This window comes from Littorina saxatilis, linkage group LG2 (assembly GCF_037325665.1).
Source record: "Littorina saxatilis isolate snail1 linkage group LG2, US_GU_Lsax_2.0, whole genome shotgun sequence".
Classification (NCBI taxonomy): domain Eukaryota; kingdom Metazoa; phylum Mollusca; class Gastropoda; order Littorinimorpha; family Littorinidae; genus Littorina; species Littorina saxatilis.
In genome coordinates this window covers 11,520,492-11,622,991 of record NC_090246.1, presented here as the reverse complement: position 1 = coordinate 11,622,991, position 102,500 = coordinate 11,520,492, and the positions used below count along the sequence as shown (strand labels likewise).

General features: G+C 42.4%; 3 protein-coding genes across 5 annotated transcripts; 2 read left to right on the top strand and 1 right to left on the bottom strand.

Moving 5' to 3' along the window:
* Positions 1-23,201: 23,201 nt before the first annotated feature.
* On the bottom strand, positions 23,202-31,345 carry LOC138958196 (uncharacterized). Of its 2 annotated transcripts, none has more exons than XM_070329283.1 (2): positions 31,221-31,345; positions 23,202-24,975 (listed from the first exon to the last, which is right to left on the bottom strand). In XM_070329283.1, exon 2 carries the CDS (start codon positions 24,809-24,811, stop codon positions 24,179-24,181), a length of 633 nt encoding a protein of 210 aa, XP_070185384.1. In that variant the 5' UTR covers positions 24,812-24,975; positions 31,221-31,345; the 3' UTR covers positions 23,202-24,178. The 2 variants fall into 2 exon arrangements, with proteins under 2 accessions (XP_070185384.1, XP_070185383.1); XM_070329282.1 differs by lacking the exon at positions 31,221-31,345 and adding an exon at positions 27,880-28,156.
* A 1,789-nt stretch (positions 31,346-33,134) lies between these two features.
* On the top strand, positions 33,135-48,176 carry LOC138958193 (chitotriosidase-1-like). 2 transcript variants are annotated; one of them, XM_070329279.1, is made up of 11 exons: positions 33,135-33,208; positions 33,526-33,583; positions 35,791-35,857; positions 37,672-38,039; positions 38,753-38,939; positions 40,725-40,977; positions 42,774-42,895; positions 43,911-44,025; positions 44,904-45,086; positions 46,805-46,924; positions 47,896-48,176. In XM_070329279.1, exons 1-11 carry the CDS (start codon positions 33,191-33,193, stop codon positions 48,034-48,036), a joined length of 1,632 nt encoding a protein of 543 aa, XP_070185380.1. In that variant the 5' UTR covers positions 33,135-33,190; the 3' UTR covers positions 48,037-48,176. The 2 variants fall into 2 exon arrangements, with proteins under 2 accessions (XP_070185380.1, XP_070185381.1); XM_070329280.1 differs by lacking the exons at positions 35,791-35,857; positions 37,672-38,039 and having other exon boundaries at positions 33,138-33,208.
* Positions 48,177-56,950: 8,774 nt separating this feature from the next.
* Positions 56,951-80,048, top strand: LOC138958195 (chitotriosidase-1-like). Its single transcript, XM_070329281.1, has 9 exons — positions 56,951-57,045; positions 57,364-57,421; positions 69,897-70,083; positions 72,183-72,435; positions 74,278-74,399; positions 75,487-75,601; positions 76,839-77,021; positions 78,407-78,526; positions 79,768-80,048. Exons 1-9 carry the CDS (start codon positions 57,028-57,030, stop codon positions 79,906-79,908), a joined length of 1,197 nt encoding a protein of 398 aa, XP_070185382.1. The 5' UTR covers positions 56,951-57,027; the 3' UTR covers positions 79,909-80,048.
* Positions 80,049-102,500: the final 22,452 nt, after the last annotated feature.

The following is a 102,500-nucleotide window of genomic DNA, read 5'->3' as shown; positions in this document are numbered from 1 at the left end:
TCGTAAGGCCTAACAAAAAAATAGGTGTGGTTACGGTAACCCGACCTACCCTATTTTTAGGGGCCGACCCTATAACTTTTTATTACATTTGTCAAAAAAACCACAAAAAAAACAAGAAAACGAGTGCAGAAAACGCAATGAAAGCAAAATCGCCCGAGTCGCACACTTATTTCCCTGTCAAGTAGGTTTAATTTGTACACATAAGAAAAAAAAGTTTAAAAAAAAAAGTTATTGCCTACCTTCCTACCCTATTTTTTTGGCTATGTTACCGTAACCACACCTATTTTTTTGTTTTGCCTAATCATCGCAATGTATTCGTCAGGCTCGCAAGGCATTCGCAAACATTCGTTATGCCTGTCTTACACTGTGCCGAATATCCTTGCGAATATAGATTCGTATGCATTCGCAATGATCAGTAGACATTCGCAAGCACTCGCAACCATTCGTAAGACATTCGCAAGGATTCGTAAGGCTTCGAATGGTCAATATTTTTCCTGTCCATTAGTCTGGTTTTTTTTGTGCCAAATACAACATGTTCATATACACATTTCTTGCGAATGTCTTACGAATAGTTGCGAGTGCTTGCGAATGTGTACTGATCATTGCGAATGCCTTGCGAGCGCTACGAATACCTTTACGATGATTACGAATGGCTTGCGAATACTGAAGAATATGCATTCCTTGCGAATAGTAGGAGCATGTTGCTAATATTCGCAACAAGAGACGAATGGTGGCGAATGGTTAAGAACATTTACGAATGTCTTGCGACCATGTCCCGATCATTACGAATTATTGGTGAATTCTATTCGCAAGGGAAATTCGGCACAGTGTAAGAGCAGTATTACGAACAATGCGAATTGCATAATCGCTTTATTCGTAAAATGTTTGCAAGCACTCGCAACACTCGCAAGGCCACTCGCAACGTTCGTAATAGACATTCGTATATGGATTTGTATGCATTCGCAATGATCGGTAAGGCTTCAAATTTTCAATATTTTTTCCTGTCCATTCGTCTCTTTTTTTGCCGAATACAACATGTTCATATTGGCAAGGATATTCGGCCTTTATTTGTTCTTCCAAACTTACAAAATGACAGCCGTTTTTGTGTCGATGCGTTGACCTCAGATTTTGATAGCAGACGCCGTTTCTTATGCGCATTAGTTTTGCGCAGGCGCCACACTGACTTTGGAAAAAAACTCGATTTGACAACACAGCTTTTTATTAGTTCATTCGTATACAACAAAAAGAAGTTTGAATTTTTTTTAATTTTGAACAAGACTTCTTATGAAGATGACCAAAACACAACATCAACGGAAAACTAGAAACAACTGAAGAACTAGGATGCAACAAGGGGAAGAAAAGAGAACAGCTAATCCGTACAAAGCGAGCAGACGGCAGCGACGTTTTCAGTTTGGGTGAATGGCATTTATACTTGTCTCGTCATGAAGCGAATTTTTCAACCTCAGTTATAAACGACTATATGAATGTTAGTGCCATGGGTTGTACATCAATACTTCAGAGGGGAAGTGGGGTAATTAGTGTGGAGTTACGAGATAAGAAAAGCCGAATGCAAAAGTTTGTGTCTCTGGTGTCAGTCGGCAACTGTGAACTAAGCTCACAGCACACAAAAACGGCTGTTCCGTTTTACTCCGATGTTTGTACTACATCTTTCGACTTTGGGCATTTTGTGGTGTTTAGGGACAGAAAATAATAGGTTTAGTCCTGTTTCATCGGGAAGTTAGCAGAAAAGGGTATGCTATCGACATTTGTAAAGCTAAAAAACATTCCCGAGAAGAATTTCAAGTTGTCAGTGTAGGCTGTTGTCTATCAGTAAAACATCGTGTGGTACAGATGGGTAAACCGGAACCATGCGTCTTTGTTACTGACAATATGCTTTTGGATATTGGCAAAAATGGCCGACTTCCGTAGCATTATGCTTTGATGATCGGAAGAGACCATCCAACCACAGCCCCCGAATTCCCCTTCGTGTCCATCAGGATAGCTATATTATACTGTTATTTGTGATCTAGTTGTTTCGTGTGATGTTACATTTTATGTCTTCCTTTTATACGTATAAACTTGTTTCGTAAAACTTTGTATTCGAGTCCTTATCGACCTAATTGTCTTCGTCGGTTGTGCTTGTGTGTGAGCCTGTATGCTTGGCTAGAACTATTCACTTGCATCACCCCTTGCACCACCGGCGATCCTGACAGTGTGTGAGTGTGCATATGTTTCAATGTGTGTGTGTGTGAGTGAGTGTGTGTGTGTGTGTTTGTGTGTTTGTGTGTGTGTGTGTGTGGGGGTAAGTGGGTGGGTGTGGGTATGTGTGTGTATGCGTACGTGCGTGTATGCGTGCGTGCGTGCGTGCATGTGTGCGTGCGTGCATGTTTGTGTTTGTGTGTTCATGCATGCAACTGCACGTAACAAAGATGTCACCTTCGAAATCCATTCAACAAACAAGCACACTCAGCACACTGAAGCGGTAAGCAGGTTGTTGATTTTTGAAATATAAACAATCGGTCAGATAAGGTAAGGGGAAGGTATCAGATAATCCTGTGAGGTAATCCTCATGGACATTCTGATTGCTTTCTCTCCGGGGATAGCGAGCTGCCTTTCAGCAAATGTGCGTGTTCAAGTTTCGAAGCCTTGAGAGGTGTTCGAATACCGTGGGGTGTGCACGTTAAAGATCCCACGATTGACAAAAGGGTCTTTCCTGGCAAAATTGTATAGGCATAGATAAAAATTGTCCACCAAATACCCGTGTGACTTGGAATAACAGGCCGTAAAAAGTAAATATTCGCCGTAATGGCTTGAGATTTACTGGCCGATGTGAATGCGTGATGTATTGTGTAAAAAATTCCATCTCACACGGCAGAAATTAATATGTAAATCGCCGTGAGCTCTTGTGAGAAGGGGCGATTAATAAATGTCCATTATTATTATTATTATTATTAAAATTCCTCGCCGAAACCAGGATTCGAACCTAAACCGATAGCGGCAAACTGGTTTCAACGCCAGCGCCGCAACCCACTGAGCCCCAAGGATGACGCGTTCACGTGCAAAAAGCCTGGACACATGGTGGTGGTTTTCGCTTATGAGAAGGATGGTAACTTTACAACAACGACTTCAAATAACAACGTCAAGGTGAATCATACCACATGCACATGACCCTTGTTTTACTTTTTGTCTTGTGAATAGTTTTATACTGAATTAAAATGGCTTAAATAGCACAACGAAACCATTCACAGATTGGTACTGGAGAGTAAACTGCGCGAAAGAAATTCGAAGAAGCCGACCATTGACGTTCCGGAATTTAAGAAACGAACAGTTTTTGTTGTGTTCGGTATTTTTTTGAAATTAAAAAAAAAGAGAAAAAAGAGAACGTTCTTAACAATGCAGAAGAACAAAGGAGCAATTTATTTGTTGTCCCGCTTACAAAAGTCTTTTTTTAATTGCTTCAAGACACCATTTTTTTTAATTTAAATGATGGTTCCTTGATCAATTGTTTTGTGTGGCTCGCAGCTATGTATTGGCTATACATACTTGTCTGAATAAGTATTGCAGTGTGCCTATACCAGCCACACCTTTCTGGGGCCACCAACCACGCCTGGCTGACCTTGCATAAACAGCAATACATGAATTAATCACAGCTCTTATCATCGAACAATGCACCGATTGGGATCAAGAGATTGAAGACCAATCTACGCCACAGTTTTCGTTATAGCTGCAAATCAGACCTGTTGCGAATACGCTCAAGGGATGTGCACGGCAACAAGTTAACTCGAGTGGTTCCCCCAAAACAGGGTGTTGACTTCCTCGACTATTCTATGGTGTTGGAAAATGTCATGCTTTTACCGAGACTTCACATGCAGTTGTGAATTTTCTGTCGTGGGCAGGATTGGATTGGATTGGATTGGATAAGATTTACAGTCCAGTGAGGTTACCCTCATGGAAATTCGGGCTGCTTTCTCCCCGGGAAAAGCGAGCTGCCATACATACGGCGCTACCCATATATTTTTTTTCCTGCATGCGTGTATTCATGTTTCCTGAGACTTAATGCCGTGTGAGATGGAATTTTTTTTTTACTTTATTCCAAGTCCCACGGGTATTTGATGGAAATTTTTTATCTATGCCTATACAAGTTTGCTAGGAAAGACCCTTTTGTCAATCGTGGGATCTTTAACGTGCACACCCCAATGTAGTGTACACGAAGGGACCTCGGTTTTTCGTCTCATCCGAAAGACTAGCACTTGAACCCACCACCTAGGTTAGGAAAGGGGGGAGAAAATTGCGGCCTGACCCAGGCCTGAACACGCAACCTCTCGCTTCCGAGCGCAAGTGCGTTTCCACTCGGCCACCCAGTCCCAGTGCTAGTGGTACAGGAGACTCAGTTTCATTCATCCTTGACCAGCGATCTACTGTGAGATTATACTTAAGAGATACAACATGAGAGTACTTCGATACTTCAAGGGGAAGTGCTTCATATTTTCTTTTGATCGAGACATCAAGTACAGGAGAATGTGCTTTTAATGGAGACCGTGATGATTGGATAGTGAAGAGAATTCCTCACCGAAACGTCAGTGGTATAAGACAAGAACCTATATTTTGTTTACCGGAACTTCAAGGCGGCTAGAAAACTCCGAGCTTTCATCGTTTTTATCGAGATTTGAGAGACGTTGAAGAATTTTTTACTTCCATCACACTGTGAGGAAAACTTCAGTGGTAAGAGGGAAATCAGTTTCATCGTAACTTCCAATGACCAAAGGAGTTTCTTACTTAATTTATCTTTGACGGGAAATAGCCTGACATTGGTAACACGAAAGAATTATTTGCTCCTCTTTGTTTAATTTGAAAACGAAAATGCATTTTCACTGGATGACCCGCCTTTAAAGCTGTGGACATTGTCACTGGATGACCCGCCTTTAAAGCTGTGGACATTGTCACTGGATGACCCGCCTTTAAAGCTGTGGACATTGTCACTGGATGACCCGCCTTTAAAGCTGTGGACATTGTCGCTGTGTTGTTTTACGTCTGTACATACATCAAACAATGACAAACGCTAATAAGAGAAAATCACCACTAACAGCAAACGGTTTAAAGTAAAATCATAATAGAAGATGCATGTTTGTTTGTTTGTTTGTTTGCTTAACGCCCAGCCGACCACGAAGGGCCATATCAGGGCGGTGCTGCTTTGACATTTAACGTGCGCCACACACAAGACAGAAGTCGCAGCACAGGCTTCATGTCTCACCCAGTCACATTATTCTGACACCGGACCAACCAGTCCTAGCACTAACCCCATGCCGGACGCCAGGCGGAGCAGCCACTAGATTGCCAATTTTAAAGTCTTAGTTATGACCCGGCCGGGGTTCGAACCCACGACCTCCCGATCACGGGGCGGACGCCTTACCACTAGGCCAACCGTGCCGGTAAGATGCATGTGAAGCGTATGCATGTGTATTGACATACGGAAGAATCGAGGTGATAAGCCCTTGCTCTAAACAACCTATGTTGTGCAAGTTTTGCACGATGAAAATCGTGTGTCTGAATTAAGTTAAGCTGCTTACGTCCCAATGCAGCGGAAAACACAGGGCGGAGGCGTGACCTTAATTAACCCGAAAGCTACTTTTTGTCCAAAAGGTGAAATGAAGCGCGAGTCTTCCACACTGCACGGAAGAGAGCTATTGAATAATTCATGCAATTAAGTCGACATTTGCGTGCAGCCTTATCCTCCATGCAAGTAGTGATCAGACTACTGTGTTTCCTCCGTCGCAATGATGATGAGTAGACAATGACAACTGTAATTTACCTGTAGTTTACCTGTAATTTTTGTTTTCGTTAATGTTTACCTGATGAGTCATGTGCGTAAGACACCTGTAGGCTGCAACAAAAGAGGCAAAACCTGCGTCCATACCTATACACATTTACACAAATACGCGGACACCCCCCTGCGACAAAAAATCTTAGCAACATTTAACGACAACACAACACACACACACACACACACACGCACGCACGCACGCACGCACGCACACACACACACACACACACACACACACACACACAGACACACACACACACACACACACACACACACACACAGACACACACACCAAAATCCTTCGAGATTGCCAATTATTCTACTTCTCTGCTCATTATACAGGTGAACAACTTCGTGGAAAAAAAATAGCCCAGGCCGCAACAAAAACAGATTCCCTTACAAACTGAAGAGAATCTTTGCCAACTGCAAATCCCAGCCCTAAGCCTCCTTCCCTCTGACAACTTTAGTTAGACATCAAATCATCACCGAGATTAGCAGGACGCCAACAAACGACAAGATGATTATCTGATCAGAAGTAAAGACCAAGAAATCAAAACTGACCATCATTATACCCCTGGAAAGCTGCTGGCCATTGCACAGCTAATACCTTTGAATACCCCCCGGTGTCTCTGAGTTACTTCAGTGGTGCCCGTGAAGAAAGGACACCCTTTGGATCAGCCAAATGTGACCCTACGCTGCGGTTGGCCTGTCATGAGAGGTATAATTTGGAAGAGACGATAGAAAAGGGGCTGACTGACTTTAGGGGTTTAACGTCCTCTGAGGTAACTTGGACCTATTTGGGACATGACTGTTTGGAAAAGGGGCAACAAAAGATGTCCTTTTAAGGGAAGTGTTCGGTCATCGCTGTGCCACTGTACCACTGTGAGGGGCGCAACTCTGTTGCTGACCCGTGGTTCGTTTTCTGTCTGTAAACATTGAGCTTTTTTGTCATCTGTGTACAGTACACGAGCCAAAAGAAACATTTCTGTTTGTTGCATTCAGATAATACAGTTTTATTGTATTGGATGGAATTGAATTGATCTCACGTCTAAGAAACCATGGGCACCTTAAAGGACCTCGGCCAGTACCTGACTCGCCCTATCATCCCGTTCTGCTTCGGACTGCCTCTCCTGCTGCCCGCGACACTGCTTGTGGTGGTGGCCTTTCTGCAGGACGATATTTCTACCACGCTGCACGTGCTGGGGATTTTCTTGCTGACGCTGTCCGTTATTGCCATCTGCTGCGGGATTGTTTTGGGTTGCCACGACCGCTGGCGCTCCTACAAAGATACCAAGCGGCCCACCACTAAAGGATTTCGGAGGTACGTATACACACACATTACATTAAAAAGGAATTCAGTAGGGCTGGTCTTAGTGTGTGAGAGAGGGGGGATTTCCAAAATGAGATAGCGGTACAGGGGCTGGCCAGATGGTGTGCCTGTGGACATTTGGTATTTGAAAGGGATATTTTGGGTCACTCCTTGAGAAAAGCCGTACATTTGCCGGTTTAAGGGGGGGAGGGGGGGGGGTCCGAAACCCAAGACCCCCCCATCCCCACCCCAAATTCCAGCTCTGTTCAGTGTCCAGTGACCTACTTTAACTTCAAACGGTAGTTATAAATGCAACAAAAACTAAGGACGGGCAAGTCAACTCTTGGATTCGCGCTAGGCATGTAGCCAGCAACAGTCTTACTGTTGGAGAGACAAGGGGTTTTCTCATTCGTAAGTAGCTATGATAGCAACTACAGGCAGAGACAGACACACACAAACAGACAGGTTGGCGAACTGACGGACGAACAAACAGATGGACAAGCGGACAGACAGACAGACAGACAGACAGACTGATGAGATCAGGACTTGTCGATACATTTTAAGATTCACCAACATGTGAGTGCTTTTTAGCGTGATCGTTTGAAGTCTTCCGCTTCACCCTTTAAAATTATCCACATCATTTGCAAATCAGCTATACAACCTTGATTCCTTAATATCCTTAACCAGCTAGGTTTGGTCATTTTGAATTATTGAAATCTTTTTTTTAAACCAACTACAACCTTGATTCTTTCACATCCCTCACCAGGTTCGGCCATTTTGAATTGTCCAAATCTGTTGCAAACCAGAGACAACCTTGATTCATTCATATTCCTTCAGCCATTTTGAGTCATCCAAATCTTTTGCAAACCAGCTACAACCTTGATTCCTTCACATTCCTTACCAGGTTCGGCCATTAATAATCAAAATCTGTATTCACAATCTTTTTCAAACGAACTACAACTTTGATTCCTTCGTATTCCTCTTCAGGTTCGGCCTTCCAAGAAAGCCAGGCCCAAAACGGCTGCTGAAGAACTGCGTGAGCCCCACGTTAACCATCTCAGTGGCCAGCTCCGCGGGCAGCTCCAGACGTTCTTCGCGCAGCGACAGCACTCCACGTCAGCAGGTCATCGTCGTTAACGAGATGGTCCGCCTCGTCTCCAACACGCCCGCCAGGAAAACCAGGCGTCTGTTGAACCGTCAGGGCGTTAAGACGCCCAAAATGCCCCTGCAGACGTTGGAAGAAGAGGATCATGCACACGCCTCGCTGTCGGACTCGGGAATCGCTGACAGCATCAACAGCTGCAACACCAGCATTGAGAACAACCCGAGGGAAGGTCTGAGTTCTGGGAAATCTGCGAGGGGTATGAGCGAGCTGGAGAAGCATCTCCGTGAGATCGGGTTGGGCGCTGACGTCCCGGGATCCGTGTCGCAGAGTCCCAGTAACTTTCAGAGGATTTCAACTCCTTCCTGGGTCAGCCGTCCAGCCCCCGGGGTTGCTGGTAGTGCCAGAGAGGAGGAGCTGCTTCGAAACTAAGTGTAGATTGTTGTATAACTTCAGACATGGACACTGAAGGACGTAGATTGTTGTGTACACGTTGACATAGACACTAAAGCCCATCTTTAATATACCCCGATGTCGCCTTCGTGAATATTTTGGCCGAAAAGTCAGTGCTAAAGCTTCGCGTAGTCGACTTCGCCCAGTTAAGGTTAGGCTTAAAGAACGAACAGCCAGGTATACGGAGAAACTGACTGACAGTCTGACGGACATGTTTAGACTCACAATCTCTCTCTCTATCCCGTTTACCCTTTCCACACTCTCCCTCTTTGTTCTTTTCTCTCCAGAAACTCTCATTGGCAATCGCTCAGTGTGGCCCATAAACGACAAAGACAAAGACGATTTGTGAGAAGAAACGTCCAATTACCCAATCTCACGCAAGAAAATATCGATCACTGCTGTAAACCTGTTAAAAATGGGTTCTGAAAAGTTGACAAACTAACGTCGAAGCTGATCAAAGTTGACACAGTAATCTTCGTAATGTATGGTCACTGAGTCACTTTTTGAAGAGATTCGATATTAGTTTGTTAAATCAGTCATTTAATTTTTTTTTATGAACGAATGCTCATAATGGCGTTGCCCTGAGGCAGTAACAATTATTTCTCTCTTCGTATGAACAAATGAACCAACTATAATATAAAACAGTTTTCAATCCTGTTCCAGGTCAGCGCGTGCTAGGCGTGGGTCACACGACAAGAGTCCACAACCTGTGGTGACCAACGAGTCCTGTGAACGTGCAGGGGTCAGGATGGACTTTGGGGTCAGCTTTTCATAAAGACCAACATCGGCGCGCGGCAGATGTAGCTCTAGTTTCTTGTGCTGGTAAGGCTAAATTTAGCTATGTGGCCTTCTACTATAACAAGGCTTGGTCTCCTGGGATGAGGGGTTAGAACAAAACGGGTTAGAACAAAACGCTCGGTCTGATTGGTTGAAATCACAACCTATCTCCATTTCAACCAATCCAACACCACGACTGGCTCCCACCCTGTTGGTAACTTTGTCGTGCACCTCGGCCCTGGAGACGGATGTTCGGTTTTAATGTCCACACACGAAAAATGTCTACGTTTCCAGCAAGGGAACTTTCTTGCGCTACAGATCGTCGTTCGTTTCCTTAAGTCCAAGGATGTCGTATGGTGTCGGCGGTCGGCGAAACATGAAAACTTCTTTCGAATTGCCGATATCATTGCCGTCACTTCGGCAGAATTGTGTGTGTGTGTGTGTGTGTGTGTGTGTGTGTGTGTGTGTGTGTGTGTGTGTGTGTGTGTGAGTATGTGTGTGTGTGTGTGTGTGTGTGTGTGTGTGTGTTGTGTGTGTGTGCGTACGTGCGTGCGTGTGTGTGTGTGTGTGTGTGTGTGTGTGTGCCGTTGTGTGTGTGAGTGTGAGTGTGTGTGTGTGTGTGTGTGTGTGTCAGTTGCTGTTTTATCAGAGCTACATCGCGTTTAAATGAATATCAAACAAATTCTACCCAGCAAAAATTCACATTTCAGTAACTAATACTCTTTTCGTTGTTACTATAATAAGATCTTCTCCATAACAGCTTCGTAATTTTTTGTCACAGTGTTCGACCACCAGGTCACTACCCCTGATTTCACGGCACGCTCTTCTGACAGTAAAATCAATGATCCCTGACGGCATTTTTTTGGTCTCCGATGCTCCAAGCAACAGGATCTGTCCCTCCCAAAGGAGCACTTAAAATAACCAGCCTGGGCGAGAGAGCGAGCGAGAGAGATTACTTGCCATCGAATCAATTCGTGGTCATAATCACTCGGAGTCAGAATATCTGCTAATGGGAGGTAAATGATGCAAGAGCACGCGAAAACTCAGCGGTAGTCTCCCTTGAGTTTTGAAAGGCTACGGTGACGCTTGCATGTGAGCTGATGTGTTGTTGATGGTTTGGTGCGAGATCAGCGTGAATCTCGTTAAATGGGCTTGGGCGGACAGAGTATTATGTGGTTAGGGTTGTTGTGATAAAGGTGTGTGTGTGTGGTGTGTGACAGTGTGTGTGTGTGTGTGTGTGTGTGTGTGTGTGTTTTACGTCAATCATTAGAGAGAGAGAGAGAGAGAGAGAGAGAGAGAGAGAGAGAGAGAGAGAGAGAGAGAAAGAGAAAGAGAGAGAAAGAGAAAGAGAGAGAATTGAATTGAATTGAACTTTATTTAACAAGGATTAAGAGAGAGAGAGAGAGAGAGAGAGAGAGAGAGAGAGAGAGAGAGAGAGAGAGAGAGAGAGAGAGAGAGAGAGAGAGAGATAGAAAAAAGATGTGCTTTGTTTTGCTAGTCACTTGTGTGTGACAGTGTGTGTGTGTGTGTGTGTGTGTGTGTGTGTGTGTGTGTGTGTGTGTGTGTGTGTTTGCACGTGTGTCAGTGCGTGACGCACGCATGGGACATCAAAGCAGTACAAAAAAGAACATAATCATCCATTATTCAGAAGCCCAATAGGCTATTGTCAGGGACGGTAACCTACACCACTCCGCACTCGAGCAAACGACTTCGACGACGTATCAGGAAAATGGGTCCGTTAAGAAACAAGGAACGGAACTCGTGATGCTTAAGCCACTGATCTAAAAGTTCTCGAGGCACGACAACGTTGGCAAACAAAGCAGAGCAAGGAATACAAGACTTTCCAACTAAGCTAAAGAAATTACTTCATATTTGGTGTACATTAATTTCAGCTAAAGCATGATCAATTAAAGGTATAATATCGAAGGCGTCAATTTGAAAAGTTTTCTGACGATTTTCTGGACCTTAAACAGTTCAAGGGACATTCGCTGTACTGTAATTAAGAAACACCTGCAATGATTTGCTCCAAAAAAAAACCAACTCCGAAACTATTCATAATAATTTAATGAATTTTAATCAGCGGGCGGTTTGCATCGCCCAGCTCTCCTGTCAGGAGCCCGTCATTACCCAATATTGACGGACTGTGTGATGATATCTTCTGCTATAGTCTGTTGAGACAGTGATATCAAAATCGAGACCGGAGGTCGAGATTTTGATATCACTGTCGAAACAGACCAATAGCAGAAGATATCATCACACAGTCAGTCAATGTTAGATATATTGCTAATTCTCTGGACATTTTGTATTTACTGTAAAGAAATTACAAAAGTATTTGTCTCAGTTTTGGCTGTTCCATATCCCTCCCTCTGCTTATCATTTCTTTTTGTTCACTCTTTTCTTGTACTTTTCAGTATTTTAAAATGTCTTTCCTTTCAAAAAGTCTTTAGTCCCTTGCTCAACTAAATTCTGGGATAATTACATTTTCATATATATTTGTTTGTTTAAATTTAGGTGTTTTTGTTTTTGAAGTGGGGAAGCAATAAAGAGGTCGTCGATATCAAAACTGATATCGACGGAAATGTCGTCGATATCACTTTTGCACTGAGCCCAATTGACCAATGGAAATCCCCGTAACATATGAAATAGCAATATTATTGTTTATTTAGTTTTCATAGATAACCATTCGTCAAAGCAGATCAAGACCGTTGGATTGAGGAGGTCAAGTCTATACAAGTATACAGTCTAGCTTACGCACGCAAATTCCGTGCCGTCCATCGCTAACACGCTTCTCACAACAGAAACATACGTAATGTCGGTTGGAGAATATCCAGGTCTACAATGACTACCAAACACAGCATTCAGATTTGAAAAAAAGAAAGCTTAAACCCTTATTCTGAGACATTCCTCGTGTATATTGTCATCTATTCAACTCCCAAAACAAACTACATAACTCTCGGAAAGTTGCCAAAGTTGCGTCCCTCGTTTGACTGCTAGATGCATATCAACTCCCGTTTAAAATAGACATTTTCCAAATGGATTGACTTTCTTGCGTGTGTGGACAAGAAACTTGAATTTGGCTACACATGAATCATCGCAGACTCTGGTTACTCCACCCGGTTACAGCAGACTGTGGAAGCGTTTGATAAAAAATCGAAGAGATGTCAACACCCACCATGTTAAAGTTTGTTTGTGTCCAATTTTGTTTATGAACTCCCATCCCCAACTGTAGCCAAAGTATGGCAAAAAAAGATCCTTCCTTATTTTGTATAGGGACAAGATAATCCTTTCAGTCAAAGTTACTGTAGTGTTCGTGTGATACCTTCCAGCTTTGCTGAAAATATTAAAGCCAACAGAAATACGTTTCGGATACCTATAGTAGCATTACAATGAACAGAAACAAGAGACTGCATTTAAAAAAAAAATTAATTTAATTTTTAATTGTTCATTTTTTCTGGTACTGGTGAGTACTTTTTCATTGTTATCTTGTTGTTGTTGTTGTTGTTGTTGTTGTTGTTGTTATGATAGTATTGTCTGCAAATGGAAACAAAAAAGGTTGTGCGCTGAAAGACATAAGATTTAACAAGTCGCGTAAGGCGAAAATACAACATTTAGTCAAGTTGTCGAACTTACAGAATGAAACTAAACGCAATGCAATTTTTCAGCAAGACCGTATACTCGTAGCATCGTCAGTCCACCGCTCATGACAAAGGCAGTGAAATTGACAAGAAGAGCGGGGTAGTAGTTGCGCTGAGAAGGATAGCACGCTTTTCTGTACCTCTCTTCGTTTTAACTTTCTGAGCGTGTTTTTAATCCAAACATATCATATCAGAAACCGACAAGGAATAAGATAAAAGTGTTTTTAAATTGATTTCGAAAATTTAATTTTGAGCATAATTTTTATATTTTTAATTTTCAGAGCTTGTTTTTAATCCAAATATAACATATTTATATGTTTTTGGAATCAGAAAATGATGAAGAATAAGATGAACGTAAATTTGGATCGTTTTACAATTTTTTGTTGTTGTTGCAATTTTCAGATTTGTAATGACCAAAGTCATTAATTAATTTTTAAGCCACCAAGCTGAAATGCAATACCGAAGTCCGGCCTTCGTCGAAGATTGCTTGGCCAAAATTTCAATCAATTTGATTGAAAAATGAGGGTGTGACAGCGCCGCCTCAACTTTTACAAAAAGCCGGATATGACGTCATCAAAAGTATCTATCGAAAAAAAGAAAAAATGTCCGGGGATATCATTCCCAGGAACTCTCATGTCAAATTTCATAAAGATCGGTCCAGTAGTTTGGTTTGAATCGCTCTACACACACACACAGACAGACAGACACACACACGCACATACACCATGACCCTCGTCTCGATTCCCCCTCTATGTTAAAACATTTAGTCAAAACTTGACTAAATGTAAAAACGACAGACACTTCTTTTCAATCTGCTATGCATTTTGATTACGGGGGACAGCTGGGGATCAACACATAATGCTCTCCTTTACCACTACATAATCAAAATGAAATCACAGAATGCATATGAACAGGCAAGCTGTCGGCGATAATGATCGGCAACTCTCAGAATGGTGTCGTATCCTCATTATATTTCTACATCAGTGTTTTCTTTATGCTAGCCGATAAGGAAAATTAAGCTGTGCGCGCACACATTGTCTGTTTTATTCATTTTGATATGTACAATACCCCTGGAGAAACCGGCACGGTTGGCCTAGTGGTAAGGCGTCCGCCCCGTGATCGGGAGGTCGTCATACCTAAGACTTTAAAATTGGCAATCTAGTGGCTGCTCCGCCTGGCGTCTAGCATTATGGGGTTAGTGCTAGGACTGGTTGGTCCGGTGTCAGAATAATGTGACTGGATGAGACATGAAGCCTGTGCTGCGACTTCTGTCTTGTGTGTGGCGCACGTTATATGTCAAAGCAGCACCGCCCTGATATGGCCCTTCGTGGTCGGCTGGGCGTTAAACAAACAAACAAACAAACAAACAAACCCCTGGAGAAGGCGGCATCATTCGTCTCGCTGTCCGGGCTGACAATATAGCTAGTGTGATCGACAAGAAGAAGAGAAGAAGGTATGTAGCCTACAATCGTTTGACAAAAAGATACAAGATACAAGAAATTTTATTGTCCTCATCAATACAAGGAAATTTGGCATGTGTGTGGCAAGACATAATACACTGATACATAGACATTTACAAAACACAACTGAAGTTCAATATTAGCACACCCTTACGCAAACATACCCTCTACTTCAGACTCACAGGCTACATGTGCCCCTCGGACGTACGCAACCCACAATTCACCCAGCCATACAACTCCACATGCACTTACTCATTCATGCAGCACTCTAGCACCCGGCCATGTACAACTCACACACTGGAACCCTCGTACGGCTACATATTGCATTATAACACCCGCACAAACATTACAACCTCAAACATCGTACTAAATCTACAACTAACAAGCATACATCCACTATCAAGCACCGAATAAAACAACGTATAGAACGATAATGAGCAGACTGCTTACGGAACACGTTCTAAAAATGATAAGCAATACAATCATATTCACGATTACAACACGGTGAACAAGGGATAACATCAACACTTGACTTATATCATAATTATTTCATGACATTGCAAATATTGCCGAAGCTCGTTCCCCAAAACGTGTATGTGTGTGGATTTGACTGTCTTTGTGCAGATTTTTGCAGCAAGATTCTCAACTAGCACGCTCAGACATTGAGAACCTACAGAAAGACAGTGGGCGTACACTGTACCGCCTCGATGTTTTGGAGCAAGAATTTGAGAAACTCGACAATAACGCCAGGAAAAATAACTTGAAGTTTCTTGGAGTCCCGGAGTCCGAACGCGAAGACGACAGGTCTAGTGTCAAGGCGATTGTTGAGACACTCAATGAACACACCCACAATGGAAACTGGCAATTTTCGGACATCAAAAGCGCCCACCGGGTTGGTCGACGCGGACAACACCCACGTCCTCTCATCGTTTCCTTCGAGCAGCTGGAAGACAAACTGTATGTGCTACAAGACAAGGACCTGCGTCAAAGCCTCAGGACAGCTTCCATCAAAGCAGCTGCTGACCTTACACAACGTCAACGCTCTCAACTACAGTTCTTCAAGGACCAAGGAAGGACAGCTTACTACAAAAACGGGAACCTCTACGTGGACAACAGACGATACACAGCCGGTACACAGGGGAACACAGAACGAGGACACAACTCTGCAGATCACTCCTGGGACGCCGACTACGCAGAACGTACCAGATACGACGCCTGCAGTCCAACCAGCAACCATCACAGCAACCACATCAGGAAAGACACAGACTGGCAGAGATCGGAATATGGGCACAGTGGGGCGGACGCACGCCGCGATCGTATTCGACCTGACTGGCATCACCAAGGCGATCTCCCTGACAACCATGACTGGCACCAGCACAACGATATCCGCAACAGACATGGAGACGACGACCACAGACATCGTGACGACCATCGATGGAGGCAACAAGATCGGCAGCAAGTTGACCACAAAGAACACTGCGATGGACGTTCAAGACGAGGAGAGGAACATCAGGTTCAACGCAACTCTCATGAACGACGAGCAGCCAGCACGCAAGAACGAAATCCTGCATTCAGTTGGCAAGATAGTCCAGGCATCTTAGCCACTTTAGTGAAGGGAACGTTGAAGTGACAATGACTAGGTTTAAAATGTCCCTTATCAGAAAGTTCAACCTCATTCGTTTGATGTTTATTAAGCACATTTTCATATAAAGTTGGCGCTTCATACGGAAAAATGGCTTTGAAATTGACCCAAATCCTTCTTTGGGCTCTGTAAATGTCGTTTGGGGGTATGGTTGTAAAATGGTATCTACTGGTCACCCCAATGTATAAACTGAAAACTATTTCTGCACCAGAACACGCAGAAAGGATTGTATCTGCCTGATGTCTGATGCTTTTCAAAATCCCCAACCACTAACACCTTCAAAACGGACTTTAACTGACACTGTTGTTTTTCCCTATATAATCCTTACTATTTTTCCGAGACGTCGTCGTGTTGTGTATTTAGCTTGCCACAACCTCATACATGGTCCTAAAAGTTAAAGTTGAAGAAAATACTAAAGATAAATGAAAAAGCTGACGCAGTGTCATTCGCACCGTGAATCCCCCCATGGGAACATACTAAAGTCTGGTTCCAAATAGGCTCAATTTCCTTCTATTTCTTTGTATTTCTGCCTCGTAGGGGTAGGGGTGTTCAAACCAAAGGCACCTTTAAACCAAAATTCAAATCACACATCTTACAATACTAAGACACTCAGCAGTAAAAGGGTGTCTGCTGGTAAAAAATTCCAAACAATCCTAAAAGTACTTCACTACTAAAAGTGCTTTTAAAAAGAGCCGTTATTTTTCCCTCTATATTCAGTATTGTGTTTTCTGCGAACATGTAGTCTATTTAGATGGTTGTCGTGTGCACTTGAGTTGCTAAAGCGTTTTCAGTTGGGCATATGTCGAAAAGCAAAGAATTAGCCCTTTGAAAACCATCAGAACTGTCACACAAAAATAACATTTACCTATCTCACCAACTGACCAAACATAGGGCTTTTCCTTATGTATTATGTATTGTCGTGTTTTTTGTAGCATACTTGTGAAAACAGCCACCACTGTTGTAAATGATACTTTAAAGAGCATTATTTCATTTTTACAGTTGAAGGACAACCTGGACTGCCGTATATTACAGCTGTTTTACAATCAGCCAAAATTTTCTTAACAAACGTATGTTAAGAACAACTCCCACAGTGAAATTGAAGGAAAACAAAGTGAAAATCCGCCTGCCATAGAGGAGCTAAAGAATCAACAATAAACGACTGCATGGATAGCTTGATGCACGAATGCATTGCGGACATGTTTGTCTCCAACCAAGAGAAAGTTCCAAAAAATCCCTTTTGTGCTTCTTATTATACAGTGACGTCAAAGACAGCCTTTTCTGCTGTTCATACATTCAGGGGTTATGGTTACACTAAACGACGTAGTTGTAGCCATACTGCCATCCAGATTTATTTTTTCCTTGCGAGCAGTCACAGGGTGTTTGTGCTGTCTGCCAACCGTTAGATGACCCCGCCCAAGTCTGTTAAGGGACCGTTTGACCGTTATAGAACGCGTCTTTTTGATTTTTTGGCACAGTTGGAAACGGTTGATTTTTATCCCTACCATTGTTTCCAAACATTATATAGGAATGTTTTGTGAACAACGGATAATAGCCGCTACTCGCATGTGTAGCAAAAGTGAGCGTACATACTCACCCTGGTCGTCCAGCCGTTGTCCGTTGCCCGTCTTTATCTGTCTGTACTGAACATTACCTTTGGATATTTCTCCAACGCTATGAAGTGAAGAAACACCAAATGTTGCAAAATGTTGTATGACCCCAAGAGCTCAAAAAAGATACTTGAGAACCTTGACCTTACCATAAGGTCAAGGTCACAGGGAGAATTAATGTGGTCTAAAAACTGCAAAATTTCACATTGTGCCAGTTTTCTGGAAAACAAATTAAAAACAGCGGGCTTAGTTTTGTATGGTATACAAGAAAAAGAAAGCCTTATCTTCTGATACCATTTTGGTTGACCTCGGTTCAATGTCAAGGTCAGAGGAGCCCTTCAAAGTTGAATTGTAGACATATTTTGATGTGAGCTTGCCCCTTTAACTTTACTATGGACGATATCTCTTACAAACTTAAACACTGAGTGGGGCGTTTGTTAGAATTTCATACTGAGCCACATCTGGTCACATATCGTTAGGGTCAAGGTCACATTGACCCCTATGAAAAATGTGACCAAGCCGGGTAAAGAAATCCATGTGTCTTGGTAAAAAATCTTAACAAAGCAAAGCCCATGCGACTCTCATGCTTGACCTTTGTCTTAAAGTGACCTTGACCTTCAGGTGACCTTGAAGGTGAAGGTCTAACAACTGAAGCTGGCAAGGATATTGTACACTATTAGAACTGTTTTACAGATTTTTCCTACCAAATTACACATGACCTTTGGCCAAGGTCAAGATCATCAAAGGTCACACATCACAAGGCTATCAATTCAAGACATAGGAAGCATAAACATACTTATTGGCACTTTCTACAAAGAGACATTGTCACTTTTAGTGATTCAATTGCCCGTTTCAGTCACATTTCATAAGGGGCAAAGTGACCTTGACCTTGATGATATGTGACTAAATGTGGCTCAATATCAGTATATAACATGTGCCCCACACAATTATGAAGTTTGAAAGATTTTTTTCATAGTTCAGGGTCAAGGTCACTTCAAAACATGTATACAATTCAACTTTGAAGGACTCCTGTGACCTTGACATTGAAGCGAGGTCAACCAAAATGGTATCAGAAGATAAGGCTTTCTTTTTCTTGTATACCATACAAAACTAAGCCCGCTGTTTTTAATTTGTTTTCCAGAAAACTGGCACAATGTGAAATTTTGCAGTTTTTAGACCACATTCATTCTCCCTGTGACCTTGACCTTATGGTAAGGTCAAGGTTCTCAAGTATCTTTTTTGAGCTCTTGGGGTCATACAACATTTTGCAACATTTGGTGTTTCTTCACTTCATAGCGTTGGAGAAATATCCAAAGGTAATGTTCAGTACAGACAGATAAAGACGGGCAACGGACAACGGCTGGACGACCAGGGTGAGTATGTACGCTCACTTTTGCTACACATGCGAGTAGCGGCTATTATCCGTTGTTCACAAAACATTCCTATATAATGTTTGGAAACAATGGTAGGGATAAAAATCAACCGTTTCCAACTGTGCCAAAAAATCAAAAAGACGCGTTCTATAACGGTCAAACGGTCCCTTAACAGACTTGGGCGGGGTCATCTAACGGTTGGCAGACAGCACAAACACCCTGTGACTGCTCGCAAGGAAAAAATAAATCTGGATGGCAGTATGGCTACAACTACGTCGTTTAGTGTAACCATAACCCCTGAATGTATGAACAGCAGAAAAGGCTGTCTTTGACGTCACTGTATAATAAGAAGCACAAAAGGGATTTTTTGGAACTTTCTCTTGGTTGGAGACAAACATGTCCGCAATGCATTCGTGCATCAAGCTATCCATGCAGTCGTTTATTGTTGATTCTTTAGCTCCTCTATGGCAGGGGGATTTTCAATTTGTTTTCCTTCAATTTCACTATGGGAGTTGTTCTTAACATACGTTTGTTAAGAAAATTTTGGCTGATTGTAAAACAGCTGTAATATACGGCAGTCCAGGTTGTCCTTCAACTGTAAAAATGAAATAATGCTCTTTAAAGTATCATTTACAACAGTGGTGGCTGTTTTCACAAGTATGCTACAAAAAACACGACAATACATAATACATAAGGAAAAGCCCTATGTTTGGTCAGTTGGTGAGATAGGTAAATGTTATTTTTGTGTGACAGTTCTGATGGTTTTCAAAGGGCTAATTCTTTGCTTTTCGACATATGCCCAACTGAAAACGCTTTAGCAACTCAAGTGCACACGACAACCATCTAAATAGACTACATGTTCGCAGAAAACACAATACTGAATATAGAGGGAAAAATAACGGCTCTTTTTAAAAGCACTTTTAGTAGTGAAGTACTTTTAGGATTGTTTGGAATTTTTTACCAGCAGACACCCTTTTACTGCTGAGTGTCTTAGTATTGTAAGATGTGTGATTTGAATTTTGGTTTAAAGGTGCCTTTGGTTTGAACACCCCTACCCCTACGAGGCAGAAATACAAAGAAATAGAAGGAAATTGAGCCTATTTGGAACCAGACTTTAGTATGTTCCCATGGGGGGATTCACGGTGCGAATGACACTGCGTCAGCTTTTTCATTTATCTTTAGTATTTTCTTCAACTTTAACTTTTAGGACCATGTATGAGGTTGTGGCAAGCTAAATACACAACACGACGACGTCTCGGAAAAATAGTAAGGATTATATAGGGAAAAACAACAGTGTCAGTTAAAGTCCGTTTTGAAGGTGTTAGTGGTTGGGGATTTTGAAAAGCATCAGACATCAGGCAGATACAATCCTTTCTGCGTGTTCTGGTGCAGAAATAGTTTTCAGTTTATACATTGGGGTGACCAGTAGATACCATTTTACAACCATACCCCCAAACGACATTTACAGAGCCCAAAGAAGGATTTGGGTCAATTTCAAAGCCATTTTTCCGTATGAAGCGCCAACTTTATATGAAAATGTGCTTAATAAACATCAAACGAATGAGGTTGAACTTTCTGATAAGGGACATTTTAAACCTAGTCATTGTCACTTCAACGTTGTTCTCTAATATGCCTGGACTAAGAAGAATACCACGAACAACAGAACGCACCCAACAGATGTGTTGATTATGAATTTGAGCCATACTACTGTCTGGAAAGTCAAGAACAGCATGACATTGACAACGTTCTTCAAAACAGGAACTCAGGATGGACTGAAAGAGAACACGATTGGAGACATTCACACACAACCCAAGGCAAAGATCACCTGGAACGACGACACAGGCAAGGCAAACGAGTGCAAGACGAGAGAGACAAGCGTGGAAGAAACCAAGAAAGGCAAACTGAAGATTACTGGAGACAGGAAAACAAGCCACAAGTGTCATCTTTCGCCGAAGCAGCGTTTTTTTCTGCAGCAAAACATTTTACTGCAGTAAAATTGAAATCAAGAATGCTGCAGTAAAACGGTGCTGTTGTTTTAGTGCAGAAAACCTGTTTACATTTTTCTGCAGCATTTTGTACTGGCTCTTGGCGGATTATGACATTATTCAGTTATTCTGGAGAAAAACCGAAATGCTGGAGAAAAACTGTCTTTTCTGCAGCATTTCTGCATAATGTCATCTTTCGCCGAAGCAACAGGTTTTTCTGGAGCAAAACATTTTACTGCAGTAAAATTGAAATCAAGAATGCTGCAGTAAAACGGTGCTGTTGTTTTACTGCAGAAAACCGGTTTACACTTTTTCTGCGGCATTTTGTACTGGCTCATTATAATGTTGGAGCACGCGAGCCCACCTCTGTCGAGAGATGGACTCATCCAGAATTACCAATAGTTACAAACTATTATACTATCCCAGGGGGCGACGAATACAAACGCTACTTTACAAGGTCGTTCGTTTTTCTCCAGAAAAACTGTCACAGACTATTCTGAAGAAAAAGTTAATCGCAATAATGCTGCAGAAAACCAAGTAAACATTATGCTTCAGAAAAACTGTTTTACTGCAGTAAAAAACGTTGCTTCGGCGAAAGATGACATTATGCAGAAATGCTGCAGAAAAGACAGTTTTTCTCCAGCATTTCGGTTTTTCTCCAGAATAACTGAATAATGTCATAATCCGCCAAGAGCCAGTACAAAATGCTGCAGAAAAAATGTAAACAGGTTTTCTGCAGTAAAACAACAGCACCGTTTTACTGCAGCATTCTTGATTTCAATTTTACTGCAGTAAAATGTTTTGCTGCAGAAAAAAACGCTGCTTCGGCGAAAGATGACACTATGCAGAAATGCTGCAGAAAAGAACGGTTTTTCTCCAGCATTTGTCTTTTCTGCAGAATAACTGAATAAAGTCATAATCCGCTAAGGATATAAAACTCCGTCTCAAGTTGGAAATGTCCTCCCTGTCCAAAACCCCGCTCCTACCATCCACAACAGGGAGGACATTTCCAACTGGAGACGGAGTTTCATGAAGATCTGTCCAGTAGGTGTCTCTGAATCGCACTACACTCACACAAACACACAGACAGGCACACAGACACACGCACATACACACACACACCTGGGTGAATCAGTTACTTTGTAACAGGGGTGTACTTTGAATTCAAAAGTCTAAATCGAGGACGCGAAGCGACTTAGGCTAATACCTCATAGATCAATTGGATATTGTTAAAAAGGTGTTTGGGGAAAGCTCCTTTGAACGGAATCGAGGTAATAATTTATTTCAAAACCAGGTGTTTTTTGTGGCTAAGTGTCTGTTCTACACGAACATTCTATAACTTGTTAATCTGTGTCCGAAAAATGAACTGTTAACAAAGTTACTCGTATGAAGGAACTATGAAGCCAAACGCATAGGTCCTCCCCCTCCCCTTTAATAGGTACACTTTCACACTCATACAACCAAATGAACACATTAACTGTGACACACACACACACACGAACACATAAACAAACAGACAAACAAAGCGGGTAGATTCGCAGGTCCGCTTCGCAATGCCGTAATGGACGCCCACTCTCACTTAGTAGATTCCTTTCTTAAACTATTTATCTGTCACTATTTCTCAAAACTTCGCTTTCTCGAACTCAAGACGACATGCACAGACACAAAGGCACACACACGCCCGCCCGCCCGCCTGCACGCACTCTTTTTTTTTTTTTTGCCAAGCACATCATTGTGGGGCTTTTAATGAATAACATGCATCCGTCCACTCACAATATATTTTCTTTCATCCTTCAACATTTACCACTCAAAAAGTATATAGTATCAAAATTAATGAAAAACTTTTTTCTTACTTGTACCCTTAGACAATTTTCCTTGGTTGCCCCAAGATTGTGTTACTGTTTGCTTAAACCATAGCTTTTTTTTTCTGTTGAAATATGTTTTTAAAATGCATGATTATAATTATACACACACAAAAAACACAGTGTAACTTTGGGTCCTGCACGCACTCACACAACAAACAACACACACATGAGGAAGGGATAATACCATATATCAATATTTTACATTGAAGGATTTATTTGTTAATGGTGGTAATATAACAGCAAAGTTTATTAGAACATGTTTAGTTGATCTTGATGTCCAGATTCGAGTGCCTGTGATTTTTGGAAACAAAAACATAATGTTGATTTGGATAAAAGAAGAAGAAAGATTACGTCTGCTGCACTGGAAATTATTACATAGAATATATCCAACCAATATTTTATTAAACAAAATGGGATTACGAACATCAAATAAGTGTGAAGTTTGTAATGAATTAGACACACTTGAACATATTTTTTTTAGTTGCCAAGAGGTGATGAAGGGTTAGAAAATATGTAAAGATTTTGTTTATAAGAAAATACATGTTGCAATCATTTTGAATGAAGAAAATGTATTTGTGGGTTATTTTAGGGAAAGTTTGAAAAATGATTATATTTATTTTGTGAATTATTGTATTTTAATTACCAAAATGACCATTGGAAAATTTAAATATGGGAAAAAGTTAGATTTGGGTGTATTATTGGAAACTGAGTTGAACATTAGGAATAAATTTATGTTATGATTATTTTTATTTATTTATTTATTTAAACATATTAGTTTACTGATAAAGTTTGTTGATTTAAAAATGTACACATTTGACTGAGAAAAGAAAAGACCTATGAAGAAGGTTTGCTCCAAGCCACACACACACACACACACACACACACACACACACACACACACACACATACACACACACATATACACACACACACACACACACACACACACACACACACACACACACACTCCTACACACACTAAAATAAGGCAAAAATAAATTGTAGTAGCAAACCTGCATGCAACTGAGGTTTAAAAAAAAGAGCATTTAAATGGGTGGTATTTCATTGGGGTCACCCTGTATTTCAGTGAAGACCCAGCGGATGAATAGGCCTATCATGGAACACACGAGCCTCTATATGCCTGCATTCTCATTTCAAGGCCTCCACCACCTTGTCCTTAGCTTGACCCATCTTGTCCTTAGCTTGACCCATCTTGTCCTTAGCGATATCATATGTTGGCGACATTTGATCCTTAGCGGTGACCGCTGCATCTTTCACTGCCTGCTTTCCCTCAACCGCCGTTTCCTGAACCAAAGTGCCGGCTAACGACACGAAATCCTTAGCGTTGTCATATGCTGGCGAGGCGTTGACCTTAGCGCTGTCATATGTTGACGACATGTGATCCTTAGTGATGATAGCTGCATCTTTCACTGCCTGCTTTCCCTCAACCGCCGTTTCCTGAACCAAAGTGCCGGCTAACGACACGAAATCCTTAGCGTTGTCATATGCTGGCGAGGCGTTGACCTTAGCGCTGTCATATGTTGACGACATGTGATCCTTAGTGATGATAGCTGCATCTTTCACTGCCTGCATTCCCTCAACCACTTTGTCCATAGCTTCACCCATCTTGTCCTTAGCTTGACCCATCTTGTCCTTAGCTTGACCCATCTTGTCCTTATCTTCATCCATCTTGTCCTTAGCGATGACAGCTGCATCTTTCACTGCCTGCATTCCCTCAACCGCCATGAGGTTCAGGAGAACCTTTGTGGCGGTTGACGACATGTTATCCCGCGCTGATTGCCGCGTCGGTGGCTGCCTGCTTTCCCTCTGCAAGCTTGGTCTGGACCTGTGCGGCAGTGGATGGCACCTGGGATCTCTGGAGTCAAGAGCTGCTGCTGTGTCCGCCTGTTTGTGTTGCTGTCTCAGTTCTTGTGCCTTGTGTTATTCTGAAAGCAAAATAAAGACCAATTACAGCAAGATATTCAGGGCTGGTACATTTGCACGAATTGTTTGGTGAAGGGTTTTGTAGGTTAAGGGGATTTTAAAAGTAAAAGCACCTACGAGCAGTGTTAAAACTTCACACACTGTTAGTGTTACAAACAACAATCATGTCTTACTAATGGAAGGGCGCTGGTTCTGAGCGACGCTTAGTTCTCGAGATAGGTGTGACCACATGACGTCATTTATACTTTCATCATCGAAGATCTTTCATATTTCAATCAGTGTCATTTCCCAGTTCTGTGTTCTGCGGTCGTTTTGACTGACTTGACTTGACAAGTTGAGAAAAACCAATGACATTTCATTTTTGCGAAGCAACTGAATATGAAAACAAAAGAAAGAGTGCAAAAGTATGTTTGGGTCCTGCAAGACTTTATGACCAACGATTTCTCCCTTGGAAGAAAATGAAGATGTCTGCTTTTCGTCTGCTTTGAAGGTAGGGAGATTTTACAGCGCACACGGTAAATTGCAAGTCTTATTTCCCCCCTCTGCTTCTTTACCTCTGTAAACTTGTAGAGCTAGTTATTTTTCGATAATGACCCAGCAACCAAACAAATAACGAGCCAGCAACCACCTGAATCCTCGATAGTGCAATGGGTTGAGAAGCTGTTCTGTTTCGGTACTACTTTTGCGACTGAAAAGTTCCGAACGCTCTAATGTACGAAGTATACATTTCTGGAGCAAACAATACAAACATACCGCATTTAAATTAACAACTACAGGCCTGAACACATGAATCTCCATATAAAATCCATGAGTTCGGTTGTTTTCTGAATCTAGATCTGCCGTGCACAAACGTTCAACACAAGCAAATTCCCAAGGTAAGTAACTCATACTTTGTCTAGCGACAAGAGTAGTTCCCCTTCTTGTCACTCAGTTTCTTCGACAACACTGACTGCAATCCGACGGTCAGTTTTCAACAATATTTCATTTTATAAACAGATCACACGCAACCAAATGCACACATCTCATCAATTTAAACAACATAAAGCGGTTTCATACACTATTTTTCCCAGAAAACTGAACTTCAAACAGTAATTAACGTTGGAACACGGGTGCAAATGTTCGTCTGCTAGTCCCATTTGACGAAAGAACATTATCCTAAGCGATACTAAAACATAACAAGTCGCGTAAGGCGAAAATACAATATTTAGTCAAGTAGCTGTCGAACTCACAGAATGAAACTGAACGCAACGCAACGCAGCAAGACCGTATACTCGTAGCATCGTCACTCCACCGCCCGTGGCAAAGGCAGTGCCCGTGGAATTGACAAGAAGAGCGGGGTATTCGTTGCGCTAAGAAGGATAGCACGCTTTTCTGTACCTCTCTTCGTTTTAACTTTCTGAGCGTGTTTTTAATCCAAACATATCATATCTATATATTTTTGGAATCAGGAACCGACAAGGAATAAGATGAAAGTGTTTTTGAATTGATTTCGAAAAAAAAATTTTGATAATAATTTTTATATATTTAATTTTCAGAGCTTGTTTTTAATCCGAATATAACATATTTATATGTTTTTGGAATCAGCAAATGATGGAGAATAAGATAAACGTAAATGTGGATCGTTTTATAAATTTTTTTTTTTTTTTACAATTTTCAGATTTTTAATGACCAAAGTCATTAATTAATTTTTAAGCCACCAAGCTGAAATGCAATACCGAACCCCGGGCTTCGTCGAAGATTACTTGACCAAAATTTCAACCAATTTGGTTGAAAAATGAGGGCGTGACAGTGCCGCCTCAACTTTCACGAAAAGCCGGATATGACGTCATCAAAGATATTTATCAAAAAAATAAAAAAAACGTTCGGGGATTTCATACCCAGGAACTTTCATGTCAAATTTCATAAAGATCGGTCCAGTAGTTTAGTCTGAATCGCTCTACACACACACACACACACACACACACACACACGCACAGACACACATACACCATACCCTCGTTTCGATTCCCCCTCGATGTTAAAATATTTAGTCAAAACTTGACTAAATATAAAAAGAACACACAATATCTGCCTTTACCGCCACAGCAGAATAACAGCATATCTGTGTACTTGATTTTAGTCCAAAACAGGGAAACTGACAAGAAGTGTTAACAGAATGGAATGATTTGCACGGAACTATACAACCGCGCATTAATCGATCGCCTGCGCAGGCTGACTGGTTGAGTGATTCGGATTCGATCAAACTTTCGCACAAAAACTCTTTCTTTGAATAACTGAAGAAAGGAGGAATAAAGAGGTTACACACCTCGTCTCAGTCGAGTCAGTGATTATTAAAAATAATGGTCTCAGTTCGCGGTCATGAAAAAGCTCGCTCAAGCTCGCATTTTTCATGATCCGCTAACTTCGACCATTATTTTTAATAATCACTGAGACTCGGCATGTAACCTCTACGTATTGGACAAGAATGTTGTTATTCTTCTTTCTTCAAAGTACCATAGATTTGTTCTTGGCCATATTTTCGAGCTGCGCATTGTTATATTATGGGAAAAACACGTTTGAACGCAAAATCGCAAAGAAAGTTTGATCATTTGCTCCGGAACTGCAATGTCGATTTGCCAAAACAAAATATTCTGGCTCAATATGCGGAAACATGCTGGTAGTGTCATATTTTTTAAATGGGTGTGGAAGAACTGCTCATAATTAACACAGCACTCCGGCCCTGGTTTTTTTCGTGACACCCAAAACCGTTATTTGTTTTGGGCGACGCAGCATTATGCATCACATTCACAAGAAAGCAGACCCAACTCAACATAAAAGTGAAAAGTATGCAAACAGTACGAAACAAAGACAAGTACAGTAGCAAACACAAAGAACACCCCACGACACAGGAAAGAAAATACACACACCCTTTAGTTCCAGAGAATGTGCCAGTCGACTTGATAGCTCTGTTTCTCTCTCCCTCTCTCTCTCTCTCTCTCTCACTCTCTTATGTATCCGTTCTCAGTTCAGCTCAACAATTACGAGATTCAGGATGCACTGCGACAAAACTTGCAGACGATCGGGAGACCTTAGCGTCCAAAAACCGGAGCGAGCGTCCAAAGACCGTCGACTACACGGTTGTTGGCGCCTTATCTGAAATATCTCCTTTGCCGCTGTCCTTATCTAATTTCTGTCGTCTATTTACTTACGTCACTGTCTGTCACTGCGTCATATGCTGTTTGTGGCGTCATTGCTGAGGGCTAAGCTCAGCTGAATAAGTCTTGGTCACTCGAAGCTAGCCAAGAGTGTAAACGTCAATGTCTGTCTCTGTCTGTCTATCGTGTGCCAGACAGCGAGCGCGCGTGCCACGGTATGTGTGTGTGTGTGTGTGTGTGTGTGTGTGTGTGTGTGTGTGTGTGTGTGTGTGTGTGTGTAACTGGCTGTCTGGCTATCTCCGTCCGTCCCCATGTTCAATGTCGTTGTTTCCCAAATCCTTCTTGAACGTTGCTGACACCTGTGCATTGTAGAGTTCTGTTTGTGATAGAGTCTGGCTGCTGCTGTCTCCGTGAATGTAACTTGTTCTTGGGAACCTTAGTGTACCCACAACAGTTGTTATAAAGCCAAGACATAAGCTCTAAAATCTCATCCCTGTTTGAAGGCCTTTGCCTCCAAAGGTGATTGGTGTGCTCTTGCACTCGGTTACATTAGCTTAGAAAGTGTTGCTGTCTCGTGTCTGGTGAAAACGACCAAAAGACAGATCAGAGAAAGCAAAGAAACCAACAAACAATGAATTTGTTTGTTTGTTTGCTTAACGCCCAGCCGACCACTAAGAGCCATATCAGGGCGGTGCTGCTTTGACATATAACGTGCGCCACACACAAGACAGAAGTCGCAGCACAGGCTTCATGTCTCACCCAGTCACATTATTCTGACACCGGACCAATCAGTCCTAACACTAACCCCATAATGCCAGACGCCAGGCGGAGCAGCCACTAGATTGCCAATTTTAAAGTCTTAGGTATGACCCGGCCGGGGTTCGAACCCACGACCTTCCGATCACGGGGCGGACGCCTTACCACTAGGCCAACCGTGCCGGTAACAAACAATGAATGAGCGAGATGAAGAGTGAGTGTATGGAAGTTACCTCATACGGTTGTGGATTGGATAATAATTACATGAGATGAGACGCATCCCGTAAACACTCTTCAATTTGCATTGATCTCTGTGCAGTCAAATGTGACTCAAACTTATATAGCCATTACACATGTAACCGAGTGCCGAAACACTACGGACACCTCGGGAGGCGAAGTGCCATCAAACAGGATTGAAAATGTTAGGGCTAATTTCTTAGCCCTATAAAAACTGTTATGCAAACCCGAAGGTTTCCATGAACATACAGACAATCGGAAACCACCAGACCCCATCACAAACAGAATTCCACAATCCACCGGTGTTGACTTAAAGGCCAACAACTCGGGTGCAGAGTCTGCTGTGAAAGGAGCGGTAGCCTCCCCTGTCACACACAAGTGTTCAGAACGCAATTGATATGAAACGATGATGATATTTTGGAAAATGGGAAATGCAGCCATAGTTAATATTTTGCCGATATCTACTTCCTCTAGCAGATAATCAACTGACCCAACGGTACCAAGCCCAAGAGTACTGGTCAGAAAACAAAGACTCACGAAGCAATTGCACAGTCACTGTGACTTTTGTACGTAGCTTATTAGTTTACTTTACCTTCCCCTTAGGGTGAGATTACGTGAGCTGTCTTTGGCACATAACGGTACCAACATCAAGAGTACTGGTCACGAAACAAAGACTCACGAAGCAATTGAAAACTGCGACTGTCGTACGAGCCATTACCGAAACACAGGTAAGCGGACAGTCTCCCTGGGGTCAGTTTAGGTGATCATTTTGTCACCATCTGAATCAGGGACAAGGCTGAATCTGAGAGAGGAATACAATGCGTGTACAGTTACTGATGTGCGTGTGTGATGGTAGTGTTGAATTAAATTCACTTGAATACCAATGTCAGTAATAACCCCCGATTAACAAAACAATTCCAATCGCCCACTACCAATGCATGTTGATCGTTGTGACGCTTTAATCTTCTTTTACTGTCCCAGTATCACATTAACATCACATAATCCCTGATTCATCCCTATCAAATTAAAAGATAAATCAAAATTATTATTTCATTCGTCGCCTTTTGAAATTGCAATCTGTTAATAACAATCTAAGCAGCCTGGTCTGTCTGTGTGTCTGTCTGTGTGTCTGTCTGTGTGTCTGTCTGTGTGTCTGTCTGTCTGTCTGTCTGTCTGTCTGTCTGTCTGTCTGTCTGTCTGTCTCGTCTCCGCGAAGCATGCGAACGTGGTGCCTAATTAACCTATTTTTGTTAATTGTGAATACATTTTCAGAGTAAATATGGCATATCTGTATATCTTTAGATTGCGGAAAACGTATAGAATAAGATGAAATCATTTTTGAATCAATGACAACACTTTTGACTGTAATTAGAATTTGTAGATTTGTAATGAAATCAACTTTTTAAGCTTCCAAGCTGAAATCCCAACCGGCAGTGCGGTCTTTGTCGAAGATTGTTTGACCAAACTTTCAATCAATTTAGTCGAAAAATGAGGGCGTGTTCTTTGTGTCAACATATTATAAACGTTTGTGCGAACCAACAAACAAAACAACTCGCTTGAACGTTATATTATCCAAAATCAAAGAGTCAACACAAACCATGTTAAAGTTTGTTTGTGTCAATGTGTGTGTGAACTTCTATCCCCAACTGTCGCCAAAGTTTGGCAACAAAAAATCCTTCCTTATTCTGTATCGCGACAAGCTAATTCCTTCGGTCGAAGTCGAAGTCCGTATAGTGTAAATGGGATACCTCTGTTACGAGGGGTTTTTGCTGAAATTTGTTGAAGTTATAATTATTGAGAAGTGTCTGTGTGTAAATAAATATTCTATCAAAAGTGCATGTTCTATCTCTGTTTACTAATTCACTCACACTACTCACACACAGCCTTCAAGCTAGGTACAAAGACGTAAACAAATTAACTCCCTTTGCCCTTGCACCTATATTCAAATCCTACACACAGAATACATATGTGGCGATTCACACACAACAAACAGTCCGTTGATTTCCCTGGGGAATAATAATAATGTTGAGTGGTTGAGCGGAGGAAATTCTGTTCCTCAATGAAATAGTCTCAATGTTTATTTCCGTGGATTCTCATCCGTCATCGATCATGCTACTTACAGTTCAGCGGGTACATAAACTTGGCCCAGTGGAGATACACGGTGATGGTGAGACATGGAGTGGGTTACCACCTGGCCCAAGAACTCCTGCACTGAGTTTCAACCTTGCCGTTGCATCTGTCCTTCCAGTGCAGTGATGACAAGGAGGGGATGTTCTCTTCTTCTTCTCTTCCCGCAGCGGAGTGACATCCTGGCTCAAACCGTGGTGCTGTGTAATCACAGCAATAAATCAACCATGATTTGTCAAGGCATGAGGCAAATACAGTTGGCCTCAGTGCTGGTCGAGAACATCAGTCATGATTGAGAAGCATTCTACAAATGTGTAGACTTGGACAGACACAACTTCCTTCAGTGACAATTGAGAATGTTCTGACTCACACAACAATCATGGATACCCAAAATTCCCTCTAATTTAGTAACCTCCTCTTCCATTGGTCAATTCCAAACGAGGTAACCAATGAAAGCAGAGTTTACAATAATCAGACCACAGCAACCTCCTCTTCCATTGGTCAATTCCAAACGAGGTAACCAATGAAAGCAGAGCTTACAATAATCAGGCCACACTATGCAGATTGAAAATATGACAAGCAAAGCTGCACACCGTGGTCACACTATGCAGATTGACAAATATATTTAGTTGAAAATGCTGAAAATTTATTTGAAAATTAATTAGAATAAAATATGTACAAATCCATTTGTCACAACCTCCAAGCTTCGCTGGAAATATTAAAGGCTACAAAAATACTTTTCAGATACATGTAATAGTAGTGTCTGCGAAAACAAATAAGGTTGTACACTTAAATACATAATGCTAATGCATATGATTACGCAAGCTGGTGGCGATAATTATCAGTAACTATAGAATGGTGTCGTATCCTCATTAAATTGCCATGTTAGTTGTTGCTTTTTATTAGCTGATTCGCAAAATGTAGCTGGATGTGCACACATTATATCAAGCTCGATCCTAAGTATTAAGTGCATGTCGTCAAACTTCTTTTTTTTTTTTACAAACGAACATGACGTCATCCTGCATGGGCACTTATCAGGTGTGTGTGTGTGTGTGTGTGTGTGTGTGTGTGTGTGTGTGTGTGTGTGTGTGTGTGTGTGTGTGTGTGTGTGTGAAAAACAACAACTATGTGAGGATTTTATCTGGTTGATTTCACATGTAAAGTATCATAACAAAAATATGGCCAGTAGTTGTCGGACTAACGCTCCACACACACAGAATTCGTTCGTGTCTTAATTCAAACAGGGAAAAAAGTTCGTTTTCTGGAATGATTTTGAAGGAAAAGATTGAAAACTTGGCTAGTGTATTTAGAGACACACACGGTACAATTTTGATCGACTTGAGTTTTTTTTTTTATATCAAGGTCACTTTAATGGCAGCCATTTAGCAACTGGTTATTAAAAAACAAAATGAACCTTTTAAATGAAAGCTAGATCCTTCATAATGTGTTTCTTGTGAAATTTTCGTTGGTTTTTATAAGTATCAAATGTCAAAGTCACTTCTATAACAAAACATCAGATTTTCTCCAAAGAAAATATCAAATAAACCCCCTTGCATTCCATGTCTGCGTCACATACTTTTGTTGTTGAAATTCTTCAATAACACTTTACGTCTTATTCTTTTTCAATGATCAATACTTGGCACCCAAAGTGTCTTGGTTGATTTGTTACGATATTGTGAAGATACTCAAGTACGTCACCATTACAGGCGCTGACATAATTTGAAATCAGTTAAATTGACGTCACAATCGACATGATTTCCTTACCTTTCAAATGATAATCAGTTGAAGAATTATTGTAATGCGGTTCCATTTCTGTGTCCGCTCAATGAACTCTCACCTATGTTAAATTGAATGAGTTCTGACTGAAATCAATTTCGATTCTAATACAAAAGTGATTTGATGTGCAGTTATATAAATACCCGAATTTCCAAAGTCTTCCTCACTTCAATACTGAGGAGCTCTCATGCTGAACATGGCAAGGGTAAGCGGTATTCTGTTACGTTAGTTTCTTTGTTTTATTTTGTGTTGTTTTGATCTAATTTGGGTTTGTTTGTTTGTTTTTATTACTTTAAATTGTATTGTGTTGTTTTTTAATTCATTTTGTTTCTTTATTTTATTTATTTGCTTAAAAAAACTATATGTTTTTTTTCTTTTTACATTTAGTCAAGTTTTATTCAGCCTAGACTCTGATGATTGCGCTAAATCCTACAGTAAAAGTCTAGCTTCTTCTGCCTTTATTCTCGGTTCTAATCAGAAGTTGTATACAGATGGGTTGACGTAAATCCTGTTTTCTTGCAGATGTTCTCGCAAGTCAAGGTTATCACACTGGCTGTTGCAGCCTTGCTGGCGGTGTCTGGTGAGTTGTTATGGGGTCAAACATTTTTTTTGGGGGGGGGGGGGGGGGTCTTCCACCAACAGGGTACATTAAACATTAATCCACTGAACTGGTTCTTTATCGAAAATGCAAACTTTACTATAACCATGCACACGGAAATATAATCTGAGAGAGTCTAATAATAATAATAATAATAAATGAGCATTTATATAGTGCAACATCATAACTTTACAATTATGCTCTTTGCGCTTGACACATTTAAAATTAAAACACAGTTATTCAAGCATTTACATCTACACTCATAGTCAACAACGCTTAACCAAAAGCATACACCATCAAAGATACATTTCAAAAGACTCTTCCACTAACTAAATAATAAAAACATGAATAAAATAGGTTGTGAAAAATCACTAAAACAACAAATAACACTAAAATTAAAACACAGTTATACAAGCATTTACATCTACATTCATAGTCAACAACGCTTAATTAAAAGCATACACCTTCAAACATACATTACAAAAGATTCTTCCACTAACTAAGTAATAAAAACATGAATAAAATAGGTGGTGAAAAATCACTAAAACAACAAATAACACTACATGTAGCCTACTGATGGACTGAGAAAAACAAATCAGGGGTTGTATTTCCTGAAGAGGTGCGCATTAAGTGCTCGTTTGAATGCTTGGGGTGACTGAGAGTGGCGGATGTGAAAGGGGAGAGAATTCCATTGTGTGGGTGCGCAGAAAGTAAAAGTGCGTTGTCCGTATGTTTTGGTTTTGGTGTGTGGAATGGTAAGGATGCGACAGTCAGAAGAGGCACGGAGTTGTCTTGCTGGAGAATAGACGGTGAGGAGTTCAGAGAAGTAAGCAGGAGACGAACCAGAAAAGAAGTTAAAGCAGAGGGTAGACAGTTTGTAGTCAATGCGGGCTTGAATAGGTAACCAGTGCAGTGTGTGAAGAAGTGGTGTTGCGTGATCTCGTTTTCGTGCTTTGAGAATGAGGCGTGCTGCCGAGTTTTGGACTTTTTGTAGTTTATGCAGGAGGTACAGAGGACAGCCAGAGAGAAGAGAGTTGCAGTAGTCAAGTTTAGAAAGAACAAAGGCACAGACAAGAGTGTTAGTTGTTTGAGAGGAGAGTGTGTGGCGAATGGTGCTGATCTTACGAAGCTCAAAATAAGCTGCTCTACAGACTAAAGATATATGTTTGTTAAGGGTCATGTCAGATGAAAGGGTGAATCCAAGGTTTCTAGCTGATGGTGAGAAAAGAATGTCGGTGTTGCCTATTTGAACAGAAACAGGTTGGGGAGAGGGAAATGTAGTGTTCTTCTTTTTGCACAGTAAGACTTCAGTCTTCTCATCATTCAGCTTAAGTTTGTTATCAACCATCCAAGATTTAACATCAGTGATGCATGTCTGAATGGTCTGGATGACGGAATGTGTCTCTGCTGGGGGACTGGGTTTATACAGCTGGGTGTCATCAGCAAAAGACTGATTTAAAACAGAATGGTTTTGAATCAGTGTGGAGAGGGGCTTAGTGTACATGATGAAAAGGATGGGACCAAGTACTGAACCTTGAGGAACGCCGAAAGAAAGTGGGGCTGGAGCAGACATCTGGCCATCGACAAGCACAGCCTGAGTCCTGCCAATGAGATAGGACTCAAGCCATGCTAGCGGTGGACCGGAGATGCCGTACAGAGTCTGAAGTCTATGGAGAAGCGTGACATGGTCAATCGTGTCGAACGCTGCAGAAAGGTCAAGTAGGGTAAGCACTGACACATCACCACCATCCAGAGCAGACAGAATGTCACTGATTACTTTAAGTCTATTGGGGTACGCCTTTGTGCACGGATCATTGTCGTACATGTTTATGAGTCTCTCTCTCTCTCTCTCTCTCTCTCTCTCTCTCTCTCTCTCTCTCTCTCTCTCTCTCTCTCTCTCTCTCTTGTCCTCTGTCTCTGTCTTTCTTTCTCTCTGCCTATATATTACTCTTACTCTGTCTGTCTGTGTGTCTTTTGTCTCTGTCTCTCTGCTTATTTCTCTGTCTTTGTCTGCCTGCCTGTCTGTCTGTCTCTCTCTGTCTAACACACACACACACACACACACATGGTTTTTCATAGTTCAGTATGACACATCCGTTGCATTACGTTTAGTACTGATACATACACAAGCATTCAACCCTATCTGACGAAATGGTTTCTTCATACATGTATTTCCTTTCATCCACCAGTGGCGTTTGACTGCAATGGTAAGGCTGGACACTATAGACACGCCATCAACTGCTCTATATTCTACAGGTAAATTATTCGTCCTCTTCCACCTCGTTGTCTTCCTCTTCTTTACCCCCACTGTCTCTCCCTTTCTAAAACCCCAGCGTGCTTTGTTTTGTAGCTGTCTAGACAACGGGTACTCTTCTTCTTGTTGATCGCCTTTACACTTGGAGTCCAGCTCTGGATAATTTTATGAAGCTGGTGCCATGGTCTTTTGTAGAGGTCCATGCAGCTTCTCTTGGAGGGTCGTCGGCCTGGGCCAATTTAAGTCTCTCTCCTCAGGGGCCGGAGATTCCTGCAGTCCTGTAGAATGTGGGCTGCACCTTGTTCTGCCTCTCCTCAGGGGCTGGAGATTCCTGCAGTCCTGTAGAATATGGGCTGCACCTTGTTCTGCCTCTCCACAGGGGCTGGAGATTCCTGCAGTCCTGTAGAATGTGGGCTGCACCTTGTTCTGCCTCTCCTCAGGGGCTGGAGATTCCTGCAGTCCTGTAGAATGTGGGCTGCACCTTGTTCTGCCTCTCCTCAGGGGCTGGAGATTCCTGCAGTCCTGTAGAATGTGGGCTGCACCTTGTTCTGCCTCTCCACAGGGGCAGGAGATTCCTGCAGTCCTGTAGAATATGGGCTGTACCTTGTTCTGCCTCTCCACATGGGCACCTGGGGGAGGGCACGTACATGTACAGCTGGCAGTTTCTTGTGCAATTGTTGTTGCAACGGGTACTGACAACGACTGCATTAAATTCCACAGAAACAGTCTTTTTCTCCTACTCCTTCACTTCCTCCTTGTCGTCCCTCTTCTTCCTTCTCCCTTTCTTTTTCTTCCTCCTTCTTCTTCACTTCCGTCTCCTCCTCCTCTTCCTTATCTTCCTCCTCCTCTTGTTTCTCCTCTTCCTCCTCGTATTCCTTCTTCTCCTCTTCCTTTTTTGCATCCTCTTCCTCTTCTTCCTTATCTTCCTCCTCCATCTGTCCATCTCCACCTATTCTTCCTCCTCCTCCTCTCGGTCATTCTTCCTCCTCCACTTCCCCTTCCTTTTCCTCCCCCTCTTCCTTATTCTCCTGGTCGTCTATTGTCTTCCTTAAAACAAGCAGCCTTTGACTGTCTCGACCAGGTCGACAGGTACTATCAAGATTCCGATGCTATATCCCAAAGTCTTCTTTTTTAAACAAAAGAAAGTCCGTCGCGGGGCCCTGGAAAAGAAAGATAACTCTTCTTAAGACCTTTTACAAAGGGAAGAGAACTCTTCCCGGGGTCTGGACCGACATCTATCATTTACTTCACGTTCCCGTCCATTAATCTTTCTCTTTGTTCAGATTATTATCATAACATCCTGTTTGTGTCTGAACATCGAAATTGATGTCGCATATATGTGACCCTCCACCACGAAATGAGTCGCGTGTCACCTCGCGCGGTTCTGCGCTAGGCTTAATATAAGTCCGGGGAGTGTCTGGTAACAGTGTGAGGGTCACCTTAGTCACAGGCTTATAACTCAAACAGTTTTCGCTCTTTTCTAAAAACGGTTTTCACCACTGGATAGAGCATAAAAAACTCTTTAGGAAAATGTAAAAATATGAAAATCATGCAAAGGTGACATGCGACTCATTTTGTGGTGGAGGGTCACACATACACAATGTATTCGAAAAGAATATACTTTCATAGATTAAGACATTGTCATTACAAATCTGCTCCTCATAACACGATTCATTGTGAGATCACTAGGCCATTTTCACCATCGATAGTTCTTATGCATATATAACTATGCTGGCTTTCAAAAGAACATGCGTGTCTTCATTGTTTGTTGCGTTTGGAATCCAAACAACCACCACTAAAGAGCCAATAATTGCAGGTGCTCCAGCAATATGGCGTACGAGTTTACCTGTGCTTCTGGTCTGTACTTTGACCCCAAAATCCAAGCTTGCAATTGGCCTTCGATGGTCAACTGCAGTTCTGGGTCCACTGAGAGTCCGGAGATAACGACCCAAAGTACGACAACCACGACCCAAAGTTCCGCAACGGCAACAACGCACAGCACCCCTGCAACGACCGAAAGTCCCTCAGTGACTGCGGAAAGTCCCTCAGTGACTACCGAAAGTCCCTCAGTGACTACCGAAAGTCCCTCAGTGACTCCCGACAGTCCCTCAGTGATTACCGAAAGTCCCTCAGTGACTACCAAACGTCACTCAGTCACTACCCAAAGTCCGCTGGTAACAAGGGGTAAGTGGAGACGAAAAAGAGAGTATTTTATACGTTATTTGTATTTTTGACCACAATATGACATTTATGGAGATCGAGACAATCATTATTCCTCCAAAACCGCGCTAGTCGGGCTCTGACGTTGCATGGCCTAAGGAAGACAAATCCAATGTTCAATCGATAATGAAGAACCTATTTGACATGAGTTGGTTTGTCGGATGCGGCACACTTTTACTTCACAAAGCAGAACGGAAATAAGACGTGAACCAAAAGAGGTAAACAGCTTCGAGTCGATGACAAGTGTTGTGCGTCTGAGAAACAAAAAAACATTTTATTTATCTTTCATTTAAGCCTACATGCGTACCAACACAGTACCCTCCATGTTTTGAACGTGAGCAAAGAACATTCTTTAATTTGGGCACATATTACTGGCACATATTTGCTGTTTGCTTTTATTTAAGCATATATATACAGCCCTTATACGCCCCAGGGCGCCCAATATCACTCGCTCGAACTCCCATAATATGTAGATGGCTATAATTAATACCCCCCTGTACACAATGCTACCTATGACGCATATCTGTTTCCATTTCTACTGGGTTCCTGCGATGTTTGAGGTTTTCTCATTTTGGAAAACTCGCAGGAGTTGTTTGCTACGATTTTTTTTAAGTTTAAAATTGACGGAGTTAATTTCAATGCCATTGGGGAAAATAAGATATTGTTGACTGTTGCAGGATGCCAGCGTCGTGTGTGTTACTACACTAACTGGTCTCAGTATCGGAACGGGGACGCTTCCTTCTTTCCTGAAGACATCGACACATCACTGTGTAGTCACGCCATCTTTGCCTTCGCCAAGCTTGATGGCAACCATCTGACGAACTTCGAGTGGAATGATCTCAGCACTACGTGGTCCAAGGGACTGTGAGTTAGTCCACGAGTTTGCACACGTTAACATGTGCACATGCACGCAAGCAAAACATTGAACATTCGCATGCACACACACCCTCTCTCTCCCCCCCCCCCCCCCCTGATTTAACAAACTCTCTCTTGAACTGAATGCAGCTGCGGCAATTACGCGGTTTAGCCGCGTGTCAGGCTCACGATCCCACTGAGTGAATCTCAAACAGTCGCTCTTCTTTCATTGTGTTGTGTCACTATTAATTCGGGACTATCAATCAATCAATCAATGAGTCTTATATCGCGCATATTCCGTGGGTACAGTTCTAGGCGCTCTGCAGTGATGCCGTGTAAGATGAAATTTTATACGGCCAGTAGATTGCAGCCATTTCGGCGCATATTTACCTTTCACGGCCTATTATTCCAAGTCACACGGGTATAGGTAGACAATTATTAACTGTGCCTAAGCAATTTTGCCAGGAAAGACCCTTTTGTCAATCGTGGGATCTTTAACGTGCACACCCAATGTAGTGTACACGGGGGGAGGTTCGGACACCGAAGAGAGTCTGCACACAAAGTTGACTCTGTGAAATAAATTTCCGCCGAACCTGGGATCGAACTCACGCTGACAGCGGCCAACTGAATACAAATCCAGCGCGCTACCAACTGAGCTATACCTCAGCTGCTTGTATTGTAACGCCTGCAGCCCCACAACAAGCTCAGAGTTACGAGATATTGCTGTGTGCTAACAAGTACGTGTGTGTGTGTGTGTGTGTGTGTGTGTGTATGTGTGTGTGTGTGTGTGTGTTGTTAGTCTTATATACTGTCTTGATGTTGTTGCTATTATTTGTGTATTTCGTTTGTTATTTTTTCTCCTTCCTTTCCCCTTCTACAGATTCCCGTATCGTCCGCCTAATCAAATATTATATTGCTTTTAGGAGCACGTGTATAAGCTTTGGTTGTTGTGCTCCATTTAGGCACAACAACAAAACAAGAGGCGAAGCCTTCAAGGCTCACGTAAGAAATCGACAAACAGTAACACAAACTCAATCACTCCGTCACACATACACACACACACACACACACACACACACACACACACACACACACACACACACACACACACACACACACACACACACACACACACACACACATGTACAGTGTTTGGTGAAACTATGCAAGAAAGCGAGACCCTGGATCTGCCAAGAAGTCTCGGCCCGCTCACAATAACAATGACCGAGACTTTCAGTAATTCCTTTGCGTGACGTCTAACCCTCTTACGTCATAATGTGACGTCTTCAAATAGTTTCTATCACACACGTCGAACACTTTTGACCGAGACTGACGTAATCCATAGACTCGGAAATGTTAAAGTTTCTACCACAGACATACATACATACATACATACATACATACGCACGCACGCACGCACGCACGCACAGACAGACAAAGTTTATCATCGCATAGGCTACACTTACGTGGAGCCAACAATTTAGTTTAGGGTAACGTGACCCCCCAAAATAGGGTCGGTAAGTCGTCGGTTTTTGTTGTTGTTGCAACTGTCACGTGTGATGTCGAGTTCAAAGGATGTTACTTCCCTTAGTCTCGGTGTGGATGGCACAATGTGCCAACAGTTGTTTGTGTGTGTGTGTGTTTTTTTATATAAATAAAAAACAAGTTTTAGGGTCGGCGGGAACAAAAAAGGGTTGGTCGTGTTACCCTAAACCAACTTTTTCTTTTTGGCCTCATTAATTTGATTGTATTCGGCATTGTTATCTGTAGTTTTTGAATAAAATTGTACAACAGGTACGAGAGATTTAACGACCGCAAGAACAATCAAACTCACCTGAAAACACTGCTGGCTGTGGGAGGCTGGAAAATGGGGTCAGGTCCCTTCACGGCCATGGTGGCCACTGAGGCCAGTCGCCAGGACTTTGTAAACCACTCCATCGCCTTCCTTACAAAACACGGTTTTGACGGCCTTGACCTTGATTGGGAGTATCCGGCCAACCGAGGAAGTCCTGCTGGGGACAAGCAGAAGTTTACAGCTCTCGTCAAGGTAGGCCAAGAAAGGGAACACAATAATAACAATAATAATAAATCATTTTTCTATAGCGCAAGTCCCGATTCACAAATCCAAGCGCTTTACAATTCCAATAAACACCTTACACACACACACACACACACACACACACACACACACACACACACACACACACACACACACACACACGCGCGCGCGCGATATATACAAATCATGACAGAAGAAACAGCTTTCGATTTGACCTGTACCATTACTTATGCATCTATCGATAGCTTCAACCACTACTTTAGTTTAGGTGAAGGTGTTCGTCTTCTGAAGAGCAGAATAAACAGCCTTCTATTTGATCTGTACCGTTACCTATAATGCATCTGTCGATAGCTTCTACCACTACTTTAGTTTAGGTGAAGGTGTTCGTCTTCTGGAGAGCAGAATAAACAGCCTTCGAGTTGATCTGTACCGTTACTTATAGTGCATCTATTGATAGCCTGAACAACTGCTTTAGTTTAGGTGAAGGTGTTCTTCTTCTTCTTCGTTCATGGGCTTAGACTCCCACGTTCACTCATGTTTTTAGCACGAGTGGATTTTTACGTGTATGACCGTTTTTACCCCGCCATTCAGGCACCATTCGCCGATTTCGGGGGAGGCATGCTGGGTATTTTCGTGTTTCTATAACCCACCAAACTCTGACATGGATTACATGATCATTTCCGTGCGCACTTGGTCTTGTGCTTGCGTGTACACACGAAGGGGGTTAAGTCACTAGCAGGTCTGCACATAATTAAGTTGACCTGGGAGATCGGAAAAATCTCCACTCTTAACCCACCAGGCGGCAGCGACCGGGATTCGAACTCACGACCTCCCGATTAGGAGGCCGACATCTTACCACCACGCCACTGCGCCCGTCGGTGAAGGTGTTCGTCTTCTGAAGAGCAGATCAGAGTCCTGCAAACACTTCTCAGCATCAGGAGTTTGATCCCGGAAAGATTTCTTTCATCTTTGCAAAAAGTCATCCTTCGGGTGAGGGCATTTTGAAGACCACAAGGTACCCAAAGGGTGGTTCGTGGAAGAAAACAAAAGTAAGTCGGTGTGCTTTGCACATGTAAGTTGTTTGGGGCAATTCTGTTTCCATCGCTTTTGAAAATGATTTCCGAAACAAAACTCATCGAAAATCTTGTTGCAAGACGTGTATAAATAGAGAATACTACATGGCCTGCTGTGTTGTACCAGATTTACACGAGTTTAATTTTTTTTTATTGAACTGCGAGCGAAAGCGAGCTTTTCACTATTTGAAAATAATGGTACGAAACAGCAAGCCATGTAGTATTCTGTTTATCCTACATACTGTACTTACGTGCATTTTACTCAAAACGTCCCGCAGTCGAGGAGACGCTTCTTTTGGAACCTCGATCTCTTCCTAATAGCCTCGTGCAATCTCATACATCAAAGCAAAGAAACGTCACTCTGGAAAGTGTAGCGTGACGTGTTTGTTCTAAAACTTCATCGAGAGGAATTAGCGAGCGAGCGCAATTTGTTTTCTTCTCCATAATGATGTTTGTCTCGGTGACTTTGGCGTCATAAGCAGTGGGGAAACAGGGCCCTGCCAGACTTGCTTGACATGACTTCATTTACATGATATACACACGTGTGGTTTGAACGATATTGTTATGTAATGAGTGGTCTCTCTCACGTATGTAGGATACAAAGTTATTCAATGATTGAATGCTTCTATTTTGTAAGGAGCTTAGCTGCAATAAGATATGACAGAGCGCAAGACTCTAATTGAAGTCGTTCTGATTATTTTCTGGGGTCAGCAACTGAGAACAACTTACGACGCCTACGCTGCTAGCAGTGGGAAGACTCTTCTTCTGACAGCCGCAGTGGCTGCTGGTAAGGGGAAGATTGACACAGCCTACGAAGTTGCTAAAATTGCCGCGTGAGTTAAATCTCCGTCTCTGTCTCTCTTTCTCTCTCTCTCTCTCTTTCTCTCTCCCCCCTCTCTCTCTCTCTCTTTCTCTTTCTCTCTTTCTCTGTATTTTAAGGTGAAAAAAACCCCAAGTCGCGTGAAGCGATATATAAAAACATTTAGTGAAGATCAACACCACAAACCAATCATCGCCGAGACTACATTCAGATAGTCTCGGCTAACCAAACCGAAGACGGAGACGGGTCACGCTCGCCGCCGCGAAGCACGCGTTATAGTAGTACTTACTGAATTTATTTTCGTTGATTCTGAGCTCATTGTTAGAGTAAACATGACATATCTATTATAGTTTTGAATTCAGGAGATGATGAGAAATACAATGCGATCATTTTTCTTTTATCTGTTTCTGAAAATTTGATTTTAATGACAACTTTAATGAGCAAACTAATTAACTAATATTTAAGCTCCGAAGCTGAAATGCAATCCCATAGTCCGGACTTTGTCGAAGATTGCTTAACCAAAATTTCAATCAAATCGGTTGAAAAATGAGAGTGTGACAGTGCTGCCTCAACTTTCACAAAAAGCCGGATATGACGTCATCAAAAACATCTATCGAAAAAAGGAAAAAAATCGTCTGATGTGAAGTTTCATGAAGATCGGTTTAGTAATTTTCTCGGAATCGCTTTACACACACACACACACACACACACACACACACACACACACACACACACACACACACACACACACACACACACACACACACACACACACCCCGACCCTCGTCTCGATTACTCGTCGATGTTAAAACATTTAGTCAAAACTTGACTAATTGTAAAAGTTTGAAGAGATAAACACATTTAGCAGTGTCTTACTGGGAACTTACTCGTGATAACATTTTATTTAACAAAGAAGTAATCTAGATAGAATTGACAAATCTTGAAAATGTTAACTACATGCCTCCAGAAACTCATGCCGAGCACAGGTCTGTTGATTCTTACATCAAATCTGTTCTTGAAAAACTCAGAGACCTGGATTTCATCAACCTGATGACCTATGACCTTCACGGGGGCTGGGAGACCAAGACAGCACCCCACAGTCCGCTGTATTCTCACTCCAGTGATGACGTGGACCTCAATATGGTAAGTGTGCAGTACATTTCCATCGTAACACATCGTAAACAACAGTCTTCTGTACTCTCACCACAGTGAGACTGGCGATGACCTGTACCTCAATGTGATAAGTGTACAGTACATGCACATCGTAAAACATCGTACACAACAGAATGACGTTGGCTGATGACACTGATCACGATAGTGGTGACAATGACGTTGGCTTATGACACTGATCACGATAGTGGTGAGAATGACGTTGGTTGATGACACTGATCACGATAGTGGTGAGAATGACGTTGGCTGATGACAATGATCACGATAGTGGTGACAATGACGTTGGCTGATGACACTAATCACGATAGTGGTGAGAATAACGTTGGCTGATGACACTGATCACGATAGTGGTGAGAATAACGTTGGCTGATGACAATGATCACGATAGTGGTGAGAATAACGTTGGCTGATGACACTGATCACGATAGTGGTGAGAATACCGTTGGCTGATGACAATGATCACAATAGTGGTGACAATGACGTTGGCTGATGACACTAATCACGATAGTGGTGAGAATAACGTTGGCTGATGACACTGATCACGATAGTGGTGAGAATAACGTTGGCTGATGACACTAATCACGATAGTGGTGACAATGACGTTGGCTGATGACACTGATCACGATAGTGGTGACAATGACGTTGGCTGATGACACTGATCACGATAGTGGTGAGAATAACGTTGGCTGATGACAATGATCAAGATAGTGGTGACAATGACGTTGGTGGATGGCACTGATCACGATAGTGGTGACAATGACGTTGGTGGATGACACTGATCACGATCGTGGCGACAATGAAAAAGACTAGGAGGATTGAGAAATGCTCACAGTAGCAATGTCTGTCCGCAGGACTGGGCCGCCGGATACTGGATGGAGCTAGGTACCCCTAAAGACAAGCTTGTAATCGGGGTACCCCTGTATGGCCGCACCTTTACCCTGACGTCATCAGACACCTCCCTGGGTGCCCCTGCCAGTGGTGCTGGTACCGCAGGCCCATACACCAACGAGGGTGGCATTCTGGCTTACTACGAGGTACAGTTTGTGTTTTGTCATTTTAAAGGCACAGTCAGCCTCCCGTAAACCATCACAGGCACTGCCAGGCTTTTACACACAGTACAAACACCCTTTCGTTTAAACACTCACCACTTGAGTGCCCTACGTAAAGAGCGATCAATTTTCAACGAATTTATTTTGCGTGGCCAGCCGGATTGTCTAATCAGACAATCGGACGGCGCGTTTTGGCGCTTGACCTAACTTTTAAAATCTAAATAATAAATTGACAGCTTGTTACACATACATTTTTAAATCATAAAAGAATTCTTTTTTCATCAAGACGAGATCAGTACAACTCGAAGTTTTGAAAGTTTAAAAAAAAGTTAGCCCGGAAGTGTGTCCCACAATACGTGGTTCTTGAAGCAGACGAATGTTCTGCATGTCGCCAGTTTCTTTAAACGGTCAACCGCCACCGCTCTGTTTGTGTGACTCGCAGCTGTTTGTAGGATCACCTTAGTCACAGGCTTATAACTCAAACTCAAAAGTTTTTGCTCTTTTCTAAAACGGTTTTCACTACTGGATTGAGCATAAAAAACTCTTTAGGAAAATCATGCAAAGGTGACATGCGACTCATTTCGTGGTGGAGGGTCACATACATTTAAGGCGTATGATAATAAAGTTGTAGAAGTTTCCTCAAAACTACACACATATGTAGTACATTTAAGGCGTATAATAATAAAGTTTCCTCAAAACTTAGATTCATTACGGTCGGTAATTGAATATTCTTACAAAATCCTGATCTTTTTCAAAAAGTTAGAAACGGACAAATGCATATACTAATTAAAGGCACAGTGCAGCTCACAGCCTTCGTTTTGCGTTTTTGTTGCAGCTGAGTGCATTTACAGTTCAAAAATCCTCCCATGGTAGTAAAACAAACCCAAAACTACCCAACGACGACATCTGTGAAGCTCGACCGTTTTTTGTTGACGCGAGTGCATAAATTAACCTAGTTATTACGTGGTGTTTGGTCGGACTTCGATTCAACTGAGTGATTCCGGCCTCCATTTTGTTTTACACAAACTCATGATGACGTCTGACATAGTTTGCTAGTGACGTGTCTTTTTGTGCATGATGTGGTGATCTACCTGATCTAAATTTAGATCCAAAAATAGGCCAAGACCAGCCGGGTCCGAATACGAAATTAATTCGTAAAAAAATCGCAGTTCTTGACTCTTTGGAAACTTAATAATAATAACTTAAAGTCAATGAAACTTGGTAGTTCTTCTAACGGATAGCTGCCTGAGGTATGACTAAAAGCCCCAGGGGCTCCGTGCACCTGGATTTGACAAGTTCAGTACCTTTAAATTGTGGGACGGCGGGGGGAGGGGAGGGGGGGGAGGGATGTATGTTACCAGTGCGGGAACAGGGGTTGGAGAGGGGGGGGGGAGTGGTGGGGAGGTCCTAGGAGTTCCGATAGCTCTTAGAGTTTCATAGTTCTCACCATGTCTGTATAGTGTATGTACTAGTTACTGTGATACCAAATTGTCTTACCCATGTATGTATGATGCTATGCGCCAGTGATGTATGAATGCTATTTATTTTTGTTTTTATCACACAGCAAGCTGCTTTCCTCGTGTATTTTTTATGTTCATTCATGTATTGTACACTTGGCAATAAATTATCTATCTAAATTATCTATCTATCTATCTATCTAAATTCGATGATACCTACAGTATCTAAAACCCTAACTCTTTCAGGTGTGCACTCAGCTGAGCAGTGCTGACGTCAGCGAGGTCATCCCGGAGATGAAAGTTCCCTACATGGTGAAAGGCGACCAGTGGATTGGTTATGAAGATGCTACCAGCCTTCGTGAAAAGGTGACAGATCTCAATGAAGAATTGCTGTCACATGTCGTTAAACTGCTATTTGAGACTGCGTATGTATTATTATTTGGGGGCCCGGTAGCTCAGTTGGTAGAGCCATGGACTTGTGATCCTAAGGTCGCAGGTTCGAATCCCGGGCCGGGTCAACTTTATGTGCAGACTCACAGACGGTATCCATCTTCCACCCCCGTGTCAGCACTGTGGAACGTAAAAGACCTCGGTCATTGTGAATTGAGTGCAGGTGGCTGATTACACCTAAACACGCATTCTCCTGTTGCTGCTAGCTTTCCACTCGGAGGACACAACCCGAATTGGGACAATAAAGTACTGAAAATGAAAATATTTGGAGACTGTCGTCTGATAAGAACCGTTGATCCGTCTCTCCAGCAGCTCCACCTCCCGGAAATAACTCTGTCGGGTTTGTAAGAGTTGCTTTCACTTATGCTTTTCCAGAGAAACACTGAGGCAAGCTACACGTGACATTGTAGAGTTGCTTCAGTGTTTCTATGGAAACAATGGAAAACAACTCTTCCACAACCCATGAAGACTTGACAGAGTTATTTCCGAACCTCGTCTATTCCCTTTTTCATTACCATGCAGTAGATGAACGCAGCACATTCTCAAAAGCACTTGCCAGGCATGGGACCAAAGAATTCGCATTGAGCTTTTGACTGGATGCAGTGCGCAGGTATTGACTCAGATCTTGTTACTTTTCCAAAGATCCCTGAACTAACGATTCCGATTGTTCACTTGCATTGGTCTTTGAAGTGATTTGTGAATATAGGCACGTTCTGAATGCACGGGACCATGGAGTTTATGTATTATCACTCCAGGTGAAATACATCAAAAGCAACATGTTTCTCTTTTGTTTCTCCAGGTGAAATATATCAAAAGCAACATGTTTATCTTTTGTTTCTCCAGGTGAAATACATCAAAAGCAACATGTTTCTCTTTTGTTTCTCCAGGTCAAATACATCAAACGCAACGGCTATGGCGGAGTGATGGCTTGGGCTTTACCTCTTGACGATTTCGATGGCAAGCTCTGCGGCCAGGGCAGGTACCCGCTATGGTCGGCCGTCAATGACGAGTGCAAGAAACACGCATAAAAAGTTACGGTTAGCAGTTTGTGCCAAATCAGTTCTAAAATGAATGGAACTCTGAATTTGAGTACACTTGTTTGATTTTCTGATTTTGTTTGTGTTTGCTCATTCGTAGTTTCTGCACCCATTAAAAGCATTTCACTATGCCTTTGTGGTGTTCGCTTTTGAATGAGAACATGCTTGCTGTGCTGACCCTTTGTGTGTGTGTGTGTGTGTGTGTGTGTGTGTGTGTGTGTGTGTGTGTGTGTGTGTGTGTGTGTGTGCGCGTGTGTGTTTGCGCGCATGTGCGTTAGTGAAACAGAAGCACACAAAGGGTATGGAAGACAAGTTTGCTTTTTCCTTTTCTTTGCTCAGATAAATTCGAATGAAAAGGCAAACAACTTTTATTTGAAACTTTGCTGATACGAAGATCCAGATTAATAAACTACTTTTATTTGCAAATTGAATGGCACCAAGATTGAAAATAATAATAATAAAATAAAGTTACGGTCACACATCTGTAGTGTGTAGAAAGTTTGACACGTCTGGCCAATATTCAGATGGATGCACAGTTTGCAGTCTTCTGCATTTTGAGTTCAAATGTCCATGAACCGGAAGTGAGCCCGGTGCCTAAGATGTCGGCACAGTTGTCACGCCGTTTCATTGGCCGTGCGCTATCCATTATTGTTAGATCAGTGTGCTCAAGTATCAACAAGGGGCAGAACTCGTGAGGCTGAGTCAATAAGGGGCTCCGCTCACCTACTGTAACTTCAGCAGGACTGACGACGCACTGCAGATTATCCCAGCCCGCTACACGTTGCGTGAAAGGAAAACAGGCCAAGTTCTTGTCATAATCCACAACGCAGCATCTATATATATATACGACTTGTGTCTGTGTGTCTGTGTGTCTGTTCGCGATGCGCGGCCAAGGTTCTCGATGGATCTGTTTCAAATTTGGTGGGCATATTCAGGTACACCCGGGACAGGACACAACCTGGTCGATATTTCAACACGTGCTCTCAGCGCGCAGCGCTGAACCGATTTTGTTTTTTTTTGTCTGGATCCACTACCAGTAACTCTTCCTTATCTTCTCCAGTGTTTGCAGCGTTTATATCCCTTCCTTCGTGTCGCTTAAATTCATATTCCCGTTTCTATTTTTAGAAGGTCACTGTCGACAACGCTCAATCCATATTCCCGTATACTATTTTTAGACTCTTCTCCAGTGTTTTGCGCGTTTATCTCACTTCCCCGGCGCAGCCGGGTATTCGGCTGCACTTCTTCCCGGCGAAGCCGTACCCGGCGAAGCGGGTATTCATCTAGTACATAATATGCAGTGCGTCGTCTGTTCCGCTGACTCTGCGCAGGTATATTCTGCCCATAAGGAACACTATTTTAAGCGGCTTTTGAAATAATGAAACACAATACGACAGGGATCCGTTATTGTAACGGCTGTTCCTACCACATCATCCTTCTCCTAAAAATGTGGGCATACGTTTGCCTGGAACGGCTAAGAATGTTGCAAAAATAAGGAAATAGCCATTTTGGAGACGTTTTTTGAGACGGTGAGCTGAAAAGTACTGTGTGAAGAAACTAGAAGTCAAGGGCATCAGCAGCAGAAGCAGCAACAACAACAACAACAACAACGACAATAACGTAGAACAACAACAACAAAAACAAGAAGAAGAAGAAGAAGAAGAAGAAGAAGAAGAAGAAGAAGAAGAACAACAACAACAACAACAACAACAACAACAACAACAACAACAACAACAACAACGACGAGGAAGTAGACGATGTCAGTTCGATTGTTTTATGGGCTGTGCAGTTGCATGCCATCCGCTAAAATGAAAAAAAGGTTAAACAGCGGCGGCTGCAACAACAACAACAACAACAACAACAACAACAACAGCGGCGGCGGCGTCGGCACAACCACCGCCACCACCAGTGTACAAATACAGTCCCCCTGACCCACACCCGACCTCTTACTCCATACATCATGATATGAAATCCACACCGCCCCTTATACATAATTGATAGCCCTCTCGCCCGCTACGGGATCTGAGTTGTATGAGGTAAAGCAACAATCTACTCAAAGTTGAGCACTCCCCAATGAAAAAGAAAGCAGTAATAGAAACAGAGGGGTGGGTCTGAATGGGCATGTTTGCAAGCACCGTTCTTTTTGTGAACCAGTTCGGCTCACCGTACCAGACCTGGCCATGCTTTAACATGGGATAGGTCCCACCCTCCACTTGGTCACATACCAAAAATGAACAGCGTGGGTGCCGGTCTCTGTGCACAGTGGGAATTGTTGTTGTTGTTGTTGTTGTTGTTGTTGTTGTTGTTGTTGTTGTTGTTGTTGTTGAATGCTTTGATGAATGAACGTAGTAAAAGCCGTACCATTTCAACTCACCACAGCTGCAAGCAGTAATAATTTTGCTAATTTTTGAGGGTGCTAATTTTGTGTATGTGTCCACGTGGAAGGATGCTCTGATCACTTGTAACATCCTGGACAGTTTTGTTTTGAAGCACATGCTGGCTGGGTCACCTGGGAAGGACGATCCTATTGAGGGTTGGGGAAAGGGAGAGCCGAGGGGGAGGGATTACAGCACAATGCAGTTTGCAGTAATTATAAACTGACCTAAGCAAAACGCATGCTAAAGCGCGCACACGAGAGAGCTTTCCATGAAATTAAGGATTTCAAACCAGCAGATTAATAGGAATAATTAATAATAATAATAATAATAAAACATTCTTTTATAGCGCTGTTCACCGCCGAATGGCAGTCTCATGGCGCTTTACATTAGACATTAAAATTTAACATTTTACATAAAAAGTTTTCTCGTAAGAAATAACATACAAGCATTAAAAACAATTCATAGACAACGACCACTTATAGTTATATACAATAATCTGGAAAAATTGTTTTTAAAAAGATGAAAAAAACACACAAAACAAAACACGTAAGATAAGTAATAGGCACATAGTTACACATAAAAAGTCTGACAATATAACAGAGCTCACATAAAAGCGTACAGATCTAAAACAGAACGAAGATGAAACATAGACTGTGGGACAACAAATTAAACTAACAACTAGTCAACAAGCAAACTTATCATTCAGCACATTCACTCACAAGTCACATGCACACACTACACCACAGCTTCAATGTCCTAATTACTTTGTTCATTTTAGTAAAAGGCAGATTTGCACAGGTGAGTCTTCAATGTTTAATCTTAAATGATGGTAGTGAAGGAGAAATCACAGAATGCATATGAACAGGCAAGCTGTCGGCGATAATGATCGGCAACTCTCAGAATGGTGTCGTATCCTCATTATATTTCTACATCAGTGTTTTCTTTATACTAGCTGATACGGAAAATTAAGCTGTGCACACATTGTCTGTTTTATTCATTTTGATATGTACAATACCTGGAGAAGGCGGCATCATTCGTCTCGCTGTCCGGGCTGACAATATAGCTAGTGTGATCGACAAGAAGAAGAGAAGAAGATATGTAGCCTACAATCGTTTGACCAAAACAACGTATAGAACGATAACAAGCAGACTGCTTATGAACACGTTCTAAAAAAAACAAGAAATTCCTCCGAGGTAGGAAAAACACCCCCGTCAAAGGGAAATAACCTTCTCAGTTGGTGGCAGTGACTGAGTGAGAATGGTTATTTCCCTTTGACCATTAAGATGTCCCTCTATAAGTCCTTGTATAATTTTAATCCACCAATAACTCCCTAACCGTGTGTTTGACTGGTCCCAATTTTTGTAAGGACCGTCTCAGGAATGTATAGAACCTGTTCACCAAGTTTGGTGACGATCGGTCCATTCATTCTTGAGATCTATATGCGAACACAAACAAACAAACAAACACATGGACCGAATCCAATAACTCCCTAACCGTGTGTTTGACTGGTCCCAATTTTTGTAAGGACCGTCTCAGGAATGTATAGAACCTGTTCACCAAGTTTGGTGACGATCGGTCCGTTCATTCTTGAGATCTATACTGTTCAAAAAAAGAAACGCATAGCTTGTAATATTTGGTTAATTTAGTTATATGGCTACAAGGATATCCACCAAACTGCAGAAAATGTTTATCTGGTCGTCGACCTTTCGTCCGTTGCCACAAGTGAGCTCTGCACGTGACGCATGCGTTATCAGTGGCTACAATGTCAAAATTGCTCATTTGGCATGACCACTCGTCATGCTTCAGTGTAATCTCGTGAAACTCGGGGAATATTGAGCTCTCACCATGTCTTCCAAAACCCATAAAAGCGGGTTGTTCGCCACAAAGAAATCAGACGACAATTCAGCGACGAAAGATGGCCCGATTGAGCAGAGAAGACCGCCAAATTGCATTGGGTCGTTTACAAGCAGGCCAAAGTCAAAGTGCAATCGCCAGGCACTTCCACGTGTCCCAGAGCACCATCAGTAGACTGTGGGTCAGGTTTCAAGCCACTGGCTCCGTTGCTGACTTGCCACGAGCGGGAAGACCAAGGGCGACAACTGCTGCTCACGACCGCTTCATACGGCTCCGCCACCTCCGGAATCGTTTCCTGTCGGCCTCATCTTCTGTCCAGGCTCTCCCCGGGCCACACCGATTATCGGACCAGACCGTGCGGAACCGCCTGCATGAAGCTGGTTTGAGAGCTCGCAGACCTCACAGAGGAGCTGTCCCCACCCGCCGCCATCGCCAGAACCGAGTGCAGTGGGGCAACCAGCACCTTCGCTGGACCGTCCGGAATCACTGGAGACACGTGTGGTTCAGCGACGAGTCCTACTTCCTGCTCCAGCGACATGATGGTCGGAGGAGGGTCTACCGGAGAGTAAACGAACGTTACGCGCCCAACTGTGTGGATGAGGCACCCGTTCATGGTGGTGGAGGCGTCATGGTGTGGGGGGCGATCAATACTGCTGGAAGGAGCACCCTGGTGCACGTCCAAGGGCGCATAACTGCCCAGCGATACGTGGAGGAAATTCTGCGCCCACACGCCCTTCCTCTTCTGGCTGACCAGGATGCCATATTCCAGCAGGACAACGCTCGCCCGCACACAGCACGACTCACCACCCAGTTCCTCACCGACCACCATGTCCAGGTGCTTCCCTGGCCATCCATGTCGCCAGACATGAACCCGATAGAACACCTCTGGGATGAATTGGACAGACGTGTGCGCAGGCGAGAAGAAGCGCCGGCAAATCACCGCGATCTATTGCAGGCACTTCAGGAGGAGTGGGACACCATCCCACAGCAAGATATCCGGCATCTGATCCAGTCCATGCCCAGAAGGTGCCGGGCAGTTGTTGCTGCTCAAGGCAGTCACACCCCCTACTGACTTGACAGCCTCGGCACCCAATCGTATTGATTGACTGATTGATTTGAAGATGCAAATGAACTGTGTGTGCATTCAACTGTGTCCATACCAAATTTCAAACAAATAATCTAAATATTGGATTTTCTGTTAATTTTTTCGAAAAATAAAACAAATTTGGCAAGTAGCAACTATGCATTTCTTTTTTTGAACAGTATATATGCGAACACAAACAAACAAACACATGGACCGAATCCTATACACACCCCTACACCGGGGGTGTAAAAAAGATAAGTATACTACACATTCACGATTACAACACGGAGCACAAGTGATAACATCAACACTTAACTTTCATAATATTTCATTACATTGCAAATATTGCCGAAGCTCGTTCCCCAAAACGTGTATGTGTGTGGATTTGAATGTCTTTGTGCAGATGTGTGTGTGTGTGATGGTAGTGTTGAATTAAATTCACTTGAATACCAATGTCAGTAATAACCCCCGATTTAAAAAAAAAATCCAATCGCCCACTACCAATGCATGTTGATCGTTGTGACGCTTTCATCTTCTTTTACTGTCCCAGTATCACATTAACAGCACATAATCCCCGATTCATCCCTATCAAATTAAAAGATAAATCAAAATTATTATTTCATTCGTCGCCTTTTGAAATTGCAATCTGTTAATAATAATAAAGATAGCTTATATAGCGCCGCTTCACAAATTTAACTATGCTCTTTTAACTAGTTATTTAACTAATAACAATCTAAGCAGCGCAGGGGACAATAGCCCGGTCTGTCTGTCTGTCTGTCTGTCTGTCTGTCTGTCTGTCTGTCTGGTCTCTGCGAAGCATGCGAACGTGGTGCCTAATTAACCTATTTTAGAGTAAATATGGCATATCTGTATATCTTTAGATTGCGGAAAAGGTATAGAATAAGATGAAATCATCTTTGAATCGATGACAACACTTTTGATTGTAATTAGAATTTGTAGATTTGTAATGAAATCAACTTTTTAAGCTTCCAAGCTGAAATCCCAACCGGCAGTGCGGTCTTTGTCGAAGATTGCTTGACCAAAATTTCAATCAATGCCAGTGGAGATAGTTTACACGGTGATGGTGAGACATGGTGTGGGTTACCACATGGCCCAAGAACTCCTGCGCTGAGTTTCAACCTTGCCGTTGCATCTGTCCTTCCAGTGCAGTGATGACAAGGAGGGGATGTTCTCTTCTTCTTCTCTTCCCACATCGGAGTGACATCCTGGCTCAAACCGTGGTGCTGTGTAATCACAGCAATAAATCAACCATGATTTGTCAAGGCATGAGGCAAATACAGTTGGCCTCAGTGCTGGTCGAGAACATCAGTCATGATTGAGAAGCATTCTACAAATGTGTAGACTTGGACAGACACAACTTCCTTCAGTGACAATTGAGAATGTTCTGACTCACACAACAATCATGGATACCCAAAGTTCCCTCTAATTTAGTAACCTCCTCTTCCATTGGTCAATTCCAAACGAGGTAACCAATGAAAGCAGAGCTTACAATAATCAGACCACAGCAACCTCCTCTTCCATTGGTCAATTCCAAACGAGGTAACCAATGAAAGCAGAGCTTACAATAATCAGGCCACACTATGCAGATTGAAAATATGACAAGCAAAGCTGCACACCGTGGTCACACTATGCAGATTGAAAAATATATTTAGTTGAAAATGCTGAAAATTTATTTGAAAATTAATTAGAATAAAATATGTACAAATCCGTTTGTCACAACCTCCAAGCTTCGCTGGAAATATTAAAGGCTACAAAAATACTTTTCAGATACATGTAATAGTAGTGTCTGCGAATTAAAACAAATAAGGTTGTACACTTAAATACATAATGCTAATGCATATGATTACGCAAGCTGGTGGCGATAATTATCAGTAACTATAGAATGGTGTCGTATCCTCATTAAATTGCCATGTTAGTTGTTGCTTTTTATTAGCTGATTCGCAAAATGTAGCTGGATGTGCACACATTATATCAAGCTCGATCCTAAGTATTAAGTGCATGTCGTCAAACTTCTTTTTTTTTTTTACAAACGAACATGACGTCATCCTGCATGGGCACTTATCAGGGTGTGTGTGTGTGTGTGTGTGTGTGTGTGTGTGTGTGTGTGTGTGTGTGTGTGTGTGTGTGTGTGTGTGTGTGTGTGTGTGTGTGTATGTGTGTGTGTGAAAAACATCAACTATGTGAGGATTTTATCTTTCTTTCTTTATTTGGTGTTTAACGTCGTTTTCAACCACGAAGGTTATATCGCGACGAGGGAAAGGGGGGAGATGGGATAGGGGAAAGGGGGAGATGGGATAGAGCCACTTGTTAAGTGTTTCTTGTTCACAAAAGCACTAATAAAAAAATTGCTCCAGGGGCTTGCAACGTAGTACAATATATGACCTTACTGGGAGAATGCAAGTTTCCAGTACAAAGGACTAAACATTTCTTACATACTGCTTGACTAAAATCTTTACAAACATTGACTATATTCTATACAAGAACCACTTAACAAGGGTAAAAGGAGAAACAGAATCCGTTAGTCGCCTCTTACGACATGCGGGGTGCAGAGAAATAAGGATGTGGAAAAGAAGACTTTTGGTAAGTGAAATAAAGGTGATGGATCCAGTCAGGTAGAAATAAGACAACAAGAAAAGAATTGGAAAACTGCAGGGAATAGTAGGGAGAGTTTTCTTGGAAGGAAATATAGGTGAAAGGACTGGTAAGGCAGAAATAAGACAAAAGAAGAGAAGTAAAGGGGTGGGGTAGCTCTGTTTAAACGCTCCCGCCGCGTGAAGGCGACCCCATGGGAGCAGGATTTTATCTGGTTGATTTCACATGTAAAGTATCAACAAAAATATGGCCAGTAGTTGTCGGACTATCGCTCCACACACACAGAATTCGTTCGTGTATTAATTCAAACAGGGAAAAAAGTTCGTTTTCTGGAATGATTTTGAAGGAAAAGATTGAAAACTTGGCTAGTGTATTTAGAGACACACACGGTACAATTTTGATCGACTTGAGTTTTTTTTTTATCAAGGTCACTTTAGTGGCAGCCATTTAGCAACTGGTTATTAAAAAAACAAATCCAGGATACTTCCTTGACTTATATAAATGAACCTTTTAAATGAAAGCTAGATCCTTCATAATGTGTTTCTTGTGAAATTTTCGTTGGTTTTTATAAGTATCAAATGTCAAAGTCACTTCTATAACAAAACATCAGATTTTCTCCAAAGAAAATATCAAATAAACCCCCTTGCATTCCATGTCTGCGTCACATACTTTTGTTGTTGAAATTCTTCAATAACACTTTACGTCTTATTCTTTTTCAATGATCGATACTTAGCACCCAAAGTGTCTTGGTTGATTTGTTACGATATTGTGAAGATACTCAAGTACGTCACCATTACAGGCGCTGACATAATTTGAAATCAGTTAAATTGACGTCACAATCGACATGATTTCCTTACCTTTCAAATGATAATCAGTTGAAGAATTATTGTAATGCGGTTCCATTTCTGTGTCCGCTCAATGAACTCTCACCTATGTTAAATTGAATGAGTTCTGACTGAAATCAATTTCGATTCTAATACAAAAGTGATTTGATGTGCAGTTATATAAATACCCGAATTTCCAAAGTCTTCCTCACTTCAATACTGAGGAGCTCTCATGCTGAACATGGCAAGGGTAAGCGGTATTCTGTTACGTTAGTTTCTTTGTTTTATTTTGTGTTGTTTTGATCTAATTTGGGTTTGTTTGTTTGTTTTTCTTACTTTAAATTGTATTGTGTTGTTTTTTAATTCATTTTGTTTCTTTATTTTATTTATCTGCTTAAAAAAAACCAATATTTTTTTTTCTTTTTACATTTAGTCAAGTTTTAATCAGCCTAGACTCTGATGATTGCGCTAAATCCTACAGTAAAAGTCTAGCTTCTTCTGCCTTTATTCTCGGTTCTAATCAGAAGTTGTATACAGATGGGTTGACGTAAATCCTGTTTTCTTGCAGATGTTCTCGCAAGTAACGGTTATCACACTGGCTGTTGCAGCCTTGCTGGCGGTGTCTGGTGAGTTGTTATGGGGTCAAACTTTAAAATAAAAAAAATAAAAAATAAAAATTTTTTTTGGGGGGGGGGCTTCCACCAACAGGGTACATTAAACATTAATCCAACTGGTTCTTTATCGAAAATGCAAACTTTACAATAACCATGCACACGGAAATATAATCTGAGAGAGTCTATTGGGGTACGCCTTTGTGCACGGATCATTGTCGTACATGTGGTCTGGGTGGCCGAGTGGTAACGCACTTGCGCTCGGAATCGAGAGGTTGCGTGTTCGACCCTGGGTCAGGCCGCTATTTTCTCCCCCCTTTCCTAACCTAGGTGGTGGGTTCGAGTGCTAGTCTTTCGGATGAGACGAAAAACCGAGGTCCCGTGTACACTACATTGGGGTGTGCACGTTAAAGATCCCACGATTGACAAGAGGGTCTTTCCTGGCAAAATTGTATAGACATATATAAAAATGTCCACCAAATACCCGTGTGACTTGGAATAATAGGCCGTGAAAGTATATACTCGCCTAACACGCTTGAGATTTACTGGCCGATGTGAATGCGTGATATATTGTGTAAAAAATTCCATCTCACACGGCATATTGTAAACGCCATGAGCCTCCCTCTGGGAGGGTATGTGCGTAGAAATACTCACTAATAAATAAAAATAATAAATAAAACATGTTTATGAGTTTCTCTCTCTCTCTCTCTCTCTCTCTCTCTCTCTCTCTCTCTCTATTTTCCTCTGTCTCTGTCTTTCTTTCTCTCTGCCTATATATTACTCTTACTACTCTGTCTGTCTGTGTGTCTTTTGTCTCTGTCTCTCTGCTTATTTCTCTGTCTTTGTCTGCCTGCCTGTCTGTCTGTCTCTCTCTGTCTAACACACACACACACACACACACACACACAATCAATCAATCAATCAATCAATCAATCAATGAGTCTTATATCGCGCATATTCCGTGGGTACAGTTCTAGGCGCTCTGCAGTGATGCCGTGTGAGATGAAATTTTATACGGCCAGTAGATTGCAGCCATTTCGGCGCATATTTACCTTTCACGGCCTATTATTCCAAGTCACACGGGTATAGGTAGACAATTATTAACTGTGCCTAAGCAATTTTGCCAGGAAAGACCCTTTTGTCAATCGTGGGATCTTTAACGTGCACACCCAATGTAGTGTACACGGGGGGAGGTTCGGACACCGAAGAGAGTCTGCACACAAAGTTGACTCTGTGAAATAAATTTCCGCCGAACCTGGGATCGAACTCACGCTGACAGCGGCCAACTGAATACAAATCCAGCGCGCTACCAACTGAGCTATATCCCCGCCCGCACACACACACACACACACACACACACACACACACACACACACACACACACACATGGTTTTTCATAGTTCAGTATGACACATCCGTTGCATTACGTTTAGTACTGATACATACACAAGCATTCAACCCTATCTGACGAAATGGTTTCTTCATACATGTATTTCCTTTCATCCACCAGTGGCGTTTCAATCAATCAATATGAGGCTTATATCGCGCGTATTCCGTGGGTACAGTTCTAAGCGCAGGGAATTTTTTTTCTTTTCAATTTTTATTCAAGGCGCAGGGATTTATTTATGCCGTGTGAGATGGAATTTTTTTACACAATACATCACGCATTCACATCGGCCAGCAGATCGCAGCCATTTCGGCGCATATCCTACTTTTCACGGCCTATTATTCCAAGGCACACGGGTATTTTGGTGGACATTTTTATCTATGCCGATACAATTTTGCCAGGAAAGACCCTTTTGTCAATCGTGGAATCTTTTACGTGCACACCCCAATGTAATGTAGGCACGTTTCATGATATTGAGGATTGCAGTTTCCCCCTCACACACAATATTCCAAAATAATAAATAGTCAAACAGGGACCAAAAAACAGTTTTTACCAAGAGTTCAACTTTTTATCTATCCAAAACAGTAAAAAAAATTATATGAACATTCGTATTTCCAAGATGATTGGCGTTCCAAGACGCTATATCCTAAAACCCCCAAAACATGCTTTTACAACTTTAGTGCATAATAACTGCCCAAAGGTGCTGTTTAAAGCAACCATTGATAATAATTTTTAACATACTCCTTGAACACATTAAGAAAAATGGTTAACTTGCAAATAAAGGGACAGCATTGATCAGAACAATGGTAAGATAAAGGACGCTACTTATATTTTGTACATTTTTTATCTTTATCGTTTCCTGTAGACCTCAGAAGTTATAGCCAGCTTAAGAAATCATTCTAAAATCGAAAAACAAACATCTATACATTTTGTACGCAGAGTAGATTGATATTTGACACAGTCACACAGACATACGTGGGCTATGGGGCAACCCTACCCCCTAAATTTGAAAACGGGGTCAATTTCTTAACTGCATGTATTCAGCAAAACAATCCCTAAAAAAAAAAATTCACAAATGAACTTATGACTTTAGAAAAGCATTCAAAAATGCATATATACAACGCTTTTTCTTTGGTCCCAATTCAAGGGGGTGTGCTATTCTCAGGTAACACTGTGAACGCTCAAATGAGACTTGGTCACATGTCAAAAAAAGTAATCCCCCCTGTTGTTCATGGTTGGTTGGTGGGATTTTTTTTATCTGAGCCATTGGCAAGCATGAAATGTCATCAACATTAGGAAAGACATAGTATCTCCCATTGTCTTTTGCGCGCAAACACTTCACACAGATCTCCTCTCGATCTGGCCCATCGGGGAAATGGGTTGACTTGGGGATGATCACCGCCCTGTATCTCTCCACCTTTCCATCCATGCTGACAAAGTCAGCGGTCACAAAGTCCCCAACTTGAATGTCTCACTGTGGGACAAAGAACCTGGTTTTCACGACTGGCACCACATGGTTGGCTGACCACGCGGCATCCAGTGGCGTGTTGTGGGTAGACGTCCATTGGACATAAATTGGGAAGGACGTCGCTGGATCATCTGGTTTGCATACTTTGTTCATGTACAACATTTAGTCAAGCTGTCGAACTAACAGAATGAAACTGAACTCACTGCATTTTTACAGCAACAGCGTATACTCGTAGCATCGTCAGTTCACCGCTCGATGCAAAGGCAGTGAAATTGACAAGAAGAGCAGGGTAGTAGTTGCGCTTAGAAGGATAGCACGCTTTTCTTTTATATCTCTATTCTTTTTAACTTTCTGAGCGTGTTTTTAATCCAAACATATCACATCTATATGTTTTTGGAATCAGGAACCCACAAGGAATAAGATGAAATTGTTTTTAAATCGATTTCGGAAATTTTGTTTTAATAATAATTTTTATATTTTTAATTTTCAGAGCTTGTTTTTAATCCGAATATAACATATTTATATGTTTTTGGAATCAGAAAATGATGAAGAATAAGATGAATGTAAATTTGTATCGTTTTAAAAACAAATTATTTTTTTTTACAATTTTCAGGTTTTCAATGACCAAAGTTATCAATTAATTTTTAAGCCACCAAATTGAAATGCAATACCAAAGTCCGGCCTTCGTCAGAGATTGCTTGGCCAAAATTTCAATCAATTTGATTGAAAAATGAGGGTGTGACAGTGCCGCCTCAACTTTTACAAAAAGCCGGATATGACGTCATCAAAGGTATTTATCGAAAAAAAATTAAAAAAATATCCGGGGATATCATATACCCAGGAACTCTCATGTCAAATGTCATAAAGATCGGTCCAGTAGTTTGGTCTGAATCGCTCTACACACACACACATACACACGCACAGACAGACACACACACACACACCACGACCCTCGTCTCGATTCCCCCTCTACGTTAAAACATTTAGTCAAAACTGGACTAAATGTAAAAATTAAAAATAAAAAATAAAAAAATGGAATAGCGGCGAAACGGGATTGCGCCAAAATGGGATGCGGTAGTAAGATGACGCTTGGCTTGTGAAATGTCGCCAAAATGGGACGGCGGCAAAACGGGATTGCACATAAATGGGATATTGCGCGAATTATTAACGAAGGAGTAGGCCCTAAGTTTCTCGTACGAGATGTTTACTGGGAGTAAATATTTGGGGAGTAAACATTTTGTTCCTTGTGGAGTTCTTTTTTCGTACAAGATTTTTACTGGAAGTTTACTCCGGAGTCAATTTTTCGTGGAGTAAAAATTTTGTGTTACACCGGTTCATGACCGTTGTGGTAACGAGCGCACATTGCTGTCTCCATATTGTGTTCCTACGAATCGAAAGTACGATCGCCAAGCCCTTCTGTCATTGAAGGCAACGTTCGATATTTCCGTCTGTCAGCGTCGCCAACGTTCGACAGATTGTACTACTGTTACTCACAAACTTTCAATTTACACAATGAAATGCCAATAACATGCAAACACAACAATGGGAGACGAAGGGAAAACCTACTAGCGATTGCAATTATGCAAACGAACTCACAAATCCCTCACTTTCCGAATGCAAATGCTGCAAATGCGTATGCGCGCGTCGCTGTGTCGAACGTTGGGTTGACGAACGTTGCTGACAGACGCAACAAAACTTGATCAAAAGGCACTAAAAACGATTAAATGTTTTACTTACTGGGTATCGCATTCCTCTTTTTCTTCCTGCAGACGATATGAAGCGGTTGAAACGTCGTTTCCGATGAAAGGCTCGGTTATTTCCGTTAAAAACGAAGTTTGCCGAACGTGTGATTCCGTCTACAGACACCGGTCGGATCACAACAAAAATGTTCATTCTTTGCGATTTTGTGATACTGTTGATGATACACCTGCTTTCCAGTGAAGAACATCAATAAAATGATGTTCACAAGCAAGAATAACAGACAAAAGCACGCGATGTGTAAAATTAGGCTTTGCTTTTCAAACAAAGCACGTGTTTTTTTTTTACTGACAGACACTTTCGGTGGCGATTGAAAATTTTTCCAGAAACGGTTTTATGCTCCCATTTGATATGTTTTCCCTATTTTATCTAGTCAGAGACTAACCTTGTGTATTAATTGAATTAATAACCCCATTATCATATGTTTTGTGTGATATTTTGTGTCTGCTTGAATCACACTTTGAGATGGGGTCATGTGACAGAAGGAAATGGTGTCTGTCAGGATTCACACGTTCGCTTCGAAAAACTCGCTCAAATAATTGCTCAAACACAAACATTTTAGCTTTTATTTATTTTTTTGTATTGCAAATACCATACTTACTCATGCCAAGCAGAAAAAATGATGAAAATCAACACAGTAAGCAAGTAATTTGAAGGCAAAGTTTACACACATCAAAGAGTCTGATTACCGTGAAACCTGCCTGTACACGAAGGGACCTCGGTTTTTCGTCTCATCCGAAAGACTAGCACTTGAACCCACCACCTAGGTTAGGAAAGGGGGGAGAAAATAGCGGCCTGGCCCAGGGTCGAACACGCAACCTCTCGATTCCGAGCGCAAGTGCGTTACCACTCGGCCACCCAGTCTTTGACTGCAATGGTAAGGATAATGGACACTATAGACACGCCATCAACTGCTCTATATTCTACAGGTAAATTACCACGAGCATGCAAGGCTTACATGTAAGGTGCAGCTTGCTCTGGATTTATCCGAGATATGCATCAGAAGCGTTTATGTCAAGTAATAGATCGGCCCGCATGCACAGAACTCACACTTCAGAGAACGAATGTACACTATTAACTGATATAAACAATGCTAGGTCAAGCATGACAAGAAAGGGAGGGAAAATTAAGGGAGGGACTTGACATAAACGCTCCTGATGCATATCTCGGATAAATCCAGAGCAAGCTGCACCTTACAGGTAAGCCTGGCATGCTCGTGGTAATTTAACCTCGATATGCAGTAGCGTTTACGTCAAGGAAGTTTTTAGAGCAATAGTGTACATGAGACAACAGAAAACTGTCCCAACATAAAGTCTTGGTTAGAATAAACTTCAATCCAACACTTACTTTAGTTCTTCTTCAGGAAAGAATCCAACAACTTTTGACCCATGTTGACAGCGTGTGGCTTCTTGTAAAACCTTCCAAAGGTTGACTCCGAAGACCAGCCTGCAGCCTTCATGATTGTAGCAATGGGAACACCCCTTGCAGCCGCTGCTGATGTACTAGCAGCCCTCGTGCTATGAGCACCAAACACTGATGTGTCAATACCTGCTCTGTTCAATATGTCTTTAATCCAGCGTGACACAGTATCCTTAGAAACAGCACCATGAGGCTTCTGGTAACTGATGAACAGTTTCGTTAAGTCTCCCCTCAAACTCTGAGTCCTTTTAATGTACTCCTTCAGTACATTGAGGCTTCCATTCTGAGGATAAGCAAGAAATTCCAGAGGCTCTTGATGTACACCTTTCCGTGAATGTTTCAGCTTTTCACTTATTTTGAACACACAACGATTATTCTCCATAGTTAAATCATCCAAAGACAGACTATATAGTTTGGCAACGTTGGCCAGACAAAATAACAAGCATTGTTGCAAGTTTGCTGGACAGTTCCTTAAGAGTAAGTTTATTGTGAGGCTGAAGATTCTCCAAATAGTTCAACACTATATCTACATTCCAGGTAACACTGTACTTGGGAAAAGCAGGCCGAAGCTCGAACACACCCTTGATCAGGGCCGGACCAAATGAGTTGTAAGGGGGGGGTTCCTCCTTTTTTGGGGGGCAAATCAGCGAAGTGGCGAAGCCACAAGCGCGCGCCTGCAAAGCAGGCGCGCGAACTAGGGGGGTCCGGGGGCATGCTCCCCCGGAAAATTTTTCAAAAACGGTTAAAATCTGTGCAATCCGGTGCATTCTGGGCCTTGTTTTGGGGGTTAAGAGCAGCATTGTGGGGGGGGGGGGGGGGGTACCTTTTTCTCATCGGATTTCACATTGAATAAAATTTGTTAGAGACACACACAAAATGTATTTAAAAAAAAAAAAATAAACCACTCAAAGCAAGGTACATGCTTTTTCCAGGGGTGGGGTTCCGGAACCCCTGGAACCCCCCCTGGGTCCGGCCCTGCTTGATGAATCCTCTCACTAGTTTATGTTCACCCAAACTTTCACATCCTTCAATACTCAAATAGCATGATAATGCAGATCTGGCTATGCAGGGTGCGTATCGCTAGCGCTACGTGTCATTTGTGCTACGTGTCATTTGTCCTACGTGTCATTTGTGCTACGTGCCGTTATCGCTACGTTGATTAGTGCTACACATAATTTGTCGATGAGTCGCTATCATTCGTTCATTATCACTACGTGTCGACAGCACAACATCTTTTAGCGCTACGTGTCATTGTCGCTACGTGTCAATACCACTACTTACTGACGACTCTCTCTTTCTCCTTTTTTCTCTCGCTCTCACTCCTGGTTTGTGTACGTGTATATGTATGTCGGTGTATGTGTGTGTGTCTGTTTCAGTGTGTGTATGTGTGTGTGTGTGTGTGTGTGTGTGGGTGTGTCAGTGTGTGTGTGTGTGTGTGACTCTCTATCTCTCTCTCTCTCTTGCTCACTCGCTCGCTCACTCACTCTGTCTCTCTCTCTGCCTCTCTCTCTCTCTCTCTCTCTCTCTCTCTCTCTCTCTCTCTCTCTCTCTGTGGCCTTAATAAAATAAACCATTCTGAGTTCTGAGTTATCTCTCTCTCTCTCTCTCTCTCTCTCTCTCTCTCTCTCTCTCTCTCTCTCTCTCTCTCTTATGTTATGTTCGTTTGTATGTATGTTTTTGTTTGTTTGTTTAGTCTGTTAATCGTTTGTTTGTTCGGTTGTTTGTCTTTGTCTTGTCTTGTCTCTCTCTCTCTCTCTCTCTCTCTCTCTCTCTCTCTCTCTCTCTCTCTCTCTCTCTCTCTCTCTCTCTCTCTCTCTCTCTCTCTCTCTCTCTCTCTCTCTCTCTCTCTCTCTCTGAAGGAATATTTTGTTGTTCCTTTCACTTTGCCAGAGATTTGTAATTTTCGGAAGAAAGTCTCTGCATGATTTTCAGTTGTTTCTTTCGGATTTTGATCTTTTTAGAAAAAAAGGGCTTTGCATTTGACAAATTGTAAGACAGTGTTATTGCATATATTTTTACTAGAATATTGACACAAGGTATAACCGAGGATATTGAAAACTTTTCTTCTCTCCCAAATTCTTTTATGAAATGAGAGGGGGAGAGAGAGAGAGAGAGGGGGGGGGGGGGATTGACAGACAGACAGACAGAGAAAGCGCGAGAAAGCGGAAGAGAAAGACAGTTAACAGGGGGGAGGGAGAGGGAGAGAGAGGGAGAGAGAGAGAGAGAGAGAGAGAGAGAGAGAGAGAGAGAGAGAGAGAGAGAGAGAGAGAGAGAGAGAGATCAGAATGGTTTATTATACTAAGGCCACAGACTCATATATACAAACCACGGGGGATGGGGGAAGAACAAAATCAAAAAACCAAACCACACACCAACAACAACCATGAAATAAATACGTGGTGAAAAAAAAGAGAGAGAGAGAGAGAGAGAGAGAGAGAGAGAGAGAGAGAGAGAGAGAGAGAGAGAGAGAGAGAGAGAGAGAGAGAGAGAGAGATTCAGATTCAGATTCAAAACTTTAATACAAAGGGATAAAGGTTTTAGGCAATGCCTAATCTTCCAACCTGTCCCTTTTAGACATACATGACATTATACATTACAATTATATATTTATATAACATGTATTGAACAGCCAAACGAATAACTAATTAACTAAGAATTTGTAATCAGGTTAAAACTAACAAAACACTAGTTATAATAACGTGGTTCATTGATTAATAAAATGATGATTAGGATGTTATGCAGTAACAGTTATGATTTTAAAGTGTAGGGAGAGAATTATTTTTGACAAAGATATTTTCGAACATTTCTTTTAAAAGATGAAAGGGTTTGACATGTTTTACAGTACATTGGAAGTATATTCCACACAAGCGATCCCCAGTAGGATAAACTAGATTTATACAAATCAATGCGTGAGAGCGGTAGCGTGTAATTCAAAAGCCTCGCTCTACCAGGAGGACGCTCAAACAGGTCTTGGATGTATGAAGGTGTTTCATGGTTGTACATTTTGAACATGAAAACACTAGCATTTGAAAAGAACTGCTGATGTAGCGGAAGAATGTTTAGTTGAGTGTATTTTTCTTGAGTAGTCATATTGGGATCTCGGTTTAATAACTTTACACCTCTCTTGTGAAGTGTGTTTATTTTCTTTATAATTATGAACATCACTGGCATTGCACCAGACAGTAGATGCATAGCAAATGTGAGAGAGACAGTGTGCGTGGAAAAACATTTTGAGGGCATCCACAGAAACAACGCACCAGAGCTTGTTAAGTAAGAAAAGGTTCCTAGAAACTCGTTTATAAACTGTATCAATGTGAGAGCGCCAGTTAAGTTCATCATCAATTACAACTCCAAGCACACGGTGTTGATGGACTTGAGCAATGCTAACTGTACCATGCATAAGATCAAGGCTCAGAGGCTGTCGCTGGTGTTTTTGTCTTGTGGTTATTAATATGCTTTTTGTTTTCTTAGGATGCAGTGCCATTCTGTTACAATTACACCAATCATTAATATTTGCTATACTTTCTTGGAGTACTTTTCTTATGAGATTTATATCTGTATTACTGCTGTGAAGTGTTGAGTCATCCGCAAAAAGATCAAGTACAGCATTTTCTTGTTTGAGGTGTAATGGTAAATCATTAATGTATAGTCCAAACAGTAAGGGACCAAGGATAGAACCTTGTGGGACTCCACATTTTACAGTGCCTTGTGATGAATATGAACCGTTTAGGTAGACTGCTTGTTTCCTATCTGACAGATATGATGTAAAAAAAGGACACAGATGAGCTATTTTGCAGGTAAATAAGTAATTTGTCTAACAAAATAGCGTGATCAACTAAGTCAAATGCTTTCCTGAGATCAAGGAATACCGCTCCAACCATTTCACGATTGTTTATTGCTTTTAGCCAGGTATCACAGAGCCGGGTAAGGGCAGTATGACATGAATGTTTAGGACGAAAACCTGATTGATAAGGATGAAAAATATTGTTTTCTTCAACATATTTAAGGAGATGGGTGTGTATATGCTTTTCCAGGGGTTTAGACAGTATAGAGAGAATAGATATCGGTCTGTAGTTGTCAAGGCTATCGGTGTCTTTTGACTTTGGTATTGGAATAACTTTAGCCGTTTTAAACACTGATGGGAAGACATTCTTCCTGATAGAGAGATTGTATACATGGGTTAAACTGTTTACAATATAAAGAAGTGACATTTTTACAATTTGTGAATTAAGATTGTTTGTGTCCATTGTTTTTTTTTGTTATTTAGTTTAGAAATTAGTGCACCAACTTCAACGACTGTGATTACAGGTATATCAAACGAGTCAGATGGCAAAAGTTTCTCATTACAAAATTGACTGAGTACTTCAGGCACCTTATAGCCAATCTGATCAGAACTGGCTGAGGAATCAAGAACATTGTCGGTCATAGATAGAAAGTAACTATTACAATCATCAGCAGTTATATTAGGATTAATACAGGATGGGGCTTTGCGTGATTTACTAGTCAGTTCATTCATTGCACGCCAGATTTGACATATGTCATTTTTATCGATTATAAGATTTTGAAAATATTTCTTTTTTGCAAGTTTCACCAATTCAGAAATTTTGTTTCGCATTTTTTTGTAAAGTTCAAACTGTTTAATTTTTTTTAGAAAATCTCGAACTAACATAGCATCTTTAATTTCACCTGTCATCCAGTTCGGTACAGTCGAAAATTTAACTCTTTTCCTGCGGATTGGAGCATGTCTGTCAACAACAGATAATAATGTTCTGACAAATAACAATGCAGCTTCTTCAGGATCAACACAATTTGACACCAATTGGAAATTTGCCAAACTTAAGTCAAGTAAAAACGCAGACTTGTCAAATTTTTTAAAACATCTATACGTGATATAGGTATGACCTTTTGACATTACCTTTGGTCGTTTACACGACCAAGTGCACGTGATCGGTTTGTGGTCACTCATGCAAATATTAGATGTTGAAGCATTTAGAACCATGCTATCATTGTTCGTGTATATATGATCCAGAAGAGTTGAAGACATGCTAGTTACTCTTGTGGGCTCTTTTATAAGTTGAGTAATACCTAGCGATTCAGTTTTGTCAAGCCATTGAGACTGGTTTACTAACATGTTAATATTAAAGTCTCCCAATAATAGCATATTACAATTGCACACGTTGACTTTGTCCATCATATCTATAAAGTCATCAAACCATTCATCCGTGCAGGCGGGATTTCTGTATAAGAATCCAACTAGAATAGGAGATGAATTGTTTGGCCTTACTTCTAGCCAAATACACTCTACACTCTGTGGTTCAAGGTCATGCCGGCGTTTCACAACATGAAAACAATCGTTGTGCACATAAACACCGATTCCCGTGTGATTTGGATGAGCAGCATCACGTCTTATAAAAGAATAATTTTGAATCTCAACAGAATCATCATTATGCTTTAGGTTTGACAGTCTTGTCTCTTTAACCCAAGTAGATGAAGCGATGGTGACGTATTGAGAAGTAAACTGACATCATGCAGTTTGTTCCCCAAGTGATAGACGTTCACGTGTCCAATGTTTAATCCACTTTTGGAACGCATATTTATACAGAATGAACACAATTAACTTACAAGGTTATTTGAAAAGAGGCAGCTGTCTCAGACTCAGGACTTCGGTTAAAACGAAACCGTTTATATCCTAACACAATAACTGATATTGCAAAAAGCGACACAGATGCACACCGCTGGGTTTAAATGGAAGATAGTGCTCTAGATAGTAGATCAAACATTAACTTATTGTCGAGGGCACTCAGAGCCTCTGATCTCATGCTCTGTTGATGCAGAGACATATGTTCAGGTCTATACAATTCTGGCAGCTGTTGACGTGGCATATTAGGGAAATGGAAGAGAGGAGGTTTTTGTTCCTGTGAGTGCCATCCGAGGTGCTGATCCAGGTTTCTTGCACTGATCCGAGGGTGGGGCTCAGCAAATACATGTACACCCGGTTGTTGGCTGACTCCCGGAGCAGTTGACAATGCCATTAAAGGTTGAGGAACTTGACCTGGAGGTTGTTGGTATTGTGGCGGGCCTGAAGTTTTGGGTCCGTAGTGACGTCCAACGCTGAAGCTCGCATTTTTCATGATCCGCCAACTTCGACCATTATTTTTAATAATCACTGAGACTCGGCATGTTACCTCTACTTACATATACAGCCCTTATACGCCCCAGGGCGCCCAATATCACTCGCTCGAACTCCCATAATATGTAGATGGCTATAATACCCCCTGTACACAATGCTACCTATGACGCATACCTGTTTCCATTTCTACTGGGTTCCTGCGATGTTTGAGTTTTTATCATTTTGGAAAACTCGCAGGAGTTGTTTGCTACGATTTTTTTCAAGTTTAAAATTGACGGAGTTAATTTAAATGCCATTGAGGAAAATAGGATATTGTTGACTGTTGCAGGATGCCAGCGTCGTGTGTGTTACTACACTAACTGGTCTCAGTATCGGAACGGGGACGCTTCCTTCTTTCCTGAAGACATCGACACATCACTGTGTAGTCACGTCATCTTTGCCTTCGCCAAGCTTGACGGCAACCATCTGACGAACTTCGAGTGGAATGATCTCAGCACTAAGTGGTCCAAGGGAATGTGAGTTAGTCCACGAGTTTGCACACGTTAACATGCGCACATGCACGCAAGCAAAACATTGAACATTCGCATGCACACACACCCTCTCTCTCCCCCCCCCCCCCCCTGATTTAACAAACTCTCTCTTGAACTGAATGCAGCTGCGGCAATTACGCGATTTAGCCGCGTGTCAGGCTCACGATCCCACTGAGTGAATCTCAAACAGTCGCTCTTCTTTCATTGTGTTGTGTCACTATTAATTCGGGACTATACCTCAGCTGCTTGTATTGTAACGCCTGCAGCCCCACAACAAGCTCAGAGTTACGAGATATTGCTGTGTGCTAACAAGTACGTGTGTGTGTGTGTATGTGTGTGTGTGTGTGTGTGTTGTTAGTCTTATATACTGTCTTGATGTTGTTGCTATTATTTGTGTATTTCGTTTGTTATTTTTTCTCCTTCCTTTCCCCTTCTACAGATTCCCGTATCGTCCGCCTAATCAAATATTATATTGCTTTTAGGAGCACGTGTATAAGCTTTGGTTGTTGTGCTCCATTTAGGCACAACAACAAAACAATTTAGTTTAGGGTAACGTGACCCCCCAAAATAGGGTCGGTAAGTCGGCGGTTTTTACATTTAGTCAAGTTTTGACTAAATGTTTTAACATAGAGGGGGGAATCGAGACGAGGGTCGTGGTGTATGTGTGTCTGTCTGTCTGTCTGTCTGTCTGTCTGTCTGTCTGTCTGTCTGTCTGTCTGTATGTGTGTGTAGAGCGATTCAGACTAAACTACTGGACCGATCTTTATGAAATTTGACATGAGAGTTCCTGGGTATGATATCCTCAGACTTTTTTTCATTTTTTTGATAAATGTCTTTGATGACGTCATATCCGGCTTTTCGTGAAAGTTGAGGCGGCACTGTCACGCTCTCATTTTTCAACCAAATTGGTTGAAATTTTGGTCAAGTAATCTCCGACGAAGCCCGGACTTCGGTATTGCATTTCAGCTTGGTGGCTTAAAAATTAATTAATGACTTTGGTCATTAAAAATCTGAAAATTGTAATTAAAATTATTTTTTTATTAAACGATCCAAAAACAATTTCATCTTATTTTTCGTCATTTTCTGATTCCAAAAACATATAGATATGTTATATTTGGATTAAAAACAAGCTCTGAAAATTAAAAATATAAAAATTATGATCAAAATTAAATTTCCGAAATCGATTCAAAAACTATTTCATCTTATTCCTTGTCGGTTCCTGATTCCAAAAACATATAGATATGATATGTTTGGATTAAAAACACGCTCAGAAAGTTAAAACGAAGAGAGGTACAGTAAAGCGTGCTATGAAGCACAGCGCAATCGCTACCGCGCCAAACAGGCTCGTCACTTTCACTGCCTTTTGCACTAGCGGCGGACTACGTTCAGTTTCATTCTGTGAGTTCCACAGCTTGACTAAATGTAGTAATTTCGCCTTACGCGACTTGTTGTTGTTGTTGCAACTGTCACGTGTGATGTCGAGTTCAAAGGATGTTACTTCCCTTAAGCCCTGTCCAGACTTGGCCGCCGTTTTACGCTCTATGCGCCGCAGGCCGTTTTGTGTGTCGCGCGGGATTTGCCGAGTGGCCACACATCGACGATTTTTTTCACAACGCGGTATCAGTGGAGCGGGTCACCTGACAAGAAGGTTCAGTTGCATTCGACTGCCGCGCCGCGAGCGGCTGACGTCATCGCTCTGGTTTGCTCTGATTGGTCAAATTTCCGTCGTTCTATGTCTGTGTCATAGAAATTAGAACACGCGCTATTCTTCTGCAAATAACGCTTCGCGATCATAGCACGCTACGGCGCGCCCAACGGGGCCGTTTTGAGCATAAGTCAAATGTGGACAGGGTCGGCCGGGAGTGTCTGGACAGGCCATAAGTCTCGGTGTGGATGGCACAATGTGCCAACAGTTGTTTGTGTGTGTGTTGTTTTTTTATATCAATAAAAAACAAGTTTTAGGGTCGGCGGGAACAAAAAAGGGTTGGTCGTGTTACCCTAAACCAACTTTTTCTTTTTGGCCTCATTAATTTGATTGTATTCGGCATTGTTATCTGTAGTTTTTGAATAAAATTGTACAACAGGTACGAGAGATTTAACGACCGCAAGAACAATCAAACTCACCTGAAAACACTGCTGGCTGTGGGAGGCTGGAAAATGGGGTCAGGTCCCTTCACGGCCATGGTGGCCACTGAGGCCAGTCGCCAGGACTTTGTAAACCACTCCATCGCCTTCCTTACAAAACACGGTTTTGACGGCCTTGACCTTGATTGGGAGTATCCGGCCAACCGAGGAAGTCCTGCTGGGGACAAGCAGAAGTTTACAGCTCTCGTCAAGGTAGGCCAAGAAAGGGAACACAATAATAACAATAATAATAAATCATTTTTCTATAGCGCAAGTCCCGATTCACAAATCCAAGCGCTTTACAATTCCAATAAACACCTTACACACACACACACACACACACACACACACACACACACACACACACACACACACACACACACACACACACACACACACACACACACACACACACACACACACACACACACACACACACACACACGCGGGCGATATATACAAATCATGACAGAAGAAACAGCTTTCGATTTGACCTGTACCATTACTTATGCATCTATCGATAGCTTCTACCACTACTTTAGTTTAGGTGAAGGTGTTCGTCTTCTGAAGAGCAGAATAAACAGCCTTCTATTTGATCTGTACCGTTACCTATAATGCATCTGTCGATAGCTTCTACCACTACTTTAGTTTAGGTGAAGGTGTTCGTCTTCTGGAGAGCAGAATAAACAGCCTTCGAGTTGATCTGTACCGTTACTTATAGTGCATCTATTGATAGCCTGAACAACTGCTTTAGTTTAGGTGAAGGTGTTCTTCTTCTTCTTCGTTCATGGGCTTAGACTCCCACGTTCACTCATGTTTTTAGCACGAGTGGATTTTTACGTGTATGACCGTTTTTACCCCGCCATTCAGGCACCATTCGCCGATTTCGGGGGAGGCATGCTGGGTATTTTCGTGTTTCTATAACCCACCAAACTCTGACATGGATTACAGGATCATTTCCGTGCGCACTTGGTCTTGTGCTTGCGTATACACACGAAGGGGGTTAAGTCACTAGCAGGTCTGCACATAAGTTGACCTGGGAGATCGGAAAAATCTCCACTCTTAACCCACCAGGCGGCAGCGACCGGGATTCGAACTCACGACCTCCCGATTAAGAGGCCGACATCTTACCACCACGCCACTGCGCCGGTCGGTGAAGGTGTTCGTCTTCTGAAGAGCAGATCAGAGTCCTGCAAACACTTCTCAGCATCAGGAGTTTGATCCCGGAAAGATTTCTTTCATCTTTGCATAAAGTCATCCTTCGGGTGAGGGCATTTTGAAGACCACAAGGTACCCAAAGGGTGGTTCGTGGAAGAAAACAAAAGTAAGTCGGTGTGCTTTGCACATGTAAGTTGTTTGGGGAAATTCTGTTTCCATCGCTTTTGAAAATGATTTCCGAAACAAAACTCATCGAAAATCTTGTTGCAAGACGTGTATAAATAGAGAATACTACATGGCCTGCTGTGTTGTACCAGATTTACACGAGTTTAATTTTTTTTTTATTGAACTGCGAGCGAAAGCGAGCTTTTCACTATTTGAAAATAATGGTACGAAACAGCAAGCCATGTAGTATTCTGTTTATCCTACATACTGTACTTACGTGCATTTTACTCAAAACGTCCCGCAGTCGAGGAGACGCTTCTTTTGGAACCTCGATCTCTTCCTAATAGCCTCGTGGTGTACATCAAAGCAAAGAAACGTCACTCTGGAAAGTGTAGCGTGACGTGTTTGTTCTAAAACTTCATCGAGAGGAATTAGCGAGCGAGCGCAATTTGTTTTCTTCTCCATAATGATGTTTGTCTCGGTGACTTTGGCGTCATAAGCAGTGGGGAAACAGGTCCCTGCCAGACTTGCTTGACATGACTTCATTTACATGATATACACACGTGTGGTTTGAACGATATTGTTATGTAATGAGTGGTCTCTCTCACGTATGTAGGATACAAAGTTATTCAATGATTGAATGCTTCTATTTTGTAAGGAGCTTAGCTGCAATAAGATATGACAGAGCGCAAGACTCTAATTGAAGTCGTTCTGATTATTTTCTTCCGTCAGCAACTGAGAACAACTTACGACGCCTACGCTGCTAGCAGTGGGAAGACTCTTCTTCTGACAGCCGCAGTGGCTGCTGGTAAGGGGAAGATTGACACAGCGTACGAAGTTGCTAAAATTGCCGCGTGAGTTAAATCTCCGTCTCTGTCTCTCTTTCTCTCTCGCTCTCTCTCTCTCTCTCTCTCTCTCTCTCTCTCTCTCTCTCTCTCTCTCTCTCTCTCTCTCTCTCTCTCTCTTTCTCTTTCTCTCTTTCTCTGTATTTTAAGGTGAAAAAAAACCCCAAGTCGCGTGAAGCGATATATAAAAACATTTAGTCAAGATCAACACCACAAACCAATCATCGCCGAGACTACATTCAGATAGTCTCGGCTAACCAAACCGAAGACGGAGACGGGTCACGCTCGCCGCCGCGAAGCACGCGTTGTAGTGGTACTTACTGAATTTATTTTCGTTGATTCTGAGCTCATTGTTAGAGTAAACATGACATATCTATTATAGTTTTGAATTCAGTAGAAGATGAGAAATACAATGCGATCATTATATTTAGTCAAGTTTTGTTTTTTTAATCTATTTCTGAAAATTTGATTTTAATGACAACTTTAATGAGCAAACTAATTAACTAATTTTTAAGCTCCCAAGCTGAAATGCAATCCCATAGTCCGGACTTCGTCGAAGATTGCTTAACCAAAATTTCAATCAATTCGGTTGAAAAATGAGAGTGTGACAGTGCTGCCTCAACTTTCACAAAAAGCCGGATATGACGTCATCAAAAACATCCATCGAAAAAAGGAAAAAAATCGTCTGATGTGAAGTTTCATGAAGATCGGTTTAGTAATTTTCTCGGAATCGCTTTACACACACACACACACACACACACACACACACACACACACACACACACACACACACACACACACACACACACACACACACACACACACACACACACACACACACACCCCGACCCTCGTCTCGATTACCCGTCGATGTTAAAACATTTAGTCAAAACTTGACTAATTGTAAAAGTTTGAAGAGATAAACACATTTAGCAGTGTCTAACTGGGAACTTGCTCGTGATAATATTTTATTTAACAAAGAAGTAATCTAGATAGAATTGAGAAATCTTGAAAATGTTAACTACATGCCTCCAGAAACTCATGCTGAGCACAGGTCTGTTGATTCTTACATCAAATCTGTTCTTGAAAAACTCAGAGACCTGGATTTCATCAACCTGATGACCTATGACCTTCACGGGGGCTGGGAGACCAAGACAGCACCCCACAGTCCGCTGTATTCTCACCCCAGTGATGAGGTGGACCTCAATATGGTAAGTGTGCAGTACATTTCCATCGTAACACATCGTAAACAACAGTCTTCTGTACTCTCACCACAGTGAGACTGGCGATGACCTTTACCTCAATGTGGTATCTGTACAGTACATGTAGATCGTTACACATCGTACACAACAGTCCTCTGTACTCTCACCCCAGTGAGACTGGCGGTGACCTGTACCTCAATGTGATAAGTGTACAGTACATGCACATCGTAAAACATCGTACACAACAGTCCTCTGTACTCTCACCCCAGTGAGACTGGCGATGACCTGTACCTCAATGTGATAAGTGTACATAGTACATGCACATCGTAAAACATCGTACACAACAGAATGACGTTGGCTGATGACACTGATCACGATAGTGGTGACAATGACGTTGGCTTATGACACTGATCACGATAGTGGTGACAATGACGTTGGCTGATGATGACACTGATCACGATAGTGGTGAGAATGACGTTGGCTGATGACAATGATCACGATAGTGGTGACAATGACGTTGGCGGATGACAATGATCACGATAGTGGTGACAATAACGTTGGCTGATGACAATGATCACGATAGTGGTGAGAATAACGTTGGCTGATGACACTGATCACGATAGTGGTGAGAATAACGTTGGCTGATGACACTGATCACGACAGTGGTGAGAATACCGTTGGCTGATGACAATGATCACGATAGTGGTGACAATGACGTTGGCTGATGACACTAATCACAATAGTGGTGACAATGACGTTGGCTGATGACACTAATCACGATAGTGGTGAGAATAACGTTGGCTGATGACACTGATCACGACAGTGGTGAGAATACCGTTGGCTGATGACAATGATCACGATAGTGGTGACAATGACGTTGGCTGATGACACTAATCACAATAGTGGTGACAATGACGTTGGCTGATGACACTAATCACGATAGTGGTGAGAATAACGTTGGCTGATGACACTGATCACGATAGTGGTGAGAATAACGTTGGCTGATGACAATGATCACGATAGTGGTGACAATGACGTTGGCTGATGACACTGATCACGATAGTGGTGAGAATAACGTTGGCTGATGACAATGATCAAGATAGTGGTGACAATGACGTTGGTGGATGACACTGATCACGATAGTGGTGACAATGTCGTTGGATGATGACACTGATCACGATCGTGGCGACAATGAAAAAGACTAGGAGGATTGAGAAATGCTCACAGTAGCAATGTCTGTCCGCAGGACTGGGCCGCCGGATACTGGATGGAGCTAGGTACCCCTAAAGACAAGCTTGTGATCGGGGTACCCCTGTATGGCCGCACCTTTACCCTGACGTCATCAGACACCTCCCTGGGTGCCCCTGCCAGTGGTGCTGGTACCGCAGGCCCATACACCAACGAGGGTGGCATTCTGGCTTACTACGAGGTACAGTTTGTGTTTTGTCATTTTAAAGGCACAGTCAGCCTCCCGTAAACCATCACAGGCACTGCCAGGCTTTTACACACAGTACAAACACCCTTTCGTTTAAACACTCACCACTTGAGAACATCCTAGGTGCCCTACGTAAAGAGCGATCAATTTTCAACGAATTTATTTTGCGTGGCCAGCCGGATTGTCTGATCAGACAATCGGACGGCGCGTTTTGGCGCTAGACCTAACTTTTAAAATCTAAATAATAAATTGACAGCTTGTTACACATACATTTTTAAATCATAAAAGAATTCTTTTTTCATCAAGACGAGATCAGTACAACTCGAAGTTTTGAAAGTTTAAAAAAAAGTTAGCCCGGAAGTGTGTCCCACAATACGTGGTTCTTGAAGCAGACGAATGTTCTGCATGTCGCCAGTTTCTTTAAACGGTCAACCGCCACCGCTCTGTTTGTGTGACTCGCAGCTGTTTGTAGGGTCACCTTAGTCACAGGCTTATAACTCAAACTCAAAAGTTTTTGCTCTTTTCTAAAACGGTTTTCACTACTGGATTGAGCATAAAAAACTCTTTAGGAAAATCATACAAAGGTGACATGCGACTCATTTCGTGGTGGAGGGTCACATATGTAGTACATTTAAGGCGTATGATAATAAAGTTGTAGAAGTTTCCTCAAAACTACACACATATGTAGTACATTTAAGGCGTATAATAATAAAGTTTCCTCAAAACTTAGATTCATTACGGTCGGTAATTGAATATTCTTACAAAATCCTGATCTTTTTCAAAAAGTTAGAAACGGACAAATGCATATACTAATTAAAGGCACAGTGCAGCTCACAGCCTTCGTTTTGCGTTTTTGTTGCAGCTGAGTGCATTTACAGTTCAAAAATCCTCCCATGGTAGTAAAACAAACCCAAAACTACCCAACGACGACATCTGTGAAGCTCGACCGTTTTTTGTTGACGCGAGTGCATAAATTAACCTAGTTATTACGTGGTGTTTGGTCGGACTTCGATTCAACTGAGTGATTCCGGCCTCCATTTTGTTTTACACAAACTCATGATGACGTCTGACATAGTTTGCTAGTGACGTGTCTTTTTGTGCATGATGTGGTGATCTACCTGATCTAAATTTAGATCCAAAAATAGGCCAAGACCAGCCGGGTCCGAATACGAAATTAATTCGTAAAAAAATCGCAGTTCTTGACTCTTTGGAAACTTAATAATAATAACTTAAAGTCAATGAAACTTGGTAGTTCTTCTAACGGATAGCTGCCTGAGGTATGACTAAAAGCCCCAGGGGCTCCGTGCACCTGGATTTGACAAGTTCAGTACCTTTAAATTCGATGATACCTACAGTATCTAAAACCCTAACTCTTTCAGGTGTGCACTCAGCTGAGCAGTGCTGACGTCAGCGAGGTCATCCCGGAGATGAAAGTTCCCTACATGGTGAAAGGCGACCAGTGGATTGGTTATGAAGATGCTACCAGCCTTCGTGAAAAGGTGACAGATCTCAATGAAGAATTGCTGTCACATGTCGTTAAACTGCTATTTGAGACTGCGTATGTATTATTATTTGGGGGCCCGGTAGCTCAGTTGGTAGAGCCATGGACTTGTGATCCTAAGGTCGCAGGTTCGAATCCCGGGCCGGGTCAACTTTATGTGCAGACTCACAGACGGTATCCATCTTCCACCCCCGTGTCAGCACTGTGGAACGTAAAAGACCTCGGTCATTCTGAATTGAGTGCAGGTGGCTGATTACACCTAAACACGCATTCTCCTGTTGCTGCTAGCTTTCCACTGGGATGACACAACCCGGATTGGGACAATAAAGTACTGAAAATGAAAATGAAAATATTTGGAGACTGTCGTCTGATAAGAACCGTTGATCCGTCTCTCCAGCAGCTCCACCTCCCGGAAATAACTCTGTCGGGTTTGTAAGAGTTGCTTTCACTTATGCTTTTCCAGAGAAACACTGAGGCAAGCTACACGTGACATTGTAGAGTTGCCTCAGTGTTTCTATGGAAACAATGGAAAACAACTCTTCCACAACCCATGAAGACTTGACAGAGTTATTTCCGAACCTCGTCTATTCCCTTTTTCATTACCATGCAGTAGATGAACGCAGCACATTCTCATAAGCACTTGCCAGGCATGGGACCAAAGAATTCGCATTGAGCTTTTGACTGGATGCAGTGGGCAGGTATTGACTCAGATCTTGTTACTTTTCCAAAGATCCTTGAACTAACGATTCCGAATGTTCACTTGCATTGGTCTTTGAAGTGATTTGTGAATATAGGCACGTTCTGAATGCACAGGACAATGGAGTTTATGTATTATCACTCCAGGTGAAATACATCAAAAGCAACATGTTTATCTTTTGTTTCTCCAGGTGAAATACATCAAAAGCAACATGTTTATCTTTTGTTTCTCCAGGTGAAATACATCAAAAGCAACATGTTTCTCTTTTGCTTCTCCAGGTGAAATACATCAAAAGCAACATGTTTATCTTTTGTTTCTCCAGGTGAAATACATCAAAAGCAACATGTTTATCTTTTGTTTCTCCAGGTGAAATACATCAAAAGCAACATGTTTCTCTTTTCTTTCTCCAGGTGAAATACATCAAAAGCAACATGTTTCTCTTTTCTTTCTCCAGGTGAAATACATCAAAAGCAACATGTTTATCTTTTGCTTCTCCAGGTGAAATACATCAAAAGCAACATGTTTCTCTTTTGCTTCTCCAGGTCAAATACATCAAAAGCAACGGCTATGGCGGAGTGATGGCATGGGCTTTACCTCTTGACGATTTCGATGGCAAGTTCTGCGGCCAGGGCAGGTACCCGCTATGGTCGGCCGTCAATGACGAGTGCAAGAAACACGCATAAAAAGTTACGGTTAGCAGTTTGTGCCAAATCAGTTCTAAAATGAATGGAACTCTGAATTTGAGTACACTTGTTTGAATTTCTGATTTTGTTCGTGTTTGCTCATTCGTAGTTTCTGCACCCATTAAAAGCATTTCACTATGCCTTTGTGGTGTTCGCTTTTGAATGAGAACATGCTTGCTGTGCTGACCCTTTGTGTGTGTGTGTGTGTGTGTGTGTGTGTGTGTGTGTGTGTGTGTGTGTGTGTGTGTGTGTGTGTGTGTGTGTGTGTGTGTGTGCGCCTGTGTGTTTACGCGCATATGCGTTAGTGAAACAGAAGCACACAAAGGGTATGGAAGACAAGTTTGCTTTTTCCTTTTCTTTGCTCAAATAAATTCGAATGAAGAATGCGTGCGTTCAGTCGCCATGTTATTTTGGTGCGAAGTGTAAAGGGATATCACTGAATCGTTTCGCGCAAAAATTGTTTTGTTGTGACCTCCTATTTCTGAGATATCGCGTGTCCGTTATTAGGCGCCCGTCCGGTAATTAGGGCCTTTCCCCCTAATAATTTTTCTAATTTTTGAGGGTGCTAATTTTGTGTATGTGTCCACGTGGAAGGATGCTCTGAGCACTTGTAACATCCTGGACAGTTTTGTTTTGAAGCACATGCTGGCTGGGTTACCTGAGAAGGACGATCCTATTGAGGGTTGGGGAAAGGGAGAGCCGAGGGGGAGGGATTACAGCACAATGCAGTTTGCAGTAATTATAAAGTGACCTAAGCAAAACGCATGCTAAAGCGCGCACACGAGATAACTTTCCATGAAATTTAGGATTTCAAACCAGCAGATTAATAGGAATAATTAATAATAATAATAATAATAATAATAATAATAATAATAATAATAATAATAATAATAATAATAATAATAATAATAAAACATTCTTTTATAGCGCTGTTCACCGCCGAATGGCAGTCTCATGGCGCTTTACATTAGACATTCAAATTTAACATTTTACATAAAAAGTAATAGGCACATAGTTACACATAAAAAGTCTGACAATAAAACAGAGCTCACATAAAAGCGTACAGATCTAAAACAGAACGAAGATGTAACATAGACTGTGGGGCAACAAATTAAACAACTAACAACTAGTCAACAAGCAAACTTATCATTCAGCACATTCACTCACAAGTCACATTGCACCACAGACAGCTTCAATGTCCTAATTACTTTGTTTATTTTAGTAAAAGGCAGATTTGTACAGGTGAGTCTTCAGTTTAATCTTAAATGATGGTAGTGAAGGAGACTGGCGGAGAAATGTGCCAGGGGGGGACGGGTGGGGGTGGGGGTGGTGACAACAGGCCGCAATAAGAAGTGAGTATTTGCTGACATAAGTACAAACTAAACATATCAACCCGTTTCATAATTATGTTATCACTCCCACGGGTCTCGATTGGAAATACCGTATATGTCGAAATGTGGAAATCTGATTCCGGTGTCTTCACGTGACGTCTTCAAACTGCCTCGGTGGCCATTTGCCATTCCAAGGTAAGGTTACCAAGGCGCTGGCGTGGGCTGTGACAAGTTATAAGGCCTGGCGCTCACCTACGTCATTTCAGACCGGCACGGTTGGCCTAGTGGTAAGGCGTCCGCCCCGTGATCGGGAGGTCGTGGGTTCGAACCCCGGCCGGGTCATACCTAAGACTTTAAAATTGGCAATCTAGTGGCTGCTCCGCCTGGCGTCTGGCATTATGGGGTTAGTGCTAGGACTGGTTGGTCCGGTGTCAGAATAATGTGACTGGGTGAGACATGAAGCCTGTGCTGCGACCTCTGTCTTGTGTGTGGCGCACGTTAAATGTCAAAGCAGCACCGCCCTGATATGGCCCTTCGTGGTCGGCTGGGCGTTAAGCAAACAAACAAACAAGCAAACAAAGTGTAATTTCAGCAGGACAGACGACGCACTGCAGATTGTTACAGCCCGCTACACGCTTCATGAAAAGAAAACAGGCCAAGTACTCGTCATAATCCCTATCGCAGCATCAATAATATGCAGTGCGTCGTATCAATCAATCAATGAGGCTTGTATCGCGCATATTCCGTGGGTACAGTTCTAGGCGCTCAGCAGTGATGCCGTGTGAGATGAAATTTTATACGGCCAGTAATTGTAGCCATTTCGGCGCATATTTACCTTTCACGGCCTATTATTCCAAGTCACACGGGTATAGGTAGACAATTATTAACTGTGCCAAAGCAATTTTGCCAGGAAAGACCCTTTTGTCAATCGTGGGATCTTTAACGTGCACACCCAATGTAGTGTACACGGGGGGGAGTTCGGACACCGAAGAGAGTCTGCACACAAAGTTGACTCTGAAATAAATTTCCGCCGAACCTGGGATCGAACTCACGCTGACAGCGGCCAACTGAATACAAATCCAGCGCGCTACCAACTGAGCTATATCCCCGCTGACTCTGCGCAGGTATATTCTGCCCATAACTGACGCAGGTGGAAACAACGGAATATCGCTCCCGTCTCTTAAATTTATTTTTGTTTTGTTTTCCACGAAAAAAGCAGTGAGCGTAAAATCGTGCGGGGTGAATTGCTAAGCCCATAATGCTAAGTATTACGTCCCTATCTCCAGCAAAGACTCAAGACTCCTCATTTCATGTAGTGCTTACAAAGAAAAGCGAGTTCGTGTACCCAATTACCCACTCTGACTTTGGCATGCTATTCAGCACTGACAACCGAGTGCAGTAAACCAGCCAAACTTTAAAGGATCAGCGTGGTTTAATCTGTTTTGTGACGATTGTAAAACTCAGTTAGGAGATCTCAGGATCTTTATCTCTAGTAGCTTGATGATCCGTCTAACATTCACTGCTTCCGTCCCCTTTCATGTTTGCAAGCTTGTGTTCTCTGTTAACTGTAACTTTCCAATTCTTCCACTCACGACATTCCGTCATTAGCGTTAGTGTTCTAACATTCCGCGCACTTGTACAGGCTTTTAAAGACATTAAAGGGAGACAGAACTTCTGCAGATGCAACTGGAATCAGATTTCGACGATTCAGTTGTGATTACTTTAAGGAACTCACTTTTGGCAGGAATAGGACCAGATTTGATAGTCGCACAAAACATCAACTTAAATATGTGAAAGTCGCACAAAACATAATATTACAGATGTGATAGTCGCAAAAAGCATCAAATAACAGATGTGATAGTCGCACAAAACATCAAATTACAGATGTGATAGTCGCACAAAACATCAAATTACAGATAAGATAGTCGCACAAAACATCAAATTACAGATTTGAAAGCCGCACAAAACATCACATTAATGAAGACAGACATATTTAATGGAAAAGGGGTTTCTACTGTCTGGCCTGCTATTGTCTGTACTCTGCAGTATCTCAGTATTAACTTAGTGTATTACTTAAAAGACACCCCTTCTCGTGAAAAAGGCTCGGCTCACCCTCTCAGATAATTATGACCTCAGATGGTATAAGATCATACATGAACTTGGTCTCATACCAAACCTCAACACCCTTATGCTCGATGTGGTGAGTTGGTTATTTTTAAAATCCACATTTTACAAATGTGACCCTCCACCACGAAATGAGTCGCATGTCACCTCACGCGGTTCTGCGCTAGGCATAATATAAGTCCGGGGAGTGTCTAGTCACAGTGTGAGGGTCACCATAGTCACAGGCTTATAACTCGAAAAGTGTTCACTCTTTTCTAAAACGGTTTTCACCACTGGATAGAGAATAAAAAAAAACTCTTAAAGAAAATGTAAAAATATGAAAATCATGAAAAGGTGACATGCGACTCATTCCGTGGTGGAGGGTCACAAATGTCATCTATGAACACAGTCCCACTGTACACATAGAGCACCGAGACTGTTAAAGCGTGGTGTGTGCCCAGGTAGAAATGTAGTCTTATCCAATGTAAAAGCCTGGTGGGATCTGAGATGGCCGAGCCAAACTGTTTGCACAGGAAGGAGTGTGCCTCCGAGGATACCTTCATTCCTAAGGGGACCATCGTGTAAATCTGCTTTCTGTGCAAAATCAATCAATCAATCGCGCATATTCCGTGGGTACAGTTCTAGGCGCTCTGCAGTGATGCCGTGTGAGATGAAATTTTATACGGCCAGTAGATTGCAGCCATTTCGGCGCATATTTACCTTTCACGGCCTATTATTCCAAGTCACACGGGTATAGGTAGACAATTATTAACTGTGCCTAAGCAATTTTGCCAGGAAAGACCCTTTTGTCAATCGTGGGATCTTTAACGTGCACACCCAATGTAGTGTACACGGGGGGGAGGTTCGGACACCGAAGAGAGTCTGCACACAAATTTGACTCTGAAATAAATTTCCGCCGAACCTGGGATCGAACTCACGCTGACAGCGGCCAACTGAATACAAATCCAGCGCGCTACCAACTGAGCTATATCCCCCTGGGTGTACAGGTTTTTCTCTGTCTGTTTGTGTGTTTGCTTGTTCGGTCTTGGACGTCTGGTACTTACGGCCGATTGAACTGAAATTTGGTGTGTAGCTTGTTTCCGAACAGTGAATTTCGTGATTGACATTTGTGACAACATTTCGCTCACAGTACATGAAGCAGCCGTGCTGTTGATCTTTTTATTTATTTTTTTTAAATTTTTTTTAAATTTTTTAAATTTTTTTTAATTCTCTTTTGGTTAATTTTTTTTTAATTTTTTTAAATTTTTTTTACATACATATAATTCTGTACATTACAGGACATCACTTAACCAAAAGGACAGATCCATATAACCGAAAAACACTTGAACAATTACACCATACATGGGGTGGGAGGATGGGTGGTTGATCTTTAGTTTTTGTTCGAGTGAAGGGAAGTCTTGTCCCATGTGAAAACCTGGGCAGATCTGAGGCGGTCGACATCATCGCTTCTCCTCGCCCCAAAATAAGTATGGTTGCCTAAATGGCGGGAGCAAAACGGTCATACACGCAAACAAACTTCTTGTGATAAACATGAGTGTACGTAGGAGTTTCAGCCAATGTATGCAGAAGAAGAAGAAGAAGAAGAAGAAGAAGAAGAAGAAGAAGAAGAAGAAGAAGAAGAAGAAGAAGAAGAAGAAGAAGAAGAAGAAGAAGAAGAAGAAGAAGAAGAAGAAGAAATACCGTGTAAAACATCATCGGTGACACGAGAAGAATGTACATTTAATGCTGACATGAGAAGGATGTACATTTAATGCTGACACGAGAAGGATGTACATTTAATGCTGACATGAGAAGGATGTACATTTAATGCTGACATGAGAAGGATGTACATTTAATGCTGACACGAGAAGGATGTACATTTAATGCTGACATGAGAAGGATGTACATTTAATGCTGACACGAGAAGGATGTACATTTAATGCTGACACGAGAAGGATGTACATTTAATGCTGACACGAGAAGGATGTACATTTAATGCTGACACGAGAAGAATGTACATTTAATGCTGACACGAGAAGAATGTACATTTAATGCTGACACGAGAAGGATGTACATTTAATGCTGACACGAGAAGGATGTACATTTAATGCTGACACGAGAAGGATGTACATTTAATGCTGACACGAGAAGGATGTACATTTAATGCTGACACGAGAAGGATGTACATTTAATGCTGACACGAGAAGGATGTACATTTAATGCTGACACGAGAAGGATGTACATTTAATGCTGACATGAGAAGGAATGTACATTTAATGCTGACACGAGAAGGATGTACATTTAATGCTGAGCATACACATTTTCTTTTGTCTCCGATCAATTTCATGCGGGTGTAACTCACGGGCGGAATGCGGCATGTTCAGGAATGACAGGCATCTTTGTTTATTACATGTTTATTTCTGGTGCAATTTAATATCCCTATGTCAGAAAAAATAACCAGAACCGTAATTTATTCTCCCACAGGGACGATAACATGCGCAGTATCCTATCAAAGCAATTAGCAAACGGCGCGCCCTCCTGATTGCTTGCCGATAATCAAGACTAATTTCATCATCGCCATCATAAAATGTCCCCCATAGCCCGCGGGAAACACACAGGACTGACAGCACTGGTATAGCTTTGCACGTGGTGATCGGTATGAACACTTCAGCACAGAGCCCAACAAACATCGTTTACGATATGGGCCAACCACAGTTGACGCGTGCGCGTTAGAAGAGACAGCTGGCTTTTGGAAGTGTGCCTACTACGATGCTGTTCTCATTTAGAGATGTATGTAGTACAGTTAAACCTGGCTGTAACAACCGCTCTTGCGACCTACTGAAGAACCACCGTCTTCAGCTGTGCCTACAATGGTGTTATTCTTATCTGCAGATTCTACAGTCAAATCTGTCAGTAAAGCCTGATACTAATTGGGCGAAGTTTACATCGCGAAGTCTACTTCACGAGGCTCGATGCACGAAGCCTTGGCCCTGAATTGACGGTAAAAAGACGTCGCAAAGTCAACTTTGAGCTATTACCAACCACTCGATGCACCAAAAGAATCCCAACGGTACTTCGGTTGTCCACCAAACAGGTAGGTAATTACTTACTGACTGCCCGTTATGCCGGTTGGCATGTAGGGCAGCAACGAAGGACCTCCACTCCTGTCTGTTCTGGGCGAGTCTCTGGATGGTACCCCACGTATGGTGCCGGGTCTTCAGTTCTCCTTCCACCGTTCGTCACCAGGTGTTCTTGGGTCTGCCTCTCTTGCGCTTCCCCTCTGGTGTCCAGTGAAGAGCAGTCCTGGTGATGCTGTCCGGCTCTCTTCGCATGGCATGCCCAATCCATATTCTCTCCTTGTGGTTGCTTGTACGTTCTCCCCCCCTCCTCCTCCCGCCCGACCGACACCCTCTTCTTTTTTCTCTTCTGTAGATTCTTCTCTTCTTATTGAGTTCCCCATCCCCATTCCTTCAATTTGTTCTTCTTGTTTATTGTTGTTATGCCCACCATTATGAAAATGTGTGTAATTTAGTATTGTTCTGGCCACGTAATATAAGCATTTGCTTGAGTGCGTGTCCTAGTTGTATGTTTTGAATTGTTTCATGCGAAGAATTTTGAATACAATTTTGTTTAAACCAAGCCATGTTCATTGCCTTCTCACGACGATTGTCTCCATAAACAGGTAGGTGACACCCGCAAAATGAGTACGAGTGAATGACTGCCTGGTTCTTAAATATATCTTGCTTCACGCACATCGTATCCTGTAAATCACTGGCACTGTAGATCCGTCTCGGTTTTCCGATGGAATAAGAGCCTTCTTCCATTAGGGCAAAACATGTACAGCTTGTCTGCTTACTGTGAGGAGTGGCAATTTTTTGCTTAATTAATTCTATCAGTGATGCCTGTGGTGTCAGTATGCGAAACTAATTCAATTAAACATTCCCTCAGAAACAAATCTACCCAGCACGGAAATCTGTCATGTAGGCCTATACCTTAAATCGCAGTTGTTCCACTTTTGAATGCCTTTTCTCTAACCAGTTTTGACCACGGAGGAAAACATCGGCGGCAGCCATTTTCGTAATTTTTTTCGAAGGAAGGGAGACAACTCAGTCGATATTACGCATGCGTTTTCTCTCCCATGGCAGTCATTTCTCGATCAAATGACCACAAATTAATAATTTGAGCTTGATTTTGGAGCTTAATCCGTCAATTAATTTCACAATAATAACTTTTTGGTTTGAGTAAAGGGACTTGTATAAAAATAATTTAGGTCAATAATGCCACTCGATTGTCCGCTATGAATTTACAACGCTAAAGTTCAGCATAACTGATAGTTCTACCAGCAAAAGTATAACACAGTCATTGTCAACACTACTTTTGTAAGTAGAACTATTTAGTATGTCACACAGTGTACAAAACTGGTCACAGAAAGGGGGTTGAAAAGTGGAACACAGACTGGATGCTGTCTGATATGTTTAGTATGTCACACAGTGTACAAAACTGGTTACAGAAAGGGGGTTGAAAAGTGGAACACAGACTGGATGCTGTCTGATATGTTTAGTATGTCACACAGTGTACAAAACTGGTTACAGAAAGGGGGTTGAAAAGTGGAACACAGACTGGATGCTGTCTGATATGTTTAGTATGTCACACAGTGTACAAAACTGGTTACAGAAAGGGGGTTGAAAAGTGGAACACAGACTGGATGCTGTCTGATATGTTTAGTATGTCACACAGTGTACAAAACTGGTTACAGAAAGGGGGTTGAAAAGTGGAACACAGACTGGACGCTGTCTGATATGTTTAGTATGTCACACAGTGTACACAACTGGTTACAGAAAGGGGGTTGAAAAGCGGAACACAGACTGGATGCTGTCTGATATGTTTACAATCAGAAAGGTGGTCCTATCCCATTTATAAAAGGCTGAGCAGATCTGTTGTTTACACGAGAAGGGAGGTACGTGCCTATAAACACCGGCTGTACTCTGATTTCCTATTTGTAGCTTATCTTTAATCTTGCCACGACCTACATCTTGCACGTGCAATCCGTGCCAATTGCTCGTGACAATGATGTGATTGCACTTACAACACACTGTCCTTACCAGCAACATAATTATGTTCACATTTCTCTTTTGGGATTTTATGTGTACGCAAGGCTTGACACCATTTCGATCTTTTTCCACATTTCTTGGCGCTGGCGGTAGCCACCGACACACTGGAATTTTGATACATCCGAACTTTTAGTATTACCTGGGGAATGAAATGTAAAGAGAAATAGGCTGGCAACGTTCTACAATTCAGAATACAAAAACAAGCAAGGTATGTTATATGAACGTGTAATTGTGACGAAACAAAACGTTACGGTCATCAATCTTCGACCCAGCTAAGTTTAAGTTTATTTTCTGTATTATAAGTGTTCGTCTGTCTGTCCACTTAAACGACCGTGACGTTTTGTTTTGTCACAATTAAACGACCGTAACGTTTTGCTCTGTCACAATTAAACGACCGTAACGTTTTGCTCTGTCACAATTAAACGACCGTAACGTTTTGCTTTGTCACAATTAAACGACCGTAACGTTTTGCTTTGTCCCAATTAAACGACCGTAACGTTTTGCTTAGTCACAATTAAACGACCGTGACGTTTTGTTTTGTCACAATTAAACGACCGTAACGTTTTGCTCTGTCACAATTAAACGACCGTAACGTTTTGCTCTGTCACAATTAAACGACCGTAACGTTTTGCTTTGTCACAATTAAACGACCGTAACGTTTTGCTTTGTCCCAATTAAACGACCGTAACGTTTTGCTTTGTCCCAATTAAACGACCGTAACGTTTTGCTTTGTCCCAATTAAACGACCGTAACGTTTTGCTTTGTCCCAATTAAACGACCGTAACGTTTTGCTTTGTCACAATTAAACGACCGTGACGTTTTGCTTTGTCACAATTAAACGACCGTAACGTTTTGCTTTGTCACAATTAAACGACTGTAACGGTTTGCTTTGTCACAATTAAACGACCGTAACGTTTTGCTTTGTCACAATTAAACGACCGTAATGTTTTGCTTTGTCACAATCAAACGACCGTAATGTTTTGCTTTGTCACAATTAAACGACCGTGACGTTTTGATTAGTCACAATTAAACGACCGTGACGTTTTGCTTTGTCACAATTAAACGACCGTGACGTTTTGATTAGTCACAATTAAACGACCGTGACGTTTTGCTTTGTCACAATTAAACGACCGTAACGGTTTGCTTTGTCACAATTAAACGACCGTAACGGTTTGCTTTGTCACAATTAAACGACTGTAACGTTTTGCTTTGTCACAATTAAACGACCGTAACGGTTTGCTTTGTCACAATTAAACGACCGTAACGTTTTGCTTTGTCACAATTAAACGACCGTAACGTTTTGCTTTGTCACAATTAAACGACCGTAACGGTTTGCTTTGTCACAATTAAACGACCGTAACGGTTTGCTTTGTCACAATTAAACGCATGGGAGGGACTGAAAAATGTCATGAATCCCGAAGAATTAAGGGGGGGTCTGGGTCTGGGGACCCAAGACGCTGGAGGATTTGTATAATTAACAACCAAAAAAACGTCACCACAGACATTACGAATGCGGATTTCCGGCATATGCCGGAAGAATCCATGCACGCATGTAAACGTTCCCATCACATTCCTAGCTTGTTTTTTTTTGCCTGGGGAATGCTCACACCAAGACAAACGTTAGCTGGTTTTACCTAGCTTACTACTAAACATGGTTTAGTTTTGTTGTTGGCTTTTGGTTTGAATTTCACTATACTTATCGTCCTGGGAGAACTTTTCCAAGGTAAACTTGGGCTGCTAATCCTGGTAATACACAGTCTAGTTTTCTGGATGCGTGTGTTCGTGTTTCGAAGTCCTAAGATTTTCGCTGTGAGCTTTCGGTCTTCACCATTCGCATGCGTTCACACGAGAGTATTCGGACACTGATAAGTGGACTCTGGGAAATACGACTTGCTGAGACCGGGCAGGGCTCCCCAGAGTGTGAGTCCCTACGTCCTTACGCACTAGAAGCCAAAATCACGTACTAGAAATAGTGTGTGTGTGTGTGTGTGTGTGTGTGTGTGTGTGTGTGTGTGTGTATTTCACACTATTCGCGATCACAATGCGTTATATGTACTCAGAGGGTTGGGGACCATGGACTCTTGGGACCCTCTATAAATTCCCTTAGGGGTCCATGGACCCTCTAAACATTATAAGTGAGGGTCCCGGGACCCTCTAAACATTATAAGTGGGGGTCCATGGACCCTCTAAACATTATAAGTGGGGGTCCCGGGACCCTCTAAACATTATAAGTGGGGGTCCCGGGAGCCTCTAGGACGGGCGTGCCGGGGAGCCCTGTCGGGTTTTGAACCGGCCGAGCCGATGGCGACGAACGGGGTTTTAAAGCAGACACGCTAGCCATGTCCCCAGGCCCAACTCATGCTTCATATTTCGGACTTTAGTGTTCTAATGCCGGATTAATTATCTGTCGAATGATGAATTGTTCACTACAAGTGAAGTGCCTTACAAGCCGAAGGAGATGGATGGGAAGGAAGCAGGCTAGGCGTTCCGAGAAAACAGTGCTGCTGAATCCACCGTCCATTCCTGTATCAATCAGCATAGTCAGTCCAATGCTTCACACTCGTGTATTTTAAAGATACAGTCCTTCCCATGTAAAACATCGCGTAGATCACAATACATACGTCTCGACTTGCTAATGGCACAAACTTGAAAAGCATCGTTCCACCTGGCCACATACCAAAAAGATACAGCTTAGCTGCTTTCTGTGATAAAGTGAGATTCTTTGTTGAATAATTAATTGCGTAACTGACACCTGTCAATCTGAAAAATTCGTTCAGAACAAATTCCATTCTGCACGGGAAGAAGGCAGACAAAGAGATTGTGTGTGTGTGTGTGTGTGTGTGTGTGTGTGTGTGTGTGTGTGTGTGTGTGTGTGTGTGTGTGTGTGTGTGTGTGCTTACCGTGAGTGACTGTGTATGTGTATTTGGATATTTAGGTTTTTAGTGAAACTTTGAAAGCCTTAATTCTTTGTCAATGACAATTATTTTTCGTTTGTAACCTCTTGACACTGTGATGCAATTGTCTTTGTTTTTATAAGGACAGTTAAATCTTGAGTCTTCAGACCGTAGAATGTTGGTATGTGTCTCGGAGGAATTAGGGCGCACTAATCCCATTAACATCTTGGGACAGATCTTTGAGGATTTCCAAGATCGCTTCCAAGAAAAGGAATTAATATACTAGTATAACTTCCACCTCCGCTGGTCGCTATTGAATCGCCTTTTTTGTTGCACGTGAAGCCTGCTATTAATTGGTGGAAGTCAACTTCGCGGAGTCTACTTCCCGAAGGTCGCGGCACGAAGCTTTGGCACTGCAGTTTCGGAACTTCAGCAGAACCGACGACGCACTGCAAATTAACCCAGCCCGCTACACGTAGCATGAAAGAATAACAAGTCGTGTAAGGCGAAAATACAATATTTAGTCAAGTAGCTGTCGAACTCACAGAATGAAACTGAACGCAACGCAACGCAGCAAGACCGTATACTCGTAGCATCGTCACTCCACCGCCCGTGGCAAAGGCAGTGCACGTGGAATTGACAAGAAGAGCGGGGTATTCGTTGCGCTGAGAAGGATAGCACGCTTTTCTGTACCTCTCTTTGTTTTAACTTTCTGAGCGTGTTTTTAATCCAAACATATCATATCTATATATTTTTGGAATCAGGAACCGACAAGGAATAAGATGAAAGTGTTTTTAAATTGATTTCGAAAAAAAAATTTGATAATAATTTTTATATATTTAATTTTCAGAGCTTGTTTTTAATCCGAATATAACATATTTATATGTTTTTGGAATCAGCAAATGATGGAGAATAAGATAAACGTAAATTTGGATCGTTTTATAAATTTTTATTTTTTTTTACAATTTTCAGATTTTTAATGACCAAAGTCATTAATTAATTTTTAAGCCACCAAGCTGAAATGCAATACCGAACCCCGGGCTTTGTCGAAGAGTACTTGACCAAAATTTCAACCAATTTGGTTGAAAAATGAGGGCGTGACAGTGCCGCCTCAACTTTCACGAAAAGCCGGATATGACGTCATCAAAGACATTTATCAAAAAAATGAAAAAAACGTCCGGGGATTTCATACCCAGGAACTCTCATGTCAAATTTCATAAAGATCGGTCCAGTAGTTTAGTCTGAATCGCTCTACACACACACACACACACACACACAGACACACACACACACGCACACACACACGCACATACACCACGACCCTCGTTTCGATTCCCCCTCGATGTTAAAATATTTAGTCAAAACTTGACTAGATATAAAAAGAGGCCAAGTACTCGTCATAATCCCTTTCGCGGCATAAATAATAGGCAGTGCGTCGTCTATGCCGCTGAAACTGCGCAGGTATATTCCGATCCGCGAGTGAGTGAGTGTCTGCTGCACAGAGATATATCTCTGTGGTCTGCTACCACCAGCCAGTGATTTCCTAGGGGGGGGGGGGGGGGGGGGACGTTACAGTTGGCGGAATTCGGTGGTACGGTATATGCCATGGTAGCTGATTGAATTTGGCCAATAAGCACGATAAACAATTAAATCAATTCGACAAGTGTACAAGTGAAATTGGAGTGGAAATACGATTTTGTCACACCGTCAATAGTTTCACTGTTCATGGTGTTAAAAGTTGATGCTTTGACACTAAGGTATAACTGCTGGTGTCAGTGTTTGGTTTTCACCATGGTCGGCTGAATTGTACGTTGTACTAATACATTCCTTCCTCTAATTCAAGTCACACAACCGAATGATGTAACTATTGAAACAATTGGAAGTTGTGTATTGACGGCAAACGTTCCTTTAAGCTTTCCTGCTGATTTTGTATTGCTGTTTCTGCGTGGAGTGCTGTCCAAAGACAGTACTACGAAGTGAAAGGAACAAGTTCTTGCTCCGCGACAAACTGGCCGAATTCCATAACGAAGGAGCAATTAGTAGCTGTTTGCGGACGGAAAAAGTCACTTTAAGATTTGTTTACCTTACCCCGACAACCAGTCGTTATACCTGTGCGCGCGTTCCCGAATTCCGCCAACTGTAACGTCCCCCCCCCCCCCCCCCCCTAGGAAATCACTGGCTGGTGGTAGCAGCCACTCACTCACTCGCGGATCGGAATTTGTGTGCACTGGAGTTAATTCTGTCCACAGCCGCACATGTGTACAGATGTGTGTGATATGTAGCCTATGTGAGACTGAAGAGTACTCTGCAGTCTCCTGTATGTATGATCGAGCGAACAGCACGTGCTACGTTTCTTGTGTGCATTCATGCGGACAGAAATAGGCCAGGTCACGGAATGAAACGCATGTGCAGTGACGGTAAGAGTCAGAGACAAAAGGCACATGAACCTTGTTTAGTAGTGTGAGGAAGTTATTCTCCGGGTGGTCGATCAAATGACCAAACTGATTAATTAATTCTGCTAAAGTTTGGAGCTCATTCCGTCAATTAATTTCACGATAAATATTCTTTGGCTTGATTACAGGGACTTGAATTACAACAAAAAAAAATCAAAAATAAGCTATGAATTTACAACGCTAAAGTTCCAGATTACCCTCGGGGTGGATGACCTAAACACGAAGCCATTCGTCGTAGTCGATCTCGGCACAAAGAGGAAGTTGAAAGTTGCAACATCCGTTTGACGTTGCACCGCAACCTCTACAAATGCGACTTTGTAGGCAAACGGATCGAAATTTGATTTATCGATTTTGTGTGTGCCCTTATACGTTTACAGTCAAAGTGCTGAACCAGATCAAAACCAAATTGAAGTAAAGAATTAAAATTGTATTAGCGTGAACCGAAAACAGGGGTACGGGGGTCTTCTAAGCCTATCTGTTCTTAACTGGGCAAAGTCGACTACGCGGGCATACTTCGCGAAAGCTGGCCGCACGAACCTTTAGATCTGAGTTTTCTGTAAAAAAAAAAAGACTTCGCGAAGTCGACTTGGGGCTCGAGTAAGCACCAATTGAATGAGTAGAGAAGTCTGGGGAATACGCAGGCATGTGAAACGAAACTCACGTGTAATGGAGCCAGTGGTGGAAAGAGTCAGAAACTACAGGCAGCCGCACACACCTGGCACTAGCTTAACCGGTGTGGTGGATTGAGGTCGGAGCAGTGTTGGATGCCAAGCATTTGTCTGTCGCACGGCACGGATTATAAATACCTTGTCGCATGCGACTTTTACATCCCGTGAATGGAACAGAGTCGGAAAGAACTTTGTCGCAAAATTCAAGCGTAGTTCGTCGTAAAATATGCCTGTCGTGTCGCATAAAAAAAAGGGACAAGAAAAGAAGACAAATCCCGCGACGCACTGAACATGAAAAGAGCTGGACCCGAGACGCACTAACATTACGTTATGTGTTCCGTGGTAGGCCTACTGGTTTTCAGGCTGTACTCGTCTGCTGGTTTCCATTCAGAATGGCCAAGAACGTACACATTAGGCAGGATTTTGAAGACGGGAACATTTTCTATGACAAAATAATAATACTTTTTTCATGTTTTTTCATTTTTTTCCCCATACTTTTCCAACAGAGCTGCCAAAAGATCTCCTGGTCTTGAACCCTTTACAGTTCCGCTGAGGTGGTCCTTGGACCCGCTACCAATTAAAATTTGGATTCCCGGTGTTATAACGAGCACAGATTACTACTGTGATCAGATTACTAACCGGCCTTGTTGATCTCGCATAAACTCCACACTGACTTTTTTCAACAAAGCAGCACACTTATTTGAGGTAGAAAAGCATGTCAGTTTCTTGCAAGTGAACACATTTGTGGTGAAATTCGATATCTTTTACCCCAAAATACGATTACTTCGATTTTACGTGCACCGATCGTGGTTACGTCCCTCGAATGGCGGAATGGACATCATTTGTGATGAAGTGAATTTCTAAGTTAAAAAAAAAAATCTTTAACGAATTAGACCCTATGGAGTGCAAAGTACCACAGGTCGATCGTCAGTAATACCCCCATTCCACACATCCGTTCTAGGTCCCGTTCCCGTTGCGACCAAGGAACGGCACGGGAATGGGAGGGATCGGGAGGGGACCTTAATGGAACGCCAATGGACGTTAACGGAACTCCTTTGAACGGTAGGAACGGTTGGGACGGGTGAGTTCGGGCTGCATGTTCAACATTTTACCCATTCCCCGCCCGTTCCAAATGAACGGTAATGGAACCTTAACACGTCGGCAACGGAACTCGTGGATCGTTAATGGAACTTAACGCAATGGTAGGCCTAACGCAACGCTAGCGCTCTCACACACTGAGTTGTCATACCCGCATTCCACACATCCGTTCTAGCTTCCGTTCCCAGCCGTCCTGAAGACGGCTGCTACTATGGTCAGACGCTGCTCAAAAATACCAAAAACGGCCGTTTGCGCAGCGTCTCATTGTTGTGGCAGCCGTCCTCGGGACGGCTGGGAACGGAAGCTACACCGGATGGGTGGAATGGGGGTATTATAGGGCAGGGAGGGGGCATAGTCAGTGTGGAGTCTATTCGAGATCAACAAGGCCGGTGAGTAATCTCATCACAGGAGTAATCTGTGCTCGTTACACCGGGACCCTTTGGGTAGAGCATAGACCTATATTAGATCCCTGGGTAGAGCATAGACCTATATTAGATCCCTGGGTAGAGCATCTGTAGGGAAGCCCTGCTAGTCTAACAAACCCGTCTATCCTATCACCAATATACTCACTTAGTCATAAAATTATGTGCCTGTGCCTGTGTCATAGACTGCGGCAGAGAAATCTACGGTCTCTGACGGCAGTAGAGTAGAATGTACTTGCTGCTACTGCTGCTAGGTTACCTGTCAGTAAATCATGCGTGAGGAAGAGGGTGGAAAGGATTGTAAGAGTGTGAAGTGAAGACTACACAAGTTGGCCGCTGGCTGCAGTTGTTGTTTAGCTCTGTGTGCGGTAAATCAAGAATCAGTGAAATCGTAATTATTACATCTTTCTGCGGGGTAAAAACGGCCATACGCGTAAAAACCCACTCGTGTGAAAAAACACGAGTGTACTTCGTCAAGAGTTTCAGCCCATGAACGCAGAAGAAGCAGATTACATCTTTGGCTGAAATTCACTGGAATTACGGTGATGATTATGTGACAGACAAGAATGGGATGCTGCAGCTAATTCTGAGACTGCACGGCACAGGTGAATCTGTTTTGTTTTTGTGAAAGCAGTATTATTTTCGTTTTCCTTCCTGCGTGCCTATTGCGTATTTATGTATCTAATATATTTGTTTTATTCTAATCGAAGAGCTGCAGAAATTACAGCTTAGTTTGCGTTTTCTGGCAACGGAAGAGACAGTGTTATATATGAAGAGACCAAAAAGCAATGTACTCACGTTAAAATGACGAACACGGAACGAATAACAGCGACGCCTGAAGAAGACCCTTAGGTCGAAACGTCGCTGTTATTCGTTCCGTGTTCGTCATTTTAACGTGAGTACATTGCTTTTTGGTCTCTTTATTGTTCCCTCTCACGTGCAGTCGCCATTGTTTAATACTTTCGTTATATATGAAGTCTATGAGCCCGGTAGCTCAGTTGGTAGAGCACTGGACTTGTGATCGAAAGGTCGCAGGTTCGAATTCGGGCCGGGACGGACACGGGTCAACTTTACGTGCAGACCCAGAGACGGAAGCCATGTCCCACCCCCGTGTCATCACAATGGCACGTAAAAGACCTTGGTCATTCTGCCATAAGTGCAGGTGGCTGAATACACCTAAACACGCAGACACCTGGGTAGCGCGACTCCGTTGCTGCTAGCTTTCCACTGGGAGGAAGCGACCCGAATTTCCCAGCGATGGGACAATAAAGTAATGAAAATGAAATGAAATGAAATGAAATGAAAATTATATCGCGCGCGTATCTCCAGACTCGGACTCAAGGCGCAGGGATCTATTTATGCCGTGTGAGATGGCATTTTTTTTACACAATACATCACGCATTCACATCGACCAGCAGATCGCAGCCATTTCGGCGCATATCCTACTTTTCACGGCCTATTATTCCAAGTCACACGGGTATTTTGGTGGAATTTTTTTTTTAATCTATGCCAGTACAATTTTGCCAGGAAAGACCCTTTTGTCAATCGTGGGATCTTTAACGTGCACACCCCAATGTAGTGTACACGAAGGGACCTCGGTTTTTCGTCTCATCCGAAAGACTAGCACCTGAACCCACCATCTAGGTTAGGAAAGGGGGGAGAAAATTGCTAACGCCCTGACCCAGGGTCGAACTCGCAACCTCTCGCTTCCGAGCGCAAGTGCGTTACCACTCGGCCACCCAGTCCTTTTATGCGACGGTGAATATTTTGGTGAATTGTATTTTTTGTGGATCATTCCGATCTCCTGCATTGTGTACACCTGGACATACCTACCTGTGTTCCTCGGTACAATAGTGCAAACATGGTAAAACCTATAATATTTGATTTTAGCGACAAAGGTTCCTCTCGCTTGGCACGAACTGGGAAACGGGAGAGTCATGTGTTGCGCTAATAAAATGATACTGTATGTGATTTACCTTAAAGGCCATCCTTAATTGAACCCCAAGCTGACTTCGCGAAGACTTTGCAAAGTTGTTTTTTTTTACCGAAATATCAGTGCCAAAGCTTCGTGAGGTAGGCTTCTCGGAGACGACTTCGCCCAATTAACATCAGGAGGATGGTAGGATACACTCAGCTGTGTTTTCTCTGGTAGGGCAGTGCTCTGAACTGGTGGAACGATCTCAATTCTCTTTTGTAATCTGATTTACTGACTGTTACCCTTTTGTTTCGCTGTTTGTTTGTTCGTTTGATCATCCGCCTCTTCCGTTTGAGTAAGTCTGTCTGTTTGTCTCTTCCTCTTGCAATCCATGTGTCTGCTTGTCTGTCTATCTAAGTGTTTGTCTGCCAAGGCAGCCTGCCTGTTCATCCTCCAATCCCCTGTTAGTATGTCTGTCTGCCAAGGCAGCCTGCCTGTTCATCCGCCATTCATCTGTTAGTATGTGTGTCTGCCTGCCTGCCTGTCTGTCAATCTGTCTGTCTGTCTGTCTGCTAAGGCAGCCTGCCTGTTCATCCGCCACTCCCCTGTTAGTATGTGTGTCTGCCTGCCTGCCTGTCTGTCAATCTGTCTGTCTGTCTGTCTGCCAAGATAGCCTGCCTGTTCATCCTCCAATTCGGCCCCTGTTAGTCTGTCTGTCTATCTGTCTGTCTGTCTTGTCTGACTGTCTCAGTATTTGTCTGCCAAGGCAGCCTGCCTGTTCATCCGCCATTCATCTGTTAGTCTGTCTGTCTGTCCATGTGTCTGTCTGCCTCAGTGTTTGTCTGCCAATGCAGACTGCTTGTTTGTATGTACATCCGCCAATCCCCTGTCTGTCTGCCTGTCTGACTGTATTTGTCTGCCAAAGCAGTTTCAGTGGATTCTGACTTATGGTCCTGTCCGCATCGACGTATTTCAGTGAGCTCTAAAACAAGCCCGTGACTTTTAGACGGATTATCTACATGATCTACGCCAACTGTGATTTATATTAGAAGCTGCTCGGAGTATGACCCTCTTCAACTTATACGCGGATATGACAATCTATGCGTGTGTTCTACAAAGCAGACAAGCAAAGTAAGCTTAGTGGCAGTATCTCTCTGATGGACTGTGTTCTGACATGTATGTATGCTGGAACGAGGTAGCGCGCGTGTACATGTTGTAAATCTGCATTTTGTGACTCCCATAATTATACACGCTGTAAGTATATTCCTGTTATACCAGGATTGTAGCATGGTCTACCGGTTCTCTGTTCACGTATGCAAAATCGAGAAGTTTCTGTGTGTGATGTTGCAGAGAGAGAGAGAGAGTGAGAGAGAGAGAGAGAGAGAGAGAGAGAGAGAGAGAGAGAGAGAGAGAGAGAGAGAGAGAGAGAGAGAGAGAGAGAGAGAGAGAAAGACAGACAGACAGACAGACAGACAGACAGACAGACCAAAAGACATAGATAGAGAAATAAATAGAGCTTACGTAGCAAGAAACACGCAAGCTGTACTAGTATTAAAGCTCAAGAAAACAAACTGATATTAATTTTTGTGTGACTAATTTAGTGGACCATCGTTACTAACACATTTCTTACACACTCTATTTTGTTATTAAATAAGTCCAATGAGCTCAAACGTCGTAATAGTACTGATGAATCGCTGAGCACTTGACTGTGTCCAGTAGCATGATAATGACGAATTCTGTATATGAACTTGACCTTTGGGCAAAACTAAGCAGCTGTTTTGGTTTGTGTGGGGATGACCGATCATGCATTATCAGCAGCGATCCTATTTGGTCCTGTTCTTTCATAGTTAACTCCTAACATGGCAGCCCAATACATATCTCTTCATAAACTTCATAATAAAGGGTCACCATCTCAGATTTACCCAGGCTTTTTACACGGGCTAAGACCATCTCGCCAAGTGGACACATACCAAAAAAGAAGTTTCTGACTGCTTCCAGTGCAGAGCTAGATGTTTTAGATGAAATTCTTCTTCTTCTTTAGCGTTTCAGAATTGTCTGGTTACGTGTGAGCTCGTTTGCCCATTTGGGTTCCCCACACTATACTCTGAGAGCATAGTCAGCTTCACTCCGCTTTCGTTGAGTAGGCATGCTGGGTATTTTCGTGTTTCAATAACCCACCGAACTCTGACATGGATTACAGGATCTTTTCCGTGCGCACTAGGTCTTGTGCTTGCGTGTACACACGAAGGGGGTTAAGTCACTAGCAGGTCTGCACATAAGTTGACCTGGGAGATCGGAAAAATCTCCACTCTTAACCCACCAGGCGGCAGCGACCGGGATTCGAACTCATGACCTCGATCCCGATTAGGAGGCCGACGTCTTACCACCACGCTACTGCGCCCGTAGGTAAAATAATTCCGGAGCCTGACACTAGTGTTCGTTACGAATGCATTTCATTGATTAATTCACACTCTGCACAGAAAACGCCAAGGTTGTAGATTTTGGTATGTGGACGATGGCCTTATCCCTCGTAAAAGCCAAGGTCGATCTCAGATGGTGAGCCAAATTCTTTACAACTGCGAAACACGTACTGTGCCTTTACAATCCTTCGAAGACGGAGTACGGGTGCCAATATGGCGGGTTGATTGAAAACGGTCATACACAGTCGTCCCATTTGGAGTCATGGGCTGAGATGCACGAACGGAAAGTGGGTGCCACCCAGATCCGTGGGTGCTACCCAGATCAGTGGGTGCTACCCAGATCAGTGGGTGCTACCCAGATCAGTGGGTGCTACCCAGATCAGTGGGTGCTACCCAGATCAGTGGGTGCTACCCAGATCAGTGGGTGCCACCCAGATCAGTGGGTGCCACCCAGATCAGTGGGTGCCACCCAGATCAGTGGGTGCCACGCAGATCAGTGGGTGCCACCCAGATCAGTGGGTGCCACCCAGATCAGTGGGTGCTACTCAGATCAGTGGCTGCTACTCAGATCAGTGGGTGCTACCCAGATCAGTGGGTGCTACCCAGATCAGTGGGTGCTACCCAGATCAGTGGGTGCTACCCAGATCAGTGGGTGCTACCCAGATCAGTGGGAGAGAACAAACCGCGGGGTCTGATTCGTTGAAATCACAACAATTCTCAATTTCAACCTAACCGACCCCGCGGCTGGCTCCCACCCGGCTGGTAACTTTCTCGTGCACCTCGCTCATGGTCTCTGGACAAAGTGGTCCCTCGAGTGTTCAGCGCGGGTACTCAACAACACATCAATTATTAGTACTGAACAATTTCTGCTAACCATTAGAGCAGTTACACGAGAACGCTTCCGGAATAATAATAATATTATAATAATAATAATAAATAACTTTTCTATAGCGCGAGTCCCATCAATTGGCTCCAGGCGCTTTACAAATTCATTATAGAATAAACTAGCACAAATAATAAACTAGCACAAATGAATAAGTACCCACATCCATCATAGCTGAACTTTCATGTTCTAGACTGTTTTCCTTTCATCAGATAACCATGCCTTGGGAAAAGGGAGGTCATCCACATTATGGTAATCAGATTGGATACTATAATTTATATATATGCAAATTTTCAGATAATCTAGAAGGGAAAGCATCCATCAGCACATTCCTGTCAATTATGCAGCGAATAAACGCTAATGGGGAAAAAAAATCTGTCATGAATGAGACTAATCACGTTAGTCTCGAGAACACGCAGTTCCGTTGGTAGTCAGCTTTTCTGTCTAATCAGACCAGTGACCGTGTATCCCGGAGACACCCGCTTCCGTCACATTCAACAACAGCATATATATATATATATATATATATATATATCTACCATGGACTGTTCCGGTCTAAAGAGGTATGACTGTCTCCACATATTGTTCTTTTCGTTTCCAGTTTCAGTTTCATTAACTTGACTATTCCATTCCTGGGTAGTAGACGTTTTCAGGAAATAACTCTGTCAGGATTTCCTAGCGGTGTGGACGAGTTGCGCCCCTCTTCAGTGATATCCGGTTACAGCAAAACGTGACAAACAAAAACACGTGGTCGACAGTTAAAACCAGAAATCGCAGCGAATACCTGACTCGGATGTGTATGTAATTAGGATCGAACAAATCTCCACCCTTAGCCCACCAGGCGCGGCCGGGATTCGAAGACTCAACCTTCCGCACGGGAGGCCGGCGTGTGATCCGCTGGGCCATTGCGCCCGCCATTCAGTATTCGATCGAAACATTTTCTTTCTTTGGAAACCTCATCGGAACTCACTAATCACTGTGAAGCTATGATTGGGTGGCCGAGTGGTGGCCGAGTGGTAACGCACTTGCGCTCGGAAGCGAGAGGTTGCGAGTTCGACCCTGGGTCAGGGCGTTAGCAATTTTCTCCCCCCTTTCCTAACCTAGGTGGTGGGTTCAAGTGCTAGTCTTTCGGATGAGACGAAAAACCGAGGTCCCTTCGTGTACACTACATTGGGGTGTGCACGTTAAAGATCCCACGATTGACAAAAGGGTCTTTCCTGGCAAAATTGTATAGGCATAGATAAAAATGTCCACCAAAATACCCGTGTGACTTGGAATAATAGGCCGTGAAAAG

Bases quoted from the DNA above. Each gene is read 5' to 3' on its own strand.
- LOC138958196 (XM_070329283.1), bottom strand. From the start codon at position 24,811: ATGTCGTCAACCGCCACAAAGGTTCTCCTGAACCTCATGGCGGTTGAG.
- LOC138958193 (XM_070329279.1), top strand. The intron at 33,584-35,790 runs GTGAGTTGTTAT...TTCATCCACCAG, and splicing joins AGCCTTGCTGGCGGTGTCTG to TGGCGTTTGACTGCAATGGT. The intron at 38,040-38,752 runs GTAAGTGGAGAC...TGACTGTTGCAG, and splicing joins AAGTCCGCTGGTAACAAGGG to GATGCCAGCGTCGTGTGTGT.
- LOC138958195 (XM_070329281.1), top strand. The intron at 57,422-69,896 runs GTGAGTTGTTAT...TGACTGTTGCAG, and splicing joins AGCCTTGCTGGCGGTGTCTG to GATGCCAGCGTCGTGTGTGT. The intron at 72,436-74,277 runs GTAGGCCAAGAA...TTCTTCCGTCAG, and splicing joins AGTTTACAGCTCTCGTCAAG to CAACTGAGAACAACTTACGA.